This window comes from Centruroides sculpturatus, unplaced genomic scaffold (genome assembly GCF_000671375.1).
Source record: "Centruroides sculpturatus isolate CEXI.00-Female unplaced genomic scaffold, Cexi_2.0 scaffold546, whole genome shotgun sequence".
NCBI lineage: Eukaryota > Metazoa > Arthropoda > Arachnida > Scorpiones > Buthidae > Centruroides > Centruroides sculpturatus.
Genome location: NW_019384706.1, coordinates 100,298 through 244,476, shown reverse-complemented (window position 1 = coordinate 244,476; position 144,179 = coordinate 100,298). Strand labels below are relative to the sequence as shown.

The 144,179-nt window shown below is 32.1% G+C and overlaps 3 protein-coding genes and 1 long non-coding RNA gene across 7 annotated transcripts in view; 1 reads left to right on the top strand and 3 right to left on the bottom strand.

Annotated features, from left to right (window-relative positions):
• Positions 1–17,052, bottom strand: part of LOC111627679 (neuron navigator 3-like) — a 59,838-nt gene extending 42,786 nt beyond the window's left edge. For both annotated transcript variants that reach the window (XM_023371286.1, XM_023371287.1), the window contains exons 1-4: positions 16,604–17,052; positions 14,290–14,407; positions 11,256–11,308; positions 701–773 (exon numbers count right to left, since the gene is read on the bottom strand). In XM_023371286.1, the coding sequence (XP_023227054.1) occupies positions 701–773; positions 11,256–11,308; positions 14,290–14,407; positions 16,604–16,768 (409 nt within the window). In that variant the 5' untranslated portion in view covers positions 16,769–17,052. The remainder of the gene's footprint in view (positions 1–700; positions 774–11,255; positions 11,309–14,289; positions 14,408–16,603) is intronic.
• Positions 17,053–20,749: 3,697 nt separating this feature from the next.
• Positions 20,750–30,534, top strand: LOC111627690. The gene is made up of 3 exons (XR_002757047.1): positions 20,750–21,252; positions 29,395–29,444; positions 29,519–30,534. It is a non-coding gene; the product is annotated as an uncharacterized LOC111627690 (long non-coding RNA).
• Positions 30,535–61,388: 30,854 nt separating this feature from the next.
• LOC111627678 (cleavage stimulation factor subunit 3-like) lies at positions 61,389–129,028 on the bottom strand. Of its 3 annotated transcripts, XM_023371283.1 has the most exons (23): positions 128,893–129,028; positions 112,752–112,799; positions 111,798–111,908; positions 108,878–108,973; positions 70,704–70,736; positions 70,512–70,609; positions 69,796–69,897; positions 69,600–69,726; positions 69,371–69,529; positions 69,072–69,153; positions 68,879–68,988; positions 68,421–68,537; positions 67,646–67,720; positions 67,428–67,571; positions 67,252–67,354; positions 67,111–67,180; positions 66,151–66,204; positions 62,866–62,962; positions 62,692–62,796; positions 62,464–62,617; positions 62,232–62,326; positions 62,097–62,160; positions 61,641–62,023 (listed from the first exon to the last, which is right to left on the bottom strand). In XM_023371283.1, exons 1-23 carry the CDS (start codon positions 128,905–128,907, stop codon positions 61,812–61,814), a joined length of 2,271 nt encoding a protein of 756 aa, XP_023227051.1. In that variant the 5' UTR covers positions 128,908–129,028; the 3' UTR covers positions 61,641–61,811. The 3 variants fall into 3 exon arrangements, with proteins under 3 accessions (XP_023227053.1, XP_023227051.1, XP_023227052.1); XM_023371284.1 differs by lacking the exon at positions 66,151–66,204; XM_023371285.1 differs by lacking the exons at positions 108,878–108,973; positions 111,798–111,908; positions 112,752–112,799; positions 128,893–129,028 and adding an exon at positions 71,030–73,492 and having other exon boundaries at positions 61,389–62,023.
• A 6,968-nt stretch (positions 129,029–135,996) lies between these two features.
• Positions 135,997–144,179, bottom strand: part of LOC111627677 (protein henna-like) — a 9,182-nt gene continuing 999 nt past the window's right edge. Inside the window, exons 2-13 of the mRNA XM_023371281.1 lie at positions 144,132–144,179; positions 140,672–140,846; positions 140,358–140,452; positions 140,212–140,279; positions 139,717–139,767; positions 139,506–139,651; positions 138,703–138,838; positions 138,494–138,620; positions 138,327–138,422; positions 137,301–137,434; positions 137,112–137,227; positions 135,997–136,484 (exon numbers count right to left, since the gene is read on the bottom strand). The exon at positions 144,132–144,179 is cut by the window's right edge and continues 78 nt beyond it. Coding sequence (XP_023227049.1) covers positions 136,441–136,484; positions 137,112–137,227; positions 137,301–137,434; positions 138,327–138,422; positions 138,494–138,620; positions 138,703–138,838; positions 139,506–139,651; positions 139,717–139,767; positions 140,212–140,279; positions 140,358–140,452; positions 140,672–140,846; positions 144,132–144,179 — 1,236 coding nt within the window. The 3' untranslated portion in view covers positions 135,997–136,440. The remainder of the gene's footprint in view (positions 136,485–137,111; positions 137,228–137,300; positions 137,435–138,326; positions 138,423–138,493; positions 138,621–138,702; positions 138,839–139,505; positions 139,652–139,716; positions 139,768–140,211; positions 140,280–140,357; positions 140,453–140,671; positions 140,847–144,131) is intronic.

The window sequence follows — 144,179 nt, the reverse complement described above, 5'->3', positions numbered from 1 at the left end:
AAAATAGAATTTTCAGTAGAAAAGGGTAGGATTTTTCCCTACATCAAAATATACTTTTTATTATTTTTTTAAATAATTTGCCACGTTATAAATTAAATTAAATAATTATTCTTAAACCAAATATTTACGAAAAAAAGTATATTAATTTAATAAAAATGTATTTTTTTTAATACATTTAGATATAAACAGTAATTTGATACTTTTGCATCTCATAACAAATAAAAATGGAGAAATTTCGTTAAGAAAACACAAAAAAAGTGATTTAAAAAAATTGTTTATGTGGATTTAAAACGTAAAATTCGTGCTGAAAATTAAAAATTACATTTTTGCACAACTTTTTCGTAGGAAAGCAAGAATGAATGTTTGCAAAAGACTTTTTAAAATCTCATATAGATGCTTTACAGTTAAAACAAATATGTAATCTGCAGGAAAACTGTGACGTACAGGAAATAACTCAGGGAAAGCAAACAGCATGAGTGAAGCAAAGTTGAGGAGACTTTTAGGATGATTAGCTTGACTTTTTCTCCTCTTTTTTTGAGGAATGCATCAATTTTTTTTCGTGTTTTGTCAATAAAAACTGCAAGATTTCTCCGTTTTTTTAATCTTCGAGTGTAAACTTTAACGTTCCCACGCGCCCCTTTAAATTCTTTTTTATTAAAAGCTATTATTAAAAGGTATTAAAAAAAATAACTGCACTTACCTTTGGCAGTGATACCTTCCAGATGAACACCGAGATTACCGAGGAAGGACAAACAGGCATTGATGTTATCAATCTGCAAATAAAGATATATCCAGAAAGTAATTTGCAATTCTGTCGTCTATCAAGTAGCTAATTAAAGGCGGATGATTAGCAATGACCTGAACTGTCGTTACGAAGCGGCAGTTCATTTTTATCATCGATCATATCGCTCCTGCTCGATGCAGTTGTCGACACGTACTACTTCGATCATTTACGATAATATATCGCTTCATTTATGATTATTAACTGTATAACCAAACTCATTAATTACTAAATTCCACTTGTATACCATGTAAAAACTAATAGAACATCAGTGAATTCTCCACAGGAATAACCATACTTACCTCCCGAAATGCGCAGTTATTATAGGATTATAGGGTCTTAGCCGTCTCGAGATGGTAGCCAACGTTACGGCGCACTTAAACTGATATTTTACTTCACGGTGCAGGGGAATACTATCCAGTTCTTAACTATATTGCGCATTATACAACGATACAGCGAAAAATCATTCCTTCAAGGTATTATAATTAAACGAACCTAAACTATGCTCAGAGAAAACCGGTAAAGACCACGATAAGTCGCAAAATATCGCGTAATCCTACTGAAATTTTTAACAGTGAGAAAATTGCGACAAAATAGGATTAACTCATCGCAATTTAACAGATTAAAGAGCTTAACAGAAACCCTTCCTTTCAAACGTGAAGATTTTCAGTGGCGCCGCCATTGAGGGTCTTCTGAACTAATCGCTCATCAATCTAATAAAATGTCTAGTTTATCCTAGAAAAAATATATTAATTCATAAATTGTATTATAAAATCATTTTTATAGTTAAATATATATTTATGTTTGACTGAATCAGGAGATCGTTTAATTTAACTGCACGTTGGACCTTGAAATCTCGTGCAATAAAAATTTAGATAAGTACTTCCGCTCCTGAAATATTTCAACTGAAAAATAAACTGATACTCTTATCTTCGACACGATACCACAACCAAATTTCATGGATAATTTTCAATATTTACACAAAAATCATCACCATTTTCATATATTTCTGTGTATTAAATACAGCTGTACATCTGTAGAAATTTTAACAGTCCTAAAATATTTATACACAATTGTAAATTCAGTTAATATAAACTTATAATAAGGCATGAACATTAAAATACATATAAATTTTATAATTATTTTAGTAATAAGAAGTACAAAATAATAGAAATTTCATGCGAAAATTTCCACGAATTTAAATAATTTCCTCTATAATTTTGTTGAAAATTTTTATAATAAGCTTCTAAACAAATGTATCATTTATTAATTATAAAAAGTTATTCCATAAAAATACCAGAAGGGAGAAATAATCATATTAAATACTTTTACTCTTGCTGAAAACAAGAGAATTCTACAAAAGAATTTTTCGAAAGTGGATACTTCAAAGGAAACGAGGCGAAAAGTAAATAACTAGAAAACAAAATGGAGAAGGAATCTTGTAATTCCTGTATCAATTAGAAGTGTCCAATGAAGTTAGGGAAGTGTATACGGCTGCACCGCATCATATCGATACAGTTGACAAGTGTCAGCAGGCAGGAATCTTCTGACGTCAGGTGTCAAACGCCTGTGGAAGACGGATGTCCGTTGCTGCGAAAGGTCATGTTGCTACAAAGTTGCCTGCATCATCCGTCTTCTTCCCATGCTAACCCCCTGCTGTGTTTTTTCAACCGGAAAATTATTTTACGAACACTCAAATTATTGACACCTTTCCCACTCTCTTCAATCTATTTTCGTGTTATTTTGCTAAAGAATGGTGTCACGTATGTCTCACGTCTATTCCAAGGTGCCGATAAGTTGATAAGCCTTTTTATTTTCTACAAATTAGAAAGTAAATTTCTCCTCAGAATCGCCTCCATTTTTATATAATTTTAAGGCGATTTACACAAGTCACTAACATTAGGCGAATTAATTCGAACTTTCTACGACAGATGGCTCTGCGCGTAATGCACGAATTTCTGGTCTTGATACTAGCTTTTTCGAGTGAAATTATTGCCGAAATAATAAATTTTCCTCACTTATCTTTGGTTCGTGTCTTATTTTAGCACAGAAAAAAGTTCGCCTTGTTAGAGGCAAGTATAACACCCCTTAAGTGGGTATCCTTCGAAAGATTATTAAGCACTACAATACATAATTTTTAAGTGGGGAACCATTATACAAACTCTCTTAACTGCACGGGACCATAACCCACTTAAGAATTGACTACCACGGTAATAATTCTAGTCATTAAAGTGACAAATTACAGAGCCAAGTCTCGAAATGATGGATATTTTCATTAAAAAGTATCTCTTACTTCTTTATATCCACGACTAACCTTGACAGGTTCGTTGGTATTAAAAAAAAAGGATAATTAGAAAAGGAACGTGATGCAGAAGGAAAGGGGTCGTGAGATGAAATCACGATTTCTATCTTCCAACAAAAGAATTTTTCAACGTGGCAAGAAAAGGGATAAAGGAAACCGAAAAGTAATAGCACACATAGAAATCATTCATTTTAAAATTTCAGATATTTGTAATGCTAAATCTCCTCCTCTCTCTCTCTCGCTGCGCTTGTGTCATCGGTACTCTACTTTAGTAATCTTAGATTTTTTCGAGTGAATATCGTCTATTGTAGCCACGAAATGACTTTTTCCCCCTTAAAAAGAAATACAATTCACACTTACGCTATTAGCAACCCCCTCAGAATGTTGCTATAGCAATAATCACTTTAAGTTTTATGGAGTCGTTCACGCTATTGTTGTGTTATTATGTTGATAAGATGAGCACGTTGTCGAGTTTATCATGAAAGGTAAAAATAAATAAATAAATAAAATAAATCTTTACGTGTAGAATAGAGCAATAAAATTTCAGCTAGCTACTACTTAATGCCTTTTAAATTTAGCTAAAGTGATTTTTAAGTGAAAATTCCTTTCAGAAATAGGGGAAAATTCCCCATTCGCCTCTTCCCACCTATCTGTTCTCGTTTTTTTCTGAAACACCTTTCCGTTCACAACTTTTCTGTTACCCACCTTTCTACCCACAAACTACAATTTTGCCAGGTAAATAACTTTCAAATTCTCGAGAATCTAGTACTGTGTCTCCCTTCGAACAATTATTAAATGGCATGGGAACGAAAACACAGAAAATTCTTCATTCCATCTTACCAGATAAAGGGAAAAAAAAAGTTATAAGACAGGCAACTACATCGGGAATCGAAACTAGTAGCAAAATCGATACGACATGATATAGGAAAACGGGGAAGTAATGCTTTCCCCTTTAGTTAAGTTCAATTCTTCTGTCTAAGTATCCCTAACAGGTTTGGAGAAGAAGACTTAAAAACTACAGATAACATTAAAAAAATAAAAGAAAATATACCTTAATGCATAATATAACTAAGTCTATTCATATAGAAATAGTATCATCTATCATATTCACGAAAAAGTGTTTTCATATTCAGAAAATCGATTTAGAATAACGTTATTGTTAGCAGCTGATGCATCAAAAAAGGAACCAGATACATATTATAATTTATAATTTGAGAACCTGATCGCAATATCTTCTTATATAAACTCAGTTGGATTCGGTAGATTTATAGAGCACGTGCTTTATTCTCCCAGTTTTATTTATCGCCAGCAAAAAAATCCATATTCTCCATAAGTCAAAATGGAGATAAATTGCTAAATAATGCTACAAACTTCGTAGTTGTTTCTTTTTTTTACAGCTTGATGTAACGTACTCTATAGTGCGTGTTTAAATTTGTAAAAATATATGAAATTAAATTATAAAAATAAAAAATAAAAAACTTTTGAAATAAATAACGTATTGATACTCCAGTTACTAAACTCAAAAGTAAATATACCGCTTGCCAATATAAATTTTAATTTCGTACATTCTTCGAAATCAAGATTATTTCTCACAAACATTTAAATTTAAATCATTCGCGCTTGATAAAAATAAATTATTTCGCACGTGACTGAAATATAAATAATTTTTTTTCATTGTTGAAATCGACAATATTTCTCACGTGTATCGAAATCGACAATATTTTGCACGTGTATCGAAATCGACAATATTTTGCACGTGCATCGAAATCGACAATATTTTGCACGTGCATCGAAATCGACAATATTTTGCACGTGCATCGAAATCGACAATATTTTGCACGTATCGAAATCGACAATATTTTGCACGTGCATCGAATTCGACAATATTTTGCACGTGTATCGAAATCGACAATATTTTGCACGTGTATCGAAATCGAAATAATTTAAATGTGATCGTAATTGACAAATAGACACGTGACTCGAAATAATTCAGTGCACGTGTTTGAGTCGTTTTTAAAATGCCGCAGATAGCTGATTAATTCAACGAAAACTATAATTTATAGAAATTTATGATCTAAGCGCAAGAACATCAAAATATAGAAAATACAAATTGTAATACAAAATGACAAGTGTTAAAATATAAACTAGCCACAAGTGCATTATAACATATCACGAAAACTTTTAAATTTAGCGACACGCGCAAACCACATAATTCTACAGAATACAATGTACACATTCACAGATAATATCTAAAATGTTGGTAATAAAAGTGGGTGAATACATCCATTAAGTTTTAACATTCGCACAACCTACGTACAAACGACAAGTAACTCATAGTGTGAGGCATATTATTGCTAAATAAGTAAAACATTAATGCACGTTTGATTAAAAATGTTTCTTTAAAAAAAATGCGATTAAGAGCAATCTGGAAGGGAAAGAAAAATTGATGCACGTGGGGATAGTAAGTTACATTAGCACTAAACAGAAGTATCGGCTATTAAGTAAAGAATTTACATAAATTAATCTTTCAAGTAGAGTAATTTCAAAATAATATCTGACGAGAATACGGGAGGGAAAAAAGAAAGGAAATTTACTTCTAGCTCATAATAAAGAGGGAAAAAAGAAGCACAAAAACTTCCAATTAAAGAAAGCAATCAACCCCCCACCACGTGTGGAAGAGAATCTAAAAGCCATAACTTCTGCTAAGAATTCCTGCGGTGAAGCAAAGTCTGGAATTTTCAATTGATACGTCTTTCGGTTGGTTACCTTTACAGAAGGATTTCTACCATTTTTCAATATCATATTTAATAAAATTTTTAATAAAAATTAAAAAAAAATAGTAGTAGTACACAAGTTCATACAATACACTTCTGTAAAAAGTGGGGTAGCCGCTATAATTTATTGTACTAAACAGCTCGAATGTCTTTTTTTTTAGTAGTGTTGTATATAAAACGATCCATTAACTAAATTTATGTGAAAATTTATGCTCGGTTGCAGATTACAGTACATAGATTAAAAAGGTTAAAAGAGGGAGAAACCTACCTCTCTCTCCTTTTGTAGTGTCAGAAAGACGTAACGGCTTTGTTTGGGTCGAGTGTTTTAGAACTGGACATGAGTGTGACTTCTTCCACCCACAACTAAGAGGAAGGTAATGATAAATAGAGTACGGACTGGCCCGCTCTTACGAAAGACCCCGTGTGTGGGCTAACACCTTACACTCCCACCCTAACACCTACCATAACGTGTGTGTGTGTGTTTTCTACGGGTCTAGAGTTTCGATCCATTTATTAAATAAATATTGCTGGCTAAACATTAATGTTTTAAAGATGTAGGAGGATGATTTATGATATAAAAAACGAAATCAAAGTACAGTACATGATTCCTATTTACAAATTTGTTATAAACGAATTGATTTATGTAAAACGAGAACATAAAAATGACAAATTATTGTTTTTCCGTCGCTTAAATATATAATGTATCGTACGCGTACGAGTCGTCCACTTAGGATATTGTGCATGTTTACATGAAAACATACAGATGTGAAACAAGAAATAAATTATAGAAAAAAGACGCACACACAGACGGGCAGATAAACACATACAAGGCACCTTCACTCGGCTCGATTCTATAAATACAAATTTAATACCTCACAATCATTACTATTTTCATTCAAAAAAGTAATGATTATTACGTCACGACTGGAAAGTTTTTAACTATTTTTAATTGTGACGTAATAATGATCTAGCGCTAAACAATTGACTTTTTTGTGAGAGTTAATTGTTCCGGAACGGTTAACGTATCATAAAGTTAATTGTTGCGTAACAATTAATAAAAATTTAAAAATTCAGCGAAATTTTAACAGTTTTTTACATTTTAAAGTGTAATTAAGTTATTATAAAAAGAAAAAAAAACACGAGTAAATGATGCGTGTGTATTAATAGGTCGATAAATTCAGAAATAAAATATATTTTAAGTGAATATAAATAGTGTTTCGTGTTAAATTTTAAAATTTTGTGCGTGACAAAACGTATTATTTTCTGATGATTAAGCTAGATTCATTTCATATATTTTGCAGTGTTTCCAATTTTTTTCCACTCTGTTCTCTAAGCTTATAATTACTTCCAGATAAGGGATTTATCTGATAGAAAAACGTTAGACATTACGCTAAGGTGCAGGACCTCCCTCCTTTTTAGATTTAGGTGTATCTCCCCTGCGATCTAGCATTCTTAACAGACATTTATTAGTATATTACCAACAATATATATGCTAATTGAGTACTGATACGTTTGGGAGATAGTCCTAAAATAACTTTTATAACCTTTTTATATAAAGAAGCTACATAAAAAAAAGGTTATTAGGGGGTTATAATGGACGAAACGCATTTGGAGGGGGGTAGACAATGCCACAGCTAAGTAACTCGGCCATATTGGATCCCTATAAATACAGTTTCAACATTTAAAAAACATTCCGCGCCCTTGTGGAGCCTACATTCTCTTAAAGTTATTTCTGACAAAAACTAAACTCATACGAGAAACTCGTGCACAAAAAAATGGGGGGGGGGTGTAAATACTGACGCCACCTTAAACAGTGCGATAAACTCTCGAACTTGTTTCTCGCTTCAACTATCGAAAACAATAACAACTCGTTAACAAACCATAAAACTAAAGTTTAGGCCAGACAATAACACTAAAAAAACAATAGTACAGTGTGCTCGGTGTGGAGTTAGGTCCTTATAATCACGTGAAATAACGAGAACTCCCCCTAAAGTTTTTAATTTACATCGATCACAATCGGGCATATCGTAGCATAGACTCGAAAGATTGCATCTAACTGAATTATTTAAAGCACATTTGTCTTCTTTCGATTTATATCTAATCCATTGCTCCTGTCTCTCATAGATCATCCCCCTAATGCGCAGTTTTGAGACAGCTGAAGAAGATACATACAGGTGCACGCGAAGATCGGGATCGTGTCTCTCTAATCACGTGTTAAATATGCTAATAGACGGATGAAAAACCGAAATTATAATCAGTTAATCGCATTTATGTACGTTAAGTCAGCGCAAAATTCATTTTCAGGGATGGGAAGCGTCACGTGACTACGTCTATCTCGCGTCAAACCAGTCAGGTGACCCTACTATGAAACACTCGTGCTTCCAGTCACGTTCACCTGATCCAGCTAAATCATCCTTAAGAATCATCCTTATCGTACCGGATGCTGCGCAAGATCCGGTGTAAGTTATAAAACCTTATTTTTCTCCCCTTTTAGTGAATCACCAGATCCGAGGAATCACTGGCAGGGTCACCGATCACCACCAAGACACGTGATTCAACGCCATATCCGATTACTACAAGCAATGAATCACCGATAAAAGAGTTTTTCAGTTGTAGTCACGTGATCGGAACAACATCCTGATACTACAGCAACCGGATATTACATACGCTCTAGATAAAGGCAAGGATACTAAAGGAGAACGATAGACTTTAGCATAGAAAGAGTAAAGTTTTTAAATCATTTTCATTTATTTTACGTTATAGACCTATAATACGGTAATTATTTTTAGTATCGTCAGAGGGTGTTGACTTCTAGACACAGGAAAAAAATACAGGATTCTTGTCCTTCAAATAACTAGCACAAACTGACATTTGAAGTCACAGCTGAAAATAAATTTGTGTTTATTTTCTGCTCTATTTATCTTGTAAATTTTTTTTCATTCGTGTTAATTTTTTTTTCTTAAATTGTACATTTAAGTGTCCATGTTTACCAAAACAATTGGGGGTATAAATATATTTATATGCTGCCATAACAAATTTAATATCCTAGTATTACTTCCGTGTTCGATTCACGATCAATCAAAATTGCTTTGATTTTTATTTTCTATAATCAAAAATGACGTTTTTACGGTCGTTCTATTGTTAAATTTCTCTTAAAAATCACCATTAATTGACTATACGTTACGTTTCAATAAACATTATTACGTCACAATAAAAAAAATTCAAATTTAAACCGATACGTATTGTTACGTAGGCAGAAAAAACGGTCATAGAAGAAATGCATTGTTGCGTCACAAGTTAAATGAAAAATCGCAATCACGCGACACTCGGCGGATATTTTTGAAATTGAAATGAACATTTTTCGATCACGAATAATTTCGAGTGTCATCAATCATTTTCTTATTGTTACGTGACAGAGAAAGTACTCAAAGGCGCTCTCGCATATAAACTAAAGTATCGTGTGATTCACTTGCCATTTATTTTTCTTAATTTACATGAATTATAATAAAAATAAAGCGGTCAAATCGTTTTCTTAAGAAGAATTTCTAAATTCTAAACAATTACGTCACATAAATCGATACTGGAAAATCGGTTAGACGCGATCGAAATCGTCTACCGCGCCATTAACGTGACGTCACGTTCCACGACCCCCACCTTTCAATCGGGATTAGATTATACATATAACTATTCAGTATTTTAATTAATTAATTATAGGTGCATTTTAGCGCGTGGAATGAGTTACGCCGCATCATGTGCCGCGTACGTAACCAAATTTCGGTATTAAACAAACTCTCAATGAACGAACCCTTGCCTCCGGGGTAGGGAGTGGGGGGACGAAAGTGGAATACTACCACAATGTATCGGAACTCACAAAGTCTCATTATCAAGCGTGATTGGAGAGAGCATTACGTCACCGCACAAGGAATAAAATGGGGGGTACGTAATGACTAACTCATCCCCTGATTGGTTTAGCTGTCACTTCTGCACAACAAGTAGGCAAAAGCCTGGGGCCAGTAATTTCGGGTGGTTGACTCATGGTTTTCCTTTTTCTTGTGGAAAGTTTTGTGTCGACATTCCTGGAATTTCCGACCAAACAATAAAGATAAGAAAATAGAAAAAAAAGGCAAAAGTTTTCTGCCTTTTTTTTTCCTATTTAGATGCCATAGAAGCATCGTCTTTGTCTTCTCTGCTACACCGGAAAAGATTCAATTACATAAAACTATGTGAGTTAATAATCGTTTTATTTTTAAAATTAAATGCGACGTCATAATAGCTTAAGACACGTAACAATTAGTCCTATGGCCGTGACCTTGTATGACGTAACAATCGCTTTTTAACCTGTTGTGACGTCATAATTGTTTAAACATGTAACAATAGGATCTATTATCTCGACAAATAGACTACGTATCGATTGAATCTATAAATCTAATTAGTATCCTAACAATAGTTTAATAACAATAAAATCAATGAAATAATGAACTACATTGTTACGTCACGAATTTTTCAATATAATTTAATATCCTTAAATGAATAATAATTTTAAATAAAAGCAAAAAAATATTGTCTTATCGTAACACTTGGTTGTAGTGTAAAATAAGCTTAAGTGACGTAATAAATGTATCTTCTGTGAATTATTGAGTCACGGATTCTTCGACGAATTTCAAATTTACTCGTCTTCCATTACCAACAAATCTAGAACATGACGTAATAAAGGCCACGAACTACCAAAATAGCATTGTTACGTCATGGAATTTTAGAATTTATTCGTCTTCGGTGGCCAATAAACGTAATCAATGCTACTATGACGTAACAACGATGGCTTAAATTATCAATAATGTTCATTTCGGTTCGTTTATGTAAATTACTCGATTGTGACGTCACAGAGAGTCGGCAGAACGATGGCTAAGACACGCGAACAGCATACCAGACAGGATTTAAGAGAATTCCTCGAAGATTTTACATTTTAGTAAGGAGTTTTGTAACTTTAAAGTAAAAATTTTTAAACGTGGGGCGCCAATTTCGAGTTTTTTTTTAATGCGATTTATTAATTAAAAACGAAGGAAAGTAACTTTTTTGCATCACAAAAGCCCTGAGTAACCATGTTTAGGATTAATGAAAGTGCACGATAACAAAGCCATTTGGCCTCATTTCGGCAGCGTGCAGCGAACAAAGAAAAGATAATTTTATAACATCACGTCTACCCAACAACCACATATTGATTGATGAGGCAAATAATGTAACGGTATTCACTCGACTGCGATATTGTTGATGATTCAGCGTGAATCACCTCTTGACCTTTAACCTTCTCTCGGAACCGTCTAGTGTTACGGCACTTCTATACTTACAGGAGCATTTTAAAAAACAAAAAAGAAGTAAAAAAAATCAGCTGCACACTCACCATTTGGCAAGACACTTTGGGTTTTCTGATTATGTCAGGCACTTTGTTTCCGGCTGAAATTAATATAAAAAATCACAGAATTATTGATTATTCTCGTCGATAAACACTATACGTAACAATAGAATTAGGTCAGCTTTCTAGTTACGTAAACCGTTACGTCACGTTCTTACGTTAGAGTAATTTAAAACGCATCGTAAACACATAATTTTACCATTATAATGCTATTGGAATTCTCCAGCACGAGTCGTTCGGATGTCTGTTCGCAGTTATGCTCGATAAAACAGCAGCAATAGAGTGCGAACCATTAAACGCTTGAATAGAACGACCCTATAGGGATGTTGGCTAGAAGTCCCCCTATATCTGTGGCCAACACCAGCTTTTATAATCCCTGTCAGACCACCATAAGTACAAATCAAAGCTTGGACAGCTTTAGCCACTTACGCACCGAATGTACATTCTAATATTGGCATTTAGAAGCAGTGAAAACAAATATTAACTATCCCTTCTCTAAATTACATACAGACTGAGTCATACTTAATTCCTCCCTTGTGTTTCTCTCTCTCTCTCTCTCTCTCGGATGCAGGAGGATCAGACGAGACGAAATGAACGGGTCGTCTGATTCAGTCCCATATTAATCAGGCGATTTTCGACTTGTTGAAAGGGGGATAGATTGCTGCAAAGGTAACACACCAGATCCTATCTTAAGAGACAGATTTCACAATATAAAACGGGGCTTTAAAGTATTTGCATATTTTACAATACGTAAGAGAAAACGTAGGATTAATAAAATATAAATAAATAGAAAACTGCAATTCTTAATCACGTTTTAATTTTAAAAATCACGTGACTGGTCCAGATAGCGAATCTGGACTCGATTTTCGTCTATCTAACTCCGTTCTCGAGATTAAGGAAGGATGGATGGACAGACAGGAAGACAGACTATAGGTTTGCAATTTGAAAATTGCGATCTAATAATAATATAGAGAAACAAAAAATTGAACTCAGAAACGATTACAGAAAGGAAAATAAAACATTTCTGATAGAGATTATAAATATTTTCAAACAAATTAATATTTGGTATTATTTTAGTTTTATAAATAATCAGTGCTATAGAAAAGGAAAATAAAACATTTCTTATAGAGATTATAAATATTTTCAAACAAATTAATATTTGGTATTATTTTAGTTTTATAAATAATCAGTGCTATAGAAATGGATTTTTTGTTGATCTGGTCATACAGAGAGCAGTCTAGTGTGGCAGTACTTTCCATCTTGACTTAATTATTTCTGAAGAAAAGTGTCTACTTTTCACAATAAAGTGTTTCTTTTTTATATAGTCTTTTTTGCTCTGTAAATTATATTTTATATATGGATTTTGTGAGATTTCACAAAATCCATATATAAAGGGCATTTTGTAAATTCATGCCAGTGGCATAGCTAGGGTTCTCCAGGCCAGGTGCAGAACCAGATTTGTAGGCCCCTGCAAATGGACTAAAATATTTTTGTGTAGTGTTTTATATAGTGTATAACTAGATTAGAGTTGAGTTGATGTTTTCCTNTATTTATTTATTTTTAGTTTTTTCAGAAATAAAAATATAATTTTTGTTTCCGAAAAAGATCACATTTCTATTTCTGTAAATAAATTACTTTTTTTATTTTTGAAAAAGATTTCTTTGTGTTTTTTTCTTTTGTTTCTGTTTAAAAATTAATATTTCTATTTCAGAAATAGATCAAAATCGTGTATTATTGAAAACTTTTTCTGTATTTTATTATTGAAACTGATTATATTTTCATTTTCTGAAATCGATTCTTTTCGTTTTCTGAAATTGATGCTATTTCTGTTTCTATAAATGGAACATTTTAATCGTCATTTTCACTTCTGAAATGGATTGCTTTTTTTTAAATTTCTAAAAATATAACAATAGAAACTGACGATTAAAATAATTTATTTATAGAAACAGAAATATCGTCATTTTCACTTCTGAAATGTATTATTATTATTATTTTTTTTAATTTCTGAAAATAGAGCAATTTTTTTACAGGTTTATAATGTATTTTCTGTATGCAAAACAGAGCTTACAAATAAGAAAAAGTAATATTCTACTTCGGAAACAGAAGAGGAGAAATCTGTTCCTTCGTTAACAGATGCTCAACTCCTTTTATCAGAAGCTTCTCTACACGTTCCCCCTCCTAAAGAGACTCGAAGAAAGACATATCCTATGAAACACATCAATTAGAAACGGTCTTACGAAAGACGTGCCTTTCATATGATACACGAATACTTTTAAATAAAGGAAATATTAAAAATTAAATAATTCAATACCTTAAACACTTATCTATAACTCCGTATATCCCAAAGAAGAAAAAAAAAGATTATTCTTTAAAAATTTATAGATCTGCAACAAGATTCTCGACCCTCCCAGGCATCTACAGTGCCTTTTCCAGAGCTTTAAAGACGGTTTTATGTCTTCAGATTTCAAAGAGAGTCTAAGGAAGGAAGGAAAAAATCTGGCAGTTTATAAATTTCGAACAGTAAAATACTCCTGAATGGGGGAGGAAAATATTTAAAAGGGGAACTCTTTCAGTTAGAGTTATGGAGAAATTTTGATTTACGTCTTTAAATCTATAAAAAAAAAAATCTGACAAAATGAAAGGGGAGAGAAGATCCAAAAATTCCCTTTTTTAAGTTTTAGAAATCTTATAAACAGAAAGGAATCCGCACAACTAACAATTATAAATCTTTTTTACTCGGGGATTCTTTGAATTCTTTCTTCAGGAATCCAGAAAAATGCCAAACAAAGCATTTAGGAAAGTTGTAAAAAAACAATAAGAACGTATTCTTTCTATAATCTACGGTTGTAAATCTATTTTAAAACTATTAATTTGTATATAATTTATACGGGTTATAAATTTCACCTCTGTGACCTTGAGACTAAAGGAGAATACAATGATATTTGGGTTGCGCTCTTACCTTGATTGTACACGTATTGTTAGATATACAATTTAAAAAAAGAAAATGAAATTTCTGACTTACTGACAGCTTCGATGACGTCAGCGAGTAAAATTCCATCGCAAACGTCCGTCTGGAGGTCTTGAATGTAGCGCTTGAATCGACCCCTTTCCAAATAATGGTTGGCCCAATCTGTATATATCTGTAAAATAAATCAATCAATTAGTATTAATATACAATTTAACTAGTTTTAAGTGTAAAATACACGTGTGTAAGGGGATAACTGAACGTAGACAACACCAGAAATGGCTACGCTTTTATACACTGGAGTTATAGTTTATATTATTATTATCTGTGTTTTGTTTCTGTATTTGTATTGTTAAATCGTAATTGCTGTTGTAGTGTGTGTATGGCGTTTTGTTGGCAACAATACAGTTGCTATGTCGTAAAGTTGCGAAATAAATAAATATGGGTGTATCAGATATAATTCTCGGTAGAGCTGTTAAGGAAACAGTACAACGCAGCAATATAGAACACATAGAAGACAGTAGAACAATACAAAAGTTTAAAATAAAGTGGCTACAAACTTTTAAAGTTATAAAATCTCAAGTAGATGTGAAAGAAGTAACATGAAAAATCATAAACAAAAGTACTGTATTGTACAGTACTTTCTGAAAGTATACACAATCAAACCTGTGAACAACGGTCACTATCGGATACATTAAAAAATGGACGTTGTTTGGTTTTTCTATGCATTTTTGTTTAAAAATAAACAAGAGAAGTATGTGAAATGTTGCCGCTTTTTAGAGGTGGCCGTTATTGCAGGTTCGACTGTATTTATTAGAGGTGCAAGGTTCTGAGAATTTAAATTCATAAATACTTTCTAGTGTCTCAATTAATGATGTTACTAAAATTTAAATGTGTATTTTCATCATATTAATATCTTTTCTTCCTCGAATAAACAAATAATAGTGATTTTTCTGTCATGTAAGTGAGTACAACACCAAAAAAGTATTGTGTAAAACAGAACTAGTAGATGTAGGAGATGCGATGTTGAGGACTGGTTTAGTTAATAACAGCAAAATAAAGATTGTTTTTAGGCCCTATAAATAATTTTTGGAAGGGCCCCGTGACACTTTTATCTTATTAGACATGCCAGGACAGTTTTTGCATAAAATTAGTAAAATACTAGGAATTGTATATAGGAATAAGTAGAATGCGGCTCTTTAATAAATAGTGGAACCTCTAAACAACGGTTACGTTTCCACAAAAACTTTTCTTTTTTGTTTATGTTTATGTTTAAACAAAAATGCATAAAAATAATCTGCAAACAATGGTCCTAACCCTTTTAAAGTTCTCGTCAGTAACCGTTATTTAGAGGTTTGATTGCGTCTAATTTTCATGAAGTAGACTATTCTTACTATTAAGAAAATAAAACATAGATTATATTAAAACACGGAATATACAAATTAGCATTAGAAAACACAACACGAAACACCAGAAAAAGTGTACTAAACGAGTAAGTTGTAATCAATATGATTTATGGCCTACTAAGTATGAATTTTAATTAAAAAAGAAGCAATAGTACGTTGGTATCAGTAGTCGAAATCTAGTAAAATTGTAGCGCACAACCTCTCAACTTCGAGATAAACACGCGTATAAAACTCGGATAGATTCACGCTTTACAAAACGAGAAGATAAAGCCAGCAGTTAAAATCAGTCCGGCGACATCATCCATCTTAAAAACCAACAGATGCTAAGAGGACACGTGATCGCAGCTGACACAGCGCGTGACCACGCGAATAACTAGAACATTAGTCGCTTAATTACATACGCGTGACCCAATGGGTCAATTATTGCCAGTATCGTAAACAAAGACGGAGGGAGGAGAATATAAAACGAAAAAAAAAAAAAGAAAAAGTAGGAAGGAGATTTCCTCTAAAGCCGTCACTTCCGGTCGGAGAAACAGAAAAATCAAAAAGAGCCGTCACGTGACTGGGGAGGCGAGCGCGTCACGTGACCTGTCGCCACGTGCTACCTCCATTACTTATCTCTCCACTCCTGACCTTTTATTCCTCTAGTAGTCTCTTGAAGAAAATGCTTTTTATTATTATTTTTTTTATTATATAGTGCTAGTGTTAGATATACAGACAAAAAAAGGGAAACGGAATTAGGTCAAGATTTAAAACAGAATGAGAAGAAAAAATAAAAAAAAGGTAGTATTTCGCCCCTTCTTCCACTTTTCATTTAGAGTTTGTAACCCAGAAGTGTGTTGGCAACACTCCAATTCTTTAAATAACTGATAGAGAAGGGCCTTAATACAAATAAATGAGAATTTTCCACCAGTTTTACATGTCTGTATACGTTAAAAGAAGGAAACAGTAAACACTGATACTACCTGCACAATCGATTTTTCCTGTTTGGTGGGTTGTATCGATACATTTTCGCAGGATCCTCCGCTCTTATCGTTGCCTCTTATACAAGCCATGACAAACCATCTCAAACACAAACAGGGTACAGAAAGAGCCCAGCATGCTCCGCTCCTTACTTCTATTTGTAGCATGTGCACGCTTCTCTCTCCAAGTGATTCATGGGATACTAGTGGTTATTGACTAAAAACAAAATATCCGAGAGAAGCAATTAATATTTTCTGGTGTTTTATAACAACACACGCTAAAAGTACCACCCCAATGAGTTCCGTTTTCGGCCTATCGATGACACTAAAGAGTAATTTTTCACCTTACGGGTAAACACGGTTCGAATTCCGTGTGATTTCGCGCAATTGGTTAGTTATCGGTGACGTTTTTTAAATTTTGACGATCCCCGTAACTCTATTGGTCTTTTCTCTCTTTATTCGTGACGTTTTACGCAAATAATCAATTACGTATTTCATATTTTAAAATTGTTTAACGATCTGATTGGTTCTTTATATTAAAACGTATTTTGAATTTATATTATTTCATTGGTCAATTATAATAACGGATCAAGAATTTTGAAATTTTAAATTTTAATTTAATGTGATTGGTCTATTTAATTACGCGTTTAAAACTTAAAAATTAATTATAAAATGGCGCGGTCTGGCTTCAGAATTGGTTAGTTTAATGTTTTAATTTAACTGGAACGGTACTATTATAGTAATAAACTGTATTTGTGTAGGGAATATTCAGTAGCATCAGCTGGGATGCGTTATATCCGTTACCATACTATTAATAATAATTTAGGTATGCAATATTAAAATATAAGCCAAGTTTAATGTTACTATAATAGCATTTATGCATTAAATATTAAAGTCGATTTTGATTCACTCATTCTCTATTATCGATTATTCGGTAGTTTGTGCTACTATTGAAATAATTAAGACGCGAATCAGTGGAACATATTGCAGTATGGCAAGCTGCTACAAGTAATAGTAAAAATAGTACTTGTACTGGCTTACTGTGGCGACATCTGGTATATATTATATTAATTATCACATTAGTACGAGGGGTGAATCAAACTTTTAGACATAAAGCAGTTTTACAATAGGCGAAGCGAAATCTCTCTTATCTTCCTCTAAGTCATTATAAGTAAAGAAGAAATGCCTGTAAGACTGGAATTCGAGATAAAGGAAGTAAAGTAGAGCACCAATTATTGGCTGATCACACCGACCATTGCACATATAAAGGCAGACGAAGGTTTGTCAGGAAGGGGAACTTGACAGTCGTGTCCCTTGATAAATTGTTGCCCTTCTATTTCTCTCCAGTTTACCTGATTTCCCTTCCAGTAACAAGGGACTCCGTCCAATTTATCATCCTGTATTCCGTCCTGCAACGGAGGACAGATTGGATTAATGTTGCAACTGTCCACTTTGGGTAAATTGATATTCTCGCTAGCTGAATATGGTGTTGACAAGTAGTGTTTCGAATTCAAAATTTGAAATCCTCCAGCCTATAGGAAAAGTTCTAAAAGAAAAAAAAGGTCGAAGTTTAACGTAATTGGCTAACTTTCTTAATCGATAAATTCGTTTATTTCGATTCGCTCATCTATTGGTCGATTTTAAATAACGTCACACGTCTTCAAAAACTGTAATAAATATTAACGCCTACCAAATTCGAATCGGCAAATGAGATCGTTAAATATAGAAAACGTTTCGAAAATTTAAATTTCGTCATCGTTTTAAAACACTCTCATTGGCTAATTCTAATTTATCGTTAATGAAATCAAATAATTTATATTTTGACGTCATAATTATGTATGTAAATGAGTAATTTAGAAGTTAATTATATTTTAAACTAACCAATAATAGAGTGTCGGGATTTAAAACGAGAAATGGAGGTCGAATAGTGAAAATAGAATAGCAAAAACTCTTTCGCCCACTCTAAAACTATAAAGAGGAATGAATAATACGTAAAATGGCTGATGACAAAATTATTCAAGGCTGGTTAGATAAGATAAAAAAAAAAAAATGCTTAAACTACATGCGATAATGTTTAATATATTTCATCTTTCCTGCTTATACGTTTGAACGGTTTGGAAGAGGAAGGGGAAAAAAATATATAAGAAGGAAAAAAAATAAACGGGAGGACATTGAAGGAAATGTCACTTCTTTAGTTGAACCTATCACCTGGCAGCATAGTGACCTGCATCGACATGTAGCAGCTGCTGCGAACTGCTCTGATGGAAAATCAATCTGCTCTTTTCCACCTTCCATTTTGAGTGTTAAAAGTTTAGCTACCTGAAGGAAAGAAATACGTTTGACTGTTACTTTTATAGAAAAAAAGGGTAGAAAAAAAACTATTTCGAAACTAATTTTATAACTTTCTTTGCAATTTTTCAGCAATTAACTTAATTTTATGTTTTTATCCATAAGTATACCCTAATTGGTTAGTTTAAAAAATCTATCACGCTTTATTGGATCATTTTAAATAACGTAAGCCGTGAATTGATCATAATTGGTTAGTTTAAAACATTTGTCACACGTCATTGGATGATTTTAAATTTTTTAAAAATAACGTAATAGATGAATCGGTGTTAATTGATTAGTTTAAAAAAATTGCCACGCTTCATTGACGATTTTTAATTTTTCAAAAAACGTAATAAGTGAATCGATCTAATTAGTTAATTTAAATTAATTCACTCCATTAATTCAATATGCTAGCATATACAGTACAATACTGTACAGTACTGTAGTGTTGACGTGTTTATTATCAATTTCTGATTGGTCAATTTCATAATAAATTTGGAAGTGTCGTTTTTTTCAAAAGTTTCTATACCTCAAAAATATGAAAAAAAAAAAATTTTCTCGCGCATAATTCAGGAGATTTTTTCCCCATTTTTTTTAAATTAGCCATTTTCCCTCTTGTAGCTCACCCCTTACCTGGTAAAAATGTTGGGAGCCGTCACGTGACTGGGGAGGCGAGCGCGTCACGTGACCTGTCGCCACGTGCTACCTCCATTACTTATCTCTCCACTCCTGACCTTTTATTCCNTTTAAATAACGTAAGCCGTGAATTGATCATAATTGGTTAGTTTAAAACATTTGTCACACGTCATTGGATGATTTTAAATTTTTTAAAAATAACGTAATAGATGAATCGGTGTTAATTGATTAGTTTAAAAAATTGCCACGCTTCATTGACGATTTTTAAAGTTTTCGAAAAACGATCTAATTAGTTAATTTAAATTAATTCACGCCAATTCAATATGCTAGCATATACAGTACAATACTGTACAGTACAGTACTGTAGTGTTGACGTGTTTATTATCAATTTCTGATTGGTCAATTTGATAATAAATTTGGAAGTGTCGTTTTTTTCAAAAGTTTCTATACCTCAAAAATATGAAAAAAAAAAAAATTTCTCGCGCATAATTCAGGAGATTTTTTCCCTATTCCTATAAATTAGCCATTTTCCCTCTTGTAGCTCACCCCTTACCTGGTAAAAATGTTGGTGGAAATGTGTAATGATTTGGAAAAAATATTCAATAACAGTTTGTAAATGTAGCCCTCATATTACCTGATTAAGTTGCAGGTTGGCTTCTGGGTAGGTAGGGAGACGTCTGCGCCAAACCAGGCAAATGTAATGGGCCTCTAATTTTCCTGCAGGTCTAGTTTTCCACGAATAATAAAACGATGTTAAGGAGAACGTAAAACATGACGTAGTGAACATTATGACGTTAACATTGATGTAAAGTGTCTGGATGAATGTAACCAGATTTTTGTGAACATCAGATATACTCGCGCGCTTAATTTCCACTGTGTTATTAATAACGATGCTATAAATTTAAGATTAAATCAAATTTGTTGTTCGTCTAATCCTTTTAATTATTTTACTCTAAAAAAATGTATTTTTAAAGCTTTTAATCGTTTTAATTTGCTAATAACTTCCATTCTGCTGGGGTAGTTACTAGTTCGAATTTTAAAACGATTATTGGTCAGTTTGAATTACGAAATTGAAATTCTTCTTCCTGATTGGTTAGAAGTTTGAATTTTTTAAATTTCCTGTTCTGTAATTGGTTCATTTAAATATTTCAAGATTTTCAATGTACTTAATAGATTTTTTGTTTTATACTTGTCCTAGATTTTTGCAAAAGTCATTTATTTTATTAAAAGAAAATAAAGAACATTATTTAATAATTTAACCGACTTTGATTAGAATTGCTTTGAGATATTGTACAGTACAATGGATAATTTGCCGTTGCAGCAATAATAAAGCTGTAGTAACACGCAACTATAGTAACAATACAGTTCAGTAAATGGAAATAGGCTAACAATCGTCAACAATGTTGCGGCATACTTATTATTACTGCGATAAAGCTTTGAACAAGTTTAAATAACATATTTATCATCAAACAGTAAAGATGCAAAATGGTCGAAAATTATACATTAAGGTTTGTTTATAATTATATACTTGGCATTCCGAAAATCAAGCACACATCTGAAAATCAATACTGCTAAACTACAATCCATAGAATCTTCTACAAATCTATAAAATGGCAGAGAAAAAGTAAGAAATTCAATCGTGACAAACGCCTGAAGTGACAGAGTACAAACTAGCAAAGAAAAAAAAAGTAAGGACAGACTTCATATCTGCAGTAACTCTGTAGGGTGTATATAACAAAATCAAGATTTTTTGACAAACCCTCATGATATAATTTAAGATATAGAAGAAAGCTTACTACCTACTTTGGATGCAGGGCTTTTTTAAACAATTTACTGTATGTAAAAGTAGCTTTGACTACCTTTACATGGTGAAAATTTATATTATTGTGAAATATACTGACCCTGATATCTGATATATATATAGGCATATATATTATAGACTCACGCACTCATATACATAAAAAAAGAGCTAATTTTAGAAGTAACTCTGCAAGAAAAACAATTAATATTAAGTCTAAAAATTACAAAAATTGAATTAAAAATAATGTAAAATTCATCCTTCCTTACTTGAAATGACACTATATTTGCCAATTTTTCTTGCTTGGTCCGCAAAATTTCACCGAACACGCTACATAAGTCTATATAAACTACAAGCGCGCACACCTCTTTCAGTGCTGTCTACACCTCCGCACCCATAACTATACAGTATACTTTATAGAGGGTCAATTTTGTGAATGGCCGACCACCTTTGGAGTCTGGAGGGTGGAAAGGAACATTTATAAATGGGTGTTAAGTTTTGGGTGGATTGTCCTTGAGACTTTGGGTCTGCAGCAAACTATGCAAACCCACCTTTCCTTAAGAACAAAAAATATATAAATCTCTATTAATAACATACTTTTAAGCGAAACGTGTACTGTACAGTACAATCGATTAAACAAGAATTTTTGATGCAATAATTTCCTGCAACTTCTACTAAAATAAAACTGATAGCGTGCGAGAAAAGAGGGCGGTTTAATTAAAAAATAATAATAATTATTATTATTACAAGGTATTGGTAAACAAGGAAGTGTAACCTTAATTATTTGGTCTCACCTCTGTCTGGTTCTTAAGTTGCTTTAAGGTGAAGGTAGCTTGCTTAATCCTATCACCCAACATAGAGATACTACTAACGTAATATAGATGTAAAGGTGCTTTTAACCACTAATTCACCGAACCTCGGCGAAAGTCACATGATTTCCGCCTACACCGTGACGTCACGGAGATTCGGTGCGTGACGCGATCACCTGTCTTTTTTATATCCTAGTATTATTCGAACTCTAATGAGCATGCGCCGAATGTATTTACCTGGAAGGTAATTCCTAGAATAAAATACAAAGAAAAACGAATCCGTGATTGTTAAAATGTCCTCGATACGTTTAATTAGTTACGAGGATTTTTTTCTGTTATTGTGACATGAAGGGTGACGTCAACATCTACAACCCCTGAGAAAAAAAAAGAGAAAAAAAAACACGGATATTTCGCTTTTGTTGCGTGCTTATCTGCAAAATTTTATTGTTTTCCCCCCAGCTTAGTTGAAATTCCAGTTTTTTTATTAAAATTTCTTGCGTTAAAACATATTTCAAATTTCCTCTTATACTATTGGCACTTTTTAAAAAATTTCTCGTCTCTCATTTGTTAATTAAGTACTGACGTATCTCGAATCTCATTCCTGTAATTGGTAAATTATGTTATGACGAAATTTAAATATTAATCATTTCATTGGCGGCTTTGCTATTGAAATTTTTAAAATAACCTTCTACGATTGGCGGCGTTGCATTTTAAATTTTTGAAATATTACCTGTCATTGGTTAATTTTGCATGATGCAATAAATTTAAATTATTCGAGTCATTCGTAATGATTTAACAGAGTAAATCACTATCGAGAACATTAAAGCAAACGACTGCAAATATTCTGCATTAGGAATCGGTTGTTAATTCAAGTTTTATGGGCTGTCGAGCCAACATATTTCAAAACAAGTAAGGTTTCTGGTCGACTAGCGATGCAATTCGACTTCCCTGAATATTCTTCGTGTAAACGACAATGGTCACGTGATATTGACAGTACTTCCGGTCGTGTAATGTTTTCTAATTCCGCTCGTAACAACAGCAAGACTCGACTTTGTTTACATCATATATCAGTTCAGATATTACGTCTTTCGTGTTAGCTATCATAAATATTTTACGTTATTATTAATAATCTGTTAATGGAAAAGTATAACACAAGCTCCATTAAATGAAAACAAAGTAATTTTATATTCATCCACTGAATATTTTTGAATAATTTAGACTTAATAGTTCTTTCTTTCCGCCATCTTCATTAATTATTTAAAATTTTTAAATTTTAAACGCAATTTTTGGTCATTTCGAAATACGAAACTAAAATCGTCTTGCCCGATTGGTTAATTTAAATATACATTTCAAAATGCAAATACAAAATATTTGCGTTTTTAAAAATACTTTTATATTATTGGTTAATTATATTACGTAACAAAAATTTTAAAAACTATTATTGGTTTCTCTCTTTTTTTACGTAATGGATTACTTCACGATTATTGGCTATTAGAACTTTTTGAAATTTTCTCTCATCCTATTTGATAATTTCAAATTACGTCATATTAGTCGTTTTTTCTTTCCTGTTTTGAATTCGTTATTATGAAGTTTTTCGAAAAAAATTCTTAATTTACCAACTCGGAATCGATTTAATTAAGTAATTTTTTCCACGTTTAATGGAGTGACATTTCATAATAAGCGAATAATGCGATAAAGGACGAAACACAAGAGTTAATTCTGTTGAATTTACTTTTACTGCATTAAATTTAATGAAAGTTGTTATGCTATCTTCGTACTTAGTCGACGATAAGAGTTCGTGTTTAATTTTTAGCCATGAGAAATCTTCAGTCACTTTAATTAAAGAATGTATTGTGGCAGATAAATTGTGCCTTTGGGAAGATACAAAACCATGAATATTTAACACAATAGGAGGTAAGAAAAGTCTTAACCTCATGTTATTTGAACACCACAACACAAATACTAACGACTTTCTTGTTTACTTTGGTAAAACTGTAAAATTTAAATGAAGAAAATGAAGAAACTTTGTTCAAATACATTAAAATAATCACGAATTTCCACTTAAAATATTGAAAAAAACAAGAAAGTAATTGCTTAGTGTCTTGGGTTTCAATTTAAAATTCAAATCATTTAAATTAGCCAATAAGTAGTTCGGACGAAAGCAATTTGAATTCGATCTTTCCTGTCATCTTGATATCGAAATTTAAAATGTGTGTCGATTGGATAAGATAATTCAAATTTACCATTAGTAGATTAAGCGTAAACAATTCTAAATTAGTTTAATATAAATTATTTTTTGTCATTGGTTGCTTAAGTTTTAAAATTAAAAAAAATGCTGCTAATTGGATAATTTGAATTTAACTGTTTAAAATTCTAAACGCTGATTGGATAACGTTTCGATATTACTTAAAGCTATTGGTTAATAAGAAAATTTTGAATTTAATGTTTTGTATTGCAGTTTGACAAACAATTCGAATTTTATTTATATTTGACTGGTCCAACAATAGATTTCGAATGTTTTTTATTAGTTTTTTCTAACTAAAGTTAGCCGGGATTTCGTGTCTTCAGTTCAACTCCACCCAATCAAGTTCATACAGGTAAACAAGGTTCCTCGATGAAGCTCACGTCGTGTTGTGCGTGAAGACTTTCATTACTACTTTTTCTATAGGGGGTTGTCCTTTTGATGGTTTTCTCGTAACAAAACATCTGTTTATGTTATTGATCTTCACTCGCACGTACCAAAAAAAAAAGAAAAAATCACGTAACAAAATCGAATTTAGCGCATGGCTCCGTCCCAAATCAGATAAAAACCATGCTGCTCCGCCCGATACCATATAAAAAAAATACTGCAATAAATGATAAGATGGATCAGTCCTAGAGGGAAAGACAAGGAAAAATGGGAATAAAATTGGATGACGAATGTCATTCAATTGGGATGATTATGGAGCGTCAGAACGTCTGTCATGTGGCTGGACACATCATTCCCGCATCTTCTACCATAATTCATGTTGGTCACACGTCACACCATCGACTTTTCTCCAGTTCTGAATGTACAGCACACTCATTACTGTCCGTGACTCACGGCGCGCCTTTGACTGCATCTTCACCTTCTGGCCTCACTGCCCCTCACTGAAAACCTGTTACAGGTTTCAAGCGTGATGCGATCCAGTTAAGTCTGTTAGATAATTGCTAGGTTAAGAGATAGTAAACCAATGATTTTGAACAATTTAATCGGCGATTAAAGGTCGTTAGGTCACTCGAATTAAGAGAAATAAGTGAAGATACTTAAACCGAACTAATGATGATGCCACTTAGCTAAGTAAGGCTGTGTTAACTAATCGATAAGGAGTGTTGAAGTAACTTTATTTCTATAAATAAATTAATCTATCATCGTTAATTTTGTGTGACGATTGTGTTTTTAGCCTCCTATTCTTAAGAAACGGGGTGTAAGGTCGTGATGATAAGCAGAAGCAACTTGAAATTACACAAATCTTCATCATCATGTTAACATTATTTAACACGAAGAAATATTTAGAAACTACCTTACTACGTTGTAAGATGATGATGATGATGATGGTGAAGAAGAGGAGGAGGAATGTAGACGATTAAATTATAATTAAAAATGGCTTTTTTTTAACAAACAGTCCACGTTTAACAGAGATAGAAAGAAAGTAACGTCAATCACCTGTCATACGATTAAGAACACAGCTCAAGAAGAATCACACAAGCTGCAACATCCAGATAGAGGAGGAGGGAAGAAAAGGTATTACAGGAAGCAAGGCAAAACCGTTATCCCCGAATGGTATCTTAAGAAAAGCAATTTTTGTCTGGAAAGATTTATCGATTGCGGAATATAAGACGGTGCAACACAAACTGATTACGTCGCTCCGCATCAATCGATTCAAGTCGGATGATAGGTAACCACAGGTCAGTGGGACTTCCCACAAAAGGCCCGGAGCGCCCACATTCAATGTATGTTGAATAAGTTCCGCTTAAACATGGCCCCCGTCGCCCCGAGGAGTTTTGTGCCAGATGTCATTGACACACACATTCACACTTGTGTGAAGCTTATGGTCGTAATTGAGGAAGCAGAACGTTTTCATCTTTCACCAAAAAATAAATTGACTTGTTTTAAAGATTCCTCTTTCACAAACTCGTTTGTTATAAATGCATCGATTTCCTGCCCCCTTTTTAATATTCTTTTCTTTTATCTATTGTTTGTAAAACGACAACTTGTCGATTCCTCGAGTTTTAACCTCGTGTCTAATGAAACTAAACAATAATAATAATTATTATTTTTTAAACAGAAAATTAATCAATTTATTAAATTTTAACCACGTGCTTTATTTAAAAACACGAGTATTTTCTTTTCCTAATTCAGAAACTAATAAAACATAAGCATATTATTATTATAAACTATATTACCTGCACGCAAAATTTATGCATTTGCCACAGTTTGCGCCAAGTTCAATTAGCGTGACGAACATTTTGATATATATTCAAAGTATGGCCATTTGCTCGTATATTAAAGGCTATTTAATTGCAAATTTAACGTATGATGGTGGCATATAATATTCGGTAAATTCGTCATAATTTGCAAAAACTTGGTTGGATAATGCCAGGAAAATACTTTAAGAATAACAAATCGACATCATTGAGAGATGGCGCATTCTCTCTCTCTATTTTTTTTTCTTTTAGTCCGTGTGTCTGTACGTTTGTAAGGTTTCAAAATAATTGCAAGGTTTCATACCAGTTCGTGAGGTTGTTTTTTTTTCCTTGCATTTTGGAGGCGTTTTTTTGTGGTCGTTTGTTTTTCTAATTGCTCATCTAAGATTCTGCTCTCGTTCCTGAGAGTTTAAGCGATTGTTTATGCATTTTTTAAGCTTCCTTCGTAAGTTTTCCTGCCTTAAATTGATGACTAAGTTACTCTTACAATGTTGTTTTTTTCGAATTAATTAAAATAAATTTCTAAAACACAATTTACTAACAATCATCGTAATTATGTTTTGGAAATGAAAAATAATTACCTGGCAAATAAAAAAAAATAATTAATTTTCAGTTGTATATCATTAAGAATTTCTCAGATATTCTTAAATTGTTGTTTCAAGGGGGTGCAACTTCTGCTTAAAGTTATAAACAGCTTAATTAGAATTTTTGCGTTAAGTTGCAATTAGTGACGAGATAAATTTAGATGAAGTCTCTTAAATTACGTTGCAATTAAACATTTGGATAAATCTAGTCACAGATTAAATTAAGCAAGTAATTAATGCTCACACTTAATTACGGAAATCCTATATATTTTGGCCACTGCCGAATATCTTAATTTCTAACAGAATATCAAATACTGTGAAGATGATTTAATGTAGTTTTGGTCGAAGTATATATGATTTTAGATCAGATTTCCCCCCAATTCTTCCCCTGAAACTACGATAGGAACCTTATAGAATAATAATAAAGCGCAGTTTTTTAAATTAAAAAAAATACTGTAATTTACTTAAAAAAATTTAAACAGAGCAATTAAATTTAAAGCTTGCATTTGCATAAAAATGCAATTTGTGGAGGAGAGAATGTAATTTGCACAGAGATACGAAGCCATAACGTGTGCAAGTACGTAGTTTGTAACGAGATATATGCGAGAGAAATAAAGTTTGTACGAAAATTTAGTATACAAGATTACATTACATCAATAGAAAATGGTGTTTTATACCAAGAAACACGGATTGCGGCTATAAAAAAATGCATCGTTTGCACAGAATGTAGGTTAGTATAGTTTACAGAGAGCTGGATTACAGAAATAAAAACTAATATTTGTATAGGGATGTAGTAAGAAAACATGATTTTATAGAAAGTAATTTAGATTGCAGTAACAGAAAGGTATATAGCTTGCATATAAATGTACAAAAAAAAAAGCTTGCATACAGTAGTAAACGTAGATTGTAGCGCGTTAGTTTGCATAGGGATGCAGATTTTATCGACATAAATGCAGAATTATAACAGAAAAATGTAGTTTGCACAAAGATTAAAGAGAGGAAAATGCAGTTTGCAAACACCCGCAGTTCATGGAAAGAAAAAAAAATCAGCTGTAGAGGGAGAGAAAGAAAGATCTGAAATGAAAAACCATGATCCGGATTGCAACATATGAAATTTTTTACAAAGGTAATATGCAAATTGTGGGAAGACGTAGTTGCAAGAAATTTAAAAAATACGTGAACTGGGTCAAACCAGCAATTGAATCAGATAAGCTGGATGATGCGACCGGTTGTCTGCTTGTGTTATTTGCTTAACAACGAGCAGATACAAACGTATCAACATCGTTTACTGTAAATCGTTGATCTTTGCACGATCTGTGACGATAACGTAACGTGATATCCAGTGAATGAAACATTTTAGTACAGTGGTGCGCAGTTCAAGGTCATCCGGGAAGCGGCACCCTCCCAAAACAAAGACTTTTTTTTTGCGGGGCTGATACACATCTACTTGACTTTAGCAGCTAGGTTAAGTACCTGAGGTTGACCAAATACACGGTTTTGCAGCCCCCATATCAAAATTAACGGATATTCTTCAGTGTCTTCATCGATTAATCCTTCTCCGTGGCTCTTGAAGATCAATTGCATTCGTACACTCGAAGCACCACTAATTACTTTGCAATTCGGTCTGAAGTATGGTTTTGGGGGTTGTAAAATTTGTAAGAATTTCTAAAAACTAGAAATAAAGTCGCCAGCGCATCGACGTCCCTCCATTGCTTCGGGCATTCTCTATACGTAATCGAGTTAAGATATGCAAATGAGGGAGAAAACTAGTTGCGGCGCGAGTAGAAAGAAAAAGTCCCTACCTTTCGCTTCCAGTTTCTAGCAGCGTTGTAATGAACCCTCCTATACAAAGTAGATGACATCTGTTGAACTACGACCTGCCCTTCCTGACATTACTGGGATCGAAGCGAAATGCCTCACTTATGATCAGCCGGACTGCTTTAGCGCTTGACGTGACATCATTCATCCAATAACGTTCAATAAGAACTTTGTTCTAGAAATTTTCTCTTTAATAACTCTACCAGGATTGGTTAAAAACGGGGGCCAACTAAGTCATCCCCCCTGTATTAATAATAATTACCTCTCAAGAGTCCATTAACAACGCTACGTTGATTAGTGTTAAACAATTGATAAGTTTTTGATGAAAAATGCACATATTTGAGGGTGATTAACGTGATTTTTTTTACATGGAAGGACCACGTAATGAAGAAGATTCTGTTGAAATTTATATGAAAAATCGACTGGTAGGAAGATATGTATTATTAATGGAAAGATATTTTCTTAGAATTATAAATGATCTCTTCGGGTTTTTCTGTAGATGATATCTTCAGGTTTCCTGCAATGTTTTCACGAATTAAGAGTAAATTAATAATTGAAGATGTACTTTGAAAGAATTCTTCGATGCTGCGTGCTGATGGAAAAGAAAAATTCAGCTCATAACAGAAAAATATGCATTCTTACAGTTAAATTTAGCATTTCGAGGCAATAAAATATGCAATTGTAAGGGCAAAACGCAGTTTTCTTGAGGGAAAAAACCGAACGAAAAAGATGCAGCTCAAGAGAAAACAAAATGCACATCTAGCAACAGAAAAATGCAACTCGCAAGGGAAAAAGATGCAGCTACTGGGGAAAAAAGACGCAGTAACGGGGGCTAGCTGGATCTCACAGGGGAAAAGATGCAGCTAATAGAAAAAAATTCACTCCACAGAAAACAAAAGATATATTCTAACAGAAAAAGAAGTGGAAAGTTTCAATTCGCGGAAGAAATAGAGCATTTTATAAAAGAAAGATGCATTTTTACCATGGAGCAGAACTATAAACCGTAATTCATGGTATCAAACAAGAAAATATCCGACTTTTCGGGCAATGAGATGCACTCAGTAGGGACAGAAATGTATAGGAAGATGAAATTTTACAAGAGCAGGAAGCAACTCATACACACGACCCGTTGAAGAAACTTTGCAATCTACCATTTAAGAGCCAGCAAGGATCTCTTCCCTTTCAAGAAATTTGCAAATAAAAAAAAAACAAAATTTATAAGTTTGTAATAATAAAATATGGCAGAATTAAATTAAAATTTAAGAATTCTTCATAGATTTAAAGCATTTCTAAAGAGCCGCAGTCAGAATTTATGCGTTTTGCAGCTCGTTTGCAATAATTCAAAAGAAGTAAATTAGTACAAATGAGAAGGAAGAGCAAAATGGAGGAAATATATAACCCCCAGTCGGGCAATCGGTAAATCAAGCAAAAAGCTTTAAAAGGAAGATAAGAAGGTACCATCTGCCAAAAATCACAAATCAATCCATCGGTTGTCACGTGACGTTTCTATTACACTCTAACAGACATTGTAATGAAAAATAAATGCTTTAGTAATTGCTGTAATATTTCATAACAGATCATTCTTTGCTCGAACGTGGCAGGGAGAGCAAGCGGATGCACAGAAATCAATTTCCTTTCTATCAGCTGATTGGACGGAAACGGGGGGGTGGACTGCTGAAAGGAAGGGAGGGTGAGCGGGCGCATTTCCCCTCTCGAATCTTAAATGAACAAATTTCTCATACTGTTGGTTTGTACTAAATTACTTTTAAAAATTATAATATTTTTCTTTTTTTCGTCGAAGAGGGCTTTATGCGGATCGGAAACCCTTTATCCCAAGTAAACCGGTGGAAAATCCTGCACGCTTTTACATTCGATTCAAAATTTTCTAAATTTACTTTTAAAATTATTTTTTAAACGTTTTTATCGTTCAAACTTGCAAGGAAGTTAGACGTAGGGAAATTACAGTGAAGCGCCACCCGGCGGAATTTTTTAAAACTTTTTTGTAGGCGGCGCTATATGTTAGGATTTTTAAAATTTTAAATCCTAACATAAAGCGCCACCTAAAAGGAAAAAAATCTATATAGCGCCATCTAGGATTTTAAAACATTTAAATGTTTTAAAATTATATTGTATTAGCGCCATTTAAAAAAAAAAAAAAAAGGTAAATAAAATTCCTCTTGGAGTTGCCTCGCAGGGATTTTAAATGTTTTTAGTTCTTCGAATTACAGCGCCGCCTTTAAATGCAGAAGCGTTATTTTTCTACGGATTACAGTTAAAATTCTCAAATATTTCTCGTAGGCAGGTGTGAGAGACCGTAAAGTTAGAGGATCAAAATTTCTGGCATAACACTTAGATTAACACTGGAGCATATTGGTGTTAAGCAGCCGCTCAGATTACCCTTACGCTTGAATTGTCGCAGGGATGGAGAGAAGCGTTAAGCCCTATGGGCAAAGGACGCATGTGGGCTTTGCAAAGCGCTGGCAGACATATAGATAAATGGTTACAGAATAAAAGTTCAGCCACACGGAAGGGCGTGCCACCCTAAAGATCCTCTGTGGTCATAATTCAAGGATAGTTCCCTGCCCGTGGTAAATTATGAAGAAGGGAGAACAGTAAATAGCTCGTTACGATTTCAAACGTTTTCATCTTCACTCCTCTATAGTACTTGGGACATCCTCGGTTTTTAAAGTATAAATATGTTATAAGACATGATTGATGAACATTCTTCGGTTCCTCGGCGACTGAAGAATGCAGTTTTAGGTGTCGAAACCGGAAATTATGTCAACTGCCACGCGGATGGGCGAGAGCATTTGTGCCATCTAAAAGTAAGATATCTTACCTGAAATATTTTAAGGCCCACACAAATTCGATATAACTGACGCAAACCGGAAATCCCCTGTTCATTGGCAGGCACGCGACATAGCTTTTCGTTATATCGAGGGATTATTTCTCTAATCCCGCGTTTATTTTTCAACTTTCTGGCACTGTTCCAGGATATCAAAGGGCATCCGATGGGATTAAGATTATCGAATATTGTAAACTAATATGGAGAATCGGGGAGTGTTTAGAAGTAAGAGGACAATTGAATCTTAAGAAAAACTCCTATTCAATTTCACAAGTAATTATTATTATTCAATGGAAGAGATGGTTAGACGAGGATGTATCTAAATATATTAAGATGAAAACCAGTGGCGCGTTATCCTATGAGCAAAAATGGGCAATTGTCTGGGCCTCCATCAACAGGGGGCTAAACCAATGTTTTATATAAAAATATTTCCCCAGAAATTCTCCAAGAAAAATATATGAAGACAACACTGTACACGGGGCTCTCTAATTCAAATTTGCCTGGGTCCTATGCGCCAGCAATGAAAACACCACTTAATGTGCTCCATTGGGGGATGATCTCCTAGTAAAATGTGGATATCAAAGAAAAATATTGACTAGTATATCTCCTGGAATTAGAATTACGTGACAATGACAGCGGGCAGTTACCCCACAATATTGAAATATTATTCCACTTTATTTCCAATTATTTTTCCAATATTTCCAATATTATTCCACTGACAGTTGATATATTTAATGGAGTCAGAATATGAACCAATAGCATTAAAGGAATTCAATGAATCCAGGATATCCGATAACATTGAAGAATCTACTAACATAACAGGTATTACTCTATTGGCATAAGGATATTAGCCTACCCTATTGGGGTATCAAATGGCATTACTACTATAATAACAGAAACATGGAAGATAATTCTAGGAACGTTGGGGTGAGTATCCTTAGGGGAATCATCCCAAAACCACCGGAATGATCAATTATACTGTTAGAGACGTCATAATCGAGTATAATATAAACAATACACGACGTTACCTGAATTTCGTTTCCAACAAGTGTCTTCCTCCCATCTTGAACCATTGTCAGCAAGATACCATTCCACTCGACAAAGTGATAAAGGCAAAATAACGATAGTGATATCAGCTAAACACGTGAAAACAATCTACACTTGACACATCACTTCAATAACTGAGTCACAGGAAAAAGGAGTTCGTAGGCACAAGTGACGTCATAGAAGCTAGAAAGGATGATCTGTTTGGCCAAGGTCTTCTTCTAGGTAAATCGACTAAATTATTACGTACACACAAGGTCACGTGCTGGTTCCCTAGTGATGTCATTAGTTACTTCCGACGTAACTTTTAATTACAGATGATCTCATTAGTGATAAAAATTTAAAACAAGTGGAATATTTTTGCATATATTTTGGTGTCGTTTCAAGGGTGTAGTTAGACTCGCGCCATGTTATTTTTTTTAATCAATTTGCGGGTAATTTCTTTATAAAAAAATTATGTTTTAGTTAAATTAGAGTTTAAATTCAAGGAAATTAATTAATTTTTCTAATAATTAAACTGCAGATATTTACAGAAAAATTTCAAGTATACTTTATTACTGTGTTGAAATATTTATTTATTTATTTAACAGGAAATTATTAAAATAATTTCTCTTGGAGAAATTTTTTTAAGAGGAAGTTTTTAAAATTACAAATATTTTAATTCAAGGTCATTTTATTATTATTATTATCAAGGATCATTGGCCATTTTATGATATCCTGTTTAATTAAGTGAAATTTAATTTTAAAATTGCTTAAATTTATTTATTTTTTGAAATTATTTTAATGAGTTTAAGGAAGTTAATTTAATTATTTATTAAATAATTATGGAAACTTATAGTTTAAAGCTGTTTTAAGGGTTACTTTCTTGAGGTCACGCTTATGTAACGTACTGTACTTAAAATTCTTATTTTTAAAATAATTCTGAACAAAATTATAATATATAAAGAAAGTATTACGTGAAATATGAAGTAAAGGCCTTATAAATGTTGTAAATAAAAATATTTTCTGCTTCTAAGTCACAAGCAGCTTTAAAAATAATTCATTGGTCAATTTAAAATTCTTAATTTATGATAAAAAATTCTATTGGTTAATTTGAATTACGTAATTCCAGTGAAGTAATGTATTGGTCAATAATATAATTTATTATGTAATCTACGATGGAAAAATTTTTTTTCTCCAATAAAATTATAATTTATAAGGGAAATGTAAGGGAATAAGAAATTTTAAAAATATTTAAATTCATACATTTTTCTAAATAAAAATATCGATATTCAATTTCATTTATATTCAAACTTAAGAACATAGTTTATTGGTCGATTTAAAATGCGTAATTCACGAATAAAATAATATATTGATCAATTTAAATACTCAATTTGTGAGGAAAAATGCTAATTGGTAAATTTGAATTACGCAGTTTATGAGCAATAATATAATTGGTAATTTCGAACTACGCAATTTATGAGGAAGAATGCTGATTGGATAAATTCGATTTACATAATTTCGAATAGAATAAATCTATTAAATATGCAATTTTAATGCTAGGAAATACTTTCAGAAAGCTGCATTAAGCAATTTTATTCAGAAATAAATTATTTGTGTATAATAAATATAAAATCGACTCGAGTAAGATCCAAGTTTAATAAAGACAGGGAAGTACACAAAGATGTACAGATGTTTAAATAATATTCCCAACCAATAACCAAGATTTTTCCAACAATGCTTGCTCTTTCTTATGCAAATACTCCAAACTGAATGAAAATCTAGAATGTTTTCCCCCTTATCCCGCGTTTCTGACATAGAAATCAATAGGTTGGAGGTATATTAAAGAAGAGAGGGGGAGATCCAGCGTAACGTTATATTGCTGGGGTTTGCTTGAGGTAGATATATAATTACCACTAGATTGCCAACAATATGATCATACTCTCACAATAGCAACCATATCCTTCTTCGGTTTAAGGAAGATAGCAGCTGTGTAAACAAAGATAGTATTGCGCTTTGTTGTGGACTTACCGCTAAATTATGTACAGAAGTTGTACAGCAGTCGGATAAAGTATCTTCTTTTAAAATCGACATGCAGGAATTCCTGCAGAAACTTTTTCCTTCAAAGCTGCTCTATGCAAATCTATGCAATGGGATTTCACGTGCACAGCATAGAGACTATAAATGGAAGAATGTTTTATTATTTATTTTTTTTTTCGCTTCGGGGCTCGTAAATTATGAAACTAAAATATATTTTATGATGGTGTAAACCATGCTGTGCCGTGTTGATAATGTTATAAGTTTATACATATGAATAAATGTAAAATTAAAAATTATTTATTTAAATTTTAAAAAATTAATATAAATTAAATTAAATAATGTTATACTAAGAAAATCAAATGTTCGTGTAATTATCATACATATAAACCGTAAAAATAATATTTATTTTTCATTATTCAACAAGAAAACGGCCATATTTAATTCAAAATATCCAAATAACTTTTAATTATTCCGTTTGTAAAATTAAACATTATTGGAGCATTTAAAAGAGTTATAGGCACATGATATAAGAAAATGCAAATTTGAATTTCGAAACATCCAATAATCGATTGTTTAAAGTCTGATGATTATTGGATGTTACAGAATGACGTAAAACATACGAAAGATGATATTGCTTAATTTAAAACACGTCATTCACCAAACAGGATATTATTGGATAGTTTAAAATTTAAATTAACTGATAAGTTTCGACTTTATTATCACGAAGTTTTGAAGAGATAAAGGAATGTAATAATTTGAAAACAGTTTTGTGAGAAAATGTTTAACGGATAGGTAAGAAAATGACGTAATTCGGGAAGCTGAAAGAAGGATATTACCCATTCAAAACCCGTAATTTGCATCATTCGTTTCTACATACATCTTGTCAGAGATATCAAATGTCATTAGTAACTTGGGAGTAATTTTGCTACGTTTTACCCCCCTCCCCACAGAAACTCGAAATTACCATTTAGCATTTCCTTAAGCAGCGATTATGGTTCATTAACCAAGCAAACCTCCTGTGCCAGAACTAAACTGTTGGAGATTTTTTCCCTCCCTTCCTTCCTCCATTTTGAAAACGTCCTTCGCTTTACTAATCCATCATGTCACGTCTGTAATCGTTACTTATGCAATCTTCCCATTCAACACTGAAAACAATGAAAGTAAATGTTTATGATGAATGGATTATCTCATCCTTTATTCTTGTTTTTATTCGGGAACAGCTTTTTTATGTTTTTTTTTTTAAATTTTTTTTAACAGGTAGGCTGTATGATGAGTGTAGAATATGGTATACAAGAACTACATCAAACGTTCAATTAAGTTGAAGGATCATCTGAAGGCTCTTCAATGAGTCTTTTGCATAATTCAGAAGGTTGTAAAATAGTTAAAACTTGAAGAAGTAGTCTCTCGAAAGTTGAATGAGAGAACCTTTCTTTGGTGATAAATCTCCTGCTCACTTTCAAAGATTCTTTCCACAGGGTTTTACCTTTAGAAATGATCATCCTGTTGAAAGAACTTATCAGCAGTTAATCACGCTTGAAAATGTCATTGGATATGAATAGCAGTTTCAACTTCAAAGCCGAATCTACCATTGAAAGGTTATTCATCTCAAAATATTTAATCCAAGAAATCTGGATTTTGTGAAGTTCCCTCAAGATTCTTCAATTCCAAGTTCTTCAAGAATATTCAAAAGCATCAACAAAATTCCAAAAATCCCTTGAGACTCTGAAAGCATTTGAAATGTGCCAATTTTAATTGAAAGAAACCAAAAACAAAAAGAAAAAACTTTATCAATATTTAGCAATAAGACTTTTGGGCTCCGCCCAAAGTTTTATATTAATCTTTCAGCGAAATATCTAATGAAAATGCTGAACATTTCTTAATATTTTTTCTTAAAGATGTTTATATTAGTAGGGGCATTATGAAGCAATACCTTACATCTTCGCTCAATTTTTAAATCATAGTATAAGTTTTACTAGAATTCCGCCATATTAATTAGTTGCCCTTTAAAATTCTCCACCCAATTTGTTTATAATCTTCACTTAACAATTCCAAAAAACTTGCGAACGAAGTTATACGATAATGTACCCAACACTTAAAATTTACATGAAACTCCGCCCACTTTACGGCAAGAGGAAGCGTAAAAGCACAAGCTCCGCCCAATTTATAGCAAGAGGGAACGTAAAAGCACAACCACCACTCAATTTATAACAAATGAAGACGTAAGACAACCTCAGCCCAATTTACGGAAGGAGAAACTCGAGAACTCAATTCAATTTACAGTAAAAAAGTAATCAAAGCTTAATATTATCCAACAGCTTTGGAACGAGCAATTCCATTGGTTCCCTTACTTACCCATTATTAATTAACTTAGTTCGTAGTAAAATTCAAGAAAATGATTCATTGGCTAATTTAAAATGCTTAATTTATGATAAAAAATTCTATTGGTTAGTTTGAATTACGTAATTTCAGTGAGGTAACGCATTGGGCAATAATATATTCGAATAATTTGAAACTATTAATTGTGATTTCGTAATTTTTACACAGAAGATAGATTTCCTCCATTTTTTATATATACCTCTAAACAGTGGGAGGGAGCATCCATCACAGGCAGTAACACAGTGATTCACATAACTCAATCAAAGCGACATACATATTTACTTACGTAGCAATGGTCCAAATGACTCAAACTCTAACCACATTAAGGAGTGAATAACTCTTGAGTGACAAATGATGCTGGGCCCTTCCATTAGTACCACCTGTTAGGATCGAGAACAATTAGAAAGATAACTTTCCTATCTTAATGGCAGCCATCGAAGGGGGTGGTGAGAGTCGTGTTGGTTCCTCCGCGCGTTATCTTCACTTAATTCTATTATCTACTTGGCATTTACTTTAATAAATACTTTACTTCAATATTGGGTTCGAGTTCCTTAAAGCCGATAAGCAACTTTCTATTTTTTTTGTGGGGGGAGGGAGGTCTTAAAAAATAAGATTAATAGAATGCAACGTAACGATTATTGGAAGAAACTGTCAAGTGCAAAAGGTTTTTTAAACAGGACAGATGATCTTTATTAAGTTTTTTGGAAGCGTATCGGCGGTGTTTTTGAAGTAAATAAGTAGGGGAAAAAAACGTACAGACATACGCACGCACTCTTACCGCCAAGATTAACGTTGCCGAAATGATCAATTGAATGTCCATTACGATAAGGAAGCGAATATTGTGCCACGTGGGATGATAAGTTTGGAAGGGGTTTTCCTGGAAGAAACTTAAGTTAATAATCTGCAGAATTTTTTACTTTCCTAAAAAAAATTCCGGACTACTCTGTTGGCATTTGAAGTGTTTTAATGAGGTGTATTGATTGGAATCTCAGGAAACGAGATCCTCGTATGCTCGTGTGTGGATGAAAGTAAACAGATCAGATGTTTATTGTTTTCGTGAAATATTTTCAAGGGAAACGCTTCTGACATTAGATACAGAACACTTGGTTGTATCGACGTGAAAAATGCTTCGAATAATGAGTCATGTAAGCGCAATTCAAGTGTTTGTACTTATGCTGAAGAATGTGCAATTTCAGAACTTTTGATATCTATACAATAGTGGGAATGATAATGTGTTTGTTTAACTGATTGAACATGATTCGAAACAGTTGTGGTTTGCTGGATGTGAAACAGTAACGAGCTTATTAACTGTGGAATATTAGAACTGTGGAAGAGTAGTGGTCTTACTGTCTTTGAAACAATATCTTTGAAAGAAGAGTATTGGGCTTACCGGTTGTGGAACGAATAATAAGCTTACTTGTTTAGAACTGAGCTTACTGGCTATGAAACAGTAATGGACTTTCCGGCATTAGAGTCTGTAAATTCATTAATATTCCACATTCTATCCAACTAAAGAATAGTAAATACTGTGAAACAAGATCGAGTCAGCTTTCCTTACCCGAAACTAAGTTGAGGCCGCATTTATGAATTTTAAAAGGGAATTCTGTCGATACAGAAAACACAAACATCCCACCGAATGCGGCAGTAAGACATTACTAGAATAAATGTTTATATGGTTTTATATTGTGACATTTCCATTACTGTAAAGTAGTAAATATTGAGATATGAAAGTGTTTATTTCGGTTTCTATTTTCAGAAGAAGAGGTTAGTAAATTCACTTTCATTTTTCTCGATTTTCAAAAAAATGGCACTCGAAGCGTCAACTTATCTTGCAACCAGGAAAGGAAAGAAAATATTTTTGAGTAAAGTCACGTCAAAATCGGATCGTCTCTTCTTCTCTGACATCTGAAACACGGATAAGATATGACTTTTTCTTTAGAATTTCCACACCAAACCTAGAAATCTTACATACACCGAAGTATCGTAAACAAACTCCTTCAAAGAGTTATATACCATCAATTTTTCGCGATGGCCTGCTGACTGTGAAACAGTAATGGACTATATAGACTACAGACTGGTCTTACTAGCTGTGGAACAGAATGGGCTATATATTACAGATTGGTCTTACTAGTTGTGGAACAGTAATGGGCTTACGGGATGTAAAACAATGGCTTATTGGGTGTGGAATAGTAAAGGGCTTACTGGTTATAGAACAGGAGCTTATTGGAGTTGAACAATAATGGGATGTTGAGTACAGAATGGGCTTACTGGCTGTGGAACGTTAATAGGCTTTCCGAGGATTTTCGAGTAAAGTGTCATCAAAAAGAGAAGAGGAGACGACTCGATTTTGATGAAATTATAAAGAAAAAATATATTTTATCCGTGTTTCAGATGTATGATATTTTTTCTTTATAATTTACATCCCCTACGTAGAAACCTCATTACACTAAAGCACCATAAACAACACCCCTTCAAAGAGTTATACACCACCATTTCTCCAGACATTTCATGTATTGTACTGTACAGTACAGTACAAACAACTAAAATATGTGGGCAGGTAAGTGCTTAATCCGCGAAAAGTAGATAATCCCGGATAAAAGAAAAATACTTTATGAGCACCCCCGAGTAAAGGAGAAAAAAATGTTTTTATTCCTCGAGAGACTTACAAGACCACAACTTCGTTCATTGATTGTTGAATGGAAGAAGGAAATACGAAGCTGTAACGGGGGAGGGGGCGGAAGAAGAGGGACAAACCAAAAATCGTCTAAACTTAGCTTTTAAATCATTGGATCCACACCAGAACGATAATTTAGACGCCTGATAAAATTGCTATCTCCTTAGGACGTTAGAGATGATGCTCACTCCATCCAAAGATCAAGTGTAAGAGGACTTACAGTGAGGAAAGAGACGCTCTAACGACGTAAAAGGAACATTACAGAAGTGAAGTAGATTGACCACTTGTCTGAACGATTTTCTTCCTAGTACAATTCACCTAAGCCTGTGTGCCTCTAACAAAACATCACACCCCCCTCTACACAATGACCTCTTCGATGTATGTAAACACGCGCCTACTTCACTCCTTCACCCTCAAACACCAGATGTAGTGATACGTGCCTTCTTGCTGCGCGCTTCTTCCCTTTAGTGTGGCACGTAATTAATGTGCTAATTCGTTACTCCTCCTTAATTGTTGCACATTAACCGAATCTATGCGTTAATTGCTTTACTTGATCAATAATTCATTCGGTTTACTTCCTTTTTTCGTTGCCAACTTAATCCAATTATTGTAAATATTAATGTTTTTCTGGATTTATATTGCCGCTTGTCACCTTTTTATGACCTCCCCATATTGCAAGCTCACCCCATCTTTGATGTATTGTGTTTGTGCATTACGTCCTCGTGTATTTTCGCTCCCTTTTCTCGCTCGTTCCTCCCCCCTTCTTTTAGCATAACAATTGACTAAGCGATGACTCTCACTCGATTGTTACTTCCAGTGTAGTTCGCGACTCTTACGCAATGTTACGTTAGGTGTAATAAATGATTCTAAATTGATTGTTACGTATTATATACGTTACATTTGTTACGATTGTTAAGTAATTTCATTCGATTTTGCTATCTGTAATAGATAATTGTTACGTTTGGTGTTATATATGCCTTCACTCGATTATTACGTCGAGTGTAACAGATTCGATGTTAAGTTGAATCTAATTGATTTTCTATTAAATTGTTACGTCGTTTGTAGTAGATGATTTTAATCAATTGTTGCATTCAATGCTACATATGCATTTCCACGATTGTTACGTCGAGTGTAACAAATAACTCTATCCGAGTTAAGTCGAGTATAACAGATTTTCTATTGAATTATTATTTAACCAATGATTTTAACCAATTGTTATGTTCAGTGTAATGCACACTTTTACTCTTTCGAGTGTAACAGACAATTTTATTCGGTTGTTACGTTGATGTAATAAATGACTCGATTGTTACGTTGGGTATAACAGATGATTCTTAATCGACTGCTAACGACGGGTGTAGACGACGAATGAGACAGAATTTTAAGTCGAAAGTGAATGATGAGTTACACATAACTTTACTTTCACACGGCGACTCTAGCCGAATTGTTACGTATAAGCCTTGATTCCACATCTCAATATACTAATGTATTTTCTGTATCACGTAATCTAATTAAGTCGCATCTAATTAAAACTTCTTTAATGAATTTCTAAAAATACATGATATACCCTTCAACACATTAACTGCTTAATTACCCTTTTTTCCTTTATTTGGTGATGCCAAGAAGAAACGTAATAAACCCAATTAAATCTTCAACAGACTTCATAACATGATAATTATCTAATGCCTTTCTTAATTATCTTACATTAATTATAATTAAAGTGCGAGTTCTATTTTCAATAAACCTTAGCAACGATACGATTGTACAGTATTGTACTGTACTGTACATCTGTCTGCGCTAAGCAAATTTGGGAAAGATGCCTCTAGGACGACGTGCCCATTATTGAAAACTTTAAAGTGTAATAATTTCTCTCATCTTTATAATTATATATTAGAAAACAGTTAAACATCAAGCCTTCAAAAAAATCCCAAAGCCTAATTTTGTAGGGTGTTTCATCATAGTATAAAGTCAGGCGTTCAAAAAAATCCCTCAAAATTAGAAAAGCCTAACTTCAAAGGGTTTTCATCACAGTACAAAATGAGCCTTCATAAAAATCTGTTAAAACTTCGACAGAAAGCCTAACTTCGAAGGAATTTTTATCACACTTTAAAACGAACCTTCTATAAAACTATAAATGCCTTAGACTAGAAAATCTAATTCCGGACGGTTTACATCACATTTTAATTAAACTCGGGAGATTTAAAAATTGAAAATAAATCATAAAAAAGTAGTTAAAGTATAATAAGGATAGGGTGACGAGAGGGCGAGCATCTTGTGTAATCAGAAAAAGTCGAGACTTTCATGCAATAATTCTTAAACTGTCAAAGAAGAAAGGCAATAAAGCACTTATTATTTCCCGTAGACCTGAAACACAGGAGGAAGAAAGTCATGGTGAATCGTAAATCTGTAAAAGTTAAGCAACCATCCTAATGCCATTCAACAGCTCTTATCGGTCCAATGGAAAGAATCTTCTCTTTTTTTTTTTTAGGAAATGGAAAAGATAACCATTTACCAGTTGTCATGGTTACTCAACAATTTCTACGGCTAATGTTGGCCCCGAAGATGGTCAAGAGCTTTGTCTAGGAGTTTCCTCCATCCGAACCATTCTTTTGGGAAAGGCAAGGTTATTAAGAAGTTTCCGTTTTTTGTGTCCCTCCATTCCTTTTTATTGCTTTTCCTTTTCACTTTCTCTTCCAGGAATTCCATCGGTATCAAGCGATTAACATTGGTGTAGTGTTAATGATGGAGTGTCGCACTCGCAGGGGGGGGGTGTTTTAACAAGCCAGTTTACACGCTCCCAAATTTGCCTGGCGGCCTACTACGGATGGTGATTAACAACAAATATCATTATCAGATTAAACGATACTGATGCAAGGAGTGGATCAAAACCTTTGTTTATATATACAAAGGTGTGATTTATGTTGATAGACCCTTAAGGTTTATCACATTTTTAGCTCCTTTGGTGCTCTCTTACCCTAGAGTGGATCAATAAGATGCTCTTTCTCTTTTCTAATAATGGAAGAAATCCCATTATCTCGTTATCTTTTACCCTTATTCCTGTGTACATTGAGCAAAGTGTCTGGATTTCTGCTGCTTTCTTCTTCTTCTTCTTCTTCCCACATTCACTTTCCTCCTCCTCAAAATTCCATTATAACTTTTTAAGAAGATTAATAAGGGATACGACGATGCTACTGTAGAAATAAAATCGCGTTACGTATGCACTCGATCCGCTCAAGTGTCCTTTTGAGTGAAGAGGGATGAAAAATTTAGACGAGTAATTATTAAAGATATTCTTGGAGAAGAGTGGAATGTCGAAGTATACCCCTGTACAGATCAATATAAAGATGCCGCGGAATTCATAAAAGGGACAATTTGTACATAATTTTTCGACTAGAAGCGTTACCATTTAGTGGGGAGGCGTATAGATCCTTAAAATTATATCAGAAAGTTTTAAGGGGTCGTCACGTGAGCGAAAACACCCCTCTTGGAGTACGCTCTATCTACCCTTCGTCCGAATAAGCCAGGCTTTGCAGCTTTAATTTTGTTAAAATTTCGTATGGTACAATCATCTTTAAGCATATACAACACAACAAGGACCTTTATCTATGGTCTCGCGGTTTTGTACCATAGATAACTCTTGGAATTCCAGTAGGATCGAAGGTCTTGTACAATATCAAAATCCCGCGATACAGGCTTAATTTTACGTTAAAAAGGACCTTATACGTTATGCATGCCTAGGGCCTTGCATGGACTGAAATTACCACTGCGTGCAGCATATATATTTTCATAGATAAATGCTCAACCCCGACACACACACGAAAAGAGATTCGAGTACAACAAATCGATAGAACTTCATCAGAAGGAAAAATTCTATATATATATATATAAAATCTCATTATGTGAGGGGGATTACAATGTGGTAGATGCAATAATAGAACAATCACTGGTTCAATGGAATGGACGTTATAATCCGATTTGACTCTGTCTAACTTTCACTTTGTTCGATTTCCGTTTCGTCTTTCACTGATCTTCAGCAGGATTGTCAAGCTCTGTTGATCTTCTGCACCGAACACGCACGCTCCAATATTTCAACACACTCAAGTTGTTGATTCGAAGTCCTTTTCCCACCCCTCTTAAAGAACCACCCCAATAACTTCATTAAATGAACTCTAAATTAACTTATGTCTTGATTAATATTTATTTTCGATTCTCATAAATTTAATTCATTAATTTTGCATCCGATTTACATTCTTAATCTGTTAACTCCACCCCATTCACAAACTGGTTATAAAAGAAAAAAAAATTCAAAATTAATCACATGACAGAAAAATTAAACTTTCTGACCAATAAAATTCAAAATAAATTCGCTACGTCATCGGCAAAGTAGAAATTTATCCAGTCGATGAGCGGTTGAAATGTTTATCGAGCCGATTGGCCAAGAAATCGATTTTAATTATTGCGTAATTTAAAAAAATAGCTAATGAGAGTCGAGTACGGTATGACGTCAAGGTAAACAAACCAATGGGGAGAGATAAGATGATTTAAATACGTTACATTTTATTACGTGGCAACCAATTCAATTAAAACTAAGCTCGTAACCAATAAGAGATAGATATAAAATTAAATCACGCGGTTAGCTTAATTAATCCAACAATAATATTATTTTAATTTGATAATGACGTCAATAAAATGTAAGGACGGCGCAATCAATAAAAGTGACGTAAATTCCAATAATAAATTTTTGATAACGTCACTGATTAAATTAACCAATTAGTTAATTAGATTATAATACGCAATCACGAACGTAACAATGATAAATATTTCTATAACAGTGACGCAAAATCAAAATTATCCAATAAAGATTAGAAGATTTAACGATTTATAAATTCAACAAATGAGAGACGATTATATCAATTTTAAATTCAAATTTAACAATAATGCATAACAAACAGTTTAAAATTTTAAATTTAGTCAATAATCTCCACAGGTGACATCTGACGTAATTTAAAATCGACAAATAAGAGACGATTATGCGCATTTTTAAATTTAAATTGGCCAATAACAGTAAAATACAGTTTAAACTGGCGAAAATCGATCAAAGAGAGAAAAGAATTAACAGTTTGTAAGGCAATTGATACTTTTATCGATCGAAAAGTGTTCTAATTTGCCTTTTTTCAGTAAAAAGTCGGAAAAAATGAGAACTTTTTCTCCTAGAGAGGAATTGTACAGAAAATAAACTAAACATTTAATTAAGTAAGATGATGTTGATTCTGTCTTAAGTAAATCCTATAAGATTAATTAAGAAAGATCCAAGTGACGTGCAGGATCAACGTAGAGCGCTTTTGACTCCTTGGAAAGTGCAGCCTAACCGAGCTTGATTTATGTCTCTCGCTAAACTTGTCAATTAAGTTTAAATCCTTGTCATTTATCTCGGGTTAGAGAACCGAATTGAAAATTAGCGCTAACTTTGTTAAAGTAAATCAACGTCTCACCTGTAATTTCTTCATAATAATTTCTGATAACAGCCCTCTTCATCTCACCCCCTCTAAGAAAGAAGTTCCCTGTACAACATCTTGGCTACTCAAGGGATAAATTCTCTATCTAAATTTATTTTTCCTCCCTCCTCATCTATCCATACTCTCTCTCTCTCTCTCCTCCACACTACCTGGAAGAGTGATGATATAATCAAATTATATATATATATATATCTCTTCACCTACCTTAGTTGTTCTACTCGGACGTCGTTGCCATCTGGTTTTAAGATCACACATATTCGTTGATACGTCACATTCCAACATCCATCCTGACTCACATCAACCACGTGACTGCCCCCGACTTCGGGGACAACACGTGAAGCAGCGATGTGAGAAGCAACAGAGCATGCGCCTCTCTCTCGTCCACCTGTCCCCTTTCCCCAACCCCTGAATATATTGGAAGAGGAAGTCAGTCATTGGGACAGATGCTGCTAATGAGGATAACTGCTATTATCACGTGACGAACGAATGTCACGCACATGCAATAAGAGCTAGAAGGTAAAGTTGTTGAATTTTATAACACCCCCTTCATGATGAGAATTTGAATCTCTTTTACATTCTAATTGGTTAATTATTTCACTTAATCGACCGGGCAGAAAAAAATACCATGCACGTTCCTACAGTCGCAATGATGGCGGTGTTTGAATTTTAAATTGTAAAAATATCCAATAGAAAGAAACGACAACAATTTGATTAAAGTAATTAAGAATTACGATTTTTAAAATTTAAAAATGACCAATCGGTGGAGATAGCGAATTTCAAATAAACCAATTAAACTGTAAAAATTCAAAACTAGTTAAAAGACGTCATGAATAATTTAACCAATCATACGGAAATGAATTTCTAATCTGCGACAGAAACCAATAACGCGTGAGGAACGTCTGTAATTTGAATTTAAATTAACAAATAGGAGAAGTTCGTTTAATAATTCATCATTATTTGAAAATAAAAGAAAATTTTCTATTGATAAGGCCCATCTGAAGTTTTAATTAAGTATAAATTTTGAATTTCACTGGTTGCAGCTATCATGAAAGCGATCAAAGACTGGAAGGCAGTTAGAGAAACTACAGTAAATCTTTTATGAAATCCACTATATGCCAGCTTGTGACAACAAAATAGGCTTATCTCTCACTAGAGTTAAACACGATTGTGATTGGTAGATACTTTTGTCATGTGACTCTCCCAAGAGTGAGTGTAAAATTCAACAGTATTGCTTTAGGGACAGAATGTCTTTCAATTAAGGAAGCAATATGTTTCATTATAAGATGTTGCAGGAAAGCAACATGCAGGGGGAGAACAGTAGCTCACTCGGTGGTCGCTTTTTTCTTCTACCTTTGGGATTTTTCTTTCATGATCGAATGACACGTGATTCATCAAGAGTCGATTGTGTTTAAATTTATTGTTTCCTACTAAACTTAGGTATGTCAAGTGTTGGAAAATTTACTACCATCCCATGTATTAATGCTATTCAAATATAAATGAAATTGGAGGGAAAATATTAAATTTCTACAATTAATTTCTGTCTAAATTCTGCTGTAGTAAATATACTAGATTGGTTTTTTTATCAATTTAAATATTTAAATTAGCCAATTAGCATTCAATATTCGATCAATTTAAAAATCGTCTCTTTCGTTAGTTGGATTTGAAATTCGTCATTCTGATTTTCAAAATTAACCAATAATTGTTATTATTCTTTCTGACGTCATCGGTCATTTTAAATACGCTTTCTTTATAGTTAATAACATTTCTAACGTCATTATTAATGATTTAATCAATTTAACGATTTCATTAAGGAACCACAAAAGTAACGATGGCAATTAAATTAAATCAAACGAAAAAAATTGTAATTTATTTAAATTAACCAATTAGGACGGATATAAATTTAAATCGACCAATTAAAGGGCTTTTTATTTACTTTTATGAAAGATCGTGAGAAAAATGGCACCACACACATACACACGTATTACGTCACTATTAATTCAAAAAGTAATCAAAAACGTCGGCGTTAATGTTTATTGACGTCACAAAAATTTTAAAAAATTACATGACCGCTGCGTCACATTAAATTACAACGAAATCACACACAAAGTTCGAAGCGACGTCACAATTAATTTTAAAAGAATCGTGACGCGTCGGTAAACGTCACGGCCGACGAATTTCCTCAAATAACCAATAAAGAAACAACAAAACAAACACGTAGTAACGTTTTTAACCAATAAACGAGAGAAGTCTAAACAACGTCATCAAAACTTAACAAATCGGAGTAACCGAAAAATTTAAAAACCGGCCAACGTCTTTTTTAATTTTGCAATTTAAATAATAATAATAATAAAAATTTTTAAAATATCCATTCGCTCTCAATCTCGAATTAAGTGGAATTAATAAATTTTAATGCAACGAATATAAAATTTTTTCCCTACTTTAAGGTGTACGAATCGATTTTAATCCATATTCATGTGTTAGAAAAATGCAACAAATCTATTTCCTGGGTACCATTTCCATTTTCTGAAATGGCACACACGATATTTATTTTTAGGACAAAGGGGGCACGGGGGAGGGGGAGAAGGATAGAAAGGAAACCGTTTCCTCGGGAATGAGTATTGTTTTACAAATGGAAATAGAAAAAATAGATGATGCTTAGGTACATATATATTTCATAACGGTGTTTTCTATATCACCCCGCGGGGTTGGGAACATACATCATTATTGACGTCTACTACACAAATCACTGTTTTCCATTTAACCCAACAACACCAAACTCCTCCTTCCGGAGTCACGCAGCTATATTCTCCTCCTCCTCCTCCCCCACCGAAATTTCGCCGGGGAGGCGAGTAAAACTAAGCACCAAACCGCCCACACGGGTTGCACTCCCATCGCAGCCAGACGGCTTGGCTTCTCCTCGTCACTTAACAATCGAACGAGGAAGCGACCTTTACAGGGGTTCTCCCCTTCTCTCTGGCTATCCTATGCGCGACTATAAAGGAAAAAAAACTGAGTGCCGCCGTTTGCACGCGCGGTTTCATTTCCGGTCGGATGAGGGTGCACCCACTTACCTGTACCGTTTCCGTCGTTTGCTTATTCTTACGAGCTTCCGGATCGTAACACTCTTCCATTCCGAACAGGGGCACCGGACGAGCGTCATGCGACTCGCTCACGGACGTAACAGAACAAAATAAGACACTAGAGAAGTTATCCCATTCAGGACGTATATCTCAGACGCAGGAGCTCGTCGGCCCCTTACACAAAACTATCGATTACGTAGTTCCGGTGTCCGACATTCCACGACACGTTGCTCTTCGCCTCCAGCTTTTGCACCCAGCGACTGCGTGGTATCTGGGTCACGTGACTGGCGGCGCCTCGCTCTGGTTTTCCGGTCAATTGACCCTTTAGGCAACTTTATCGCGCGCCGACCTTTGACCTTACCGTTTCTCTTCGGGTCGTAGGGAAATCTCATCGATTCCTATTTTCCTTTCGAACAAAAGCCCTCGTGAACCTTATCGATTTTCTTGTTGAATGTTACGCTTAATGAATACCGCTTATTTTGTGTAACGTGTCGTGTTACTTCGAAAGCGTTCGACACGCTAGATCGGTTACGAGAGGAAATATTTTCTTTAATTTTCTTCCTTTTTTCTTCTTAACAATTTCTTGATAACGCCGACGTCACGGGTGTAACACCGGCACCGTTACGGAAAAGTTTAATTAAGAAGATTAAAACTAAAAGAGGATACTTTATTTCTATTCAAATTTATTTTTATCTCTTTCTGCTTCTGCATCTCCTTCACATTTTCTTAAACTAAACAGTCGGCTCTTTTCTTCTCATGCATTTTCTTTATGCAGCAGCTTAACAAGAGTGTTCTTTGATTGTTGAATTCCTAAGAGAAATCATGTTCTTCGAAAATAAAAAGAAAAAAGGGGAAGAAAAACAGCAGAACTCTTCCTTTTGTAGCATTTTTCTTAGCGAGGAAACTTGTGTACGTCGTGACATTAACGATTGTATTTTATAAATTTACTTATCTTCTCTACGTGTATGCATTTTTTATTTATTTATTTCTTATTTTTAAGCTGTATACTTTGATGTGTTTTCTCCTATTATACCTTTTTAAAACTTGTCAGTTTTGATTTATTTTATTTATTTATTTTTTTTTACTTGAAATTACGTTAATACGTGAAAAAAATTGAAAAATATCCAAAGGTAAATAGAAAATGTAATCAGTCTTTATCTTGTTTTTTAATCGATTTCTGAAATTGATATATATTTTAAAATAGCCTTTTTCACTTGTCATTGTTTGAAATTTATTAAATTATTTTTTATTTTTTGTTAATAATTAATTGTTATTATTTTTTTTTTCTTGAAATTGATTGCCATTGTTGAAATTTATTAAAGTATACACGTGTTTTGCTTTTTATGAAATTGATTAAAATGTCTTTTGTATTTTTATGAAATTGATTAAAATAATTTTTTTTTGTGAAATTCATGAGAATAATTCTTTGCATTTTTATGACATTTAATAGTAATTTTTTAATTGATTAAAATAAAACTGATTTTCTTTTTAATAATGGCGATTATTGATTTTTTTAAAGTAAAATTTTCGAACTGATTAATTAAAATATAAAAAAAATACGATTGTTACTATTTTAAACGGTTATAGATAATTAAATTCAAATAGAATTAATATGTTTAATGTAACTATTTCTTTAATTTAAAAAAATCAGTTAAAACTATTTATAGCCTATATAAATTTAATTTTTAGAGTTAATTAAAACACATCGAAATAAGAAAAAAGTGCAAATTTTTAAAAATAAATGTTATTTCCGTGTTCAAAATTAACATATATATATATGTTTTTAAATCAGTATTTTTTTTAAAATACGACACAAGCAATCATTACTCATCACGATTAGCAGGAAGGATAAAATTTACGTCACTCGATAAGAAAAATATGGAGAATTTTTATACTTAAGAGGAAACAGAGATTCGATTAGAGATAAATATTGTGTGGGTGTGTGCGCGCGCGGTTTTTCGGTTTAGTGTTAGGTGGAAATCATTAAAGAAATTAGAAAGGAGGATGGAAGAAATATGGAAGAAGTGTAGCGGCTTCTGCATTAAAGATATTGGCCTCATATCGTGGAACAGTAACCGAGTTACTCCATCACTGGCATCTCGTAAAAATCGCAACTTGGCCCTACGTCTGAAGGCGGGAGAAGAAGTCGTTTTAAGAACTGTAAATCGTTGGGCTTGATATTCTATGTCAGATTGATTCGATTTAACATTCGAGCATTTTGCATGGTAGCACTTTCCCATCTATAATTGAATAGTTTCTATCCAAATCTCTATGGTATACCTGACAGTGTGGTACAGTACCGTACGTCAGCTTAGGCTAATACGATAGCACTTTCTTGTCACTACTGTGTTTTTTTTATGCCTCTTTCTACTTACTTTCTTATCAGTAGCTCCTGTGCTCTCTGATGGTGTACTGCACTGTACGTAATTATTAATATTACACGACTGACGTTGCGACGTCGCTATTATTGTTTATTGTTATGGTTTCTCTATCGTAATGGTTAACCATTGCTTTTAATATTGATGATACGACTTGAACTATTGCGTGTTGTCGTAATTAACGATGCTTTTGTGTTAGAACTGCTGTCATCGTTCGTCTCGGCTGCCTTTACTGCTTCTGTTTCTGTTGTAGCACTCCCCATAGACTCGCAGGCGATATTGAACCCTGGTTTCTACCCACCGAGGCACATCTTCATCACTTGTTATTACCGTAACAGACAGCAGATCGGTATAAAGTCAGCACGCGCGAGGAGTGGGTTCGAACCCCTATAAGTAAAAGAATAATAGATACTGCAAAATCGATAAATAGGGGGAAACTTTATCAGCCGATCGATAGACCTTAATTAGGAGCAATCGAGCGCTGATCGGATTGTCATTTCTGACTAACCAGATATAAACGCGATCACGTGACAGGGGCAGCACTCCTTTGACCTACTCAGTTAACCGCAAACCACCAGGGACAGCCACCAGTATAAAAAAGGGGGCGAGTAATTGTCTGTAAGAGCGCATGGGAATCTAATAAACTGGAAACACATGGACACGAAGATGATTAAATTTTCTTTGCCTGAAGTGAATTTCCGTCCCCTTTCTTAAATATACTCTTTTTTTTTTGTTTTGATGGGATCGATGACGAAAATGGGATTTTAAAAAATGCTGTTTTTAATATAGAATTTTAAAGGAAAAATTCAAAAGTGACAAACAATTGAATGCAGAGAAAGTAATCTATTTCGACCTGTAACTGATCTCTTTCAGCTTGAAAGGGAAAATTGATTAATTTCTTAAACAATCGATTTAAAAATATACTCGATTTCTGCCTGAAATAGACAAAAATCGAGTATCGTTGTCGAAATTGATATAAATTATTAAATAATCGATTATTTGAAAAAAATCGATTTCTTATATTTAACTCGGATTTATATAATTATTGTAAGAATATTATTTTATCGATTTATTATACGAATTAATCGATTATTCCGAGAAATGTGTGAGAATTATTAAAAAGGTTTTGCTTGTGTTATAATTCTTCTAACAACAATTCATTTGCGCCGTAATTATTTAGAATAATTGAATAATTAATCGATTATTCTAAAGAATTATCACACGAAAGCCTTTAAAAAGACAATTTTCTAAGATTTTTACGACTTATTTTATAGAACTTACTGATTGAGTATCGATTAAATCACTTCTAAATAGATTATTCTTGCAAAAATCATTACATTCTGACTTATAATAAAATCGAAATTCCTCCAAATAAACGGCAACGTCATTAGCCGATTAAAAGAGGAATGAAAAGGACTTAGTTAAGTAAATACAGCGAATTAACGACCGAAGAAGATTATAATGCGAGTTTTTGGTCGTTACCGTCGTCGCAGCAACGAAATTTTAAGTTTTGTACAGAAATTTATCTCTTCCCATAACAGAATTAAAAGAACTTCCTGTAGCAGACCGAGCAGAGTTAGAATACAAAATGAAAGAAGTAAATGGGATGTAAATCAATCTTTGATACTCGTTAAGTCTCTCTGAGGAAACTCAATCAGTAAGAAACGTCTGACCAATTATAGAAGTCATCTTAAATCTTGATAGAAGATGCACGTTTGCTGTACTAAAACATCACGGCCTCCCTTTTCGGACGCTAATAGCTATTTTTTGTGTGTTTTTTAAAATTATTACGTCGAGTTTTTGAATTATAAAATGTATAACCGCGGTACCATTTACTGTTAGGCAATTAAATGCAAAATTCCAGCTTATTAACAAGAGGCGCATCTGTAGAACGAGTGAGAAGAGATGGTCATTGAAGTAAAATGCCCCACATTTCAGTTACTTGTAAAAGTAAATTTCTTTTGATGCCAGCTTAAAACGGGAAGAGAAGAGACGTGTTGAGTTTTATGTCCCTAAAAACAACCAGGAATCTCATCATCTTAGATTTAAAATAATTTAACCTTAGTGTGAACCTACTTTACAGAAAATGCTTAGTTATATATTTAACTTAATCTTTAAATCTATGCGTGAATCAGAATGGCCCAAAAGTCAGTTAACCGAGTAAACTGGCTTTTGGGTCTTAACTAATTCATATGCCTTTGTGTCTTTATCATACAATTTATTATATAAGTGTCTTTATCATACAATTTATTATATAAGTGTCTACTGTCCTGACTTTTGGGTCGTTTTGTACGGTAGGCCTATATTATGCAAATATCAGAGGATCGGTTCGCCCCGGAGAGGAGCAGAAACGGACAGCGATTGATTTCAATAACGAAACTTCTAATCTCTTTATTAATAAAGGGAAAAAATGGATGGCACATTCACATGATCGATTTATGTTATTATCTCTCGCAGGATAATATTGTGTTATATTTATGAGGCGTTTAATAAAGATATCGAATCGCTAAACACGTTGATCATTACCGTAATTGAAAAAAAATCATAACTTAATCGAAAAAATTGCCGCAAATCTTTCAATTTTTATGGCTCAAATAATCGATTACATCGAAATTAATAAATTAATCGCTGAAATAAAAATGTACTTTTTAACAATTGATGTTTTTCTGAATTAAAATTGAAAACAAGTCATCAATTACTTAACAATTATTCTTGAAGCACGTGTTTGACACGTGTTTATTTAAAAAATAATCACTTTCTGAAATTGAACATTTGATCGAATGTCAATTCCACTAATTAAAAATTGTTTAAAAAAAAAACAATTAATTAATTTCGATCGGCACGTGTTTATTTAAATATCAATTTCGGAAAGCGACATTTAAATAACCACGTGGCAATTGAAATTGAAATATTTATATTAAAATCGATACGACCTAAACACGTGTATAAGTAATTGAGTTTTTTTCCGAGTTTAATTAACTGGAAGACAAAAATATCAATTTTTAACAATTAAAAGTAATAAAAAACTGATAAACATAAATAATCAATTATTTTATAAATCTTTCGATTATTTTTTTCGATTAATAGTATCGATTATTATCAGAAAATTGCAACGATACTTCACAATTATCATTCGAAGTGATTAATCTCTGTTAGAAATAAAACGGGTTGAATGATGAGTGTGAACAATTCTACTCGACAACAGATGTTACCCACAAGAGAATTGTGTGCAACTTAAAACCAATCGATAATTGAAATCGTATTCGATACCTCATTTTAGAACTTGTAGTACGGTGGGCAACACAAGAAATCAAGAAAAGGGCGTATCGAACAGGATGTTAAACCGTGTTACTCTTCTATATTTTGTATAACACACACACACACACACACACACACACACAAAATGTTGGCCTGACACTAATGACACTTCTGATATTCTTACACTAGACTAATTAGAGCGGGATGGACACAATAATATTTCTTGCAGCGTCGAGTGCATAAATGGAGACAATGAATGGCTTCCGGGGTTGCATGACTAATGATGATGTAGGAAGGAGGATTCGTTTGCCCAACACCTTACTCCACGTCCACAAAGAAAAATTGAGTTTTCTTTTTATAATTCAACATTCCTTTATGTAAATGATCAATGTTCGATCGCTGTGATCCTCGTGGGATGATCGATCTTCCGAGTTGTTTCGAAGGGTTTAGTGTTAACGATTTCTATACCTTTGAAAAGTATCTTGAATGCAAATACTCTTACTGATCAAAAATACAATTTAAAACGTTGTAAACACATTAAAAAAACATTAAAAATTTATAAGTTGTGTTGAAAAATTTAAATTATTAATAGGTTTAATTTAAACATTGATTTAACCAATGAAATGCACCGTTTTATTCACGTTTGTTCAGTTTAAAGCGTTAACAGAGAATAATCTTAAAATAAGATTTAATTTTAAAATAATTAAATATAAATACTTTAAAAAGAAACTTTTAAACTTTTTGCTTGTTTAATATTCAATTAAATTCCAATAAATTAAATTTAAAAAGTTTTTAAAACTCACGAGTATTATTGGATAATAAAAACAAACAACCCTCCATTGGTAGCATTTAAAACACGTAATTTAAATCGATGCCAAATATGGAAATTTATTCCTTACCGGTAAACATTACGTGACGAAATTTAAACTCATCCAACTTAACGCTGACGTCAATAAGGTTAATGAATTCTATTGGATATTTACAAATTTAAAAATCGAAAATGTACGCTCTAATTGGCTACGATAATTTAAATCGTTTCCTTTCTTAGATTTATGGATCCAGAACATTCCGATAGGTCGGGATCGATCGAATAGGAATTTCTGATCGATACACTATCGGATCTTCGAGAATTAGCCATGATAATCGGGATAAGAATCGCCATTTATGACAGATATTGATCGTTCCAACAGGAAACATTTAAAGACCATTTCACCACTCTTCTGTGAAGAAATTCGAGTTATTAAAAAAGAAAATAAAGAAAAAAGTAGTTGGCAATCGATAAATTTTTGAAGATGAAACGATAATATCTAGTGTAGAACCTCATTTACTGTAAACTCTTTGACTTCATCTATCAAGAACGTTTACTTAACGCCACATTGTGTCTGGTAACATCGATGGCAGATGGAGTGAAGAGGAGGATGAATGAAGAAAATCGATAAGAAAGGGAGTGGAACAAAAAGTTACAGCTTGCGGATTAGATCAAGTAAACACCGAGTAGAAAGGTGGACTTTAAAAAAATCAGACAAGGACGCCATTTTTTTTTAAAAAAAAACTTAAACAAGAATATCAGAAACATCAATTTGTTACTTCTTTTTTCCTTTATTTTTCTGTGACTTGTATCGATTTGTGTCTTGTTTTATTAGACTGACTTAACGTGACTGGAATAGACTCGCACTCTTGATAAGGGAATCGTCGATGGAATTGTAAAAATTTGTTCGATCGTATTCTATCTATCTCCAGTATTATATTTTTCTACCGGGTTTTTATAACCCTGGCATGAGAATTACGTATTTACACTTGAATTTCTGTAGGAGAAAAAAAAATTCAGAAAAATTAATTCGATTTACCTCTTAATAAATATAATTTTCTCTAATTAAATTAAGGAAGGAAAAAAATAACATTAATTTGAGTTAAAATTTAAATTAAAGTCTCCTTATTAGGAAACCATTCGAATTACTTCGAAGTTAATCTAATCAATAGAAGAGAGCCATTTTCTAATTGAAATCTATCAACCAATAACATTCGAAACTTTTAGTTTGCGTCATTTTGACTTCATTTTAAGAAAATTACTTTTAAATTTGACCCTATTTCGTTTCAATTCGAATAATCTAACTTAATGATTCGAAATCCGTATTAAAATACGTTGTCTCTACTTTAGCCAATAAAAAAAGTATACAGGTTTTTTTTAAATTTTAAATTGTCCGATTAGAAAAATTAATCAGTTTTAAGTGAAAGGTGATATAATCACGTGTTAGCTAATTTAGCCAATAATAAGCTATAACTTCGATGACGTAATAATATATTTTTTTAAAATTTAAATTTATAACAAAGTATATGTTTCGTCACACATTATAAAAACTGATAATTTTTTTTGAATTAAATCTATATTTGCAATCATTTTAAAATACGTCACAGATCTTAACCAATTAGAGCGAACAATAATCTTTAAGCGTCTAATCATATTTAAGAAATTTAATGACGAAACAATTACAATTCCATTCAATGTATTATTTTAAATTTCGTCATTAACAAAGGTATAAAATTAATTACGAAACCAGAGAAGGCATTTCCCCCCTCCACTTTTTAACGAAGTTTAACCAATTTAAAATTAATCTGGAGTGATTTCTTCCCCTCTAGTCAATCGAAATCAATTTTTCGAACAATTTATGCACCTGGGTCTTATATATCCCAGAATTCTCTCTTGCCAGAGACTATTTCTGGGATTGAAAAAAAGGGAAAATCTCACCCCTGAGACAGACTGATCTCTATTAAGCTGCCGAAAGCTGGTGTAAAAAAGGGGGAATAGTAAATTATACCCCTAAAGAAGATATATCCAAAGCATAGCAAAAATTAAATTTAGGATACAATCCGGTAAGAGTTACCGGTATTGCGTGTTAAAATGCCATTAAACCGGGGTCTTTTATGTTTCAAATCGCTTCACTTTGTAAGTCTAACATCATTAAGTGAGTAGAAAAGGTGTTTGACATCAAAAGTCGTGTTTTAACTGCGTTTTATTTCGCCAGATCACACTTTCGACGATGGCTTCATTCTTTGGAGATAATAACTCATAATTTCCGTTTACATAGCGCATATCGGAGAAGTTAATTACCTCCGTTTTAATGAATCGCGTCAAACGCCACCAAATTTATAACATTTGGGCGAAAAAAAGGTTCTAATATTGTCGGCTAAGTCGTTGGCATTTAATCTTATTAATTAAATTGCGTTTTTTTAAAAATAAAATACTCACATTATTATTTGCTATCTGTTCAAAATCGCGTTTTTTTTTTTTTATATTTCAAATCCATCGCTCTCAAGATTGGTTAATTTAATAATGAAATATTTTAAATTTCTGGCAATTAAAACTCAATTGGCTCGTTTCACGATGACGCATTTTAAGCTTTTCATAATTAGCCAATCACGTTATTAGTATTGGAAAATTTGAAATAACGTCATTTTAAACTTGTTGTAGTAACAAATTATATTTTTTAAGTTTTCTATAATTATACTTTGATTAACAATGATGGCAATATTAAACTTTTCATACCTAGAACGTGATTCGCTAATTGAATTGTGACGTATTTTAAACTTTTAAATCAGTTACAAATTTCAATGATTGGACGATTTGAAACGACCGTTTTTTTAAAACGATACCATATAAGGAGATTTTAAAAACTACAATCACTTCCCATTCGCTAATCGTATACCACGTCAGGATAATCGCTTCCTTATATGGAATTATGTAAATATTATAACGTAGTCGCGCCATCTATTAGACGTTTGGTGGATATTTCGAAGGAAAAGTATATTTTTGCTCAATTCTGGAGCTTTGAGTAAACAAACGAGTCGAGTTTCATCTGGAGACGTTATGTATTTGTTAGAAAATTCGTTTTATCACAAAGATACGAGTCGACTGTTTACAGAGCGCGTTTAATTAACATGAAGAGTAGATTGCTATTTTCGTTAAAGTGGATGCACTTGCTCCAGTAATTATCTAATCCTGATTCTCTCGAGTTGTATATGAAGATACCTAATAGGAATTACGACTTAATTCATTCTTCTCTCGCCGGATTCACTCCATTATATTGCTTAAGACGGAAATAATTAATTTCCGACCATTGTCTTTATGCAAAACTCGTGCTAAATTCCAAACTGGATTTACGAGTGCGTCCATTTCTAATTTGATAAAAATCTATAAAAATGGAGAATTTCAAGAGTTTGGCACATGAAAAAAAGGTTAATTAAACGCCGAACCGATCCAAAATTCGGCAAATTTTGGGGGGAGTATGAACTTATACACAGGAAGGATCTATAGAACGGTCGCCATTTTTTTTATGATGGCAGCAATTTTTTATCGTTAGTAGCGTAAAATGACCAATTTTTTTCCTAAAGCTAAGAAGACTGGACCATTTTAGGCCATTACTTTTCATAATGGCCGATTTTTTCAGTGCAACACTGAAAAAATGAACATAGCACAGCCATTTTGGGCTACTATTGTGTTTAGGTGTTGGTGAAAAAATTAAACAGTGCAAGTGCCTAAAATCGCCGTCGTTTTGTTTAGTTTGCTGTTAAAACCAAACGTTTCGTTACGCTTTATATTAGGTAAATTACGCGCAAAATCGAATTATTATTGAAATTTTTGGGTTGTTACGTTTGCAATTTTCCTAATTTTTATGCAATTAAATAATTAAGCATGTAACACATATTTTGGGAAAATTAAGCCCTAGACGTAAGCCAAATTTCTATTCAAATCGTTCGAAATACTTTGTTTCGTGTCAGTGTAGAGAATTTCACAGCTGCCATATTGAAACAAACTGGCGCACTTAATGATTCGTACAAAAATTACACAAAAAACCCAGAAATTTTAATAAAAATATTCAGAAATAACAGAAATTAACTTCTCACTTAAGCTAAAGTCTGAAGCCTCATACTAAATAGGCCTTCAGGGCATCGCTTTTAAATTTATTATTATTTAGTGGAGGGGAAGGCCCTTATATTTATTACAGCTCGCGACTACTATAAATCTATAATATAATCCACGAAAAAATAGAACTTTGTACTGTACGTTCAAATAAGCTTACAAAACTGTTCACCAGGGGAGACCAGGTTCGATTCTGCTAAGTTCCATTTGAAATGGATGAAACTGCTTTAAAAACTTGTAGAATTTTAAAAATGTGAAGTAGTAAACACTAAAAATCGGTGTTTACACAGTTACAGAGTGGAAGTTACGCTTACTGAATACTAATCAAGGCAGCTACTGAATAGGAGTGGATAAGTAATGGACAGATAAGTAATAATTCAAACAGATGAAAAATATTTATTTTTTTATTCCGGAAATAGTAAAAAAAACTGCTCTAAAGACTCGAATCTCTCATGAATAAGAAGAAAAACGAAAAACTTTTCCGCAGTTTCGCGGTAGAAAACTGTCTTTTGTGTGTTTGTAAGGACAAGTGTACCAGGCATGAAAGTAGTTCCCCAAGAGGCATAAAAAAAAAGATGTTTTTGACATCAATCATCGACTCGGGCAGCCTTACAATAACAACAATGCTGCCTTTACAAGAGCACTGCTGGCAATTTAAATAAAAATCCTCCGCAATTCACCATCCTCGGCACGACTTGTCTTAAAGAAACCAAGTCGGTGACGTCACACGGTATCCAAATTACGTCAATATTTGACCGAGTGAATAGAAATGTCAACGTTTGCTTTAACTAGGACGGTAAACTCTGCCCAGATACATCGAGATAATCTTTAAAGATAATCTTGATGAAAGCTTCTAAGATTGGGTGTCTTGTTTATATAAAGGAGACGTGGGTTCGGTTCCCGCTTTATCCCGTAAAGTCTTTAATGTACTGCGTCGTAGATACTGTAAATAGTGTGGAACCTTATCTATATCCTCTCAATTCCGCCAGAGATTGATAAATCCCGTACTTTTCACGGGGTGTAGAAAGTGGCACGTGACTAATCTTAATAAATCTCGGACACGTGGACATTTTTTTTTGTTACATTTCGTGTGAGGAATTCACGAAGAATCTTTAAACTATTGATCACAAGTCAGGAAAAGCGAAAAAATCTAACAGAAAAGCATTATTTCTAGAACACAACTTCGCAACCCTCACCCCCTGATCTAGATCAATATTCCGCGTGTGAAGTGGAACCTTTTAGATGGTCTCTCTTCTTTTTTCATGTGGAAATCATAGATCAGAATTTCTCCTTTAAATGTACCAATTCGGTAATTTTGAAAGCCAGTCACGTGACTCGGGCGAGGCCGGGGCTCTCTGCAGTTAGAGCCCTTAAAGAATTCTTACAGAAGGAAAAAAACAAGAAAACTGCGTCTGATTTCTCCTGGTGTTTGAAACCTCTACTCTCTTCAAGGCTGATCAATTATTTAAGGAGTATCTTGAAGAGGAAGAGGAAAAAAATCTGGTTTATTTTCAAATAAAACTTGTTTCTTCCATTTTACATGAATTGAGTGCTTTGTAAATAAGAAAAAAAGGTAAGCTGCTTTATCCTATATTTCTTTCAGTATTGCCTTTTTTTTTTTCTTTTATGTGGCAACTTGTTGCAATGTCTGAATCCCTGTGAAGGTGAAGTGTGTTACATGCTGATTGTTTCTTACTAAGCTAAACTGTTCAAATTTAGGTGCTGAGAAGATAAGGATTAAACTGCAATCTTCTATCCAATTACAAGAAGGGTTTGCTCCAAAGCAGATCCTCGGAGAAAACTGCTGATTAATATGCAACAGTCAGAATGATATTGGTTATTTTGTTCTTTCCACCTCCTCAGACATCTTTTGTTACCTATAGTACTATAGTATATTGTACTCTACTTAACCATATCATTTTGGCCATGACAAAATGATATGGCTAAGTAGTGAGGAATGTGTTAGTTTGATGGGATATGGTAATGCAATGTTTGGGTGATGTCTCCCAGCAGGACTTTCTATGGGAAACTGGCACTGCTTAGGTGTTAGATGCATGAAGAAAACCTGGAAAATTCCATAAGACGGCTTGTTAGTTGGGTGCAAGTTTGCACCCAACTACCTGTTTTAACTTCTTTTTTAGACTACTCTGTTTTAACCTCTTTTAAGTGCAAGAGGGTACGAGCCCTCTTGCACTTAATTTAACACACACTGTCCCTTGCCCAGGTGAAATCATCTGAGAAAATTTTGAGAATTTGACCCAGATTTGAACCTGTTGATACCCTTGTCTTTACTCTTTGGCCATCTATAAGTAGCAAATTTTGTGTAAATTGAAATGTTACATGAGGATCTGTGGATCTTGAAAATTTAAATTATGTAATTAATGCTAGGTGATATTTGGATGTATATGAACTTTTAGTTTTGGTTCCCATCCCTTTGATACCAGATATGTATTCATCAAATTTATAACTTTGTAAGTTAGTATAGTTATAGAGGGATTTTTAACATGACAGAAGAAGAATTGATAAATATACAAAACCTTTTTATTTGTATCATCTTCAAATTTTGTCTATACAGTAATGAAAAAATGAATTTACAGTGGAATGGAAACAATCAGGATGATTCAATGTTATCTGTCCATGATGATATGGTGCAATAAAAGCATAAAACTGAATAGTCTCACTTCCATCTATTTAACTCTTTTCTGTTGTCTGCTTCTATAAATGTCTTTGATGGGTGGCACCATGCCTCCGTCTTCTTCTTCGCTTTCTTCGTTAGCGCCGTCCTCTCCCACTTTCCTCTTCTTGGTCGCACTGGACGTGGAATTTCCCATCGCTTGAATTGCATGTTCAAATAACTTTTCTCCATCTTTAATTATACCATTTTCTGCGGGTACGGGAGCTAAAAAGTTAAAAAATTTCCATTAGAAATCATTTGCTTGCATGTAAATTTTCTCATTGGATCTCATACTTACGACTTTCTGGAAGAGTGCAGTTCTTGAATATCTCTATAAGGCTATCTATGCCGACAAATGGACCCTATAAGATGTATTGTAAAATATCAATATCTAGTATTTACGATAGTATAAAAACAGTAAACATAAACTTACGTGAAAGCATGTTGGTGGAGGTAACAGAGTAAGAAGATAGGAAGCTGCGGGAGGAACAGGGAAAACACCTCCTGCGACAGGATGAGCTAAGGTAGCTGGAATATAAAAACGATATTTGTTTTAGAAGCTTGTCTATACTAACCAAAGTAATCTTTATACTTCTATATGGGTGTAAAGTTTCCATAAAGGCAATTTCAAGTAATGCTAATAAATTTTTGTAAGAAAAACTTACGATATATCTGCCTGGGTTTGAAAGGAATCATCTGATTAGTGTCGGGACGAGGGAATGCTGGTTTTCTTCCATTCTCGTCGTCGTCGTCCAGAATGGTTTCTCGTTTTACTACCGATGTGGCTGGTAAACTAACTACATGCTGCTTTGCTAATTCCTAATAAGGAAAAAAACAATGCTTCATAACATAATTCAATAGTAAAACTCAAATTATAAAATTAATATACTCACTCTATAACCTATCGCTTTTAATTCTGATGGAGAACAGGGGTAGAGATCTAGAAATTTATACCTGTCGACGAGAAGTGCAGTCTCTTTGCCTTCAAACTCTTTCAGCTGTAGATTCGAATGGTAAATTAAATATATATTTTGAATTGTAGTGATTAATTAAATCGGGTTACTTACGCTTTCAATTATCGCTGCCCTTCTCTTCTCAACTTTTAATATACTAGACAGATCTCCAATGTTAGATTCAAACTCTAGAAATTTATTCCATATTTCTCTGAAAATTAATAAAAAAATCTTTAATAAGTTACAAGAATTTATTGGAGAACATGGAAATTAATGAAAATAAGTTCAACAATTAATAATAAACAGGTGACACAGAGAAAAATTGTTTCCTTCTCATCATTAATTTGTTGGCACACCGGACTGGACACTAAAAACTTATTTAAAGTTGTGTTATATCATATGTACTGTACAACTACTACACTGTTTATGATTTAACTAGGAAAAAGGTGAACACTTAAGCTTAGTTCACACTGAGCGCGATTTGCTGGCGAAAGCGAAAAACAGAGCGAATAGCTGGTCAAACATGACTCGTTTGATGGGTTATTCGCTCTGTTTTTCGCTTTCGCTAGCGAATCGCTCCCAGTGTGAACTAAGCTTTACTCAACACTAATTGATTTAATTTTGTGAAATTTATCAAAATGTCTACCAGTAAGTTTTGAAGATATATGACCAGCCTCAATTTTCACCAATTGTGGATTAGTCGGACTGACAATGAGGTTGATTATCATGGGCAACAGAGGAGAATGGCACAAGTAACCAAATTTCACATAATACAGAGTCCACATCAGATTTAATCTGGATAAAATATAGTTTTATCCATCAGAAACAATTTATAGGCTGTCCATAAATTACAAATGTAGGTAGTGGTGAGTGGGTGTTTAGGTAATCATTATGATGTGTTACAGGGGGTGGAGTGTTTACAGAAATGCTACATAAAGCTAGGGTCTTGACCTGTGGGCAATGGAACAATTTATCTTATTTCTGAAGTGCTGCATACCAATTACATCATTGTTTTGTACTTTATACCCATAATTAATAAAATAATGTAATGTGTGTTATTCTGTGTTGTGTATCTGGCCATTTTGTGCTCTCTGAGTGGTAAAGGGCCTAAAATCACAAATAAAAAAAAAATGAAACTCTGTGTTATGTATTATTCCTTAGTATAATTAAGTGGGTTGTTTGACAATATGCATTGTGTAATTTTGAGGGCAGGTATGATTGACAGCATCACAGGGCATTGGTGTTGAAAAATATAAAAATAGTATTACATAATTTATGGACGATCCATGGGATGGTATCCTGAAATTAACAGTGCTCTGCTTTATGTTTTCTTACACAAATTAATAGAATAAGAATTATATCTATGAGCAGGATTCAAATTTATCAAACACTATTAATATTAAGATGGGAGAGACTCATACCATCTGATATCATAAAGTTAATTTATTTATTTTCTTCTTCTTCTTGGTGCCATATCAGATTTCTGACGTTGGCGACACCTGGCGCATATTAGTAAGCAGTTAATAATACGCCAGGGTGTTACTAGGGAAGGTTAGTACCCAGAGTGGTTTCCCGTTGCCTTCTCTGTGGAAAGGATGCCTTCCGGGAGGACTTTTATGGGGAACTGGCCTCCTATTTAGTCGTTATCGGCAAGGAGAAAACCCGGAAAACTCCAAGCAGCCAGCCTGTCCGATCGCGGCGCAAACCCATGACCGAACTCCCAGTGTTTAGGGTACGAAGACCACTCGGCCACTGGTGGGCCTTATTTATTTTAGATATTTAATATTAATGTAATTGTCAAAAGCACATTTTAATTACTCCAAATTGACTGATATATATTTACAGAGCCTTATCCTATCAATCAATCAATCAATGGGATTATTACGTGACACTACAAGAAGACGGCCGGCCTCATTTGCATACAAACATGTTCTTAATTTGCTGTATTCGGCCCATTGATGGACTTTGCCATGCAATTTCATTTGAAAAACAGAGATCCACCAGAAAATTTTCACTGTGTTTAAGGTGAAATTAAATAAAAATTTCACAATTTCATTCAATTTAACACTCTAACTTGGTTCAAACAAGAAGTTGGCTTATGTCAAACTTGTAAAGAGATACTAAGCTTACATCTAATAATTTTTTTCATCTACATTAATTGATTCTATTTATTATTTATATTATATGCTTTTAAATTTGTTAGAAAATTTTAACATTTAGGAGTAAGAAATAAACTCCTACTGTAGCTACACACACTTGTCTGAATCCATACCACTTATCAAAGCAGTCCTAGAAGTTTACATTTACCTTTATAGGCTTTCTTTGCTGCTGTTTTCACTCTTCATTGCAACCCTTCAAATTCTCTTTCATTTTAGTGTATGTATAAAAGTCTTGAAAGAAATAAAATGGCCGAGAAAGCATCGTTATGCTATTCTTAATCAGATATTCACAAACTGGGATACCATATAAATTTTATGCTGCTTGCCTTGTTCTTTGTTCCCCCTTTCTCTAATTGTTCTATTTTTTTCTAAACTTTTTGATTTTGGTTATATGGAATATAGCAATGAAATATATGGGTAATCGATCTGCAAAGGGAATGCCTCCAGAGAGGAGTTTTTTGGAAAACTGACCTCTGTTTAGATGTTAGACATGTGAAGAAAATATAAAAAACTCTACACGACCAACCATATTGGTGAGGTACAAACCTGTGACAGACTATCAGCATCCAGTGGTTTGATCTGCTCAGCCATTGGTGGGTCTAAACATGTTGACATTTTAAGAGGAAATTTAAAAATCATGAATTTATATATTGGAAGTTATATCATTTCTTATGTACTAAATACACTGTTTGGAAAATTAATTTAGAAACCAGGAATCTTTGACTTTGCTACACAGAACTATTTGGATTATAGGTAACAGATATTAAGTGTATATTCCCACAAGTGAATGAGATAAATAAGATAATAAACTAAACATCTACTCAAAACTAGAAGATAAATTATCAACCAAATTCGTGATTGATTTTTTATACATATTACCACAAATTACAGTTGGAGTCAATACTGTAGAGGGATATGCCAATGTCTAATTTGTATAGTGAAAATATATTTTGCTTTTGATTCAATTTTAACCTCCCTCTTACATAATTAAGAAAAACAGAAAAGTCTATTCTGAGTGCAAATATACTATAAATCTAGTCTTCTGTGGTAATTAATCTCCAGCTATTTACATATTTATACAAATGACTTGAGATGAAGAACTTTAGAGAGTGCATGTTTCTGTTCTGCATGTTTATACAAACAGTAACATAACAAGTTTGGCTACATAATTATTCTAAATTACTTAAATGTCTAGAGAAAAGATTGGTTCGAAGCTCGGAAAGTGTAACTAGTAACATACCTGACGGCCTGCGAGTGTTGCGGATTGGAATCCCGGTCCGTACCGATCTTCTCTCTAGACATTTTCAAAGTTATTAATTAAGAAAATCGACAATTCTAGTTATTAAATTTTTCACAAGATGGCAACTTTGTCCACCAAATTTTGTTAATCAAGTAATTAAAAACAAGTAAAAAATTTAGCAGCTTTGGTTACATAACCAAATTTAAAGTATTCACATATGTAGTGTGTATAATTTAATTTAATTTAGCTCATTTGCATAAATGTTAATTAATTACTATATCATCATATTTCTGAATATTGCATTGAACTTTATTAGAACTGGCTTATGGGATAGGACTGGTGTGTTTGCACAGAGCTCCATACTTAGACTCAATGGAATCCCATTTGGTTAATGCTTATTCCTTGGTGTATTGAAAAGGTTAAAATAGTAGCAATAATAAAACTATTTAACAAAAGTGTTTGATTCTCTAATGTGTGAAAACATAAAATATACACCTTAGGGTGAATATGTACACATTATATGTACATACAAGTGTACATTTAACTTTAAATTTTGTATGTTCTACTCTCATTTTTTTATTCTCCAACTGAAGAAGATCCATTAAACTGGATTGAAAACATAGTTGGGATCATTAAAATTTAATTGTTGGAGTGATATAAGATTGTGTTTTTTTGTTTATAAATTCTTTCTGCTGTTGTTTATTATCCCCCTCAGATGGTTGGGAAACATTAAAGAAATATGTTGTGTACTATCGTCTGCCATTTTCGTTAAAGAACATCTACCAATTTGATGTAGAATAAGTTAATGTTTTGTTATCATTTTGCAGATCACAGTTAATGAATATTGCAGTTAAGAAAGTGTCTGTAGCATTCGTGATATTGTGCTCAATCAAAAGTTTGAATGAAGAGTATAAAAACTATACAAGATTACACTATTGTAGATTTAAGAACCAAACTTACACGGAACGTTCTGCTGCTAGACTTCCTGAAGTCAGGACACGTTCGAATAACACTCTTGTATTATTATCCTCTGGAATACAGATAATCATTTGAATCAAGAGATCACAAAATATAATAAACAGCATACAAATGTACACTTACCATTTAAATGTGAAAGATAATCAATATATGCAAGAATGTAGTCTGGACTATCTGCATACTTTTTTAATCCTAGCTCAAATATTTTGAAAGCAACATTCTTATCCTGTTAGAAGAACACCATGCTGATGAAATATTTTAAAAAATAAAATGAAATTATTCCCAGTGTATCTATTTACCTTACTGCAATAATATTCCATGAGTGCGGCGGAGACAAATATGTGATACTTTGTGCGATTTTCTTCTCTCGCTTTCTTGAACACTGCTCTCGCCGCTTTAATACCTTCTGCTCTCCTTGCAAATTTCATATACTGAATATAAGCCTGTAAAATGTTACATTTAAATGTTATGTTTCCATATTCATAAAGTCACATTCCACAAAAGACATGCTACCTACCAAAGTCGGATCGATGTCTGGAATGTCTATAAATTTATTATAAATCTGGTGAACTTTGTCATATTTCATTCTTCCCTGAAATTCACAAATATATTTGATTCAGTTCTGCATTACTAAAATGAACATGCTACAGAAGATGTAATGTTTTGTAATACAGGGCGTCCGAAAAGTTATCATGCAGTGGAAAAGATTTAAGTAAAACTCTTCAGCTTCAGCATCATGCCCCAGATCTCAAACTTCTAAAATTGTGGGCCTACCAATTTGAGGAGTGTCTGCAACACTGCCCATTTTCCAAAATTTGGCTAACAAATTTTGCATGGCATTACTGTGGGGGACTCGTGCATCCAGAAACCGTCAGACAAATCTTTGTTACATGGTATCTACAAAGTTCCCATCATTATGAAATACAAGCTCCACAGGGAGTATTTGTTACTCAATCCTCAAAACCACCATCACTCGGCCAATATGGACTTGTATCTCACTCTTGGCGAACCAAGTCTGGGCAAATATGGGTAGGCAATTCCAGTAATGCCATCTACTGCAGAGTGGAGCAAGCAGTAACATCATCTACTACAGAGTGGAAATACAGGACATACAACTTACAGATCTTGTATGCAATGCTATACATATAACTTTAATGTCATTACAAATTTCTCAGTGCATAGTAACTTTTTGGACAGAGTGTATATCTTCCAGTTCTACAAACACAGGTAGAAAAGTATTGCAATGTGTGTCCTATACATAAGTCAATACTTCTGCCACAAACAAATCTTACCTCCTCAAAATCAGCATAGGCAAAGTACAAAAGCGTGTTTTTCTTAAGAAGCGTAGTCGTCGCTCTTTCGTATATTGCAGCAGCTTCATCGCTAAACAGTTTGCCAGCATTCATATCCTTTAAAATACATTTTCAAATATTGTAAATAATTGAATTTATAATTTTACAAATGAATCAGCTTCCTATAAATCTGCTCTTGTACAGTACAGTACATATAAATACAAATTGTATGTAAAATTGAGTCTGGAATACTTAACAAAATCAACTCTCTAAGGAAAAAATTGAGAAATTGTGTTAATTTGCTGTAAGTCTAAGTGTTAGAATCATTCTACGTGTACATTAAATTGTATACAACCTGTACATTCATTAAAATTGAAAAATAACTATAACGTAACCATATAAATATAAATTATAGAAACATGGATCTATAATGAAAATGATTTAAATGTATAACCTACCCCCTTTTCTATTAATAATTTACTTGACATTTCTAGAAAGAGTGCAGCTTCATACCAGATGTCAGGATGATGACCCAAGCACAAAAGGCACTGTTCGTATGCAAACATAACTGTAATAAAATTAACAAACCTGTTTAATAATGAAAAAATTGCTAGAAATAATTTTCAAAATCGTGCAAACAAGAAATATTACCTCTTTTAGTAATTGTTGCATGATCTTCTGTTCTTAGAGGATTACTTTTCTCCCAAGCTATATATTTTTTCCATAATTCAACCTGTATATAATAGATGGGCATTTCAAAATTTAATAAGGAAAAACAAGATACTGTTGTTACTTGGCCAAATTAATCAATATGCCTTTATCATTGGATGAAGTTTAAATAATGCTAATGTTTTTAACCTGAGTAATGGGACAGCTTTAGGCACGGAACAGTCAAAAGTGGAACTGATCAATTTAACTTCAGAATTTGACAAATGTAAGTAAAAACATACCTGTTTGGACTCTTCGGGAATTCCTTGTGGCGGAACAGAAGGAGCATTACGATTTAGTCCCCTTGTCACCGCCTCATATTCCTTTGCCACTCTCCTGGCATTCATATAGTCTCTACTTCTGTCGGCAACCATCTTATCGGCAATGATGGAATTTATTCCCTGAAACACAGTTTAATTTTTAGGCATGTAAGGTTAATGAAGCTTAAGATACAAAACAAAAAGTGCTTACCTGCTCATAAGAGACATAATCTTTCCATAATTGCTCAATATTGATCATGGGATTGATGATGCCTCTTTGATATACTTTTCTGACAGCTGTAATTCTCTGGTTCTCAGCATAAGAACCGACAGCTTCGCTGAAATTTAAGCAAAGTTATAAGATAATCATTTGTACACGATATTTAAAATCTAAATTGCCTACTTACACACTCTTTAGGAAGTTAACGTAATCATTCCAAATAGGATAAGACATAATATCCATCCCCATTTTGTCTAGTGCAAAGTCATATGCTTGTGCCATTTTTTCTCTATATAAAAATGATTTACAATTAATTCTGTTATTAGTTTAATTTGATAGTTTTTTTAAATCTCAATAAAAGATTCTAAAGTCTAATCATTCGTAGACACAAAGAGTTTTCTTAACCAATCTCCAAAGCCTAACAAGAAGTTACAAAAGATCTTGTAATCCCGAGAGATTCCTAACTGGCTTTTAAAGTGTATTCATTAATTATGAGAGATTTTGCAGCAGAGATTACAGATTATAGGGATTATGGATGATAACTGATTGGAGCCAGGTAAGAGAGAACAAGAGGAAAAGATGTATAAGAAGGAAGGTGGACTAATGGTTGCATGAACCAACTCATCACGTGCCATCAACATGTCAAGATCTTTCTGATGTTGATGCCAAGATGCAACTAAACTCTGTCATCGGGTGGTCCCGGGCAACAGAGTCTAGATGCACCCATCGCACACTCACAAAGACTTCTTGTAACCATTCTTTAAAGTTTAATCACTAATTACCGGTGACTCCGTACGCACAAAGAGATAAAAAAAACTTTCAATGTCAGAAAATTCTTTGTATTCTTTATGATTAGATCACAACTTTAAATTCAAAATTCACTACATCAAATCAATACGTTACCTGTACGAGGGTAAAGACATCTTTGTCTCCTTGACATATCCCAAATAGCAACGCCACAAGTCAATGTTAAGCACTCTCATGAGACATCTTTGAAACAGCTGAATTTCATATAGAATAGGAGTTAAGAAATGTTATAAGGATGAGGTTTAGAGTTTTATAAGTCAGAAAGACAAGAATTGTCACAGAACTTACCTTCTCTACTCTATCAAAATTCCGAGACTTCATCTGTAACATAGAAAGTTTAGAATTAATTACAGATAATGATGATAAATTAATTTATAATCAATTAAATCAATAATTCTGTGAATGAAGGATTATAAGATACAATACAATAATTTAAAAAGTCCAAAAATTATTATAAAAATTCCTTTAAAGTTTCCTTGCAGTTACTCTTACCACATTTTTACAGAAAAAAAATAATTTTTCTGTAAAATGAGATGTTTTCTGTGCTGAAATGTTTTATTTAAATAAAACATTTCTGCAGATGAGCAAACAATTTCCTTTCTAGAATCGATTACCGAAGCAGAAAAGTCGATTAATTTAACTAAAATCGACAGGAAATCGTCCATTCCTCCGATTTTTAAGCGAGATTTCAGCTTTAAAGATTGTTATTTTAAATGAAATGCGTAAAATAGTCACATCAGCAGTCGAAAATCATATAAAACTTCACAAATACGCGAAACTTTCAAGGTTATTGGAGAAATTTGTCGATGGGTAGGAACGTGATTCAATAGAGGATGCATCGTTAAGTGTGTAGATAGTGGCAAAACTTCTCCAGATAAAGCTACCCCCCTCTAGAGTCGTCACATCAATCAATCCACCAATAAATCAAAGTAAACTTTTGCTTACGAGGTAAATGGGGAAACACGATTTTCCACTTTGCAGTGATTTGTTATATATACACGTTTCCCCCTTAAGATTCCTTTCCGAAATATGTCAAATAAATCGCCAGAAATTTGATATTATCACTTATCAAAACATAACCTTTCATTATTTCCAACATTTATGCGTCCTCTGACCGTTACCGATAGCGGAAATCCGGTTGTAACCTCGTACATCCGGAAATTCGCCGCCTTTACCTTGTATAATGCGCACGTTTCCTTTGCTTATAAGCGAGAAATTCGTGTAATAAATTGCGATTTTTATACGGGAAATGCTTCAAGAAAACTGCATTTTCTATAAGAGAGTAAAGATTTCAATCATTTGTTTAATAGTTTATTGATAAAACAGTGTTCTCGCCACGTGAATGATGATGGATTCAAATCATCACCTCGGAGATGAAGGCATTTAAGTGTATTTAACACAGAAAAAAATACTGTTTCTTTCGAAAAATCTCGAAAATTTTACGTGTTCAGACGTGTATAATTACGTCTGTACAAACGTATTAATTATCTACAAACTATTTGGAACGTAGCGCGTGTTCAAGATAAACAGATTATCCTAATTAAATGTTAACCCCGATTAAAATTTAGTTAAATAATTCGTAAAATTGATAAAAATAGCAATAAAATATTCAATAAAGTAACTGCTGTTTGAAGTTTTGACAGAAATTTACATTCAACCATTGCGTTGGACCCACGAGAACATGTTCAACCACTCAATTATACAGGCTATACATGAACATGTTATACTAGAGTAAGTTGATGGACATGTTCACATTATATTCAATAGATATGTTCAATCAGTAGTATAGTACACCATTGTTTTACTCGAAGGAGTAACTGTAGCTCAGATTATTGAATCATCTTTAGTGCAAGACGAGTGTTCAATGGTATTTGAACAGTTCCAATTTTGTTATAGATTTTCTTCCTAAACGTTACACTTTCACGTTAATTTCTCAGTAAAATATATTCTGTAGAAATATATACATCTTTAAAGGATATAAGTGAAGTCTTCAACAGGCTCTCGTGATGGCCATTATAATCATCATCAGTTACATTTTTTAAAAATAATTTTAATAATTATTTTTTATATTTTGAAATGTTAGGATAATAGAAACTATTACCAAGTAAAATTACGAATATTTTTGACATCAAAATCATTTTAACGTGTTTTATTCTTGTGGTAGGCACATTGAAATCAATCATGGACACGATGTCCAAGTTACTTCGAAGACATCTTCAAATGAACGTGTTAAGATTCCTTCATGGATGATAATTATTCACGAAAGTATCCCTGAAGTGAATAATTATCAGTGAAGAATCTTTGGATAAGGTAATATAGGATTGATAGGAATAAGGCAATGCAACACATGGGCGATCTGTCAAGGGAAGGTGCCTCACGAGAGGACTTTCTGTAGAAAACTGGGCCCCATTTAGGTGTTATACACGTGAAAATATCCCGGAAAACTCCACGTTATCAGGAGCTAACGTGCAACCAATACCCCAGGAATATCCACGAACGTGAGAAAATTAATTTAAGAATGGTGTTAACTCGGAAACGTCCATGGATTTTATGTTAAGCACGTTTCAAAACGCATTTTGCGTTCAAACATTTTATATTACTATTTGCACACTTTCATTAAATTAAATGTGTAAATGTGCAGTATTCACGAATCTCATTGGAGATAATTTGATTTCTTAAAATTCAGAAATTGTTTGTATAAGAAGCTTAGAAATTCGAAGGTCATCATTCTTTTACGATATTTTAACATTAATTTTAAGTGTCATGGATAAAGATGTATCAAGCTATAATCCTTAAGCACTCTGCATCAATACGTAATCAGCCCATAAGCTTGACTTCAGGATCATGAGAAACAGTCCATTATTCCAAGATTCAGTTGTGTGTGTACGTTTGTATTTATGAATTGATTTAAAAAATAAAATGCGTCCGAGAGCTTCAACAGGGATTTCTATCAGGGAAGTTTATCTTGAACAATAGTAAAGATGTAGGCCTATCTTATTCAATTAATCAATGATTTTTACAGCTATAATTATTTAGCTTTGTTTACATTATGATTTGTCATCATTGATGAACGAAAAATCGATTAAATTTTATTATTTTTTCATGTTAGTATTTTTGCAAAATAAGCAATTAAGTTGCTTAAAATGAAACTAATGATACATTTCAATATATCAGAGATATTTATTGGATTAATTAAACAAAGAATTTGATGGCTATTAACATGAAAAATACTTGTTTAATTAGTGATGATAGAGGAAATGAAACATTCATCTTTTGAAAAGGTATCTTCAGTCCATGTATGTTTAAAATTTATATAACTATAATATATTATGCAATTACTTCTGTACCGTAGCATAACAACGTGAAGTTTTCTCAAGAATTTCATGCATCAGTGCACATTGATCATAGTGGTAGTATACATCAACTATGACTATACTGTACTGTACATAATGAAACTGTAAATCAATTTTATCACAACAATAATCAATTCAATCTGTCTTGTCCTAATTTCTCTCATTTTTTTTTATCTCCCCAGGTAAATTAATACCAAAATGTTTTGTATATTACCATTTCATTCAATCTTCTATACCAGGAAGTAATTCTTCAACACATTGTTAGGATTCTTCTTTCCAACTGTGTCTAATCACTATTTTTCTTTTCATTTTCCTCTTTTTTTTGCCCCACAGGCACTAAGAAGGCCTTTAAAATCATACTCATTGTGGCTTTGATCAAGGGGAATGACCAAGTGGGCCCAATGTATATGGGGTAGACCCTCCTCAAAAATTCGCAAGGTTGCTTGTCAGATTAGATCCCAGGGTCCCGAGAACCATAGACCAACACTTTGACTGTCTTGGCTGGCAATTTATTCCATTAAAACTGAATAAGTTCTACTATATTAATTTGCCAGTAGATTCAAATGCATGACTCCAATTACTGATCTTAATGTTTTAACATTAGCAAAATTCAATTGGTTTGAGACATTATTTGCCTTTCCATTTGCTATAGCAGCTGGATGGCCAAGGTGATAATTGCAACTGCTTACCGTTCTAAAGGATTTGAGTTTGAGTCTGGGTTGACTTAGAAATATTCTTGATGGACTGATTTGCATATATGAGGTCCCCTTGTTTGACATCAGATGCTCCTGTTATGGGCATGACCAAAGCCAAAATTGGCTCTCTTGGTACTCATAAAGTTGAAAAATTAACAGTAAAAAATGTTCTCAATTATTTTTAAATGCTATTATTTAACTTGCATTGTATGATGTCCTCAAATCTTGAAACTCAAATTTTTCATCTGTTCCTAATTAAAAATCAATGCTGAAACTTTGGGGAATAACTGATCCTGACAACAATGCATTTTAATGTTGTTTTAAGGGAGAGGCCAGACCCCAAAACACAATAAACATTATGCAAATGCCTGTGTGTAAGTACACTGTAGTGATATAAACAATGGAGTGAGGCCACACCACCATTCTTCAACTCCAATCTTAAAAAAATGCTTTAGTTGGTCATGTTTTTCAAGTTTAAATATTAAAATTATTTCTATTTGCAGTTTAGTTTCTTTTTATGGATTTACTGTATGTTCTATGAGTCTTTATTTATCACTCGTACATTCCACGTCAGTCACTAGCAGCCCACAACCCTTGAAGCATTGGCAACATAATTTTTTTTTCCTGTTTTCTGTCTTGTGCCATTATGCAACCCTTAGTCAATATTCATGATGAAGAACACTCAAACTAAATTTGACCAGTGAAATACATAAGAATAAAAAATACATTACTAGTTTGAATATACTGTATTATTTTAATACCTAGCATACCGGAGTTATGGAGTATGTCGATACTTGGCAAGCTTAAAGACTAACTCCATAACAAAAAATATATGCAACCCACCTCACCATCAATCTGTGTGATTGTTACAAGCCTTCTGATCTCAATAGTTTTCTTGTTTCATATGATAATCCCCCTTCTGTGTCTTGAATAATTATTATACTTAAAGAACAGTTTCTCACAAAAAAAATTTTAATTCTGAGATTTAAAAAAATTGTTATTAAATAAAATATTTACAACGTTCACAGAACGTTCATGTTATAGAAAATTTTGAAAATTTCAATGCAATTATTTAACTGAATGATCTAGATCAGCATTTTTCAACCTTCTTGAATACGTGACCGCTTTACAAGTTAAAAAATTCTGGCGACCCCCCCGGGCCATATTAAAATTATATCAGTGATTTTAAAAACTATGTATTTAATTTTCTTTCTGTTGAGACCCTAAATATCAATCGAAAAACCAATTTACTGTAAATAAACAGACAAAGCCTTCTCACTGAAATTGTAGTTTTTTTTATTGTAGTGTAGGACCTACAAACACTTGTCTTTTTCTTTTATCCACAACCCCCGTGTAAGGCTTTGTGACCCCTGGGGGTCGCGACCCACAGGTTAAAAAACACTGATCTAGATTAAATAATATCTTCTTAATTGTAAACAAACAATACTGTATTAAAAAACTGAACACAAAACATCCAAACTAAATGAATTTAACAGACTAATGGTTAATGCGAGGCATTGGCTAATTAAGAGTATACAACAGATTGCAATTTCATTACAATATGCTATATACAGGATTGTTTAGTTTGGGTGAGAGAGAATGGTACTTTGATTTATATGCTTTGTAAAATATTAAAGAGAGCGAGTCTGTTAAACTTACGACAACCATTTCTAAACTTCCAAAAGCAGGGAGGGTATCCTGTACAGTACATGTCAACAAACTATTACATATATCAGGGGTGGCCAAACCTGGTCACAATAAGAGCCATATCAGAAATATGAGAACAGCATTCTATATTGGAGTATTTTATATATAATCTATATACTGTGTATATATGTAGAGGAATAGCAACCCTTATTAATCAAACCCCCTTATTACTTAGAAGTAGGGATCCAATATAAAGCTGCTGCAATTTTGGCCACTGTGGATATACATTACCCCAAATAAAAATTTTTCAAATTCCTCTTCTCGTTAGGTTGAGTATTTAGGATTTAGACAAAATTTATTCAAGCCACTCTATGCCTTACCACCACTGTCATAAAGCAAGTACAGTCGACCCCCTATAACATATAGATACGTTCCAATTTATTAGGAATCCGAATTCTTACAAGTCGTTCCAATCACAGCCCAACACGTGTCAAGTTTACGGACTACGGCTGATTGAAAGGTTTTCTTCCATAAAATTAATCGATTCTACACTAATCCGACTCAACATTTCCAAAATACGTATATTTTTTTGTAGTTTTATAGGAATCGTAATTATAGGGGGGTCGACTGTACCTTGCTGCATCACTAAATTCCTCCTAGTAACTACCCAGTACAAAAGACTAGGTTTTACAGATTTCAGATTTTTCTCATATGGATGGGTGTTAAAATAAGTTTCTTGACAGGGAATCTTGCTCTAAAACCACTGTTCTCCTGTATATTTCTTTTAGTCAAGCTATTGAAAAACTTTAACTCATATGTAATTTTTGTTTGAGATGCTACATAACTATTTTCAGACAGACCAGAAAAATGAGGTCAAATTAACTTCAACTTTGAAGTGCCACCCAACAGAAGAGAGAGGCATCTAAACCAGATTTCTTGCCATCTTATTTGGATCTAAGCTTTCTGCATCATTAGGCTGACACTCATGACTAAACGATTTGCATGGATTTTTAGTTTTAATCAATCTAAAATTTATCTTTGAGATAATTATAACAATTGTATTTGTACTTTTCTTTATATTTCAACAGTTACAGTTTTATTTGTCCAGTTAATTTAAATACAAATTTATGTTGTAACTTTGAAAGTAGTCTATGCAGATAAAATTAAACTACTTCAAGTTACTCTAACGTAGTTTAATGTAAAATTAATTCAAAAATTGATACAAAATTACCAATCGATCATAATGGCCTACTTAGTATTGGACTTGCCAATTATTTTTCTTTTATCATATTTCAAGCCAACACTGTCCATAGTATTGGATTTGTTTGTATCGTGTTGAATTTCAAGGGGCTATATTTTGTCCATTATGTGCAGACATAACTTGCATGACTGGTCAAAGTGAGGAATGAAAATGATATTTTTGGCCAAAACTGCCCATAAAAATGAACATGGCATTTCAAATTGAGCTGCCTCTGAATAAGAAAAACACCTGAACTACTTTCAGATGGGAACTATACCTTAAATTGAAATTAGGAAGATCCACATTTCCTAAATCTTCCAATTAAAGAATATCCTGATAAATTCAATAAATCACAAACTGAAGATTGACACAATGTGACTTCAAAAAAGATATAACAGCATCCATAATAGTAAAAGACTAAAACAGCTATTACGAAGTGCCTTAACAATTTATAACTGTCGACACCAAAGACGGCATACGAAAAGAACACAGGAAATTAATGGAGAGAAGAAAGGGGAACTTACAAGATAACTTCTAATTAACACACAGAGATGCCATGATCATTCTGTACATACAACACAAAGAAAATATTTTTGAACTTTCTAAAACTGAATTATTCTTTCACCAAAATCATTTACTCATATAATGCTTTCCATTTCTGAAATTAATTTATCTACTTCATCTTCTTTGAGAAAAACTAAAGATAAATTCATACAACTGATTATAATTGTAATAATCTAACATAATGCAATCTAATCTGAGCCAAACCAGTATCAATAGTTAAACTAATGTTTGAAAAAAAAATAATTAAATTAAATTTGACTAAAAATCAAAGATTTGTATAGGCAAGGAGATAATTTAATGCTTTTATCTCAAATGTATTCTACAGTTGTGTGTTATTTATCATTGGACTGGGCTAGGACTACTTAATTATCTTAAGCATTAAAAAGTCTGAAGTTATCATCAAGTGCACTTAAACAGATAGTAAAAGTATGTTAGTGTGTTTTAAGTATGAATTTTGGCTATGTTTTTTAATCTTTACAAATTAACATTATCATCCAAACAAAATGACTACAGTCTTTGTGCATGAAAGAAAAAAGTGTACAAAATGTATCTTTTCACATTATCCATCTCATTTTAGAAGCAACAGTAACATTCTAATAAAAAGGTTAATATCATTAATCGTTATAAATTTAGTCTCAGAGACAACCTATAGCAAAGAATACTGCTTTTGCAAACTATTTCTTGCACAAGCATGCACCAAGTTAGAGCAAATAGACTGTTGTACAGTAATACCCCGAACATACACGAAAGGTGGGAGCGAGTGATAACCGTGTAAGTCGGGGTATAATTTCGCAATTTATGTAAACTCCAAGTCGGATGTATGTAAGCTAATAAATGTTCTCGTTAATCTTATCTCGTCTTTTGATTCGTTCACGGTTACAAGAAATCATCACATAGAGTCTCTCAAGTCTCCGTAGATATAACAAACACAGAAATAAATTGTAGCTATGTGTCGATTCCGCGGCACGTCCGAACATGTAAGCTGAACAATAGTGTGGGGGGAGTGAGTAATCAAGAGTTACATGGCGCACAAACAAAAGACGAATCGATGAGATTTGAAAATCGCGTAACTCCGGGTTTGTGTAAGTCGGGATAGCATAAGTTGAGGTATTACTGTAATTTCAAAAATATCAAAAAGACTACAGATAATGATGTTCCTCAAAGACAATTCATTAGATATGGTTGCTTGTCTTCCTTTTTTAAACGGATCTACCATATGATACATATTTGATGATTGTGAACTTGGGAAAAAGTACAAACAAAAAGTCATACAAGCAAATGAGAGTGAGTGTATGGTTTAACGTTCCTTAAATAATATATATACTGGTGATTTTATTAAACTTCAACCAATCAAAGATAATGCTCAATTTAGCACAATTTTATTGCATCACCCTTTCTCTTTATTATGGATGCAAGAATTTTTTGTGGGTTGCAGTCAGAATCATCTGTTCTTCAACTAGAAACCTATTTAACTGTTCCAAGTCTGTATTGTAGATACTTTCCTTTAAGATGTACCAGATACTTTGCACAGGGAATAAATTGAGACTGCAAACAGAATTATACCACCAAAAAATGCTTGAAGCACATCCAAAGACTTTGACGGCAAGGACGGGACACAGATTTAGACATTACACATTGGAGTGTACAGTATTATTGCAGAAATGTAGCTACCTCATTCTGTGCACTCCTGCAGTTTGTGAGTATAACAGTCTTGATGGTTTTGTTCTGCATTGATCCGGATTCCTTTGGTATCTATTTTTCCATATTTAAAATGAAACTTCCTACCATAAAACACAATTCCATTTTGCTAATGCTCACTTCGAGAGGTGTCCGGGTCACAAGATACAGTGACACTTACCAATGAAGTTTAGGTATACATTCTTTTGACTTTGTAAATTCTAAATTTCAATCTTCTGATACATCTTCATACTGTAGTTTAAGATCTTTATTAAAACTTTCCTTAACCCAAGTGCAAAAATGTACTAGTGCAAAAAATGGTTACTAGAATATGGCAATACAACTGGTGCATTTTGCATGCAACAATAATCTGTTTCTTCCCTAGAGTCTTTGTTAGATGTATAATTCAAGTTTCTCTTAATGTTTGATAAAGTTACAGATTATGGACTCAGACAAATGCAGTTCAACATCAACAGTGCACTCCAAGGCCCCTTCAACAATGAAGTAAATGTTCGCATCTCTCTATACCAATCGGCTCTTTCCTCTTTGCATTTGAGCGGCAGAATTATATTTTGTGTTCTGTTTTTCTTTTATACCTAGCACATCTAGTAATATGCAAACTTTGGACAAATTTATATATTTACACGTGCTATTATATAGACAAAACACCCCTGCACATGATCCAAGTCTAGTGAAATGTGTTGAACAGAAATAAATTATGTTTACGTTAAAATATCTCCAAAGTGCATTGTATTCTACATTTTTCATTCATTTTCCCCCACAAACGTTGGGATGGTTGAAGCGGGATTGTAAATAATGATTTTTAAGTGACTGAATTGGATTAATGGAATAATGCAACACAATACTTGGGCAATTTGCTGAGGGAAGATACTTCTTGGGAGGATTTTCTATGGGAAATGCCAAAGATGATGTCCCTTGGAAGGATTTTTATGAGAAACTGGATATATGTAGGTGTTAGGCAAAAGGTGGCTGAGAAAACACAGTAAAGTGCAAACCCATGACCAACTACCAGCAATCATTGGTTTTATTTGCTCAAATTTTTACAAGGGATATTTTAAAATTTTAGTAGTAGTATCAGTATACTTTTTACATTATTAAAGCTTATTTTGTTGCATTTACAAAATAAAAAAACTGAGTCAAGACAGAATACAATAGACCAGTTAATTAAGTAATGCTAATATCCCAAAACTTTCACTATGGTGCTGCCCTCTATTAGTAACAACATAAACTACCCATAGAAATTTTAATATATTATTTTTAAAATTTATTATTATATTGGATTTGTAAAACTGCCTTTTCTTTCTACAACAATTTAAAATTTCAAAAATTAATTTAAAATAAAAAAAACTGGCTGAGCATTTTTAATTTATATAAAAATTAAATATTCATGTAATGAAAGGAATTTTGTTCCCCAAAACTTGGGTGAAGCGGGTACCAAGATGATTTGAAATTCTGAAGACTGAAGAACTTTTGTGTTTTAAATTTATCATCACCCGGGTGTATCAAAAATTAATGTTTCCTAATCTTTTTTTCGGGGACAATGCAAAGATTTTCAAAGTTCCGCGGGTCCTCTGCACAAGCTAGTCGTGTCATTTAACGGCTGGGACAAACATAAAATTCGTTTGTGAAAAATATGCACGAGTGATTATGACTAAAGTGATTATCGAATACTCAAAGTAAGTATGAAGCATGATTTGATTTTTGCAGGAATCATATGAAATTTATTGAGAGCTGGCAACTGTATGTACAAAGGCTGTAATGCATGTGTAATAAGTGTGATTTTAGTGTGAAATTTGATTCTGAATGGCTAATGTGTGTGATAAGGAAAAACATGGTCATCTGTCAACTTCACGCAAACTTGTTCCTTGTGTTTATGAAGCTGTTCAAGCAACTGGGTGAGCCACCATAAACAAACTGAAGGATATGTCCAGATGTTCATGAGATGGAGTGGAACATTATCCATAAGCATTTGTGTTTCCACAGTTTTCTGCAGATCAAAAGCACCTGCAAATGGGTCCATCTGTGGAACACCTATGCCATTTGCTAAAAAAAGGAAAGAATTTTTGAGTTCCATTGTCACTGGAGATAAAACCTGGGTTCATTTCCAATTTGAAACCAAGAAAGAAATTCATGATGTGGAAGCATTAATCATCTTCCTCAACAATAAGTTTGAAATGTCAGTGTCAGGAAAGTTTTTGCTACTTTTTTTTGGGATAGCCACAGATGTCTGTATGTAGTTCTCACCAAAGGGAATGACAGCAAATTCAAACACCTGCATGTTTGAAGGAGACCATTTGTAACACAAAGTCAGGTATTCTGCCTGAGTGTTGTGCTTCTCCTCAATGCGAGAGCCTAACACACTGCCAAAATAGTTACATTGCTGAAGAAGTGGAGGTAGAAGGTTTTGATCTACTCTCCAAACATCTCTTTCTAGCCCGTTCAGACTTCCATCTTTCAAGAAGCATCTTTGAGAGATTATGAATTGGACTGATAGGATTAGGAAATGCACGGACCAACTTCCAATGAGAAATGCTTTCCAGGAGGAACTACGAGAACCTGTCCCATTTTGGTATTAGACATATGAAGAAAAGTTGAAAAACTCCACACAACTGGCCCATTGGTCAGGTGAAAACTTACAACCAACTTCTAGTGTTCAGTGGTTTTATCCAATCAATCACTGGTGGACCTATTTATGAGGGAAATGTTACTGGCTAGATGACAAGGTTAGAAGCTGAAGTTTGGAAATGGCTTTATCAATAATCACGATCAGGTATTTTTTGCATAAACACAGTACCTTACACAAGCAATTATTTATTGTGACATTGTCACAATGCCAGGCTGCAATTTTTAATCACGTTTTAAATTAATTTAAATTATATGCTCTCCACCTCAAATTATTAGTAGTGTCTTGCCTGTTTACATCATACTTCTCTTGCTAGCAACAGAGTTGTGCTGGTGATCTAACTCCTTTCTGGGAAAAATTTTTGAACTAAAGTAATGTGACTTCCAGTGCAAACCATAAGTTCATATACAGTTATTCAGGGCCTTCTGCCCCTAAGCAACTTTCATCTAGCTAACTCCATTCTCCAGATTAAGGAAGGACAGAGAGACACAGACAGACAACAATGGGAATTTATAGATCTAAAATTTTTTCAAATTGCAGCCTAATAAATGCCTCTGCAAGAATGTACAAAAGTATAAATCTAAAAACTTGGGTCCCTGATCAAAATACAGTGTTATTATGAAGGGTTTATTATGGATCCTCATCAGGACTACTGAATATCTTTCCTCTGCATCCCTCCTTTGGGCAGCCATAACTACAGTAGAACCCCACATTTACAAATTTAATTTGTTCCAGGAAAGTCATTACTAGGCATGTTTGTTAAAAGATCTTCAACACAAAAACCATAAGATAATTTCGTACACCTGCAGACATACAATTACAGAATTCTGAAGAATTTTCTAATTTAACCACAAGATAACTTTAGTTTATATTGATTTAAATACAAAAGCATTACTATATGCTGTTATTAAATTGATTACAAATATAACAAAGAATTAGCAACATTACATCTAATAGAAAAGAGTCAAAGGAACTTACTTTCCCTGGTAAAAGCCAGGAGAGATATAATTGGGAGAGTTGAATACTAATTTAAGTTAGTGTACTAAAAATCTGTCATACTGAGAAAATCCTGGAGGAAACACATCGGGGTGTTATGAACATGAGTTTGTAGATAAAAGCATACAATTTTTCAAATAATTATGCAAGGGAATTAATTGAATGGTTAAGTCTGGTCTTCCACTGGAGTGCCATGGCACTCCAGTGGAAGACCAGACTTAACCATTCAATTAATTCCCTTGCATAATTATTTGAAAAATTGTATGCTTTTATCTACAAACTCATGTTCATAACACCCCGATGTGTTTCCTCCAGGATTTTCTCAGTATGACAGATTTTTAGTACACTAACTTAAATTAGTATTCAACTCTCCCAATTATATCTCTCCTGGCTTTTACCAGGGAAAGTAAGTTCCTTTGACTCTTTTCTATTAGATGTAATGTTGCTAATTCTTTGTTATATTTGTAATCAATTTAATAACAGCATATAGTAATGCTTTTGTATTTAAATCAATATAAACTAAAGTTATCTTGTGGTTAAATTAGAAAATTCTTCAGAATTCTGTAATTGTATGTCTGCAGGTGTACGAAATTATCTTATGGTTTTTGTGTTGAAGATCTTTTAACAAACATGCCTAGTAATGACTTTCCTGGAACAAATTAAATTTGTAAATGTGGGGTTCTACTGTAGTTATGGCTGCCCAAAGGAGGGATGCAGAGGAAAGATATTCAGTAGTCCTGATGAGGATCCATAATAAACCCTTCATAATAACACTATTTTGATCAGGGACCCAAGTTTTTAGATTTATACTTTTGTACATTCTTGCAGAGGCATTTATTAGGCTGCAATTTGAAAAAATTTTAGATCTATAAATTCCCATTGTTGTCTGTCTGTGTGTCTCTGTCCTTCCTTAATCTGGAGAATGGAGTTAGCTAGATGAAAGTTGCTTAGGGGCAGAAGGCCCTGAATAACTGTATATGAACTTATGGTTTGCACTGGAAGTCACATTACTTTAGTTCAAAAATTTTTCCCAGAAAGGAGTTAGATCACCAGCACAACTCTGTTGCTAGCAAGAGAAGTATGATGTAAACAGGCAAGACACTACTAATAATTTGAGGTGGAGAGCATATAATTTAAATTAATTTAAAACGTGATTAAAAATTGCAGCCTGGCATTGTGACAATGTCACAATAAATAATTGCTTGTGTAAGGTACTGTGTTTATGCAAAAAATACCTGATCGTGATTATTGATAAAGCCATTTCCAAACTTCAGCTTCTAACCTTGTCATCTAGCCAGTAACATTTCCCTCATAAATAGGTCCACCAGTGATTGATTGGATAAAACCACTGAACACTAGAAGTTGGTTGTAAGTTTTCACCTGACCAATGGGCCAGTTGTGTGGAGTTTTTCAACTTTTCTTCATATGTCTAATACCAAAATGGGACAGGTTCTCGTAGTTCCTCCTGGAAAGCATTTCTCATTGGAAGTTGGTCCGTGCATTTCCTAATCCTATCAGTCCAATTCATAATCTCTCAAAGATGCTTCTTGAAAGATGGAAGTCTGAACGGGCTAGAAAGAGATGTTTGGAGAGTAGATCAAAACCTTCTACCTCCACTTCTTCAGCAATGTAACTATTTTGGCAGTGTGTTAGGCTCTCGCATTGAGGAGAAGCACAACACTCAGGCAGAATACCTGACTTTGTGTTACAAATGGTCTCCTTCAAACATGCAGGTGTTTGAATTTGCTGTCATTCCCTTTGGTGAGAACTACATACAGACATCTGTGGCTATCCCAAAAAAAAGTAGCAAAAACTTTCCTGACACTGACATTTCAAACTTATTGTTGAGGAAGATGATTAATGCTTCCACATCATGAATTTCTTTCTTGGTTTCAAATTGGAAATGAACCCAGGTTTTATCTCCAGTGACAATGGAACTCAAAAATTCTTTCCTTTTTTTAGCAAATGGCATAGGTGTTCCACAGATGGACCCATTTGCAGGTGCTTTTGATCTGCAGAAAACTGTGGAAACACAAATGCTTATGGATAATGTTCCACTCCATCTCATGAACATCTGGACATATCCTTCAGTTTGTTTATGGTGGCTCACCCAGTTGCTTGAACAGCTTCATAAACACAAGGAACAAGTTTGCGTGAAGTTGACAGATGACCATGTTTTTCCTTATCACACACATTAGCCATTCAGAATCAAATTTCACACTAAAATCACACTTATTACACATGCATTACAGCCTTTGTACATACAGTTGCCAGCTCTCAATAAATTTCATATGATTCCTGCAAAAATCAAATCATGCTTCATACTTACTTTGAGTATTCGATAATCACTTTAGTCATAATCACTCGTGCATATTTTTCACAAACGAATTTTATGTTTGTCCCAGCCGTTAAATGACACGACTAGCTTGTGCAGAGGACCCGCGGAACTTTGAAAATCTTTGCATTGTCCCCGAAAAAAAGATTAGGAAACATTAATTTTTGATACACCCGGGTGATGATAAATTTAAAACACAAAAGTTCTTCAGTCTTCAGAATTTCAAATCATCTTGGTACCCGCTTCACCCAAGTTTTGGGGAACAAAATTCCTTTCATTACATGAATATTTAATTTTTATATAAATTAAAAATGCTCAGCCAGTTTTTTTTATTTTAAATTAATTTTTGAAATTTTAAATTGTTGTAGAAAGAAAAGGCAGTTTTACAAATCCAATATAATAATAAATTTTAAAAATAATATATTAAAATTTCTATGGGTAGTTTATGTTGTTACTAATAGAGGGCAGCACCATAGTGAAAGTTTTGGGATATTAGCATTACTTAATTAACTGGTCTATTGTATTCTGTCTTGACTCAGTTTTTTTATTTTGTAAATGCAACAAAATAAGCTTTAATAATGTAAAAAGTATACTGATACTACTACTAAAATTTTAAAATATCCCTTGTAAAAATTTGAGCAAATAAAACCAATCATTGCTGGTAGTTGGTCATGGGTTTGCACTTTACTGTGTTTTCTCAGCCACCTTTTGCCTAACACCTACATATATCCAGTTTCTCATAAAAATCCTTCCAAGGGACATCATCTTTGGCATTTCCCATAGAAAATCCTCCCAAGAAGTATCTTCCCTCAGCAAATTGCCCAAGTATTGTGTTGCATTATTCCATTAATCCAATTCAGTCACTTAAAAATCATTATTTACAATCCCGCTTCAACCATCCCAACGTTTGTGGGGGAAAATGAATGAAAAATGTAGAATACAATGCACTTTGGAGATATTTTAACGTAAACATAATTTATTTCTGTTCAACACATTTCACTAGACTTGGATCATGTGCAGGGGTGTTTTGTCTATATAATAGCACGTGTAAATATATAAATTTGTCCAAAGTTTGCATATTACTAGATGTGCTAGGTATAAAAGAAAAACAGAACACAAAATATAATTCTGCCGCTCAAATGCAAAGAGGAAAGAGCCGATTGGTATAGAGAGATGCGAACATTTACTTCATTGTTGAAGGGGCCTTGGAGTGCACTGTTGATGTTGAACTGCATTTGTCTGAGTCCATAATCTGTAACTTTATCAAACATTAAGAGAAACTTGAATTATACATCTAACAAAGACTCTAGGGAAGAAACAGATTATTGTTGCATGCAAAATGCACCAGTTGTATTGCCATATTCTAGTAACCATTTTTTGCACTAGTACATTTTTGCACTTGGGTTAAGGAAAGTTTTAATAAAGATCTTAAACTACAGTATGAAGATGTATCAGAAGATTGAAATTTAGAATTTACAAAGTCAAAAGAATGTATACCTAAACTTCATTGGTAAGTGTCACTGTATCTTGTGACCCGGACACCTCTCGAAGTGAGCATTAGCAAAATGGAATTGTGTTTTATGGTAGGAAGTTTCATTTTAAATATGGAAAAATAGATACCAAAGGAATCCGGATCAATGCAGAACAAAACCATCAAGACTGTTATACTCACAAACTGCAGGAGTGCACAGAATGAGGTAGCTACATTTCTGCAATAATACTGTACACTCCAATGTGTAATGTCTAAATCTGTGTCCCGTCCTTGCCGTCAAAGTCTTTGGATGTGCTTCAAGCATTTTTTGGTGGTATAATTCTGTTTGCAGTCTCAATTTATTCCCTGTGCAAAGTATCTGGTACATCTTAAAGGAAAGTATCTACAATACAGACTTGGAACAGTTAAATAGGTTTCTAGTTGAAGAACAGATGATGATTCTGACTGCAACCCACAAAAAATTCTTGCATCCATAATAAAGAGAAAGGGTGATGCAATAAAATTGTGCTAAATTGAGCATTATCTTTGATTGGTTGAAGTTTAATAAAATCACCAGTATATATATTATTTAAGGAACGTTAAACCATACACTCACTCTCATTTGCTTGTATGACTTTTTGTTTGTACTTTTTCCCAAGTTCACAATCATCAAATATGTATCATATGGTAGATCCATTTAAAAAAGGAAGACAAGCAACCATATCTAATGAATTGTCTTTGAGGAACATCATTATCTGTAGTCTTTTTGATATTTTTGAAATTACAGTAATACCTCAACTTATGCTATCCCGACTTACACAAACCCGGAGTTACGCGATTTTCAAATCTCATCGATTCGTCTTTTGTTTGTGCGCCATGTAACTCTTGATTACTCACTCCCCCCACACTATTGTTCAGCTTACATGTTCGGACGTGCCGCGGAATCGACACATAGCTACAATTTATTTCTGTGTTTGTTATATCTACGGAGACTTGAGAGACTCTATGTGATGATTTCTTGTAACCGTGAACGAATCAAAAGACGAGATAAGATTAACGAGAACATTTATTAGCTTACATACATCCGACTTGGAGTTTACATAAATTGCGAAATTATACCCCGACTTACACGGTTATCACTCGCTCCCACCTTTCGTGTATGTTCGGGGTATTACTGTACAACAGTCTATTTGCTCTAACTTGGTGCATGCTTGTGCAAGAAATAGTTTGCAAAAGCAGTATTCTTTGCTATAGTTTGTCTCTGAGACTAAATTTATAACGATTAATGATATTAACCTTTTTATTAGAATGTTACTGTTGCTTCTAAAATGAGATGGATAATGTGAAAAGATACATTTTGTACACTTTTTTCTTTCATGCACAAAGACTGTAGTCATTTTGTTTGGATGATAATGTTAATTTGTAAAGATTAAAAAACATAGCCAAAATTCATACTTAAAACACACTAACATACTTTTACTATCTGTTTAAGTGCACTTGATGATAACTTCAGACTTTTTAATGCTTAAGATAATTAAGTAGTCCTAGCCCAGTCCAATGATAAATAACACACAACTGTAGAATACATTTGAGATAAAAGCATTAAATTATCTCCTTGCCTATACAAATCTTTGATTTTTAGTCAAATTTAATTTAATTATTTTTTTTTCAAACATTAGTTTAACTATTGATACTGGTTTGGCTCAGATTAGATTGCATTATGTTAGATTATTACAATTATAATCAGTTGTATGAATTTATCTTTAGTTTTTCTCAAAGAAGATGAAGTAGATAAATTAATTTCAGAAATGGAAAGCATTATATGAGTAAATGATTTTGGTGAAAGAATAATTCAGTTTTAGAAAGTTCAAAAATATTTTCTTTGTGTTGTATGTACAGAATGATCATGGCATCTCTGTGTGTTAATTAGAAGTTATCTTGTAAGTTCCCCTTTCTTCTCTCCATTAATTTCCTGTGTTCTTTTCGTATGCCGTCTTTGGTGTCGACAGTTATAAATTGTTAAGGCACTTCGTAATAGCTGTTTTAGTCTTTTACTATTATGGATGCTGTTATATCTTTTTTGAAGTCACATTGTGTCAATCTTCAGTTTGTGATTTATTGAATTTATCAGGATATTCTTTAATTGGAAGATTTAGGAAATGTGGATCTTCCTAATTTCAATTTAAGGTATAGTTCCCATCTGAAAGTAGTTCAGGTGTTTTTCTTATTCAGAGGCAGCTCAATTTGAAATGCCATGTTCATTTTTATGGGCAGTTTTGGCCAAAAATATCATTTTCATTCCTCACTTTGACCAGTCATGCAAGTTATGTCTGCACATAATGGACAAAATATAGCCCCTTGAAATTCAACACGATACAAACAAATCCAATACTATGGACAGTGTTGGCTTGAAATATGATAAAAGAAAAATAATTGGCAAGTCCAATACTAAGTAGGCCATTATGATCGATTGGTAATTTTGTATCAATTTTTGAATTAATTTTACATTAAACTACGTTAGAGTAACTTGAAGTAGTTTAATTTTATCTGCATAGACTACTTTCAAAGTTACAACATAAATTTGTATTTAAATTAACTGGACAAATAAAACTGTAACTGTTGAAATATAAAGAAAAGTACAAATACAATTGTTATAATTATCTCAAAGATAAATTTTAGATTGATTAAAACTAAAAATCCATGCAAATCGTTTAGTCATGAGTGTCAGCCTAATGATGCAGAAAGCTTAGATCCAAATAAGATGGCAAGAAATCTGGTTTAGATGCCTCTCTCTTCTGTTGGGTGGCACTTCAAAGTTGAAGTTAATTTGACCTCATTTTTCTGGTCTGTCTGAAAATAGTTATGTAGCATCTCAAACAAAAATTACATATGAGTTAAAGTTTTTCAATAGCTTGACTAAAAGAAATATACAGGAGAACAGTGGTTTTAGAGCAAGATTCCCTGTCAAGAAACTTATTTTAACACCCATCCATATGAGAAAAATCTGAAATCTGTAAAACCTAGTCTTTTGTACTGGGTAGTTACTAGGAGGAATTTAGTGATGCAGCAAGGTACAGTCGACCCCCCTATAATTACGATTCCTATAAAACTACAAAAAAATATACGTATTTTGGAAATGTTGAGTCGGATTAGTGTAGAATCGATTAATTTTATGGAAGAAAACCTTTCAATCAGCCGTAGTCCGTAAACTTGACACGTGTCGGGCTGTGATTGGAACGACTTGTAAGAAATCGGATTCCTAATAAATTGGAACGTATCTATATCTTATAGGGGGGTCGACTGTACACCATACACTAGATTCTGGCTCTATAAAATATTTAGATTATATTCTAAAGACTAGAAGTGTTCAAATCAAAATAATTTACCTTGCAAATAATATAACTGATCAGTAATTGAATACTTTAGTGAAATATAAGCACAAAAGCTTTACAAATTGCAGGCCATAAGTCACAAGCATTAGTCATAAGTAATTTTGATTACATAAAGTTACTTATAATTGGTAACAAGCTGCAAGCACTTGTTATAAGTTACAAGTATTATGAGCATTGTAACTTGTAATTTTTATGCACTAGGGGGGTACAATGCCGTTTTTTACGTGGAAACTGGTAGAGAAGAGGAGGCCTCAGGTGTGTGCATGAGAGAGAGAGAGCCTTATGAAAGCAATATTTAATTAAGTATTTTCAACCTTTTTCTAATAGTGGTGTCCCAACTTGGTAATTTTTTTCTTGGGGTATCTCTACTTTTTTTATTAGGGTTATGCTTTTTTTAATTTTAGTAATTTGCAAAAGAAGTTTGTTTTGGCACTATATTTAGAGCATCCTATCAATGGTTAAGTCTGGTCTTCCACTGGAGTGCCATGGCACTCCAGTGGAAGACCAGACTTAACCATTGATAGGATGCTCTAAATATAGTGCCAAAACAAACTTCTTTTGCAAATTACTAAAATTAAAAAAAGCATAACCCTAATAAAAAAAGTAGAGATACCCCAAGAAAAAAATTACCAAGTTGGGACACCACTATTAGAAAAAGGTTGAAAATACTTAATTAAATATTGCTTTCATAAGGCTCTCTCTCTCTCATGCACACACCTGAGGCCTCCTCTTCTCTACCAGTTTCCACGTAAAAAACGGCATTGTACCCCCCTAGTGCATAAAAATTACAAGTTACAATGCTCATAATACTTGTAACTTATAACAAGTGCTTGCAGCTTGTTACCAATTATAAGTAACTTTATGTAATCAAAATTACTTATGACTAATGCTTGTGACTTATGGCCTGCAATTTGTAAAGCTTTTGTGCTTATATTTCACTAAAGTATTCAATTACTGATCAGTTATATTATTTGCAAGGTAAATTATTTTGATTTGAACACTTCTAGTCTTTAGAATATAATCTAAATATTTTATAGAGCCAGAATCTAGTGTATGGTGTACAGTCGACCCCCCTATAAGATATAGATACGTTCCAATTTATTAGGAATCCGATTTCTTACAAGTCGTTCCAATCACAGCCCGACACGTGTCAAGTTTACGGACTACGGCTGATTGAAAGGTTTTCTTCCATAAAATTAATCGATTCTACACTAATTCTACTCAACATTTCCAAAATACGTATATTTTTTCGTAGTTTTATAGGAATCGTAATTATAGGGGGGTCGACTGTATAAAGAAAATTTAGTAGAATCATTGAACTATAAAGATATGTAATATTCACTGAGGACAGCGGCAGAACAACTTTACTTTGAGTCACAGTTGAAAATTCCCTCGGGTGGAAGGGTTCTTGAATCAAAAGAGGCTTATGTGAACCCCCAAACACACTTTACCTCAAAAACTCAGGCATAGCTTAGAGCAGTTGACCTTTTTTGAGGTTTTTCTCTGCCTCCATATGTAAACTGTATAACTGCCAGTTCCTAAGATATAATAGATTGAGATATAAGCTATATAAGATTGAGAATAAAAGTGCATTTTTACATCCTGTCCAAAGTTTTTTTATATGAAACATGTTTTAGCCTTTGGTGAGAGTGTTTCTTTTATAAAATTTATCAGTAAAATAACAAGGCTAGATTAAACCCACAATTGAAACAATTATTTTGATCATCGGTTTGACCTAACTTGCTTTTTATTGGTAAGTTTTAGGTTTTTGCTCATCATGTTCTGCCACAGTTCATGCCGTCATAGTTCTACCACCGACCAAGGAGAAAAAGAATAGTTTATGAAAAATTTACTTTGAATATCATTCTTTATATTATCTAATATTCATTTTAGGCAAGCAATTGACTTTTTCAATTAATGCCTTGCTTGCCAGACCTAGAGATAATGTTAAATTGTAACTTGTTACTGCTGTTGCTTGACATGTAGTTACCCGACACACTCAATTACATAACCGGATCTAATTCTTGCCCATTCTGTGCAAGCCAAACTCACAACAGGTTCAGCTAGCATGGTGAGAAGTAGGTAACTCATATTATTCATGACAAACTGCATCTTGAGCTCTACAGTTGAATTATATATATTCTTCCCTATCATATGGGCATCAATAACAACAGTGCAAAGATTAGTAAATCAAACAGTAGCAATGTACTGTACATGTTGTATTGGGCAGTTTTCTATATTATATAGCCAGATTAATAGGAAATGGAAGAAACATCTTAATAAAATAATGAGTAAAATTAACCCAATAAAGATGAAAGAATTCAGAATTCCTTCATTAAACTAAACATTTTCAAACTTAACAGTGATAATTTCAAGCCTTTGATTTGTCTTAAAAACTGTAGCCACAAACAGTCAGTTTATAGGTTAAAAAATGGTCATAATAGTTTTATATTGGCATATTTTACTGTCCCACAAGAACATACATTGCATAGTTCTTTGCCTTATACTAGTTAGAAGATAATCATTCCTTGCTTTGCAACAGATCTATCCTCACAAATATTTAAAAAATTTGCATAGTTAATTGTAATCTATTTTGTCAATCCTTATAAGAGACTGCAATATTTTCTTCAAATTTCTTACAATTTGTGTGAACATTTAATATTTTAACTGCATATAACATAGGTGTTTAATGAATAATATAGCTTACATGTGCATAATTGTCTGGTTTATAGATTTTTAAAATGCCATTTATTGGCAATAGAAGCAAAATTTACAAGACAATTTATGAAACTACAATAATAAGTGACATTTTTTTAATAAAAATAAATCTAAAAACCTACATCATGGGCCAGAAGCTTCAAAAACATCAATATTTTATATCTAAACCATATATATTTCATTAAAATGTAAGTGTCTCAAAATATGTACGTATTTGTCTTATCTGATTGGATTAAATCAAAGCAAGTATATCGGCCTTACGTGATGCCAAAGCTTCATGAAAGGTCAATACACTTATTTTAATTTACATGTACAGTACAATACCTATCTTCTCAGTCTGACTATTTTATTGACAAAAGATCAACATACAATGACTGTATTTTATTGACATATTTGTTAGGAGCCAAAAACATCTTGATTTTCATCGGGCTTCAGTACATTTGATCAATTGACCTTTTCCATAAAATTGATGATTGTCAATGAAAATTTTTTGATTAATCATATTTTAACTCAATTTGTGTCATGGAGTATGACAATAAAATTTTCCTTTGGTTAACATTCATTTCATTTATCTGTAGTGATTTGTACATTAGTGCAAACCTAGCTTTAAAATTAACTTTTCCTTCCTACTTTACAAAAGTCACACAGGTAATTTCAATTCTACTGTACATATATTAATACAGTAATACCCCGACTTAAGCAAACCCGGAGTTACGTAATTTTCAAATCTCGTCGATTCGTCTTTTGTTTGAGCGCCACACAACCCTTGATTACTCACTCCCCCCACACTATTGTTCAGTTTACATGTTCAGATGTGTCAAGCGGAATCCACACATAGCTACAATTTATTTTGTGTTATTTATTTCTGTGTTTGTTATATCTACGGAGACTCTACTATGTCATCCAAACGAAGTAGAACTAATTCTTCTGCATCAAACAAGAAAAGAAAAACTTTATCTTTGGAATGTAAAGTTAACATTGGGTATGTTCGTAAAGTCGAACGAGTTAAGCGAGAATGAAGTCATCGTTATTCCTATTTCGTTAGACTTTTCGAACGATTCGTTACTAACGCGTTTAACTCGTTTGACTTTACGAACGTACCCATTATTAAAGACTTCGATACAAAAATGAAAATTTGTGAATTGGCAAAGAAGTTTGATCTACCGGAATTGTCGGTCAGAACAATTATAAAAGGCAAAGAAAAAATTCTCGAAGCTGTGAAAAATGCTCAATCTTTAAATTCAAGCATCATTCGTAAACGTCACAGTATTATCGCTGAGATGGAAACAATGTTAAAATTATGGCGTAATAATCAAGTAAATGTGAAAAATTGTAAAATAATATAGGCCTAATTTGTTATACATATGTATTATCTAAGATTTTATTAAACATTTTTTTCTAAATTATTGTTTTCTTTAGTCTCCAGCCCCAATTAAAAATTATTTGTATGTATTTATATGCGAAATTATACCCCGACTTACGCGAATTCGGCTTATGCGGTTACCGCTCGGTCCCACCTATCGCGTAAGTTCGGGGTATTACTGTACATTCAAGAATAAGTCAATTTTTCTAGTAAATAATAAAGTGCACAAGTAAAATATCAAATGCTATTTTGTTAAATCGAAGGGTATGTCCTACGTGGCAGCATCCAGCAACCATGGGTGTGAATATGCTTCTAAGCAGAGTGGACAAACCGATTGAAGCAAATGTGCATGGCTGGAGTAACCACATGTAATGTGCAGCAACCGCCAGATGGCACTTCTACACAAGCATACAGGAAGCAGCTACAAGCAAGTTGATTGCCACTTCCACTCACTGGTTGTGCTTATGCAGTACAAGGCTTGTACCATTGTACAGCAATAAAAAACTTGAACTTGCCACTTCCACTGCTAGTATTAATACATACAAAGAAGAAAATGGCTGATTTTGTAGATGAATGAAAACAGAATGACAAATTGTGTACATATGTCATATATACTTTAATTAATATTTTACGTAATTTAATAATTTCTGATTTCGTAAATGCAACATTTTAAAAATAAAACTTTTTTTAAACTTATTCTATGAAGATTCTTTATATTTGTTGTGTATCTAATTAGTGATAAAATGATAAATTTAAAAGTAAATGTTAACACTTATCATATTTTCCATAGCAAGCATTTGACAAAGTCATCTTGCTGCCATTTTGTAAACAACATGTGTCTACTGCAGACAGAGATTGCTCGCAAATTGGAAGCATATACGAAGATTCTTTCCACTCAGTGTTGCTGGATGTTGCCACGTAGGACATATCCTAACTCTAAATTGGAATTTTCAACCGAGAAACCAATCTGTACCAAGCATAAGAAATATATTTTAGTCTACTTCTAAATGTGCTTTTAACTTTGAGTTTGGACTTCTTTTCCAGATCAAACACGGGCATTCTGAAGATAAGTGACAAGAAATGCCACATCTGCTTCGAGCCACCAATTAAAATTAGACTTGACCAATTTTGAACCCGAGTCAGTCGGAACAGCATGGCTAAGTCTTTAATGCATCTACAATTCAAATTATGAATTGGTTACCGAAATTGTCAATTTTTAAATGTTAACTGAAAAGTTTAACTAAGGTGTAAGGGACCATCAGTAAATTACACAATGATGTGAGTGTGTGAGAAAGCAGATAATCATTACAATGTGATGAGGGGTGGGATGTTAATAAAAACGTTATGTAATGTTAGGGTTTTAGGGTCAACTGGTATTGTTTGTTAAATATTTAGGAATTAAGTTACTCCTAACTTAGCAATAATTTCTCAGATCTGGCTATAACAAATACAAAAAGAAGTATTGCATAGCAAACTACAGTTTATGCTACCACTTTGTACATTATATCTATAGTTAGTTAAAAATGTAATGTTTGGTAGTTGATGCCACACACTATTCCCTAGTAGAATTAATGCATAACTTTAAGGAAAGACATGTGTAATGGCATTAGGGAGCATTATGGGGAGGTGGGATGTAGTCAAAAAGTATAAAAATGGCATTATTTAATTTATGGACAATCCCTTAACAATGAAATCAAAAGCCATGTTATAATTAAAAATCTGACATTAATAATATAGTTTAACAAAGTAGTTCTTGAATACAATGATTCAAAAACTGTGTGTTAATTTGTTTAGTTGTCATTACATTCTTAATTGTTTGACTATCCTTGACTATATAGACAAATTTATAATAATGGATTTGGTCTAAAGCAGGGATGTCCAACCTTTTTGTTTCTCTGGGCCACATGGAGTTTTGGGCCACAAGTATATTTTGGCCAAATCCTTAAATATATAAGTATATTTAAGGATTAACATGTCTAGATTATAGTAATAAGTATTAAAAGTTTACCACAAAAAAGAATATTTTTAAAAATTACTTCTACAGACACTTTCAATTTTTATTTAGAAATAGATAAATTCATTTATTATAAAGGAGACAAACAAAAATTTATTTGAAAAACACAAATATTTGTTTTATTTGGGTCTGTAATTAATAGAAATGACGAAACACCATTTTAAAGTGCATATTTATTCAACTAATATATTTATAAATAATATGTAGCCCAAAAAGTAACCAACGTACCAACTGATATTTTTTACATCAAACTAATAAAAGCCAAATAATAGCCAAATCTTGCAACGCTGGAAGAAATACTAAATATAGCTGGAGTTGAGACTCAAAAGATTATAGACCCAAATGAGGAGAAAGGAGAGAAAGGACAAAAGATAAAGAAGTGAAAAAGGTTGGAAAATTAAGGGTTCATATTTGCATAACAGAAGGTCTATTTAACATTTCTCACTACTTTTTATCTTTAGGTCTTTCTCTCCTTTCCCCTCATTTGGGTCTCCTTTGAGAGCCAACTCCAGCTTTATTTAGTATACCTTCCTCATTCACACATTTCTATTTGAAAATATTTCTTTTCCACTCAAAAATAAAATATGTATAAAGGTTTACGGCTTTGTGAAACTTCTTTTTTGAGTTTATACCGTTGAAATAAATAAATAAATAAAATTGTCAGTTTTGTGTACATGTTTATTGGGCCACATTCAAAATTCATTGGACACCCCTGGTCTAAAGTATAAAATTTACGACTACTCAATAGTGTAACTGAATAAACACCAATAACAGTTACTAACAGATATAGTTGTTTGATACTTTTGTTAGGTTACATAATTCTGCAATCGGCAAAGTTAGATAGCAGAAGCAATATATTCACAGGACTTGCTTCCTGTAGAACTGTCAGGTATATGGAAAACACAGGTGTGGAAATGAGAAGTGACAACAACAGGGAAATCAGAAAATAAAAACAGTTTGTGAAGAAATTTTGACTACCACATTTTGAATAGCTATCTTTTTTCTTTATCTTGTAGTACAGGGTGCCATAATTAAAGTTTCCCTATTCAGAGCACTCTGTTAACCAATAAGTGATTTGTAACTAAAATTTGTATATAGATCATGCAAAAGATGTGAAAAAAGGATTTTGCATAAACAAATTTTAGCTGAAAACTTCTGCTAGGGAGTGCTTTTCAAGACAATACACAAAACAAAACAACAAAGACACAAAGAAAATGTATTTGTTTGTTTCACAAGGGACATGTCTTCTGCATAGGCTGGCTGTTTATTGACGTAAGGAAGTCGCCGAATGCATGCCCCTTCAGGTGTAAACTCAAAGGCAACAAACTGTTCTACAGCAGATCTTGACTGCTTTCCAATAATGCTTTGCACTCAGTGTAATACGATTTTTTAAGTCTGCTAGAGTTGCAACACTTCCACGAGAAACCACATATGCCAAAATGTCTCCTAGCATTTTTGAACTAAGTTTTTTTTAACACAAAATCCTTTTCTGCATCCTTTGCATAGTCTTTATAAAAATTTTGATGTCAATCCATTTATTGGTTTCAGCCACAGTGCTCTGAATATGTTAAGTTTAATTATGGCCACCCTGTAGATTCACTTACAAAAGCAAGAGCAACCATAGCTACCAAGTTTTCTTCCTGGCCTTTAAACTAAGATTCTAGTAGCAAAATATTTGATATTTTGCTATTAGAATCTTAGTTTAAATGTTATTGTCAATTTGCAAAGTTAATACTAGTAACAAAAAAATCCTCTTGTAAAATACATCAGCAACATTGACAAAGTTTACTATCCTTAACTGCATGTGATTAGACAACACAAGATAATTCTAAATAAGTTTGGTGAGAGGAATTATTTTAACTTTCTGAGCATCATATTAATTCAGTTATAATGAAAAACTAATTGGTGGAATGAAGTGTATAAGCATGTAAGGCATACTACTTACAAAGCAGAGTATTGTTACACACTATGCAGAAATAAGACAGTTTGGCAAACTGAATGATAATGCATCCATTGACAAATCTGATGGTTAAAAATAAATAATTGAAAGATGCAGAAAGTGTGGATTTAGTATGATTGGTCTTGAGTAGTATTATGCAATATTTTCTGGTTGCATTTGACATCATACTGTGTGTGCAAATCTTATCTACTATATTTTCTTGTGTATAATCCACAAGTTATCTGCACAAAAGAGAATTTGAGAGAGGATAATGTGCCAATTTTAAATTGCAATTAGGAATTTGGGTGTACAGAGTAATGGCCATTCCCATAGTCATAGAGTACATGAGTACATACTATGACTATGGGAATGGCCATTACTATGGTTTATAAGAAGTTTTAATGACTATGGAAGAAGTTATAATGACTATGGTTTATAAGAAGTTTTAATTTTGTTCTAGAAATTTCCTATGGATTATACACTTCTGCAAACTATAAACGAGCAAAACTTATGATGTCACCACAATGCTAGGCTGCAATTTTTTTTTCATATTTTCAATTTATTTAATTTAAAATATATGCTCTTGGTATCAAATCAGTAGTGTCTTGCCCCTGTACATCACCCTTTTCCTGATAACAACAAAGTCATTTATCTAACTCCTTTCACGGAATAATTTTTGAATTGAAATCATGTATATAGTTAATTGCTGCCTCCTATCCCTAATCTTTCCATATCTGATCTTGACTTTCATCTAACACTGTTCTCAAGCTTAAGGAAGGACAGACAGGATGACAGTGGGAATTTATAAGCCTACAATTTTCTCAAACTGCAGCTCAATTAGGCACAGAAGTATGGTATTTTACTTTTGAAATATTTTTTGGTAATGCCAGCAATTCTTATTGCTTTCAAGTGTAAATGTAAATTGCATATATGATTTCACAATTTTGTCTAGATCAAATATAGATATTACTAATTTATTGGTGCCACAAACAATTTTGGATTTGTAAGTGAAATGAATATAACTAAAAATATTAAACTAGAAGTATTAACTAACTGAACACTTAACACCAAGAAATGCTAATTCATATACAGAGATTCTTTTTTTAATTTCCTTGTATAAAATGCTTTTCAAGCAAGATTGACTCTTCATTAGTGTTGCTACGAATATTATATTCGGCCTCAAGCGTGGCTGAATAGCTGAATATTCGGCCATACTGTTCAACTTGATTGACGCACATTCGAAAATTGGTGCGCAAACCGCATTATGGCAAGGACCCCACTCTCTATTGGTCCGCTGTCACTACGCTTCGCCAATCGCGTTAATTCTTGACAGTTGAAGCAGATAGACACGAGCATCATGGCAGTATGTGATAAGTGATGATATCAAATATGGATAACAATGAAATGACCTACACATGTAAATGACGGAAAAAGGAGAGAGAAGGACTGAAGTGAAAATGTGAAAATAAATACGAAGTTGAGTTGATAACATAATCGAACAAGTCGAGGCAGCTTATGACGCGAAATTTGCGGCCATCAATGCCAAACAATTGTTGTCATAAACTTCGGAAAGCTTAATGCTTATAATGAAAGTCACTTAGCATGCACGGGTGAAAGCCTGGGGCCGTTCGAGCTACCAAGCTGTCTCGAATATGTGAAATCATAACTGTGACTTATACCGACATCCTATCTGTCTCTTTTCTCCGTTATCACCAGGCTCTGAGTCACGTAATTGTAAAATGGGAAATCTACGACGGAAAAGTGACGAATCGAAAGTATTGTGAGCGCATATTATGATGTATGCACAGGCATACATGGACTAGAGCAGTGTTTCCCAACGTGGGGCCCATGCCCGACAGGGATGCAATTGGATTGTTAAAGGGGGCAATTCGAAAATGGACTTGTCCAGAGTTTAAGTTAACCATATAGCCACTGTATATGTTAGGGGGCATAAGAATTTTAGAAAGGCTTGGGGGGCATAGCACAAAAAATGTTGGGAAACACTGGACTAGAGCAATAGAGAAAAGAGAGAGAGAGAGTGCTTAAAAAGGATAGGCAGGGTCAGACCCTCACCGTCAGATGTGCAACGATTCTCGAACAAATAGGTGTGTACGTGTGCTGATCTTTGTAATTATAAATTGTGAATACATGTGACTAATATTATTTTCTTTTTTATTTTGTGCATGTTATAAATAAATATAAACAAACAACACTAACCCAATAACATCAAATCTAAATACCGAAATGATTAATTTACTGTGTTTTTGTTATTTCTTACTCCTGTTTTTTAGGTATTCAGCCAAATAGCGAAAAATAGGCCGAATACTGAATAGTAACCGAATATTCATTACATCATTACTCTTCATCGAATACCTTCCTAATCTCGAACAACTAAACCAAAAGGACTTCTAGAATTATGTTCCACCATTCAAAACAAATTTTCCATAGAATGTCAGAACAATTTACATAACTAACTTTTTGAGCATTTAAATTCCAAAGATCATTACGACAAACATTAATAGGTCTTTGAATTAATAACTACAGTTGCAAAAGAGCAAAACAAATATTACTCGCACGATACAAAGCATATCTTGTAACTTCATGTAATATTATGGTAAGATTTACATGTCTATGTCTTAATTTGAGCTATGGGGTCAGAGATAGATTGCAATCTGTTAACAGTGTTAATTTACATTATTATTATTAAAACTATGAAAAAATTAACAGGATGGACAACCTAGGTTACCTCTGACATGGACTCTTGCTAATCCTGCGTCTTGGTTATCTGGCATACCACCATGTGATCATCTATGCACTTGTTTCCATTTATCCCATTCCCGTTTATTTGGTTTTGTTTCTGTGTACAATATTGCACATCACCAAAACATATTATTTCCCCACCCCACTTAATACAATTAAGTAAAATTATGTTGTAATAGTAGGCCTAATTAATCAATAATAGTGCACAAATGAATGTGCTATTTAATCCCAAATTTGGTTTTCATTGTCATTAACCTTTATCTAATGGATGAATCTTTCACCCTCACCTACTCTAATTTACTCACACCTTATGCGTGATTCAAATCTGCAACCTACTTACAAAGTATGGTCCATTTCCCCAAACATCCAGATAATAATAATAATATAAATTTCTAAAATATGACTTTGTGAGAAATTGGTATTTTATTACATTAATTATTAATTTAAAACATTTATTCTGGAGTGATTTGTAACTAAGCAAGCATAAGATATTATTATTAATTTACAGCCCTAAGTTGTGTGTGACAGTTTCAGAGGAAGAACAGTTTAAGTAAGGACCACAAAAATAGTAGGTTTGTGACAATGGTTATAGTCTGTTGCAGTGACGCTTGGCAAAGTAGATGACAATCCATCTTTTGTAGCCTGATGGCCACTAGTAACATTGATTCATTAAGTGCAATCTGACATTTTGCATTAATACATGCAATTTGCCAAGCAGGTGACCACTCTCCCGCAGGTGGCATTATGATTTTAATGCCCACTTTTCCTTTCCTTAGTGCACGCATGTATCCTCCCTTACACCCTTCCACCAACACATTTCTACATTATCATTAAGTATAGTTTCTTTGAAATTTTAGCCATAAACTACAAATGAACATTGAAAATATAGTTTATTGATAACTAAAAAATAATAGTAAGGGATATAGTGAAAAAAAATCAGTATGTCAAAAGTAGTAGTAATATTGTATGTATTTATTAGTAAACTATAAATTATAATTAATAGTAAAGATATTATATAATTTGGACTAAGGGTAGACAATTTTGCCACATCATCAGTATGATTCAGGCTCAATTTTTTACATAGTAATAAATATTGCTTCAATACACTGCAGTGAATAAATTTAATATAATGGATACAAAAAAATTACAATTTTTAAATTTTAGATAAAGAAATGTTTTATGAACACTTTCATATACTTCTATAATCAGATCAAAATGTTTTAAAATTTAAAAAAAATATATTGTAAAGTTTTAATAGTAAGTTCTGTTAAAGGATTGGATTGATAGAAGTTAGCAATGCAACACTCGAGCAATCCATTGAGGGGTAGCCGCACTTCTCGGAAGGACTTTCTACATGAAACTGGCCCCATTTAGTTATGTATGTGAATAAAATACGCGTGGCTAGCCTCTTTTTTTTTTTTGGGCATAAACCCTCAACTGACCACCGATGTTCTGTTAAAGAAACAAGGATTTAATGACAATGGAAGATTACCATTTTAATTAAGAATATTTTGTGAAATTTGTACTTTTAAAAATTTATATTCATTTAGTTTTTCTCATTATATTTAATAAATTTTTATTTTAAAAGTAAAGTAAGTTTTAAATGTTTTTACTTATATACTATTATGTAATTCTATAAATTTGAAATGTTTCATAGCATGCACTAAAAATTGCATTTTATAATTTTTGTTTAATAACTCCAACGCTCAAAATCAACTTGTAAATTGATGTTAANTTATTTTAAAAGTAAAGTAAGTTTTAAATGTTTTTACTTATATACTATTATGTAATTCTATAAATTTGAAATGTTTCATAGCATGCACTAAAAATTGCATTTTATAATTTTTGTTTAATAACTCCAACGCTCAAAATCAACTTGTAAATTGATGTTAAATGTTTACAATTGATATCTTACTTTATAAAGAGTGAGAATTCTTATTATTGAAAATATTTCTATAATTATACTTTGGGGTATTGTCTTAATCATTTTTAATAATTCATTACCTCTCCTACCTTTTCTGTTGTTTCAATTATCAAAATATTACAAGCATGTAAGCCTCTCCTCAATAATGTGACAATAATTAATGCATGCTTAATAATGGTGTATCTGTCACCAAATACCGACAACGAAATCAGTGTCGTTGCCGATCATGATGTCTTGATTGTACCGGAAATATATATACACATACATATATATTTTTAATAAGTTAAATTCAAAATATATAGCGAATTTTTAAGAAATATTATCTCATTCAGTGTTTCCGTTTAATGCCGATAGTTTTTGGCATCCGATCCATTTGTCGAGATCTCTAAAATACTTAAAAACAATATTTTTCCTGTTTACTAATCTAACAAACATGAATCCTTTGTAACCCATAAGAATGGTCTCAGATAGTTTTTGATCAAATCTCATGTCTTTGAGTAAAACTTTCAAAGATGATTTACTAATTCTATACAGTTTTAGATTTAAAGCAGTGATAGCTTATATTTTCTGAAATATTGCAGTGTATTAAAATGATTCATTAGTAAATATGTAAGTTAAAGAAACAGTGACAAGAATATCTTTTTAACATAGATAATTATTTTGAGAGAATCAAGAAGTGTCACAAATTTTACCTGATTTTTACTGAAAATTACTTATTTATTTACTTAATTAGACCCAAACTGAAAAGAAATATTTTACACATAAATTTATATCATCATCATCTAGAAATTCACTTAAATTTTAGATCTCTCGGTCAAAGTACAAATCGGAGTGCCAAAATTCAATTTTAGATTCTACCAGAATTTCAAAATGTTATAATTAATGTTAATACTTAAGAACTAAAAATAATTCACACCAATAATGTACAAGCCACCAAACAAATTATATTGCAAGCAGCTTTTATTTATACTGCCCTGTATGAGCAAAAAACAAAGAGACTGCTATTAATAACAATTTCTTTTTTTATTTTATACACTCAACCTTAATATGTATTTAATACAATAATTCAAACAAGATGAGTATTTTTTTAAAAATACCATATTTATTTTAATTTATCCATAAATGAAAAAAATCTTGTTTTTGCATTCACTCCTCACAAGCATACACACACATACACGTTATTCACTCCAATCTGCACACAATCTATCACGAGTGATGTGTATAAGAATAAATTTTGATTACTAAAAAATTGTCCGTCACTCCTTGAATAATTTAATATTAAATTTTTTTAAGCTTAAAGTTCCCAAGTGTATTAATACAAATAACTTTAAGACAGAATTCTAAAGTAGCTTAACTGTGTATAGAGTTCATACCTACATGTGCTCCTTGACTTACGTGTAAATTTATGGAACAATGTTTATATACATTGAATTTCACCTAATTCAAAAACATTTGTAAAGAATGTATTTGGATTCTTAGTGTAAATTACTCTCTAATATAAAGTGTTAGATGGAAAAAGTACAAAAATTGGCAAATACTATGAAAATGCTGATTATTACACAAAAGAAACTCCATTAACTGAAGTAATGATGAGGTAGTGTTTCCAATTGAGAAATGTGGATTATAGAATAGGCCTTTATATTACTGTATTTTCATTTATATAAAAGTAATAATTAATGTTTTATGAAAGAGAAAGCTAAGATATCTTTTCATTATTTTGAGTAATGCTGCAACTGCAAATGCAGCAAAATTAGAAGCAAAAAAATTTTATATACCGAATTCAACAAACTTTTCTTAATGTTCTCACCTTCATACATCGCACAATTTATTAAAGACATATTTTGCTGTAATAATAATATGGCATCAATCATAGTAGCCATCCTTCCTAAATGAAAGCAAAATTTGAAGAAACTGAAGAAAGGTGAAACTACATACTGTCCTATGAAAGTAGTGCATAATGACTAAATTTTTCTTATTCCACAGTACTAAATTGTTTAAAATTTATTTACATGTAATCCACAAACTCTCTCTGAATATCTGAATGAAATTCTGGCTTCAGTTAATACAGTTTCTACTCTGTGTTTAATTTAGTGCATTGACATCTATATGCATCATTTTATATATACAGTAGAGAGTCGATTATCTGAAACAATTCCAGTCGGCAAATTTAAATTTTGGCCAGTGCTGTGGCATTGCAATCTTTGGCTATGTCTTGGGCTACTCAAATATTTTATGTTTTTGATACTAAATTAACTTCTGAAGTATGATTTTTTATTGTTTTTATATTTTTCAATATATTTATTTTGTTTGTACAAAATAAAAAAAATAATTTTTAATGATACAATAGTCTTCGTTAGGCTTAACATTGACGAAAATTCAACGCGAAGCGACACGCAACGGAGAAAAATTTCAACATGCGATAGGTTAATATATTTTTTCATACATAATCGGTTATCCGAAATATCGATTTTCCGAACAACCCCAGTCCCCAATTGATTTGGATAATCAACACTCTACTGTATATGCATGCATGTAGATATAATCAACAGCGTCCAAGTTATTAACTCTGTATTTACTTATCAAATTAATTTATTTTAAGAGAAAAGTTTTTGTGTAAGTATGATTTTGTATGTAGGATGTACTGTGTGCATATCAACAACATAAAATAATAATAATTATACATTTTTAAAATAAGCAGAAAATTATCTTTGTGCTCAACTGGTAATTATGAAAAATTTAAAATAGGATAACATGAAAAATTTGTATGCATGCATTTTATAAATATAGTAATCTATCAAACCCAATAACATCAGCTCTAAGTTTTAATAATTTGTATTAAATTCTAGCATTAAAGTTGTATTTTTGTAATATCGCCCACAGAATATAAATTAATATATTTAAAAAATATGAAGCTAAAATTTGTTGAACACTTAATTCATATAAAAAATATTTGAGTATTTATAATGTGCAATTGATTTGGTTCACTTATGCAATCATTAACTCAAGTACACAAACTCTCTCCAGTACTTAACATTCTACGTCATTGATGAATATCAGAGGATAAGCCAAAGATTACTTCAAAAATTGGATTGCACACATACTTTTTTAACATTAAAATTTTGGGATGTCCATTCTGTAGAATTCTCAAAATTATAGAAATTTTGAAGTGATTTCATCAATGAAATGAAATTTCTATACTTATTTTAGGATCTTATGATTAATTACTCCATTCTTAATTTTTGATTTATCCTCTTGCCCATGCATTCAAAATCAAACATTATTTACAGGTGTGGTAATTTGTGTTTTCATTTTAATATATAAATGCAAAAGTTAAACATTTAGCTTAGAAAATTGTAAAATTGAATTTTACAATTTTGACAAGCATATAATGTTCAATTAAAATATTTCAATAAATTTTTAATCTAAAATAGCATCATTCTTATTTGATGTTGTATTATTAATACTATGAATAACATCAAAAGTTTCATAAATTATATTTTTTCTCTTTGTGTTTATCAAATTATGAGTGTTTATGTTAAATTGAAGAATGATAGTATGATCACATCAATATTGTACAAAATTTTAAATTTATCTGTATCTTTTGCTGTCTTTGTAGTACCATGAGCATTGACAAAACTATGACCATATTCCCAAACTGACAGTGAAGAATTTGTTTTACAATTAGTTTATTTACTGTAACAAATATTCAGAAAATAATAATCTGCCCTTTGCAACTATTATTAAGATGATGTTAAGAGTTAAGAAAACTCATCAGGAATCATGGTTTCCAGATTTCTAAACCTGAAGTATGTATAATCTTTTTAGAATTACCATATTTCCTTGACAAGCACAAATTATGAACTTGCAATCAAAGTTCATAATTTAATAATTGCAGTTTAAGGGTTTTCTAAATAAGGAAAAAATTAAGTAACGATTTAGAAGAACAATGTAAATGACAAACAGGTAACATACAGCAGCTTCATTTTCATGCTCTTCTTTACAGTACATACAATAACTTTTTTAATGCATCATAATTTTGTCATTAAAAAAGTTATTGTATGTAGTCTTGAAGGCATTTTAAATGTTAAAAAGGAATTTAAATTAAAGTGCTTGTTACAAATTTATTAGAACTGATGTTATTGACTACACTAGTCAAAAATATCAAAACAATGTAATCAAACATCTGTTAATAATGTTTGTCTGTTAATAAAACATCACATAGTCTGCTTGCAAGGATTGCAAATGTAAGATAAAAATTTATATTTTGTATTTTATATTTTGTAAAAGCATATCCTATAATTCAGAAAATACAGTAAAAACATAAAATCATGAACTGGCAATTTTTATTCAATCTAAAAGGCAACTGTTAAAGATCAAACTAATTTCAACAAATATTGTCATGTATTAGATGCAAACATTAAACTTTATTAAATATGGACAATATAAAACAGCAAAAGATTCAAGATCATAATTTATTAGAAATACTAGTTAAGTCTTAAGTAGATAAAATAAATTCCAGCCACTGTTTCAATTACAGGTACTTTTCATATTTCCTATTTTTCAAACAAAAATTTCTAATATTATCATTTATATACATACTACTTCACTGGAAATTTGTTCTAGTTAAATACTGTATGTATAACATACCATACAACAATATAATCATTCAAAATTAATATTTAAAATTTTGAATGATTTAGTGTCCTCTTTTATTACAAAAAGAGGACACTAAATTAGAATTTAAACAGTCGTTAATGTAAAATGTTTGTCCATTAATTTATTTCAACAAACAAATATAGAAAATATCTTTCAATCTGAAAATATGCACGCAAAAAAAGTTTTTATTAAAACCTTTTTTGTGACATTTGTGAAGGAAATTTTATTGATATAATTATTAAATTATAAAATTTATTAGCTGATTACATAAATGAAAATTACTACATTCTACTGAATAGATATTGAGAAGGAGATCTGATGTAGTTAAACTCATTTATGTAAGCAGACAAAAAGAAACTGATATTAGTTGTCAGTAATTACGGCATCTTATTGATAAGATAAAACTGCATCTTTCATGATTTTTATAATTGCAATATTTTTGAAAATCTAATCTGTAATTGAAGACAAAAAAGGGTTTAAGAATTTTCTTACATTCTTTAGAAAATGTACACAAAATAAAAATAACTATCATAATTCAATTTATTTTGATTTGTGTATCTTGATTTCATGTACGCATTCACAAATATAACAACTTAATTGCACAACTTGCCATTCTCACACTTCACGCCACCATTCAATCATCATATATTCGATCAAAATTCATAATGGAATAAAGAAATAAAGACACTGGACTCAAATAATGAGACAAGACACCTAACCGTTATATGTTGATTCACTATGAATTAAGAACTTGATTTTTTAAAATATATTTATTTCAGTTTTATGCTAATATAAAAAAATTCTAAAATAAATATGATAACACCCAATTAACTCCCCCAGGCAATAAATATTTTTATTATGTTAAAATGATTTTATATATAACAACAAGAATATAAAAATTTCATCACATTTTTAGGAAAACAACACGTGTGTGTCAATATGTGACTGATGTGAAGAAATGTACCTTTCTAATTTACAATAATACTTATAATAAAACAATCCTATCAAACTACAATGGAAATTATTTAAAAATAAACCTAATATGGTCAGGATCATATAGTGAATATACAAAACCTCATGTTCTATGTATAGCTTCCAGTACCGTCCGGCATTAGGAAATTGTGCCACGAGTTTTTCGTAAAACGGTCGAGCTTCTTCTATCTTCTTATTCTATATTAAAAGAGAATTATTATTATTACAACGAAACTTCATAAAAACTAGAAATATGATAAATTCATATATCAATTTTCATTCATTTACATAATTATTTAAAACATATAGAATTCATGACTTCACTATGAAACCACTAAATCATAAAATAAAAATTAAATTTATAAAGTTAATTTGTTCAATTTAGAAACTGTATTTAAAATGACTAGCTAGTTCAGAAATGGAAGGTTCCAAACTTTTCCTGCTACAAAAATTTCATAATTTAACTTCATTTATTCTTTAACTTGTCCAGCATTGCTCCTGAATATTTTCATGCTGACCTCATTTGACCTGCCCTGACAACCCCAAATATATTTCTCTCTGCATCGGAACGTTTTTGATACTAGATGTCACTATGCATCACAATTTTTATATTAAAATGAACTTTCGAAACATAATGTTTTTTGTTTTTATATTTTTGAATATATTTATTTTGTTTGTGCAAAATAAAAAAATTTTTGATGATACAGTAGCCACAATTATTATTTTTAAAAATTTTTTTTCATTAGGCTTATCATCGACAAAAATTCAGCATGGCGGCCACGCGCAACCGAGAAAAATTTCACCATGAAATAGGTTAATAAAATAAAATGCCTTTTTTATTAACAAAGACAGAAATGTTATCAACAATTTTAATTGTCATCAACAGACTGCAGAACTTATTTATTTCTGTAAGAAATTTTGTTTGTAGGCAAGATTAAGAAATTGAATAATAAAACAAAAACCATGACTGCATTCAATACAATAAAAGCTATTCTTTTTATGATGAAATTAGATGAATTTTGAATCCCATGTTACAACTTAAACACAAATTTAATTTATTTTTTAACGTAAAGACATTTTAAATCCCATATTAATGGCTACATGGCAAGCCACAATTTCATCCATTCTAACAAGTCTTGCAGTGAGGTCAGCCAGTTTGCACAGTTTGAAAGGAAAAAATGAAACCCTAATCCATACTCCATAATAAATAGTAAAGGTGTGAATCAGATTCAAGCATAGATCTCCACAACAAGCCAATAAATTGAGTTAGATTTTTCTGCAGTTTCTTTTATAAAATGTTAGCACTTTTTAGCGAATCATTCTGAATCAGATAGCATTAATTCATCACAGAAGTTCAATCATCATCATCATATTGAAACAAATAGCTAAAATAATATCACAGTACAAAATTTACTCACTACCTTTTATGTATGTAATAAATTTGTGTAGATGTTAATATATTTTATTTCTAGAAAACAAATAACATGCATTACTGTAGGGTTGGGAAAAAGTCATAAAACACCAAATACCAAAATTCTCTATTGAAATGTAATGTAAAATTTAACTTTTCTAAAGAATGTAATTTTTAAGTAAATTATTCCATTGAAAATTAACTTTAATAACTGATATGACAAATGTTTTTGAGCAGCTTGCTTCAAGTCAGGGTGGTCAAGCTGCTTGAAAACATTTACCATATTTATTAAGTTGCTAGAATAAAGAAAAGATTATCTAGCTGACTAGTGTATAATAATAATAATAATCTTTATTAAACACATTAAGTATATGCTTGTTATAAAGATTAATTATTTACATAAATATATTGCTAATTGAGTTAATAAAGTTATGTTGATAGATTGGTAATCAATCTATCAACATAAATTTATTAGTAAGTTAATACTAGTGTATTATAAATTGATTTGAGTGACATTTTTGGTTATAAAGTCTGGCATACTTTTTGATTTTTCTTGAAATGTGATAGAATCATTACCTGAAAATTAACTGAAATTATTTTAAATATGTACTATAATCTGTTCTAACAGGATATTTCAAATAAAATAATTTTTTAATGTATTACTTTTAATTTAAATTTGCATGTATTAATTTTGAGCAAAGTAGTATATCAAAATAAGAAAATTTCCCTTCTTGCTGTACTTAAATACTTAAACAACACCTAGAACTAGCTAATAACTAAAATGACAAGCACTAAAATAAAGACTGCTCAATTTTACATAATACCTGACCTCAGATAGAAATTACTTGATTCTGAAAAGGTTTAACTTTCCAGCTGAAGAATATTAAAAATCTATAAAAACATCATCCATTCTCTGGTACAATATGAGAAAAGGGAAAGATCTTTTTTTTTCCTGAACTTTCATCAAACTTGAAACATCAATGCCAAATATGTTATCCATAAATAAGGTAGGTATTACTACTATATTTTTATCAAACAATTTCTTTAAGCATTATTATTTTGTCTACACAGTAAACAATAATCTATTTTCACAATAAGAAGGTAAAGAAAAATATTAACTTCTCACTTACTTGACACAATGTTAATTCCAAACATACTGATCGAAAATAAATAATATGTTTGTTCATTAACGTATAATGGTATAATTATGAAAGATTGATATTTTAACCATTTAGATACTTGCAGCATCAAGTATATATAAGGTTGTTTTGCTTTCAAATTGTATGCTATCATATCTGATGCAACCTCAAAGAGATTTCTGTGACAGAGATACAAAATGCTAGATAAATATTAAAAATCATTTTTAATATTTTTTCATCATTTCCCTATAATTTAGTAATTAGTGCTTTTGTCATTTTCAATAGATGAAATTTTATAAATTTTTGACTTGCGAAACTTTATTTGCAATCAAATTTGAATACATTATCCTATGTAAATTTTGCATTGATATCCTAAATGAAACGAACCTTTGTTAAATTTTTAAAATTTTTATAACATTTTGTCAATATTCAATATAATTCAACATATTCATATGCTACTTAAAATGAGTACCTGTGCATCTCGAACGAGCACGCTCCACGCTTCTACGTCGTAAATGTTCTGTTCTAATCTTTTCTCAGCCTTCTTAACTCTGTCTGGAATATATCCTTGTTGTCTCGGATCCTACATTATTCAAATAAATAAGTATGTAATTAAATTGAAATTATTATTTATATAATTTTTTATATACAATATATATATATATAATCCTCTTAACTATGTTTCCAACAAATGTAAAAAGAGTTAAGAGATTGATGTTCAAATGTTTTTATTAATACAGCATACTCTTGCTAATCTGGTTTCTCAATTATCTGGCATACTCTAGTGAGACAGATAATTGCCTATGCACTTCTGTTTCCATGAAAATGTTATTCACATTACACATCCCATTTACCTGTTTACTTACTTCAGTTTCATTTCTGTTTACAGTATTGCACGTTGGTGTACCAGATTACCTATCCACTAAAAAAATATAGGTACAAAAGGGTTCATTTATTCCCTTAAGCAGGTTTTTGGCCCATAAACACTCGATAATCTGACATCTCTGTGCCAAAGAATGGCTGGATTAACAAGAGTTGTGTATTTAGACTCATTTAGTTGCTAATAATTGAATGCTATAATCTTTTAATAGGATAAAATAATGTAATAATATAATATGCACATGTATTATTAAATAAATAAAATTGTTATTTAATTCTAATAGTTAAAACTCAAAATAATTGTATTTATATAAATTAATAATTTACATAACTTAGCATTAAATAACTTGAGATTTAATATATATTTAAATTTTAAATAGATTTATAGATTTAATTTATAATATAGACTTATTAAGTTAATAATGATCAGGAAAGTTTGCATAAAATATAAATCAATTTCAGATTAACAATTTGATTTTAATTCATTATAAACAACAAATACACTATATTAACAGAATAAAGTTTACATTTAAATAATATGATTTACCTCAAATTCGCCGTGAAATATTTGCTTCTCTGCAAAAATCTCACTAACCTGAAAGAAAAATAAATGTTTATTTTATTTGAAGAGAATTTTAATATCTTAAGACATCAAAATATATATGAATTTCATTTCTCACTGGGCAATGTCAGAGTAACTAATTTTCTGAATATCAAAACTTAAAGTCAAACAGCCAAACCTCAACATAGTGCCAATGAATATGCACGAATGTATCATCCACTTAACTATTTAATAGAAAATGCATCTGCCTCTGTCTATTATTAAATGTGCAATTTCACATTGCAACACACATTGTCATCTCTGAATCGGACAACTTTCAAACTTCAAATCTGTGTACAGACCTTGTTTTATATAATCCTTATTGCTTGAGGTCCGGTTTAGCACCCAATTTGCTCGGATACCAATTTCAGTGGCAGACAAATGATAGCTTTATATCAAGGTTTAAATGTACAATATATTTTAAATATTTCCCTAAGAATGAAAATTTGCAAAATGTAATTAATTTTTAAGGAAATTTCTCATTAAAGGCACTTTGTACAAAATATATATTTCATAAAAAGTGTAAGTATTTATAATTCAAACACTTATTTCTTAAGTATAAGTATAATAAATATGATTAAAAAGTTATTTCCAAAGTAGTTATCAGATTTTGCTATATTTAAATGTGAATGTTAAGATATCATTCAATTATATCAGAATTATTTCTAATAATATAAATACTAAACACACATTTCACTACACTAAATTAATTAATTAAAAATTCTTATAATTTGATTGTTATTATATGCATTAAGTGATATAATTGTTGCATCATTATTGAATATTTTTTTGTCTAAATCACATCATCTTAAACTCTGAAGCAAAACAGTAGATTTAAACTGAATACTTTATAATGTGTGTTCAAAGTGTCTTCTCCTTATCAATTTTTATACACAAAAAATGTAGTATTTACCATATATACCTGTATGGTAAAAGAGCACAACAAAATTAATCACTTTGAATTATCTCTTTTTGTATGCATTTTGGGTCCAAACAATTCTTAATTAATAATTAATTAAAAACCATTCCCAAGTAAAGTCACAAGGAAATTTCATTTTTAGTTTAAGAATTGTCAACTGTCAAAGAAGGATTTGGACACAAAAAACAGATAATTCAAAGTGATTAATTTCACTGTGCTCTTTTAAAACCATATCCTATATTTGTCAAGTTGGGAAATTTAAGTGAATACTTTATATTATATCTACCCTAAATTATACAATAGGCAGCTACAGTAGAGCATCGATTATCTGAATCAATTGGGGACTGGGGTTGTTCAGAAAATCAATTTTTCGGGTAACCAATTACATATAAAAAAATATATTAACCTAGCCCACGTCCAAATTTGTTCAAATCCTGGCACATCCTAAGTACTCTCTCATGGTCACGCCAGTGCTGCCAGCTAAAACATGCACAAGAAAAATAATATTGTAGTAGCCCAAGACATAACCAAAGATTGCAGTGCCACAGCACTAGTGGAAATTCAAATTTGCCGACCAAAAAGCTTTTGATTAATTGACATTTCAGTTGATCGATATTCAAATAATCGATACTCTACTGTATTAGAAAACAGATGTGGCCAATCAAAGTGTTCACATGTAATGTCATCAAAAATACTAGTGTAATTTAGACCTCATCCGCCATTAAAATGTACATTGATTAATTTGGCTGAGAAACCACGACTAATTCGTCTGTATCGAAACGGCTTATCGGTAAAAAGAATCAGTTCCGGCAAAGATTTTAACAAAGAAATTTGTAAACAAACAGAAGTTTAAAATTAATATTAAAATATTAACACTTACAACTTTAATAATTTATTTAACTATAACAATAAAAAACATTTCTTTAAAAATTATACAGTATGGTAAAATCTTGATTTAATGGACTAATTTGAGGAAAATGATGTCCATTAAAGCCAAAAGTTTGTTACATAATAATATAGGTGATTAGGTCTTAAAATATTTGAGATTTTATTTAATAAAAAGCTGACTTCCCAAAACTATAGAATTTATCTATCTATTTGTTAAATTTGCATAATTCTGTATCCATAGAGCAACAACATCACATTAAAATAAATACAAAGTGCAAGTAATTAAAATAATTAAAACTGCTTATAACGTATAAGATGAAGATATAGTTGTCTAGTTTCATGCTAGTAAATGTAATAACACTTTCATAATATAAGTTAAAATGTAAGTATTTTTATGGTAAATGTTTGAAACTAATTTATGTAGTTTCACTTATAAATATGTAGCATAAATGTATTTTGAAAATGTAGTTTTAAGCATATTTATTTAGAGAATTGGAACTACATAGTTAACTCTTAGAAATTCAGCAATGAGTTTCCTGGCAAAAACACTTAAAGTTGTGTGTGGTGCCATCTGCTATGAGATTTTATTCAAAAAGTTTTTATATTATTAATTATGTTAAAATTTCTAAAAGCTTAATTTTGAGGGTAAAAAAGAGTTTCATAAAAAGTCGTAAATGCTAATAATAAAATATTCATTAAGTCAGTCCCCACTCAAGATATGATGTACAACCTCCTCTATCTCCCCACCCCTCGACCTTTAACAACCAAAATTTAATAAGAAAATCCTCCTAATACACAATTATTCCCGCAAAACTTCAGATATTTTCAACAAAAGGCACAGGAGTTATTAATTAAGCTTCAAAGTGTATGAGCAAAATTGTGCCCACACAGATGNAAGTTGTGTGTGGTGCCATCTGCTATGAGATTTTATTCAAAAAGTTTTTATATTATTAATTATGTTAAAATTTCTAAAAGCTTAATTTTGAGGGTAAAAAAGAGTTTCATAAGAAGTCGTAAATGCTAATAATAAAATCTTCATTAAGTCAGTTCCCACTCAAGATATGACGTATGACCATCTTGAGTCATACGTCATACTATCCTCTATCTCCCCACCCCTCGACCTTTAACCACCAAAATTTAATAAAAAAATCCCCCTAATACACAATTATTCCCACAAAACTTCAGATATTTTCAACAAAAGGCACAGGAGTTATTAATTAAGCTTCAAAGTGTATGAGCAAAATTGTGCCCACACAGATGCACACTAGCAACTGTGGNGCATATCAACAACATAAAATAATAATAATTATACATTTTTAAAATAAGCAGAAAATTATCTTTGTGCTCAACTGGTAATTATGAAAAATTTAAAATAGGATAACATGAAAAATTTGTATGCATGCATTTTATAAATATAGTAATCTATCAAACCCAATAACATCAGCTCTAAGTTTTAATAATTTGTATTAAATTCTAGCATTAAAGTTGTATTTTTGTAATATCGCCCACAGAATATAAATTAATATATTTAAAAAATATGAAGCTAAAATTTGTTGAACACTTAATTCATATAAAAAATATTTGAGTATTTATAATGTGCAATTGATTTGGTTCACTTATGCAATCATTAACTCAAGTACACAAACTCTCTCCAGTACTTAACATTCTACGTCATTGATGAATATCAGAGGATAAGCCAAAGATTACTTCAAAAATTGGATTGCACACATACTTTTTTAACATTAAAATTTTGGGATGTCCATTCTGTAGAATTCTCAAAATTATAGAAATTTTGAAGTGATTTCATCAATGAAATGAAATTTCTATACTTATTTTAGGATCTTATGATTAATTACTCCATTCTTAATTTTTGATTTATCCTCTTGCCCATGCATTCAAAATCAAACATTATTTACAGGTGTGGTAATTTGTGTTTTCATTTTAATATATAAATGCAAAAGTTAAACATTTAGCTTAGAAAATTGTAAAATTGAATTTTACAATTTTGACAAGCATATAATGTTCAATTAAAATATTTCAATAAATTTTTAATCTAAAATAGCATCATTCTTATTTGATGTTGTATTATTAATACTATGAATAACATCAAAAGTTTCATAAATTATATTTTTTCTCTTTGTGTTTATCAAATTATGAGTGTTTATGTTAAATTGAAGAATGATAGTATGATCACATCAATATTGTACAAAATTTTAAATTTATCTGTATCTTTTGCTGTCTTTGTAGTACCATGAGCATTGACAAAACTATGACCATATTCCCAAACTGACAGTGAAGAATTTGTTTTACAATTAGTTTATTTACTGTAACAAATATTCAGAAAATAATAATCTGCCCTTTGCAACTATTATTAAGATGATGTTAAGAGTTAAGAAAACTCATCAGGAATCATGGTTTCCAGATTTCTAAACCTGAAGTATGTATAATCTTTTTAGAATTACCATATTTCCTTGACAAGCACAAATTATGAACTTGCAATCAAAGTTCATAATTTAATAATTGCAGTTTAAGGGTTTTCTAAATAAGGAAAAAATTAAGTAACGATTTAGAAGAACAATGTAAATGACAAACAGGTAACATACAGCAGCTTCATTTTCATGCTCTTCTTTACAGTACATACAATAACTTTTTTAATGCATCATAATTTTGTCATTAAAAAAGTTATTGTATGTAGTCTTGAAGGCATTTTAAATGTTAAAAAGGAATTTAAATTAAAGTGCTTGTTACAAATTTATTAGAACTGATGTTATTGACTACACCAGTGAAAAATATCAAAACAATGTAATCAAACATCTGTTAATAATGTTTGTCTGTTAATAAAACATCACATAGTCTGCTTGCAAGGATTGCAAATGTAAGATAAAAATTTATATTTTGTATTTTATATTTTGTAAAAGCATATCCTATAATTCAGAAAATACAGTAAAAACATAAAATCATGAACTGGCAATTTTTATTCAATCTAAAAGGCAACTGTTAAAGATCAAACTAATTTCAACAAATATTGTCATGTATTAGATGCAAACATTAAACTTTATTAAATATGGACAATATAAAACAGCAAAAGATTCAAGATCATAATTTATTAGAAATACTAGTTAAGTCTTAAGTAGATAAAATAAATTCCAGCCACTGTTTCAATTACAGGTACTTTTCATATTTCCTATTTTTCAAACAAAAATTTCTAATATTATCATTTATATACATACTACTTCACTGGAAATTTGTTCTAGTTAAATACTGTATGTATAACATACCATACAACAATATAATCATTCAAAATTAATATTTAAAATTTTGAATGATTTATAACTTTTTTATGGATCATCAATAATTAATCAGGTTTAAACAAAATAGACCAAAATCTATTTTAGAAATAGTTTAAGAAGTAAGACAGTTGCAAACCTTGTTATGTCAGTAATAATTGAGAATATTCTTCCAAAACTTATCCACAAATAAACTTTGTAATATTTTTACTTAATATATTATGATTATCCAATAAAAAATCGATAACTGATACTACAAATAAACTTTGTAATATTTTTACTTAATATATTATGATTATCCAATAAAAAATCGATAACTGATACATAAACAACAGATTCTATCAACAAATAAATTAAAATCAATTAGCACTAGGAAAACTACAATAAACTGGTTTGCCAAGAATTAACATGGTGACCTATTTACACACAAGAATTTACATGCAAACTGAACTGTAGCAATTGCTTTCTTTAGCAACAATGATTATATCCTCAAACTATAATAAAATTCCAAACTTATCTCTAACAACAACTCTCTTTGTCCTAAATTAAAAGGATTGTCAGGCTTAACAGGAAATATATTATGTTTGTTCTAAGTGTAGACTAATACATTAATGTATAAATTTGAATTTACACTTATTCTAACTTACATTCAACTTTTGTTCATTGTTCTATAGCTAGCTGCTGTCATAGACAGATCTACAGGGGGTGATGGTGAGTAATTGTCATTAAAATAAAATTTTTTAAAGACAATTTCTAGTTATAAATCGTTTTACAGACATTCAGACTGACTTGCATTGCTAAATAGATTTATATGATTAAATTTAATCAATCCTATACTTTGTATTGTTTTTAGTTATCAGTTAAAAAGTTCACCCTGTTCATAAAATTTTTAATCTATCCCTGTTAGGTCGGAAGAGATCCTCTTAATTTAAAATGAAGGCAATTGCTGAAATTAAAGGCAAGGCTTAAATTTTTATAATGTTGCCTTTGTGTTAATTTTATCACAACTTACTGGCAGATTGAACAGTTTACATCTACACATGATTTTGAGTCTAACATTTTAGTAATATAGCCAAGTTGGGCAGATGATGTGATAAATTTTCTTTTCAAAAATGATGAGGAGGCAATTCTAATCTATTTCTAATCTATCTTCTAGTGCTCATACAAGATGCATCGGCAGTAGCAGGATGTTTCAAATACTACAATATTAATAATGTTAGTTTTATTGTAAAAGGAAGGTTTTACTCATATGAATTAGATATCAATTATTGAGCCTTTGGATGGTTTTTCCATCTCATGGTCAACCTATGCAATACCAACATTGACACAAACTTGAAGCTATTTTTGAAGTCAGCATTTATAATATTATACTATCTATAACCATGTATTATCTAATTTGATTTGTAATTTATTAATACAATCATTATTTTAGCCCTGACAACTGTTGCTTAAAAAAAGTAAATAAACTAAAACACATCAGACTCAAAAATTGTTTCATTATTGTTAAGGGAGATAATTTAAGTTTAAATTAGAGATTCAGATTATCAGAGAAAACAGAGTTCAAGCAATTTTCCAAAGTTGTATTCCAGATAACTTAAATACTCAGTAATTTTAACTTTGATATTTCTGATGTTTCAGTCAATTAATACATAAATATATTGCTAATTGAGTTAATAAAGTTATGTTGATAGATTGGTAATCAATCTATCAACATAAATTTATTAGTAAGTTAATACTAGTGTATTATAAATTGATTTGAGTGACATTTTTGGTTATAAAGTCTGGCATACTTTTTGATTTTTCTTGAAATGTGATAGAATCATTACCTGAAAATTAACTGAAATTATTTTAAATATGTACTATAATCTGTTCTAACAGGATATTTCAAATAAAATAATTTTTTAATGTATTACTTTTAATTTAAATTTGCATGTATTAATTTTGAGCAAAGTAGTATATCAAAATAAGAAAATTTCCCTTCTTGCTGTACTTAAATACTTAAACAACACCTAGAACTAGCTAATAACTAAAATGACAAGCACTAAAATAAAGACTGCTCAATTTTACATAATACCTGACCTCAGATAGAAATTACTTGATTCTGAAAAGGTTTAACTTTCCAGCTGAAGAATATTAAAAATCTATAAAAACATCATCCATTCTCTGGTACAATATGAGAAAAGGGAAAGATCTTTTTTTTTCCTGAACTTTCATCAAACTTGAAACATCAATGCCAAATATGTTATCCATAAATAAGGTAGGTATTACTACTATATTTTTATCAAACAATTTCTTTAAGCATTATTATTTTGTCTACACAGTAAACAATAATCTATTTTCACAATAAGAAGGTAAAGAAAAATATTAACTTCTCACTTACTTGACACAATGTTAATTCCAAACATACTGATCGAAAATAAATAATATGTTTGTTCATTAACGTATAATGGTATAATTATGAAAGATTGATATTTTAACCATTTAGATACTTGCAGCATCAAGTATATATAAGGTTGTTTTGCTTTCAAATTGTATGCTATCATATCTGATGCAACCTCAAAGAGATTTCTGTGACAGAGATACAAAATGCTAGATAAATATTAAAAATCATTTTTAATATTTTTTCATCATTTCCCTATAATTTAGTAATTAGTGCTTTTGTCATTTTCAATAGATGAAATTTTATAAATTTTTGACTTGCGAAACTTTATTTGCAATCAAATTTGAATACATTATCCTATGTAAATTTTGCATTGATATCCTAAATGAAACGAACCTTTGTTAAATTTTTAAAATTTTTATAACATTTTGTCAATATTCAATATAATTCAACATATTCATATGCTACTTAAAATGAGTACCTGTGCATCTCGAACGAGCACGCTCCACGCTTCTACGTCGTAAATGTTCTGTTCTAATCTTTTCTCAGCCTTCTTAACTCTGTCTGGAATATATCCTTGTTGTCTCGGATCCTACATTATTCAAATAAATAAGTATGTAATTAAATTGAAATTATTATTTATATAATTTTTTATATACAATATATATATATATATAATCCTCTTAACTATGTTTCCAACAAATGTAAAAAGAGTTAAGAGATTGATGTTCAAATGTTTTTATTAATACAGCATACTCTTGCTAATCTGGTTTCTCAATTATCTGGCATACTCTAGTGAGACAGATAATTGCCTATGCACTTCTGTTTCCATGAAAATGTTATTCACATTACACATCCCATNATTTTTCTTTTTTTGTTTTGTTTGGTTCAATGTCACGACTTGGTGAATTTATTGACCCCTGGCAAATAATTTGATCATCAGCTTTTAATCCAAAGCTGATGATCAAATTATTTGCCAGGGGTCAATAAATTCACCAAGTCGTGACATTGAACCAAACAAAACAAAAAAAGTAAAATCATCATTAAGTCCGACCCTACTGGAGATACACACCCCCTTTACATCTCCACCCCTTCAACCTTTAAACACCAAAATTTATCATCATTAATGCCCCTCTCATACAAGCCACCATGCCACATTTCGTTATGTATCTTTACCCCAGTCTGAGATAATATTAAGCAAAATAGATGTCAACATACACACAGAATATTTTTGACATGTTTTTGACTCAGGAGCAATGTTCCCTCTAAGCTGTGCACTGTTCAATTTGTTGCAGAGCATGAGAATTTATGTGCAGCGCAGGCAAGCATGCACACTGATTTGAATTGTTGTTTACTTATTTCTCACTCTGTCTGCAACATGATTATTGCTACACTAGCAGACTCCGCCACGCCTTGTTGTGGCTCAAAATGTATCTATTATAAATGTATAACACTTCCCCATTGGGGGAAAATTTTTCGAAAAATTTTTTCTTAGTGTACATTCTGTTGACGTACCCTATTAAAATGCAATCAAAAACGCAAAAACCCGCATCTAAAATAGTNTAATTTAAAATAAATTTTATCTTTCTTCAATAGAAATACTTACTATTAATGTTTCCTCTAAGCTGCGCAGCCATGCACTGCTGAAATTGTTGCTGCACAGGCGAGCATGTGCACTGATTTGAACTGTTGTTTACTAATTTCTCACTCTGTTTGTGACATGATTATTGATACATATATTTCGATTAAATACATTAAATCATTGACAAAAGATAATATTTTGTATGGAAGTATGTTTTAAAATGAATTTTAATCTCTACTTTATAATTAATTATTTTAATTTTTATAGGAAAAAATAAAATTTTATATATGTATATTCAGAAAAACTTTTTGCTCAAAATCTGCTCAGCAAAATTATTTTTTTTTTTTGCTCAGAGAAGTACATGTTCTACTCAGCTACAAAAAAAAAAAATTAGAGGAAACATTGCTCAGGAGGTCTCAAAACGTAGAGATTTGCGAAAAACTCTGAAGGTGAAATTTGACACAATTCTAATATCTTCCCTAGCTATGTATATATAACAGCTGGGAAAGTAAAATGCAAGAAACTTAAGAAATATAAAGGGCAGGGTCTTTTAAAGATAACTCTTCTTGGTCCTAAAAGACTCCAATTTGCATTTCTTAGAAAGGCCCCTAGTATTATTTTTCCTTTTTGTGAAAATTACAGTAATACCTTGACTTACGCGATTTTCAAACTCATCGATTCATCTTTTGTTTGAGTGCCATGCAACTCTCGATTACTCACTCCCCCCACACTATTGTTTGGCTTACATGTTCGGATGTGTCACACGGAATCGACACATAGCTACAATTTATTTTGTGTTATTTATTTCTGTGATTTCTTGCATACTCTATGTGGTGATTTCTTGTAACCATGAACGAATCAAAAGACGAGATAAGATTAATGAGAACATTTATTAGCTTACATACATCCGACTTGGATTTTACACAAATTGGGAAATTATACCCAGACTTACGCAGTTATCACTCAGTCCCATCTATCGCGTAAGTTCGGGGTATTACTGTACTTTTATACCACCACTTCTTCACAGATGGTAAAAAAACATTTCACATTTTAATCTAAAGGTAGATTAATTCTGCATTCTTGTTTCAAAATTATTCAGAGAAACTATTAAATTCTGAATATAGTCTAGAGATTTGGTTATTAAAATAATTTATTTTAATAACCAGAGCTTAATAATTATAATCACTACTTTATTAAAATTCATAAATGAATAATTTAGTCAATTATAAGTATTTTTTTATAATGCAATTTTTAGCCCTACTTTTATATTTAACAACTGAATTGTGTTTACTTTTTGAATTAAAGCAGTTAATTGAATTCATAAACAATTCAGTTAACTACTTTTAATTCATAATTTTTTAAAAGAATATTAAATTGCATATCTTTGAATTTTAACTCAAATTTTTATTAAAAAATTGGTTGATATAGTGTTTTACAGGTCCAAAATCATACTTTGTATTTTCAGTACACTAGCATGGCGAGCATGAGGACATTAATTAAAGAAGAATAAATACAAAAACTACACTTCTTGTATTTGCAGTATTAACATTTTTTTAAAAATTCAATCCTTTAAAAAATCCAGAGGTTAATACAGAAGACAACTGTCATTTTTTTTAGCTACAATCTCATTTTATCAGAGACAAAACTTAAGGATTACAGCTGCTAGGTTATAATATAATGCATTTGGTACAAAATATGTTACACATGCACCCCTCTTCAGGTAATACATAACTACAATAGGGAAACTTACAGTTGTTACAAAATTATTACAAATTACAGCATTCAATCATTTGAATGCTGTAATTTGTAATAATTTTGTCTTCTGTATCAACTCCTGAAGTTTTTTAAAGAATTGAATTTTTAATAAATAAAAAACCGTACCATAAATATAGACATATATCTGTTAAACATATTTTACTTTTGATTCAGATAATTTTACTTAGTGAAATTATTATTACTACTACTGACAGCTAGTTTACTTCTGTTTTGTCACAAAACAATATAGTGCATAATGGAAAAATTATAGTACACATTGGAAAATGAGAAATTATCTTAAAAACGATAGTATTAATGTTTAATTTTCAAAAAAGAACACACTTATTGCAATTACAGCATGGTTTTAATTATATTAGAAAACATAAGAATATTCTTACATGTAATAACAATAACACACATTTTTTCACTGAAAATTAACTACAGTAATATGGAATATCTTTAAAATCAACACGATTTACATATTCATTAGCTTAAGCTCTTCATTTACTTAATTTCTATTGAGGTAGTAAAAAAGGTTTGTTGTATTTGTCAAGTTGAAAATGAAATCACACACTTTCAAAGTAATTTTTATTAATCAAATAATTACATTTGGCTACAGTTCCCTTCTTCCATCTCAACGCTTAAAATTCATAAATTCTAACAGCTTTCAATGATCTTTATTGATATTCATGAATAGACAGTGGGCAAGAGATAGGTAATACAGTGAATGAATGTTGCAAATTTAATCTGAAATTTATGACACATCATTCATACTACATGTATATCTCCTTTTCTGTTGATTAAAAATGACTATTATTTGCCAATTTCTGCTTGACTACATCAAATACCAAACAGTACTTTTCTGCTTTGATCGATTCTTCATTTCCAAGAGGATTTATGTGAATCAAGTCTACGTGAATCAATTATGCAGTTATTGCTATCATTTTTGGATGAGTTTCGTTTTGACAATTTTGGAGTCTCAGAATTATCTCAATCACATTAACAAGACATTTATCACATAGCTTAAAATGTGCCATAATTTTCCTTGAAAGTTAAAATCATCTAATCACAACTTTATGAAAAAGCAATGAATTGTATACTCAAAAGTACTGAACTTCTTGAATGCCATATTAATCTTTCTAGCTGGCTGTTACTGTCATGTTTGAACTCATACTGCATAAGGTGATGAATTAATTTTCATCACTTTATTTTGCATAAGTTGTCATCTCCAGCAAACTAATTGATGGAGATGACCACTGTTTTATCCCTGTTGAATGAGTAATAAATATCCAATGAAAATGATAATACATGCATTTGTGACAGAATGTCTCTATACAAGTGTCTATAATGATCTATGTACCGTGTATCATTATAGACACTTGTATAAAGACACCATATGATTGGTTGTAACCAAATAAAACACAACTTATGAAAGCATCACAGAAAAATCACAAGCCTCAAACTAATACTTTATTGTAAATTTTTTACACTGTTATAAGGATAAAGCTGTAGATTTTAACAGAATAATGCATTCAATATTATACAATAAATATTGAATGCATTATTCTATTTTTCATTTTTCTAAACTTATAATTTATAATTTTAAATGTAATCTTATATGCTACTTCACAGGTTAGTGAGAAAAAAAAATCACTAATTAATATAAAATCAATTTTTAAAATTAAACTTACATCCATGTAAAAAAAAATAATAAATACTAAAATTATGTATACATTGGAAATTATTTTTCACATGTTAAAATTTGCCTGGAATGACATCTGTCAAAAATTACTGTCTGTCTTTTAAATGTAGACTTTGTATTATTAAATTATTATAAAACAAAATAAAACAACAACATAAAAACTTTTACCTAACAATATAAATCTGACATTAAATATTTTTAAAGGATTTATCTAACACAGTATGGGTTAGCAACTGTTAGATAATCAAGTCTAACGTTTACCCATTCTGGTGAGATATTCTAACTGATCATATTGTTAAGGTAAGTGAAAAATGGAGAATAAATTGTAAACAATGTATCTAGATGAGCTTCAAATCTGGATTATTACAATATCATGCCATTGTGTTATCTGGTAAAGCTGTATAAAGACATATTTACACTAAAACCACTGAGCTGTCATATCAGTGAGAATCATCCAATTGCATTTCATAGGACAGATTGCAAAAAACCAAATGGCCAATTTAATAAAAGAATGAACACAATTGTTGTTTGCACTGGTTAGGCATCAGTGACAGTCTTTTATTTGATCTTAATAAAAGACTGTTACTGATGCCTAACCAGTGCAAACAACAATTGTATTTATTCTTTTATTAAATTTCATTAAGAAAACAAAAGAACTCCTTTTGTTGATTATGACATTTACACTTTCACCTATTGGCTGATTTCTTTAAGATATCCACTGTAATGTGAAAAAGTTTGATAAAATTAATATCATCTTTGCTTTATGTGTTGCTTATTATCAACAGTGGGTTGCTAGGCAACTCAACTGCAATAGAAGACCAAATAACGACTCAGAAATTTCCATTGTAAATCATCTTTAAGACAGCTTTCTTAAAAAGACTGTTTTGAGAATTTTAGGCACTGCAGTGATAACATGGGAAGTTCAGAAGAGCATTTAAGACAAAATTCAAAACATTTAACACAAACAACAAAGTAATTGTAAAATCTGTTACACTGTCATCAACTGCTTGCAATATTAACTTTTAAATCAGCTACAATTCTGCCTTGTCTCTAAATATTAATTTATATATCATCATCAAAACAACAGTGTATTTCTTTCAAAAGCAGAAATAATTTAAAGCAACATCCAGCAGCATAACTAAAACAGCTTTACCAGGAAATATATCCAATGCCTTAGTTTTTAAAAATACAACAAATATCATTGGCTAACAATTCAATTATTTCACATTATAATACACACAGCACCTTAAATAATTTAAGGGTCTACCTGGAAATCAGTTCATCTGCCAAGATAAACATCATTTAAAAATATTACGTATAAAGTTTTCAGTGATTTACATCTTTGAAGATGTGTTAGAGCAGTAATTCTCAACATTTCTGAGGCTGAAGAACACCATTTATATATTTTTCATCACATGGATCATCAGCATTAATATATTCAAAAAACCCATAAGAATTCCATATTTACTATTTTCACAAAACAATAAAGCAATACATTAATAAACTTTATTGTATTGAATAAAATAGTAAACATGAAAGTGTCTACAAATAACGTAACATATAACAGTATATTGGTAAAGATTTGCAATAAAATCTTTTTTCATGGAGCAGTTGGGCAAGTTTACAGAAGATCTACATTCCACAAACCATAGTAGTGAGAACCATAATTCACTAGTATGAACATATCTCCCTTTAAGCCAGCTACACATATACTAATATTCCTGAACATGTGAATGGCAGTAGAATTACACCTCAGAATGAGACAGTTGGGACCTTGTCAGAGTTATAGACCATACTCATAAAAACAAAACAAAGGAACCATACCTGTAAATGGGATCCTTCACTAGATGTAGCCCCCGAAATCGTGTTGCTCTGCAAAGACTATTGCATTTAACTATTTAGCCCCATCCCAGAAGTCCCACCACACTCCCCTTGCCATACCTGCCATAGGCTTACTGGCAAGACACTCCTCCTTATTCCTTCAAAACATTTTATTTTACAAACAATTTAAACATCAAATATTAACAAATACAATAAACATAATATAGACCATACATATAATCCAATATAATCAAGATCGGTTGATGATAAGTGCAGAGCCTAAATGATTAGGAGTTAAAAGTTGAAATTTGGCACACAGTTAAGGTACATCATGAGTATGTACACTAAGAAGGGATTTTTTGAAATTCCCTCCACGGGGAGAGAAAAAGGGTTAACAATTATCCTGAAGAACCTGGCTTCTACTGTACTATTTTAGATATGGTTTTTTTGCAAAAAATCAAACATTTTTAAACCCATCTAAAAATTCTCTAATTAGCCTCAGAAGTACCCAATTCTTGCATCTGGTGAAAACAGATAAGATCAGCCATGTAAAATAATCTTTGTAGACCACCAAATTCTATAATATAATACAATATAGGGTTAGAAGTATAAAATTAGCTAACCTTAATGTTTATTATTATTTTTTGCCTGGGCAACACAGGCATACCTGCTAGTTAACAATAAATTAACTATTTAGCACATGAAACCATGCTAACTTCAAGCAGCCCTCTTGACTGGAATACTTGACATTTAGTTTAGCTTGACATGGAAGCACCAAAGTGCACAACTACATGAGGAATGTCAGTCAAGGCGAGAGATGGCAAGCCTGGATGACATGGAGCACAAGGAATAAGCAGTATACCAATACATGGTAAAAACTAACCTTTGACGTGAATTTCTAATCAAGGGTTGCATACAGATATGGTTCCTTTGACTTTTTTGCTTGTGCAGGGATCTACAACTCTGGGAGTGAGAAACCCCTCATTTAGAGTTCACATCTTAAGGTGTGAATGAAACACTATCGGTTTTTTCATCCACACCTTCAGATATATCAAGCCAATACACCTTTACCAATACGCATGCAGCCAGTTTTAAAATGCTTACCAATCAATTGATTGGTAAGCATTTTAAAACAGACCTTAAAGCAACAACTAAATTTATCATAATTTCATTCAGAATCAAACAAATTTCAAATAATACAAGTACACTATTTTATTTTCAAAATACAATAAAACTCATTAATTTATTTCATACTTTATTTCTAATTTTACAATCTCTTACAGTACAACCGAGTTATTTATTCAAAAAATAAGCTTTATAACGTTGTAAATTTTTATTATTTATGTATAATTTCAACATAATTTAAGTTTACAATTAAAATTAATGTTTATATAAAGTACACTTTTCACAAACACTTATTCATTGTTTTTAACAGCTGAAAATAATAAAAAAAAGAAAGAACACGAGAATTACGTGTATTAAGAATTGTTTTAGTAACATACAAAACTAAAAAATTTTAACATAAATGCTTAAATAAACCAGTTTTTAATAATTAAAAGAACGATTTAATAGGCAATTAACTTAAAATTTGAATATTTAATTGTATTAATAAGACATTTATCAAAACACAGAACGGGACTACTAGGACTCGTTAGGCCTAATGTTAAAGACAATAACAAGACTTTTGACGTCTTTTTTTTTTATTAATTAACGTAATGAAAGATCGTTTCGCAATCTTCGGCCGAAAACTCACCTCTTTCGCAGCCATTATTTATTAAATACGAAAAGAAAACTAAATTCTTTTATTGTTCCTATCAAACTAGTACATTGCCGAACGACAAAATGGCAGTCGACTAATATTCGCGCGTGCGCAAATCACACTACATACGTGTAGTGGCGCCTCCTAATGGTTCTTTTATAATGAATATTTCAAAAAGAAAAAGAAAAACAAAGATTAATTTTATATTTATAAATGATAAAATTCCTAAAAGTTTTTTAAGAGTAATAAATTTTATTGCGTTTATAAAATCGATATAATTCCAAATTAATAAAATCTACATGTGATTAATACTATATATATATATATTTTAACTCTTTCCATCCCGTGGGCTTTCTAGAAAGAGGGCCTTTTTTTATCAAGCCCATTATGAGTTCGGTCACGCCAATAATGGGATGGCCGAGTGGTGAGGGACGGGGCTCGACATATCCGTACAGATCACTTCCCGAAAAATTCCTGGGGATTTTTCGACTCGTTCGGATTCGACCCCGGGTCCCACAGAGCGGTAGGCTACCACCTCGACCGCTCGGCCATCCACCACGTGATTATTACTAGTTGATCACACTGCCGGATGGCCGAGTGGTTAAGGTAGTGGTCTGACTCTCTGGGAATCCAGAATCGAATTTAGAGGGGGGCGAAAAACTTCAGGAATTTTTTCGAAGTTGGTTATTATATAGATATGTCTAGTCCTGTCTCTCCATCCAATCGCTTCATTGTGGGTCTGGACTAACCCATAATGGGCTTGCTAAAAGGCCCTTGCTAAAATTAGTGTTTGAATGTTTTATCCACTTAACCATTATTACAAACAAAAATTATAATTTAATGTTTTTGTTCAGTTAACATTGTTTATTCATTTCTGTTTTTAGAGAAAATAAACGAAAAATAAAGAAATTCACTCATGTACTGTACATAATAATGATTAATATTGAACATAGATTCTAATACGTATATTGATTTTATTCACTACGTTTGAACAAATATGTAAACAAACATTAATGTTTATGTTTTAAATCATATTTTATGAATACATTTCTATATTTATTCCAACAGACATTGTTCTGTTTTGGCTAAGGACACATTATTCTTCCATTATAGTATTCAAGGTATAGGTTCAGCAAGTGTCATCAATAAATCCATTCACTTTATTTCTTAACATTTAAGTAGGGGCCAGTTTCTCATAGAATCCTTCTGAGAGTCATTTCCTTTTTGGCACATTATCCATGTGTTGCGTACCTTATCCCAAGCAATAAAGAGATTCGGTTACTTTCAATTTACATTGAATGCATTTTATATTCCTCTGTTGTTTGAGTAGTTCAAAGTCTTACAACACAAGATATGTAAATTTATTTAATGTAAGCATCATGTTTGTTGAACGTAGTTTATTTAGGTCTAGTAAATACGCTTAGATACTGGTTACGTTAGCATTTCTTGCATAATTTTGGCACGTTTTCCTATTGCTGTTCCTCAATTGAATTAACGATGATAGAATGGAATAGAAACTTCTTAACATCTGTTAAAATAAAAATATATGTTAAGTTATAATTATTATAAAAATATCCTTAATAATAGCAAATTAAAAATTAATAATAATAAAGCTTATATACACTAGACTTCCGATTATCCCGGATAATGTAAATCGGGGGGTTGTCTCGATTAACAGTGAAGGTTTGGTACGAAATAGTCGAAAAATGTATGTACTCCTCTATGCTTCACTTCGAATAATGAGGATACTCGGTATAACGGGTCTCGGTTAATTGGAACTCTACTATATTTTCAAAATAATATTAGCTCATGAATCTTTTAAGAAAGAAGAAAGTATCCAAACAATGGTACCCTAACAGGAAAATTCTTCTTAATTGAAAAGAAACCTCCAATAGTAATTCCAATCGGAGTTTTTCCAAATTTTTTCATAAAATTCAGTAACTGTAAAAATATCAATTTAATACATAAAAATTATAATTAAAAGCAAATTTAGGTTAATCGTAATTAAAGTTTGGAGTCCTCTGTAAAAAAGAACAATCGGGCAAATCTCAACCAAATTTGGCATACACACAAATTTGGCTTCCGAGTATGCGGTTTCGATTTTCGGGAAAATATTGTACTTAAAAATTCAGCTGCTAGGATGAAATTTGGCGCTGTTGAATCCTTATCATCTGAATTTTGAAGTACAATTTTTTCCCGAAAATTGAAACCGCATATTCGGGGCAGTTCGTATGCCAAATTTAGTTGAGATTTGCCCAATAGTTCTTTCAACCGACAGCTCTGAACTCTTTACTCTTTAATTATGACTGCCTTGTATTTCAACTTACCTTTAGTTTAAACTTTATTGGTAATTTCGATAAGGAGAACTTGTTCATTGAGTTGAAATTATCATATAACTGTATATAAAATAATTAAAATTATTAAAATATATACCTAATTATGTTGATTTATAACATATATGACATACCAAAGAAGTAAATCTTGATAATTCAAAAGTGAAGCAAAATGCTTAAATGGTTACCATCAATGCGGAAATTGACAAAAGGAAAAGGTAAATGGGAGGAAATTCAAGAAATAAGATCGTAGAGATGCAGAAGCACATTATATAAAGGAAGAAACAATACATGATAGGAAAATATAATTTTCCTTCATCGTTGACAGACCGAATGTACTGTACTCCAGAATGTCAGCATGTTTTGTAACGACATCTTCAATTCGTTCATGCAAATTACTACAGGTTAATGGAATACGGTTGAAGTTGTAAGACAATTGATCTAACCTAAATATTATTAAATAAGCTAATGGGATGAAAAATGCTGCTATTGAAATCGAATGACTAATTATTAATGCCAGCAACGTAAAGTCTATGTTACAGATTATAATTTCGTGTTTGGACGCTCCTTCTATTGCCGGATACAAGTAAAAATCGTAAAAAATAACAATTGACAAGTAAAATGACAATAATATATTTAATTGAATGATATAGAACAGTTGCAATACTTTAAATTTCTTCATTTCTCCAACATAGCTGCTTCGATTGTTGGGAAAACGAAAATTTGCCCTCTTCAATAAGCTAAATTGAACAGTGAAGAATGTAGAAACGGCTAACGTGAAGGATCTCACATCTAATTCTTTTCCAGGAAACATCCTGATCCATCTTTCACACATTATACCTTGTTTAAATATTATTAACAGCATAGAGAAATCGTTAATGTATAAAAATACTTCAATTATACTGGAATACAACTGGAACAACTTGGCTTTAATTGTGCTTTGCTCTCCTTCTCTAATTAACCGTAATCCGTACACTCTAACGCTACGTAATATAGGTCGTATCATAGTAACAGATGTAGAGAAATCTTCGTGAGACATTGCAATTTTGTTATACTGTATTTAAATTTAAAACAGCAATGTCCAGTCCTTCGTACCAGTAGAGACCTCACAAATAGAAATGACACGACGTCTAGGTTAAATCCTATTGATTGATTGCCGGCCTTGCAACTGGACGCCATTATTATTGTCCGCGACTGTTATTTTTGCTTTTTTAAACTAAATTTTTCATTCATTTACATTTAAAGTTTCCATTTGAGGCAAGAAAACTTAACTGTGGTCAAATTATATTATAGTTTTTATGATAAAATGCCTTGGACGATGGAAAGTGAAGTACTGTATAGAGTCGTCTGACTGTCGATTTATACTTTGCATTATTTTACTTATTTATAACATCTTGTGTAAATGTTAAAACAAATATACTAACGTTTAGACAATATCATATGAATAAGTAGAATAATATAAACATTTCGTATTTCTATTTTATTCATTTTGCATTTGAGTATAATAAATACTAAATTATTTTGTTCTGTTTTGAAAGCCACGAACCAGTGGTGAACGAAGAAAAACAGAAGAAAACCACAAACTAGGGTTCGCGCCTCACTAATGTACTGATCTCGTAAATTTTCCGGATTTTCTTCACCTTTTTACCTGTTAAGTAGGTCCAGTTTTCCATGAAAGTTCTCCCTGGAAGCACCTCCATGGCATATCGCCCATATATTGAATTGTCTTATAATATCAAACTAACTACTTCTCGTTTATTCTTTTAATTCAAGGAAGTACAATTTATTCGTAACGTGTGTCATCCAATAGATGATTTGAATCTTAATTATTGATAAAATTGTCCTGACATACATGTTATTGATTATTTCGTTCAATAACGTGAAAGCTTAATTAAATTCCGCCAATTTCATTAACTTAATTAAACAATTTCGTAATACTTAAGAAATTTTTTTTCCTATAATAACTACGAATTAATTGGTTGTTATAATCTATTAATATTGATGGATAAATCAGATTTATTGCAGTTTGCCCTTGTGATTATAAATTTATTAATGAAAGTACAGGTAACCCCCGTATAACACGGTAGTTACGTTCCAAAAAATTGCCGTGTTATGCGAATCCGTGTTATAAGAATCAAAGAACTAATACGAAAAGGAGGGTTAGGTTCCAAAAATTAAAAAACATGCTAATATATTTTCATAATTAAGATAAATATCTTCATTAAAATTTTTTAAGTGATACATATTAATATAAATTAAACAATGTTTTCTTCGTCATCACTAAAAACACTATTAATTAACCGAGAGCGTTTTCTTTTTGGTAAGTTATCCTTATCCTCTGAGCATTTTTCTGCATTATCTTCAGATCCATGCTTTATCTTTTGCAAAATGTATGTAATTTTAGATTGCTTGCTTCTAGTTAAAAGGTCTTTATAAATTTCCTTATATGGTGCTAAGCACTTATGAAGAATAAAGCAAGTATGGAATAAGGGAAAAACATTCGGCAACATCAGAAGCAGAAGCGTCGCGATCTGGCAACATTGAAACAAGTTTCGAGAAGGACCACCTGTATCGACAGAAGGCGAGAAGAGAAAATTTACATACTTAAGTACTAATAGTTCACGAAAATTATTATTTTCGTGAACTATTATTACTTAAGTATGTAAAAATTTATTACATTTCCTGTTGTACGAGGGTTTTACCCAATTCTCGAACCGTGTCAGAGTGAATCCGTGCTATAAAAGTACCGTGTTATACGGGGAATGGTACCAATTTTCGAACCGTGTTAGAGTGAATCCGTGCTATAGAAGTGCCGTGTTATACGGGGGTTACCTGTAATGGCAGCGATACAATTTAAATAATTGCCTCCCAAATTTGTATTCGAGTTATTTAGATTTTATATAAACTTTTTGTTCTGTTGACATTAAAAGAACTTTTTTAATTATACTTATCATAAATGGAGGTCTGCAGAAAATTTTCCAGGGCCAAGGCTTGGAGACAGATAATTAAATCAATAAATTTTTATTTAATTCATTTTTGGGGGGGTTTCACATAGAAAATTATAGAATACAGAATTATACCAAAGCGTTCCATGGTCGAGAGTGTACTTTCCACATGACGTATTTTACGTTATAAAAACGTCCGTTATAACTTTATACATAACGTACAGTACTTACCAGCATAAGCACAAGAAAAGGTTCACGTTAGAAGTTTATTTTATAAGATTGCGGAACTAGTCATATTTATTGACTAGTCAATGCATCATCATCATTACGAAAGCCCAAATAAAAACGCGTTTTTAGGCCATATTGTTTTTATTTCGGTACGTGTATTTACAATCTTGCTTTTAGTTATCGTTTGTTAATGCAATGACATAATCTTCGATATCTCCGAGAGAAAACAAAGCGAGAGTTTCAATGACGCCGTGCTTGTTTTTACAACATAATGGGCCGGGATGCGCAAACGCCATCTAACGTTATGTGTTTATAATTATAACATCGGTTAAATATCGTGCGCAAATTCTGTAATCGCTTTTACGATTATAACTCGTGGAATTGTTTATTCGATTCCAGGAGAGAGCAAGTAATCCGTTTGTCACCCTCTGCGGACGCCCACGCCATCATGGGCGTCTAGGTGTGTAGGCGTTATATCAGGCCTACAATGATGGCGGTTGGGTGGTAAATTGGGCTTAACATATCTAAGACAGACTACTACTAAAAAATTTCTGAAAGTCCCAACTTGAATACACAATCAGTTTCCCTAAAGCAACAGCTTGACAACATTCTGTTCATTTTTCAGAACTAGTGATTCAAAAATCTCCCTCGTACCTTTTTCATTTTTGACTATATGCAGTAATTAGCTAAGACACTACCTTTTTCTTGCCCACTTAATGCCTTAGTTCGTCCAGGCTTTTTAATGGGGACGGCCGAGCAATGAAAGATTGGGACCTGACGTATCCGCGACAAGTTGCCCATGTAAAATTCCAGGGGTTGCTCGCCCAAATTCGATTCTAGGCCCATAGATCAGTAGGCTGCCATCTTAATCGCTCGACCATCCTGCCTTCCACTCTCAAATAATCACAAATGAGGCTTTTTCCGCTTTAAGAATACTAAGAGGACTTCTTCCACGAGCAGGGACGTATTTAAGGAATGTGCAGGGCGCAACTGCATTCCTTCTGAGTTTTTTCCCCGAGTAAACCTGGGGTTCTTAGATAGTAAAAATCTTTTGTAAGGATTATTATTTTTTTTTGTACATCTTCCGCTAAAAATTTCTGGATCCGCAATTGTCTACGCCTTGCTCACAAAGAGACAATATAATATCTGGGGCAATTTACCTATGCAAATTTCTAAGCTACACCGATCTGGATTTACCGTATAATATCTATGCAAGAGAGGATGTCTTGCAAAATATGAATTTATGCCATTTTTTTTAAATATCGCATAGTGAACTTATCCTCCATTTTGACTATAAAAAAATGTCCCCTCTATTCAAATACAAAGTAATCTCCTCACGTGCAGAACTATTCGTCCTCCATTCATAATTTTTCGTCCGGTAAGTTATGACTCGAACCTCGATCCTCCAGAATTGCAGATAAGGCTTGCCACTGTGGAGAATCCAGATTCGGCTTTAAAATGTTCATAAATTTTATGGAACATTTTATTGGAACAACTTGGATTTAATTGTATTTTGCTCTCCTTCTCTAATTAACCGTAATCCGTAAATTTTATGGCAAAATTTTTATTATAAAACGTAAACAATTTTGGAGAATAAAAATAAAAGATTTTTTAATACAAAAATATAAAGATTACATAAAAAAAAAATTACAGATGTCATATAAACAAATCACAATGATAATCCATTGAGATAATATCTTTATCAAAAACAATAATGATTTTACAAGCCAACAAGAAATCGCTCTGTTGATGAATCCGGATTCTTTATAATTCATCTTATGCAGTTTTGATTGTGTCATCTTCCCTATACTTCATCTACGTTGAAGATATGAGAAACGAGTTATGAAGCCCAAGCCAAATACAATAACGAGTACAAATAATATATGCCATTAATGGAAACGTTATAATAAAATATAAATGTACAAACTTCTACACAATGAAATAAACGCAGCGATATTCAAAACTTGAATTAAAAACCAAGTATAACCTAAATATGCAAATATATGTCCAAAATAGGCTGACATTTCTTTCAGAAGTTATTTAAGTTTTTTCAGAGCATCGGTCAGTAGTTGCATTTCGGCTGAAAATATAAAGAATAAACAATGTTATATTTTGAGTTTTGTAATTTTTTTACACATAAACTACTTATAATGTATAACTTTGATTTTATTTACCACATGATCAATGGTTGTCAGAGATTGCCATACGGGCCTAAACCCGTTTCACACTGTACAAAAATCGCAGCGTGAATTGAGCTTTACTGAGATGCATTAGATTTCCATTAACGGATTGGGCTGATAGGATAAGGCAACGCAACACAACAATACGTATGCGATCTGCCAAGGTGGGATGACTCCCTGGAGGATTTTCTATAAAAAACGTGTTAGACACGTAAAGAAAACTCGGAAGATTCCACGTGGTACGGCACGAATCCGCGACCAACTACCAGTGTTCGATGGCTTTATCCATTCGACCACAGGTGGGCGCGCGAACACTTGGCATTGAAATGTTACAAACAAAAAGCGAACAGCGTACAGAGTATGGCTAAATGGCATAGAAGAATGGCACGGAGCCATCTTATAGAGAAACAAGAAGACACGGAGAGAAGTTATAACAAAAGGTATCAGACGAAGAAAGGTGCTGAGCTCAGGGTTACTGATAATCACTCTCTCAGAAGCATTTCTTTTAAATTAGAAACAGAAGTTACCTTGTATATCCCTAGCCAGAATTTCCATCTGTGATTTCGTATCGATGATTTCAACACTTTGAGTGTAAGGATTATAACGAACCGTGAAAGGTCGTGGTATAGATAAAGCAAATTCCCTACAAATAAAAATACAAAATTTTTTTATATTTCAAAAATTATACTAATTATTTAATTATATTTCCATCATACCTCATTTTTTGCTGAGCATCCTCAAAACTCTCTGCTAAAAAGTATACAGGTTGATATTCTGTAATTGGATACTTCTGTACGCCAGTCGTATAAGGATCAAAGGGTCTTACGTCTGGTTTATCACTTAAACAATACTGTAAATATTATAAAGGTAAATATTTAAATTTTTTGATAAAAATTCAACAAAATATATAATTTTATACAACATTAACATCATTCTTAAACATGGAGAGTAGAGAAATCCATACTTAAGTTATAGTCCAGAAGACATTTTCCAAATTTTAAATTATATGCAGTGATAATAATTAATACCTAAAGTATCAGTCATGGTTTTAGTTAGACAAACCGGGCTTTTATCTAGGATCTCGCGCTCGCATAATTTACGCTTGTCAATAACCAGACCTGTAATTCTGTACTGTTCGATAAAAATATGACAAGCGCAACACAGACAATATGCTAGGGGAGATGTCTCCAGGGAGGACGTTCTATAGGAGTAACAGCAAATCTGCTTTCCGGATAGGCTTTTCGGGTTTCTATGAGAAACTGACCTTGATTTAGGTGTTAGATATGTAAACTTGGAAAAACATCACGTGGTCAGCCCGTTTAATCAGGCGCGAAACCACGGCCACTACCAGTGTTCAGTGGTTTTTATTCACTCGGCCACTAGTGTGCCCTATCCAGTTCAAGTTAGGATAATAGCCTTTATAGAGTATCATGTACAGTGTTGGCATTATATTATATAAACATATAAGATGGGTCTCATAATTTAACGCTTCTAGAATCACGCATAATCTAAAATCGCTTTTGGATATCATGACGAAAAAAATGAGTACAACCCAGAGAAATTTTTAATCATATTTTAATCTATGAAATGCATAGTGTAATTCAACTTCAGGTTGGTTAAAGGTGAGATTCACACATTAAAAGTCAAATATCAGATGTAAACAGTAAATAAAAATAACTTGTAAGATATAAATCACAACTAGTTTTCAACACGCTGAAAAAATATCAGCTTAAGGTACTCACTTCAAGTTCTCCATAAGAAGAAAGAAGTCCAGCACCAAACGCACGAATCTGCCCTTGCTGCTTGCATAATCCGAATTCCACAGTGAACCAATAACACTAAAAACAAAAGAAATAGTATTATTTTTATGTTAATATTTAATAAATCCAACTTTAATTTAAAAAATTACCGTGGCTAATTTTTCGATATAGTCATCGGGTGCACCTAACGATGCTAATCCGATTTCTTGAGAGAATCTAGCAAAACCGGGATCTGCAAAGAGTGGTGCGTGGCCCAATAACTCGTGGCATACGTCTCTGCAATAACAGTATTGACAGGCTCGGCTTTGATATATACGAAAATGGAAAGAAAAAGCATGATTTATAATGGTGTACTAACGGTTCGGGAGTGTACAGGGGTTTCGATGGATGCCTGATGTACTGGGTAGAGTGGAAAACTCTAAAGGCCAATCCTGCCAAAAAGTCTCGAGAACTCAGAAGACCAGCAACGGGACGTAATTGAAATCCGGTACAAGCTACAAAATAAGATAAGTTCGTTATTCATCAAGGTACATTTTCAAACAAATAAGAATAGATCCATTGCAATGACGAGTTTCTCTATTTACAAGATCCATTTCCATTGACTTTTGCGATTTTTTGAAGTTAACTGTATGAAATTTTGCATCAAATTTTGAAAATTTTACATAAACGCTCCACCAGTGTTCAGTAGTGTCACTTGGTCCACTGGTAAATGAAACTTTCATCGATTACAATGATTACGTTTAAATTTAAGGCGGCCTTAGAAAAAATGATTTAAGGCGCTAATAAATATATTAAAGCTTGCCTTATAATATTAGTTACTAATATGATAAGGCTAGCTTTAATATATTTACTATTTACTAATAATTCTCATTAGCTGGAGTTTATGTAAATTCAAGAAGTGAAGCCCTCGTTATAAATTTCAAATTATTTATTTTAAAATGTTTGGAGTTCTTTGCACGAAATATTATCTGTGAAATTAGATAGGGTGGCCCAAAAGTTAGTTAACCGAAAATACTTTAACAGCTAGAAAACCGGTTTCGAACTGATGCATGTTGATAGTTCTTTCAAACTAGTTTTAATACTTTTAAACTAGTTAAAATAGTTGTATTTTTGTTAACCGACTTTTGGACCGACGAATATGCGAATTACTACAAGCTTCACCTTTCAAAAAGTTAGAAACATCTTCTAATTGAGGAATATTATCTTCTCGATAGCCACAATTTTCGATCATTAAACGGAAAATATGATTATGTTCTCGACAGGCATGAGTCGGGTAAAGTTTCGTCACTTCTTTAAAAACAGTTCCCCTGCAAGAAAGAAATTGTTGTTATGTAAAATAGTACAAAATCATAAAATTATATTTTAAATTTACCAAGTGCTGATTTCTTCAGGTGTATATTCTACTCTTGGAATTGGTTGCCCACTGAAAAATTAAGGTAATGGTAAAATTCAGTTGTTCAGTTATTCAAAAACACATTGCAACCCAAATAAGTCGATTAACCGTGTATTTTTGCAAGTGATTTTACAAAATTTTCAAGAATTTCAGCAATTTAAACAAGACTGATCTCATTTCGGACAGCCTACCGATGGCCGGTTGGATAAAACCACAAAAATTAGTAGTTAGTGATGCTTCGCGTTGGCCACTTGCAGGTTTCCAGGTTTAATTCACGTGCCTAACATGTAAATAAGGGCCAGTTTTCCATGGAAATAAGAGTAGATCGCCTAATTTGCGTTGCTTTAATCCTTTAATTCAATCCACTTTGAATAAGTTTACAAGTAACAAAAGTATTTGAATAAGGTATCAATTTGGTGCTTACAGCAGTTAACCGACTTTTGGGCAACACTGTAGACACGAAATGTCACTTACTGTCGATAAAAGTAAGCAATATCAGCAAAATATTTCCTTCTGGCTCTGTAAGTTGCATCTTTAAATCCCTGAAAAAATTTACGGCTTTAGTTCGATAAACTAATTATAAACGGCAAAGAGGTGATGAATTAGGTTTCTTTACTTACCGGATGATCCGCGTCGAGCTCGGAACCATATGACAGAATGTGATTAGCAAATTTATCTAAATCGCTTATTTTACCTGGAAACCATGGCACAGTATCTGAAAGAAACAGTTTAGATATTTTAAATGGATAAATACGATGACTCAAAAGTTAGTTAACCATTATAAAAACTAAATTGCAACACGTTACACGGTTTCACAAATTATTAAATTACTTATAAACAATCCGGTCAATTGACTTTTGGATCTTTGCCAGATATTCGCAAAGGATTCGGATGATCTCTCGTGTCTTTTGCGTAATTGTTTTTCTATACTCACCATTATTTTCCATTTGATCTCTAGCGATGACTTGCATGTATTGAGAACTCTGACGAAGGCAATCGAGAGCTTTCGTTATGTCTCCGGTATTTTCGCATTCTACAATGCATTCGTATTGATCTGCCATTCTTTTTGAAGATCTCGATTCGATGTGGTTCAAATTGACTTTATTTTCCTGCCAAAGAAAAGTCACAGTCAAATTAAAGCGCCACAGGACAGGAAATTTGAAACAGAAAAAATGAAGTACAGAAAACATTTTCATTCCTCATAGGCCTAAGACAAGAGTTTTTATAGAATACGAATATTTCAAAGTTGCCAACCTTTCGTCGTGAAAATTCGGTAAACGCCTGAAATCCCCTCTAAAACGAATGTAGTTCCCCTTGAAAATTGAAACAAGTTTCCCTCAATAGCTTTGCTCTAGGTAAATGCATATCGAAAAACTATTAATCTTTTGAAACTCCTGAGAAACACAAATGTTCACTTAAGTGGTGTGGGTACAGTTGAGCAAAAATATCATGTGATGAAGCAATCGCGAGAATAGTCATGAATGACGTGGCTTTATACGCTCCTATTAGTCGCTGCAACACCGTTAATCAATATGGACAGACTTTATTTTCTCCCCCTTACATTTCACACTATACTATTTCTCCCCCAAATTTTCCCCATTCTGCTGATTTTCTCCAATCTTAGGATAAAACACCTAAGTTGGCATCACTGAAATAGTGTTGTAAAATTAAATATTTGTATAATATTGAATTTCCAATAGAATTTCACGTAATTACAGTATCTTCATCTACGTCATAACTATATCCTGACATTAATTTCCTATCAATTTTATAAATTAAATATTTTTATCCTGTTATTATAACATACGAAATGCTCACCTTATATAACACCGTAATCAAAGAAAAAATCGAATTTAATTTTATTGACCATAAATTATTATTTTATTGCCTTATAATTGTGTGAATGACGTATTAATTTCTGTACATCTCTATTCAATGCTTATTAATTTCTGTAAAACATTAAATTTACTTGTTAAAATACAATACTTTTCCCGTTTAAGTACAACGTATTGTTTTATCGCTCATTCACCTCATTAGCATACAATAGCGTAACATACGTCTATGCAAATTATATGAATAGACGTCACATTTTCTGATTGGTCGAGATGGTAAACATTTTTACGTAAATTTGACGTCATTTTTAGAATTTACAGTATTATTATTATAAAACGAAAGAGATGACGTCAAACTGACATAAAAATTCCAACCAAACGAACATTGCAAAATACTTATTTCTGCAACATTATTTGTGTATTTGGTAATATAGTCTATATATACTTAACCGAACAGCCAGGGAGTGTGAGATGGAGTCGTGACTCGTGAGAAATGTGAGGCCTTTCTCCCTCTTCGGAAGTCGTAAAAATATAAATAACAATAGATTTTACAAAGAAACTTTGACTTACACCGCCTACCAGCGGCCAAGCGTTCTTCGTATCCTGAACACTGGGAGTTCGGTCGTGGGTTCGCGTCTCGCTCGACGGGCTGGCCACGTGGAGTTTTCCGGGTTTTCTCCATGTCTGTAACGCCTAAACGGCTGCCAATTTCCCATAAAAGACCTCCCGGAAGGCATTATTCCCGCGCGTACTAGCCAATTAATAATACTATCCATTGAATTATCACTTTCCACGGGGCGATGTAGCTGCTGCCCAACTTGTTATAAACAACTCCCAAAATTAAATAATTAAAAATTTATTGGTGTAATTATTTGTATCCAAGCGTTGCCCCAGCTGGAAAATTTTCTGAAGATGTCCATGGTTATAAATAAAAATGGAAGAGACGACAAAGACTTGTATCATGACTTGCCTTAAAAGCTATATTTTGAGGACTCCCGAAATTTAGTTCGGTTTTATTCGTATTAGACAACGCGACACGTGGGCAATCTGCCGAAGGAGGACTGTCTACGGGAAACTGGCTCTTTAGACGTTACTAATGTGAAGAAATACGGAAAACTCCATCTGACCAGTCCGGTGGTCAAGCGCGAACCCACCACCAACTATCAGAGTTTCGGTGTTTTATCCACTCGGCCATTAGTGGGACTCAAAAACTTAATCTTTATATAAAAACAATTGGGGACCCAAATAGAGAGGTTCACCGAAGACAAATAACCAGTGGCATGCCATAACATTTGATGATAGGGAAGCTGTGCCGGCCCTGGTTAGAAATATTGGAAGCGTTTCACATTTTGGTGTGTAGCATCCACGAGCTAAACCGCGTGAGGTTGGTGCTCTGTAAAGCCCATGAGCGAATGCGTATAATCTAGCTGCTTTAAACGATTCAAATATTTTTGGCGTGGAAGCTATCCCGTATTCGACAATACAGCAGATTCATTGGAAATATGCGTATACGAATTTATATTCGAATATACAATAACAATCTTTTATTAGTTTTCACATGTAGTATAAAAATTTGTAATACATAATGCGGCTATAATAAAATATTCATTAATTTTAATTAATTCAAAGTACAGTACGTTAAAATATGAAAATAATCGCACAATATGTATTTATAATTTAGAAAATGTAAGGGAAGCGGAGCTTCCATAGCTTCCATGGACAGACACGGTACACCACTGCAAATAACCATACTGTCCCTTTTAGCAGGGTCTGTAAATTGCAAATCTCTGATGTGCCAATACCATCAAGTAAAAATGTACTTTTATTCCTTAATTTCTTTGCCTAATCGAATTAATTTTAATTTTATAATTAATTAAACAAGTATTTCATTTGCAGAAAATTCAAAAATTTTAAATTTATACACACACAAACAAGAAATTGCTGACACAATTAAATTTTCGAATTGCAATTTTATATTTATCTATCGTTTAATTATTGCGTCATACTAAAAATTTATTTTAAATTTATATGAAAAAAATAGAAAAATCTACAAAATCCTTTTTAAATATTAAAATTCAGACAAGTAATGGTCAGTCTGTTGCTCTGGAGGACCCGGAATGGAATCCAAGGTTCGAAAAATCCTCAGGAATTTGTCAGGGGATGGTATGTACCGAATATGGTTTAAAAGACCCTCTTAGAGCGCACAGAATGGAGTAAGAAAAGTTTAATGACTTAAGATTTAAAGAAGACGCATTAATCAATTTAATCGTCTGTAATAAAATAAATAATTTATGCAGCTTTCATAAAAGATCAACGATAACATCGGCACGATATATGATAAATATTATCATTACTTTTACAAGAAAATTTTGATATTTATATTGCGGAAACGTATGATGCAACATTGACATTCAAACAGGTTTTTTTCCCCTTTATCTAAAGTCAATCGCAGTGATTATTCTGTCTTTAACTGCGACCTTGCTCCATTTATGCAAATGACCACACGAGCAGACACAATAGAAAGAAAGAAATAACTGAGAAATTAGCATTTCAAGTTCATACCTTGAAGACATTCAAGGCCTCAGCCAACGCACCGACCTCTTCCTTCAG

Excerpts from the sequence above, each read along its gene's own strand:
- LOC111627678 (XM_023371283.1), bottom strand. Across the intron at positions 70,737-108,877 it reads AGCTATACATAGAACATGAG|ATGAAGTCTCGGAATTTTGA; the intron begins GTTTTGTATATT and ends TCTATGTTACAG. Across the intron at positions 62,161-62,231 it reads CTCCACCAACATGCTTTCAC|GGTCCATTTGTCGGCATAGA; the intron begins GTAAGTTTATGT and ends TACATCTTATAG.